The 144,179-nt window shown below is 45.7% G+C and overlaps 1 protein-coding gene across 1 annotated transcript; it reads right to left on the bottom strand.

Annotated features, from left to right (window-relative positions):
- Positions 1–48,611: 48,611 nt before the first annotated feature.
- LOC134936112 (zinc finger protein 268-like) lies at positions 48,612–139,437 on the bottom strand. The gene is made up of 2 exons (XM_063931024.1): positions 138,070–139,437; positions 48,612–49,755 (listed from the first exon to the last, which is right to left on the bottom strand). The coding sequence occupies exons 1-2, from the start codon at positions 139,293–139,295 to the stop codon at positions 48,669–48,671; spliced, it is 2,313 nt and encodes a 770-aa protein (XP_063787094.1). The 5' UTR covers positions 139,296–139,437; the 3' UTR covers positions 48,612–48,668.
- Between the last annotated feature and the right edge of the window lie 4,742 nt (positions 139,438–144,179).

The following is a 144,179-nucleotide window of genomic DNA, read 5'->3' as shown; positions in this document are numbered from 1 at the left end:
CTCCTGCCCTGTGCTGCCACGTCGTCATGGCAACCGGGAGACAAGTGCTAGCGGAGTAACCTGAGCGCAGCTGATACTCCGGTTCGGGTCTTTTGCTGTGCAGTGGTTATAGGCTCTGTGCACGGCAGGGGATCCGGTGCTGGTTTTTGTGCTCACAGTCTGTGAGGTCTGAGTGGGGCGTGGACAGCACCTGCTTTATAAGGCCTCTTCTCAGGGTAAGCAGATGCTGCTGAATCTTTGTTGGTTAGTCAGTTCCTGAAAGTTAACCAGTACTGTGTAGCTTTGTATTTGTTTGTTGCTTACTGCAAATAGGCCTGGGGATTTCGTATTACACTCTGCCAATCCAGACCTAGCAGTAAGACTGGAGTCAGTCGTTTAGCTTGCCGGGGTTCTGTTACTACTCTGTGAACTTAGCAAGTTTGCGGCTGTATTCTAAGACTTGCCTGTCTAATCCTATCTCACTGTGCTAGGTGTCAGGGGTCAGTTTAGTGGCAGTAAGCTGAACCTGTGCACTGCAAGTGAGAATTAGGATTGTGGAGACTCTCCTTGTGTCTATCATTCCATCTCTGACCAAGGAGTTTACTGCCACACCCGTTGGTAACCCTTTAGGGTTTTGCTGTTGCCCTTAGCAACAGCATTTCGGGTTCTCTACGTATTAAAACACAACATCTTGCTTTTCCCATCTGAGCATTTCTAATACAAGGGAGATACCCAGTTCCTTAGCCTCTGGGCTTCTCTGTTCACTTTGTATGTATTTTGTTACCCTATCACCTTCGGTGTACGTTATGTCATATTCCCCAGTCTGTCTGTGAGTCCATTTGTTTTGCATAACAGTTCAAACACCAGTACATTCCTGCAGGCGCTGGTGTGCATAACACTTCCTCTGATTACACAGTAGCCAAACCCATCTTCCTCTGATTACACAGTAGCCAAACCCGTCTTCCTCTGATTACACAGTAACCAAACCTATCTTCCTCTGATTACACAGTAGCCAAACCTGTCTTTTGATTAGCAGACAGCATTTGCACTTATGAAAAAGACAAAAATAGCAACTGTTTAAACTTCACAGTGATAACTTATCATAATGCAATTCAGATTTAACATAACTACAGTTATTTTGGTCAGTATATTCAGGCTTGGGCCTGGCCACACAGGTAAAAACAGAAAAATAAAAACAAACAGAAAAGTCCTATCACGTCTTGTGCTCCATCATCAGTGCTCTGTAGTGGCTTGCTGCCACACACATGCCATGCTCTCCGACACAGACAATGGGCGTCATTATGACCCATTCGCACGCTGCAGTTTGTCACAGTGGTGCAAATGGGTTGTTTCTGCGCATACACGGTGGCCGCATTGCGCAGGCGCATCGTTGCCTGGCAATAGATGTCGCTGGCCAACGACGAGGACACTTAAGAAACTGATCGCAGTGGCGATTGCAAGAAGACCGACAGGTGGAAGGCACTCCGGGCATCATCTGACCATTTTCTGGGTGTGGTGATGAGGCCCATCTATCGGACATAAAAAAAATACTTAAAATATTGCACTAATAAAACATGAAGCATGAAGGCGATATGATATTATTTTTTATATATATATATATATATATATATATATATACACACAAGGAATCCCTGCACTCTCACAATATTACAGCCAATTGCGGGGTGTCAATCAGAGTCTAGCCCTTTCAGGGGCGGGGCCCATAGTACAATACAGGATATCCCACACTCGTGGGAAAAGACAGCATTCTCCAGACTCAACATCCAATAAAGCAAAAAGGTAAATTTAATGCAAGGGTAATCTCACAGTTCAAATGTAGTCTCAAAGCGATTTCTCGCTTTTCCCTTTTGCAAGGGTGCTCTCGAGATTACCCTTGCATTAAATTTATCTTTTTGCTTTATTGGATGTTGTGTCTGGAGAGTGCTGTCTTTTCCCACGAGTGTGGGATATCCTGTATTATAAATATATATATATATATATATATATATATATAGACAAAGTCCTTTTGAAATTTGCTTAGAACATTTTTATACCATACTCGCAGTACCAATAAATGCAAGGCTTCACATGGTTTGCATACAGACATTGTGCAACGTTTCAGTTACTAAATAACCTTTGTCAAGCTTTTCATCATTATAAGCCATCAACAGTAGCAACAAAGCACAGTCATTGCAGCGGAATTAGCATACCTGTTCAACAAGTGCCTCTTAAATACCCTCGCATGTGTGCACCGCGCGGCTCCTGGCGTGCAATCCATTCGCACAGGTAAGCTTTCCACAACTCACTAACATATATTTCCGGAGGTGCGCGTCCCTACCGCTTCTGGTCATATTGCAATCCAGACGACTATGGACCGCATATGCATTCCACCGCCACTCTAATACCAGATATAGGACATAGTAAACATATGTGGAGCGCACATGCGTTCCACATACCCGAGTCACCCATATTACCAGCAAAATATAAAGCATTATATACTAAAAGAGGGGATTAAATTCCAGTTTAATTTTTCTAATGCACGCAGCTATCCACATTAGCGGCAGGGTATCAAGAAGCTACTTGTATAATAACCAAAAAGGAGAAGAAGTGACCGGATGGGCAGTGTGACTGAGGAGAACGCTGGTGGGGGACTAGGGTAAGTGAGGGTATATTCACTAATACCCCGGCACTCCTGCTGCCCCGTAGGGATGACTTGCTCCTCTGCTGGAGTGCATGTTCCTATTGATATCCAAATAAATGAGGCGGCACTCTGAGACTTTGTAACTTGCAAACAGGTGTATTACAATCGGTAACGTTTCAGTGACATGCTCCCCTTCATCAGACCAACACACAAGTGAAAAAAAGGGCAATAAGTACCTTCACTTACCCTGGTGACCTCCCTCACCAGCATTCTCCTCAGTCACGCCACCCGCAGCACTGTCCGATCACTTCTTGAATCTCACAACAAGGCGGAAGTGGCATCACGGGTCCCGGCTGTGTGACCTATGTAACGCTGTAAACAATACAAAATACAGTGTTACAATGTGTAATTATAATAAAAGCAATGTAAACTAAGTGCATACTTTAAGAATGTTGCCAAAACCAAGAGCAACATATTTGTGAATAAACAATGATCACTTGTTGGAAACATATGATAATGTGTCACATCTATCGTACATCAAAAAATCATTCAAATATTACATTAAAAAACATGAAGCATGAAGGGATATCATATTCTTATAAAAGTATCGCACAAGATCTTATGTTATCTATATATTGTTATCTATACCATGCCTAACTAATATGTATGTTGATATCACCATAAGCAGACAAAGGTACTGAGGGTTTTGAACACACACACACATATATATATATATATATATATATATATATATATAGCAGATGTGGACCGGCACTCCTCCTGATGGCCAAACGTGACCCTGGTGCCTCCTGATAGCAATTGTGCAGTATCCCAATAAAGATGACAGCGGCACTCAGGGTTTTGTAAACATGCAAAAGTTGTATTCAAACGTTTGAATACAACTTTTGCATGTTTACAAAACCCTGAGTGCCGCTGTCATCTTTATTGGGATACTATATATATATATATATATATATATATATATATATATATATATAACTCCAACCTCAGTTGGCACCTGTCATGACTGAGGTTTTGTGAACCCGGTGTTAGTGAAGTCTGTGCGGGCGACTGGAGGATTATATGAATACTACCACTGACCTGGTTTGGGAATGTTGTGGACTCAGGGTTTCTTCCGGTGACTGAGGAACCGCGGCAGAGATGGGCGAATCTAGGTTCTCCTCATGCAGGATCAGGTCGGCAGACAGGAGGCACGTGTGGGCGCTGACGGTCTCCTGAAAGACAGAACTGGAAAGGCGCTGATGAATCAGTGAAGAATACCAGGTACAACTGTGCTAAAGGGCACGGGGTGCTTGGAGACACTGAGATGCTTGGAGACACTGAGGTGCTTGGAGACACGGAGGTGCTTGGAGACACGGAGGTGCTTGGAGACACGGAGGCGCTTGCAGACACGGAGTTGCTTGGAGACACTGAGGTGATTGGAGACACTGAGGTGCGTAGAGGCACCGAGGTGCGTAGAGGCACCGGGGTGCGTAGAGACACCGGGGTGCGTAGAGACACTGGGGTACTGAGGCACAGAGGTGCTGGAAGCACGGAGATGCTGAGGCACGGAGGTGCTGAGGCACAGAGGTGCTGGAAGCACAGAGATGCTGAGGCACGGAGGTGCTGGAAGCATGGAGGTACTGAGGCACAGAGATACTGAGGCACGGAGGTACTGAGGTACGGAGGTTCTTGGAGGCACAGAAGTGCTGAGGCACGGAGGTGCAGAGGCACGGAGGTACTGAGGCACGAGATGCTGGAGGCACGAGGTGCTGAGGCACAGGGGTACTGGAGCTCTGGAGATCACAACTACAACAGTAGTAAAACTGAAACACGACAGCTGTGGTTTTCACGGAATTCAGCACTGTACCTTTAAGACGAAACACTGCAGCTGTGCCTTTACATTGAGACTCAGGGAAATGGTGAAATCAATGGCAATACAAAAGTAAACCAAACGGTAACAAGGGAACAGAGTTTCCACAGGAACTTAGGTACAAAGGTTACCTTTAGGGAGCTCAGCTTTAAGACTCACACAAGGCTGTGTGTGACACGAGGAACTGGCCCAGTTTCTAACTCAGCCTCCTGATTTATACTTCCTGGTCCTTGGTGACTGGTGAGCAGGATTATGTGATGCAGAGAGTCTCAGGCTGGCAGAGGATTGAACAACTCTGGGTCAGGTGAACAGTCACTGTCATGTGACTACTCTAGCCAAGGCTGTGATGTAGAATGAGGCCTAGCAGGCCGAGAGAACACTGAAGCCTGAACTTCTGCAAAACACAGGATGCTTGCTTTTAGACCTAAAGTTCAGATTACTGAGTTCAGCCTCACACAGGAGATCACCACAGGGGGAGCTAATTAACTATTACCTCTCAGGCAGAGAACTCAGGAAAACTCATAGTGCTGACAAGCTGTTTAACTGCGTGAGTGAAAAGACACAGGATCCAGGACAGATGGCAGGGGTAAGTCACCAAATATAAAACCTACAGTCAGGATTGTGACAGTATCCCCCTCTTCAAGGGTGGACTCCAGACACCCATCTTGAATCTTAGAGGAACTTGATGAATAACTTGTACACAAAGCTTCTAAAAAGTGGAAACCAGAGGGTCCAGAAACAAAACTTAAGCTGGATTCTTTAGAAGTCTTCCTGATCTTCATCTTCAGAACAGGTAGACCATCCATCATAGACAAGACTGGAATTTCCTTCATCAGAAAGGACTGAGAAATAAACTGTAGAAGGTTCCTCTTCTCGTTTTGTAGTGCGAGAAGATTGTGCTTTCGAAGCTAGCACTCCTGAGGCTTAAATTAAATCTTGTTCTATAACGAGGACTTTTCATACAGAGACCTGTAGAGCTTTTTGGTGATTCTGGAACCTTTTCATGCGTGGAAGCATAACAGGAAGGAACAGCACCTCCCAGGAAAGGAGTAGCATCATAAACTGGATCAAATTCAGAGTCTGAGTCCAAGTCTAACGGAAAATACGAATCTCCTTTAGATACACAGTTTGAAAATGACCTAGAAGTGCACTGTAACTTTAAATTCATTGGCGGAGAACTTAGTATTGAGCTAGGAGAGACTCCTACATGACCAACCTGAATGGTCAGATTCTTACGGAAGGAGATACTTGGATTATCTTTGGCAGGACTGCACAAACTTACTTTTGTATCAGACTGTTGTAGTTTGAATGAAGACGAACTGAGATTCTTTTTGGAGCATGATCTTTTAACTGAGGACTTTGGAGTAAATTCTTTAAAGACTGCATTACTAAAAGTCTGTAAATCATGGAACACAGGATCATTCCTCTCAAAAAGCATGTTGGCCCACTCCAAAGCTCTTCCTCTGAATGCCAGGAACAGATATCGAGTAACGTTGGAAGGAGTTACTGCACCTGAAGGATCAGACTCCATCAGAGAGAGAAACTGTTCAACCAGAGCGGCATATTGCAATAAATCTCCATCAAAGTAAATAGCTGGTAAACCATCAGACGAAAACTTAGAGTCTGGAACTGGAGAAATCTTTGGCTGGACGAGTAGTACTGGATTGGATCCGAGGATACTTGAATTGGCTGGAGCCAAAGGAGACTGACCAGGCTGGGCCTGGAGTATCGCTGGACCAGATGGAACCGGGACGGACTGCCCAGGCAGGACCTGGGGTATCGCTGGACCGGCTGGAACCGGGACGGACTGACCAGGTGGAGCCCGGACTATTGCTGGACCGGCAGGAGCCACCTCTTCACGGGGCTGAACTGAAGCAGGAGCCCTCTCTTCACGGGGCTGGGCTGAGGCAAGAGCCCCCTCTTCACGGGGCTTGGCTGAGGCAAGAGCCCCCTCTTCACGGGGCTGGGCTGAGGCAAGAGCCACCTCTTCACGGGGCTGGGCTGAAATAAGAGCCCCCTCTTCATGGGGCTGGGCTGAAACAAGAGCCCCCACTTCACGGGGCTGGGCTGAAACAAGAGCCCCCACTTCATGGGGCTGGGCTGGACTCTGTAGACTCTCTGGCTGGGCAGCACTCTGTAGACTCTCTGGCTGGGCAGCACTCTGTAGACTCTCTGGCTGGGCAGCACTCTGTAGACTCTCTGGCTGGGCAGCACTCTGTAGACTCTCTGGCTGGGCAGCGCTCTGTAGACTCTCTGGCTGGGCAGCGCTCTGTAGACTCTCTGGCTGGGCAGCGCTCTGTAGACTCTCTGGCTGGGCAGCGCTCTGTAGACTCTCTGGCTGGGCAGCGCTCTTTAGTCTCTCTGGCTGGGCAGCGCTCTGAAGTTTCTCTGGCTGGGCAGCACTCTGAAGACTCTCTGAACCCCTCACTGGGGCTGAAGACACGGACGCCCCTCCTTGGGCTGAAGACACGGACGCCCCTCCTTGGGCTGAAGACACGGACGCCCGTCCTTGGGCTGGACACTCTGAAGACGCCCCTCCTGGGGCTAGACACTCTGAAGACGCCCTTCCTGTGGCTGGACACTCTGAAGACACCCCTCCTGGGGCTGGACACTCTGAAGATGCCCCTCCTGGGGCTGGACACTCTGAAGATGCCCCTCCTGGGGCTTTAATTGGACATTACTTTCAAGGTCACTTATCGTGTGACACCAAAAAAAAAGGTTCCATACAAAAATCTTCCCTAAGATCTGGATTACTCCCCAATAAGCTCTCTACTTCACTCTTCAACTGTGGGACTTTAATAGGGTCACATAAGTTCCTGACCTGAGGTGTTAGAGCTGTCACCCCTTTTGGTTTTTTTTTAGCATGAATTCTCTTTTTGTTATCCATTTGAAGAGACACTTCAGAATATACAGTATATATGAAAATCTTAATTCACCCTGTTTCCTTTGAAAACTGTAAGTGAAAATAAAAATTCCTTTTTATTTTTGTTTAGCATAGATTAAGCTTTTAGCAAAGCACTGAAAGGTAGCATGCACATAGTGGTCACAAATAACCTTACACTGGTAGTGCAAATAAACATCTTCTCCCTTCAGGTTCTTAAACTAGAACTCAGGGATTGCTGGGACACATAGTGCCACAAAATTTCTCTATTTAAATAGAACCACATTTATAAAAGGTTTCAACTTTGCTTGATAGGTCTTAATGAGCTAATTACCAGGGACACTAGACTCCCATTACCAGATTTTGCAGGCACAGGTAAAAATAAGCTTGGAAAAGAAATTCAGTCATAAATTATTAGCTGCTTGCAACCCCTTAGAGCAAATCAGCACAGCTACTTTCAATGATTGGTGCAAAGCATATAAGACAGAACAGGCCATGCACCCTGTTTAACCTCTTTGCTGCCAATGCAAACCTTTGCACCAAAATCAAACACATTCAGTTTAAGCAAAACATATAATTACTTTTACCCCGTGGGGTTGGGTTTAACCACAACTCACAACACCCATGGTCTGGTACTGATGCCCATGAGTTCAGCTTGGTCTGGAGTTCGCTAGTATGTGTGCTGTTGGGTCCTCTGCCACATGAGACATGACTAGCAGAAGGGTCCCTGTTCAGGCGCCATTTGTAAGACTTGCTAGAATGTGCTCTGCTACAAAAATTCCACCAGCGACTGACTCCAGGCTTGTGCAAATACCTTTTATTCAGGTAGATAAAAAACAAAGACACACATAAAGAAAAGATCACTGTCTTTAGTATAAACAATCAGGGAGGTTAGGCCTTGCCTCACTCCTGCTAACTAAAAAAGGAACCCTTCAGGTCTCGGCATTCTGACACTAGTGCCCCAGTCTTCCGGATCCCACTGTCCCTAGCAGGCCTATCACCTGGACACTAAAGCCTTCAGGAGCCTTGACTCATGGGATAGACTCTGCTTTAAACTCAGCACCCAGGTGCTGTCTGATGAAGCAGCTTCTTGGGCAAAGAAGCCTATAAGACCTGGTCTGGGCAAAATGGATGGGAACCAGGTCCATCCACACTTCCCATCCACCCCTAGGACCCTGTGTGTAGCTTACAGGTGGCAAAGTACCTCTCCTACCACACAATATACTCACATATTTCATAGGTATACAGCTATACATATCATATATTATATCTTACATGCTTTTGAGCCTGTTACATAGAGTTAGATACTGTAGGTGACCTTTATACAGAGAGTAGTTCACTTATCAGATACATGTACCTTGGAAATCAGCAGACTCATTGTGTGTAATAGAATTGGAATTAGCACCAAATAAGGCTGACCAGCTTCTAGCTGGTACCCTGTCCTAATATGAGCATAAAACTGAAGAAAGATTCTACCAAGATGTATGAGATTAGTGGCAGTGTTAAGAGAATTGGGTGTAACCAGGTATTATAAAACTAGTGCATCGCCATGTTTTTCTCTGTTAATGTCTTTGACCTGGGCTGACAGGATGCACCTCTCAGCCTGTATATGGGCGTGGTCTTTTAAATAAATAATTATTATTTTTTTATAAATCTGACTTCAAGTCAATCTTTTACTTAGATGCAACAAGGAAACAAATGGTTAAAATTAGGATTTAACAGTGACAACTCACCAGCCAAACAGCTCTTGTCATTTTTCTAATCCGTAATGATTGGCTGGTGCATTATCACCTTGCACTTATCACTGGTTTATCACTTCTCCAGGATTAGTACATCTGCCCCTGTATTATTGTATCTAGTAACTGCAAGTACTACTATTTCTACACAGTGAATTCCATCCATGCTGATTATCAACTGCAAAGCCATATGTGTCCATCCTTACTCCGAGATTACCATTCTGCTGATTACCATCATGACCTCTGCTATGTAAGTGTATGCTGTGCTGGACTTTATGCTGATATTATTGCTGAATGCTATTCAATTTATATACTATGTGGATTCTGAGTTGCTGCCATTACTACATACCTCCCAACATGACTCTTTCTAGGAGGGACAAAATGCTCTGCTTCTGGACTTTTATCCTAATTTATGACTTAAGGACACCTATTGTGGACAGGTTAATGGACAAGAAAGGTGTTTCATCAAAGGTGATGGCAATCATAAATAAGAGGGAAGTCCAGGAGCAGAGCGTTCTGTCTGGAGAGGGTCATGTTGAGAAGTATGTTACTACAAGTATTGCAGTTGTGGATAATTGTAGACAGAGAGGGGTAGGGGTGCTTCTCCCCCCCCCCCCCTGGTAAAAAGCACCACCCTCCCTTTTTATAGTACCTGGTATATAATTAACTCCAGGAATGATTGAGCAGCTACCAATATCTGAGAAGGCATTGAATGGGGGTCAGCATTTGGAAGGCATGCTGGTCCATGTAGTGCTAATGGGAGATCCGAGGGGTGGCTCCCAGGTAAGCTAGCCCTCTGTCTGGATGCATTTTCTATGAGCCTTTATCATGAGGCCTTACTGTAGACAAATCACATGACCCTATGTGGGCACTGGCATTATGTAGTGTTAGGACTGCTGTTATTGGAGAAGACTTGATGCGGCCAGCAGCTAAACATGTCTTTGCAAATGTATGTGACCAATTTCTCTGAAATTCTATTACCAGATAGTTTCAGGTATTGTTACAGGTACTTTCAGTGTGCTGGGGGTTTACCGGGGGAGGGGGGAGCACCCGCTCTCTGTCGGCTATTTGTTTGTGATCCCTCCCCTTTTTTAGCACCAGTCAGGGGCGGAAGTCCCGGAGGCAACAGAGTCTGTTGCCGCCAGGCTCCAGCCCACAAGGGGGCACTTGGCTCCTTCATTGTCCCTTGTCTATGTAGTGCCGGCAAGAAACCCGCTGGTAAGGAGGGCATTTTTGACAAAGTGGCGCGATACCTATCTAAATTACCGTGCTGCGCTCACAGCCTGACAGGTGCTTCCTGTTAGAGGAGCCACCGCGTGGAGAGCTGAGCAGCAGCATCGCGGCGCTCCTTCCCAGTGACCTGGACACAGTGCTTTCGGGGTTGCAGATGTCATGTAACATCTGACTGCGACCCTGAGGAGTTGGATGTGCCGAGGAGCCAGGAGAAAATGAAGCATTCAGCCGTTCAGAGCTGAGCTGCGCGGCTGTCAGTCTGTGTGTGGACGCAAGTCAGGAAAGGTGAGAGCAGCAGCAGCTGCATCATAACTGTCTGGTGACACACATTAACTCTCTAGTAATTGCAACCCCCATGAGGAGGGGTGAGGTGAGCGGGTGTCTATGTGCTGCGCAGGGGAGGTGAGCGGTTGTATGTGCTGCACAGGGGGGTGAGCGGGTGTCTATGTGCCGCACAGCGGAGGTGAGCAGTTGTCTGTATGTGCTGCGTGGTGGGGTGAGCGGGTGTCTATCTGCTGCGCAGGGGAGGTGGGCGGTTGTATGTGCTGCGCAGGGGGGGTGAGCGGGTGTCTGTATGTGCTGCGCAGAGGGGTTAGTGGATGTCTATGTGCCATGCAGGGGGTGTGAGCGGTTGTCTGTATGTGCTGTGCAGGGGGGGTGAGTGGGTGTCTGTATGTGCTGCGCAGGGGGGGGGTGAGCAGGTGTCTATGTGCCGTGCAGGGGAGGTGAGCGGTTGTCTGTATATGCTGCATGGTGGGGTGAGTGGGTGTCTATGTGCTGCGTAGGGGAGGTGAGAGGTTGTCTGTATGTGCTGAATGGTGGGGTGAGCGGTTGTCTGTATGTGCTGCGTAGGGGAGGTGAGCGATTTTCTGTATGTGCTGTGCAGGGGGGGCGAGCGGGTGTCTGTATGTGCTGCAGGAGGGATGTGAGCAGGTGACTATATGTGCTGCAGGGGGGAGGTGAGCAGGTGACTATATGTGCTGCAGGAGGGAGGTGAGCAGGTGACTGTATGTGTTGTGGGGGGTGAGCACTGGTGACTTTGTATGTGCTGCAGGGGGGGTGAGCGGTGTCTATGTGCCGTGCAGGGGAGGTGAGCGGTTGTCTGTATATGCTGCATGGTGGGGTGAGCGGGTGTCTATGTGCTGCGTAGGGGAGGTGAGCGGTTGTCTGTATGTGCTGCAGGAGGGATGTGAGCAGGTGACTATATGTGCTGCAGGAGAGAGGTGAGCAGGTGACTATATGTGCTGCAGGAGGGAGGTGAGCAGGTGACTATATGTGCTGCAGGAGGGAGGTGAGCAGGTGACTATATGTGCTGCAGGAGGGAGGTGAGCAGGTGACTATGTGTTGTGGGGGGTGAGCACTGGTGACTGTGTATGTGCTGCAGGGGGGTGCAGTGAGTTGGTGATGGTGTATGACCGATGGGACCCAGAAAAGACAGGTAGAACCCCCATTTTTAAAAGTGAGGGGTCCCTTGGACCCACTTTTTTGGGTGCTCAGTGCGATCACTGTTACTGTGTGGCATAATTTGTAAGTGGCACTACTGTGACATTACAGAATAAGGGGCACTACTATGTTGCATAATGTGAATAAGGTTTACTACAGTGCAGTGTAATGAAAATAAGGTTACACTACTGTGTGGCGTACTTTTAATTGGGGGTACTGTTGTGTGGACACACACCCTCACATATAGACCACACCTCTTTTTGGTGCTGTGCCTATTTAGCATGTGGCGGGGTAGGGGGCACCAATATCTATCTTGCCTCCGGGCTACTGGGCTGAAGTTACACCACTGGCACCAGATATATAATAATCTCGAGGAATGATTTAGCAGCTCCAATGTTTGTAGTTGTGGATAATTGTCTTTTTTTTTAACCTTTGTGCAATCCTGATGGTCTGACCTGCTCTAAATTCTGCTCATGCTGGTTCTGTAAACTACCTCTACTCTTTTTTTGTATATTTGAATTACTCCAGCCAATACCTTGCAATCACCCTTGTATTGAATGAGCCCCTACTACCTGAGCTTAAGTCCAGGTGACAGCCTAAGTACTGGTGAGTGTATATAACACTATGGTAACAATAGGTTGTTGTTATTGGCAGAAGATCTCAGTAGAAGTAGTAGGGATTTCACTCATATTCCGGGGTCTTTCATAACAGTGTCCAGATAGATAGGAGATAACAAACTCAGGGACAAAGAAGTTCAGATTAGAATGGACATCTCCTTTTGTTTTTTGAAACTGGTAGAGTAGCAGAATTGCGGAGATTTAGAAGTCAGGCAGGGGTAAATATGTTTAAAATGGGTTTCCTGTAATAAAATAATATCAGCCTTTTGTCACAAAGAATTACAGTGCCGTAATTATCTTATTGGGAGAGTTTAACCCATTTACATTCAAAGTGAAAGCTCTAAGGGGTTTATTTATGAAGTGTTGGGCTGTAAAAACCACCACATCTGATCGTGTTTATGGCTATGCCCAAAATTTAAAAGGGCAATGATTTTATTACTCATATCTAGCTAGTAAATGCACCGTTTTTTTAAATATTGGGTATAAACCAGAGGTTCTCAAACGCAGACCTCAAGGCACCCCAACAGTCCAGGTTTAAAATATAATCTATGCTTGACCACAGGAGACTTATTTAGCACCTCATTCAATTTGATTTAACCATTTCTGCTGAGCCATGGATATACCTAAAACGTGGACCATTGGGGCGCCTTGAGGACAGTGTTTGAGAACCTCTAGTGTAAACACAAACAGTAGTGTTGGGTTTTACAACCCAGTGCTTCCTAAATAAACCACTAAGTGTAGTGGAGGATCATATGGATAGTAGGGATGATGAGTAAGTGGAGAGAGAGTAACAGCAAAAAGAAAAGGAGGTAAGGAGGGAGCAGGAACAGATGCTTTGGGAGGGGAAGTAAATTTACCAGAGTAGGGCATAGGGCCTAGAATAAATAATACAATAATCATAAAGAAGGAATTTTCTGATACCATCACCGAGAGCAAATAACATAGCATAAAAGGATTTATATATAAAAACAACAGTCGCACATAACAATATCATGTCAACAGTATAAGAAATTAATAATTGAGGCCAAAAAAAGGGTATACTATCAACAATATGTTCAGAGGTCCTGGGGCTAAGCAGGTCCATTATCTTCAACTTCAATAGCCTAGACAACAAGAAGGGGAGGAGGCAATTAGGTGAAGGAGAAAAAAACTACAGAGCCCCCCACAGACAATAGTGCCATTCTGGTGTTGAAGGGTCTTCAACTGTGTCAGGGCAGGTGGTGTTTGTGGATCCGTTGGACTATTTCCAACCGAAGGAGCAGATTCCCCTGAGTGCTGTAAACAAGGAGGATGAAGGTAATTCCTTTTCATATATTTATTGAGGACAACAGATATGAACAAGACTGCAGGGCGCTGGGCCTAATTAGTTCAGGACTGAGGAACTGCTGGGAAGCGAGTCACTGAATGATGGGAAGCCGAGGTTGTATAACCGTGAAGGATGTTCGTAGGTTGATATAAGGACGAGACTGAAGAATTGTGAAGACGAGTTAGTAGAATAATGCAATGGCAAGGTTGAAGAGCTGTGAAGGGTGGTTGCTGGAGTGTATGAAGGTGAGGATGAAGAACTGTAAAAACTGGATGCTGGATGGTTTGGAGATGTGGATGAAGAACTGTGAAAACTGGATGCTGGATGATTTGAAGACGTGGATGCAGAACTGTGAAAACTGGATGCTGGATGATTTGAAGACGTGGATGCAGAACTGTGAAAACTGGATGCTGGATGATTTGAAGACGTGGATGCAGAACTGTGAAAACTGGATGCTGGATGATTTGAAGACGTGGATGAAGAACTGAGAACTGGATGCTGGATGATTTGAAAACGTGTATGAAGAATTGAGAAAACTGGATGCTGGATGATTTGAAAACGTGGATGAAGAACTGTGAAAACCAGACACTGGCAAACCACCACGGGGATCCTGTGGAAAATGAAGGCACCGATGGGAGAGCTGGCGACCGTAACCGCACACGGAAGTGCTGGTGGGCGTTGTACAGCGAGAGTCGGCAGAGTACTCGGAGAGCCAGACGGGACCAATTAACCGGAGATACACAGAACAAGCTGCGGAAGCACAGAGCTGAGGCACAGAGTAACTACAATAAAGCACTGGCACAGAATGCAAAAATCCCAGCCTACTTATAGGCAGCAGGGGATCAGAATTGGCTGTCACTCACCCATCATGCTCATTGGTGATGCACTTTGGTCTCCAACATGGTCGGCCCCATACTGCAGACACACAAGGAAGCTTGACCACTAGGTCCTCCTTTCTGCCTCCCAGAAGCAGTCACTCCCGCCGCTGACTGTGCCAAAGCCAGCTGACCGGACCCAGATGGACCCGCCACCGTAGCGGTAAGTGCCGCGGTTTGACAGTACCCCCCCTTTGAGGGAGGTCTCCGAAAACCTTCGAGCTTTGTTGGGATTTTTGGAGTGGAAGTCTTAGATTAATCTTGGAGCATGGACATCCTCAGCAAAAACCCAAGATCTCTCTTCGGGGCCATACCCTTTCCAGTCGAGGAGATATTGAAGACGCCCAAAACGATGACGAGAGTCCAGAATTTCTTTAACCTCAAATTCTTCGTCTTGTAAACTGCAAATCTTAGGCAAAGCTGTACAAAATTTGTTGAGAATCAAGGGCTTCAGGAGTGATATGTGAAAGGCATTTGGTATTTTGTAGGAAGACGGCAGTTTGACTTTGTAGGACACAGGGTTAAGCACTTGTAATATAGGAAATGGGCCAATGTACCTGGGTGCAAACTTCATGGAAGTTACCTTGAACTTGAGATTACGAGTCGATATCCAGACTTGGTCTCCTACCTTGTAACTGGAAACTGTCTTTCGTCTCCTATCAGCATAGGATTTATAATGTTTGGAAGTTTTAACTAAAGACTTGCGTACCTGAGTCCAAACTTTGGAAAGTTGCTTGAGGACTAAGTCAGCAGCTGGTACTTCTTGAGTCGGAAAAGGGTGAAATTCCGGCAGTCGCGGATGATAACCATAGTTGACATAGAATGGTGTGGATTCAGAAGAAAAATGGAAGAGATTATTATGAGCGAACTCTGCCAACGGAATATAGTACGACCAATCATCTTGTGATGATGAAATATATAAATGAAGGAAAGTCTCCAGGTCCTGATTCACACATTCGGTCTGTCCATCCGATAGTGGATATGCTGAGGAATGATTTAGTTTGATGCCTATGGAAAAACAAAGTGCCTTCCAAAATTTGGCCATAAATTGCGTGGCCCAATCCGACACAATCTCCAGAGGAAGACCATGCAGCTTAAAGATCTAAGAGATGAATAATTTGGCAAGCACTGGGGCCTAGGGCAGTCCGGTTAAAGGAATGAAATGTGCCCATTTAGAAAATCTATCCACCACTACCCAGATGGTATTTTGCCCTTTTGATGGGGGTAACTCGGTTCTAAAATCCATTGTGATATGAGTCCAAGGCTTTTTGGGTATGGACAAAAGATGTAGCAAACCTGATGGTGGACTCTTGAGGTTTTTGTGTTGGGCGCATTTGAAACAAGCGGCTGTAAATTCCTGAACATTAGCTCTAAGGCATGGCCACCAATAAGATCACTGAATGAATTCAAGAGTCTTGCGAGCCCCAGGATGACCCATAAAAGATGAAGCATGAGCCCAGGTCAATAGTCGTTTCTGGAGATTTGGGGCAACAAATGTTTTCCCACATGGAGGCACAGGAACTGAATAAATCTGAGTTGTTAAGAAAAATGTTGGACTTACAATAGCTTGTTCACCCTTTAGATCATTGGCTTCAGAAGAATTGAAGGATCTGGAGAGGGCATCTGTTTTCTTATTCAAGGATCCAGGACGATAAGTGAGCTTGAAGTTAAACTAGGTAAAAAAGAGCCCATCTCACCTGTCGCGGATTGAGACACTGAGCTGTCTGAAGATATAGTAGATTTTTATGATCGGTGTATACAGTAATGGGGTGTTGAGCTCCTTCTAAAAGATATATCCATACCTCGAATGCCAATTTAATGGCTAGCAATTCCTGTTCTCCTATGGCATGAAACGTTCAGCAGGCAGGAATCTTCGAGAGAAATAACTGCAAGGATTGAACTTCTAGTCCTCGTAAACTTGGTAAGACAGCCCGACTGCCTCTGTGGACGCATCCACTTCCACAAGAAATGGACTACTAAGGGCAGGTTGATGAAGAATGGGAGAGGACGTGAAAGCTTGCTTCAAATCGAGGAAGGCTTTAGTGGCTTCAGGGGTCCAATACGAGGGATCAGCTCCTTTAAGCGTTAAGGCTGTGATGGGTGCAACCAAGGTGAAGTAGCCCTTAATAAACTTTCTGTAGAAGTTGGTGAAGCCAAGGAAGCGTTGAATGCCTTTAAGGGACGTGGGAGTTGACCAGTCATGAATTGCTTGAACTTTGGCAGGATCCATTCGAAGCTCCGAGCCGGAAATTATGAAACCCAAAATGAGAATGGATGTTACAGTGAAGGTACATTTCTTCAATTTGCAGAATAAATGATTCTTCCTCAGGTGAGCTAAAACTTCCTTAACTTGGAGACGATGAGACTCTAGATGTTTGGAGAATATTAGGATATCATCCAAGTACACCATCAAGCAATTATACAGAAGGTCCCGAAAAAGTTCACCCACATAACTCTGGAAAATGGCTGTGGCATTACAGAGACCAAACAGCATCACGAGGTACTCATAATGCCCATCCCGGGTATTAAAAGCCATTTTCCATTCATCCCCTGCTCGGATTCTAATCAAATTATAAGAGCCTCGAAGATCAAGTTTAGTAGAAATGGTGGCCCCCTTCACTCAATCGAACAACTCAGGAATCAACGGAAGTGGATACCGGTTTTTGATGGTGATCTCAATGAGACCCCGGTAGTCAATGCATGGTCGCAGGGCTCCATCAAAAATAATCCGGCCCCTGCAGGAGATGATGATGGTCTAATAAACCCCTTCGCCAAATTCTCTCGTATGTAATCAGCTGTAGCTTGAGTCTCAGGGATTGACAATGGGTAAATTTGACCCCTGGGAGGAGTCCTGCCTGGCATCAAATAATTCGGGCAATCTCATTCTCGATGAGGTGGTAAGGTATCTGCCCCTTGTTTACTGAAGACATCCCAGTAAGACTGGTAAACTGTGGGTATTTCAGAGACATGAAGCGAACAAAGTGGTTTAACGGAGGCCAAAAAAGTAAAGGTGCAGGGATTCTCCCCATGATTGGATCTCCATAGTTCGCCAGCAAAGTTTCAGATTTATGTTTTTATAACCAAGGTAGTCTGAGAATTACGTCATGAGAAGCTTTGGGAATCACAAGGAAAGAGATGTATTCAGAGTGTAATATGTCCATTTTCATTCTAAGATAGGTAGTTTGAGAGGTGATGATACCTTCAGGGATTTGACTCCCGTCCACTGCCGTAACAGCGATTGCCTGTTCCAAGGGCACAGTCCGAATCTTAAATTGCTGGACGAAGGTGGAAGAAATGAGTTCCCCGCCGCACCGGAGTCTAAAAGACCTGAAACTAAAAGGACAGAAGATGGAACTTCCAAATAAACGGGCAAAGTTGGCTCCTTTCCAGTACATTATTCCAAGGTAACTCCTAGCTTAACCTCTCTGGAGTAAGCTAGGAGCGGGAGTTTTCTGGCCGAAATTTGCAGGACTTTACGAAGTGATCTGAAGAACCGCAATACATACAGAGGTTCCCCTGGCGGCGACGAGAATGTTCTTCCTCCGAAAACCGAGAGCGACCGATTTGCATCGGCTCTTCAGTTGCTGAAACGGATGTAGATGACAAGGGATTCATGAAAAACTGCTCAAAACCCTTTAATTCACTTTATTTTAGTAACCACATCGCATTCCCCATACGTATGATGGGAAATGTGATGTGGCCAAATGTACTAAACAAAAAATTTGAAAAAATACCGCAGTGTGCCCTGTAATAATCTCGCCAGCTCAGGCTGGAGAGATTGTTACAGGGCACACTGCGGTGTTGTGGCATTTGCCCAGCTTTCTCTGCCCCTGTCAGAGAAGGCCGAGCGGGGACCCGGCAGAGTGATCAGCTATGTGTGTCCATCGGACACAAAAGCTGATCAGCGTGGAAATAAAAACAAATAAGTAAAAAAAAAAACCACACTCACCTGTCCAGGGAGCCGATGTCCGCTGCTCCGGTGAGTGCTGCTGGGCGCCGGATCCCCTATATGCTGCGCTGTGATCCAGGTGCAGTAAAGTGACACTGCAAAATGGCAGTGCACTTTACAGCACCAGGGGTCACAGCGCAGGAGAAGGACCCAGCGCCCAGCAGCCTCCTGAAGCAGCGCGGACTGGCTCCCTAGACAGGTGAGTATATTGACATTGGGGTATTTTTTACGAAATATACCCCAATGATGCTGCGAAGAGGCATCGAAGGGGCAGAGCTTGACAGCAAGCTCTGTTCCTGCATGCGATAATTGATACAGCCCTGCGATGTAATCTATTATCGCAGTGCGAGTTTGGGGGATTTTATCACCTGCCATCCTGGATGTGGATGGTGATAAATAGGCCCCTAACTCTCCTAGGGGCCCTAAGCGGCACCAGGTCCTCAGTCATTCATTTGAAATTTTCCTGCACAAATAAAGTGTGAGTGTATTTGTGGGCATGGTGTTTTTGTTCCAGTCACAAGGTTTTACCTTGCACTTGTGGTTCCCTTATGTGTTCCCAATGTGTGTTTCAGGGGCCTATTTACTAAGCCTTGGTTGGAGATAAAGTCACTGGAAATAAAGTACCAATTTGCTCCTAACTGTCATTTTTCAAACACAGCCAGTGGCATAGTAGTTTGGAGCCGATTGGCTGGTACTTTATCTCCAGCGACTTTATCTCCATCCTAGGCTTAGTAAATAGACCCCTCAGTACCAGTATAATTATACAGCCAGAATTTTAAAGAACAGTTTTCAAGTGGCAACTATGTCAGTGGCAAGGTAACATCTCAGAGATGCTCCAAGAGAGGGGTGGCGGTGCTTTCACTCTAGTGGTAGCATGAGACGGAGTCTACAACCCACACAAGTGTCTCAGGTAGTGCAGCTCATCCAGGATGGCACATTAATGTGAGCTGTGGCAAGAAGGTTTGCTGTGTCTGTCAGCGTAGTGTCCAGAGCATGGAGGTGCTACCAGGAGACAGGCCAGTACATCAGGAGACGTGGAGGAGGCCGTAGGAGGGCAACAACCCAGCAGCAGGACCGCTACCTCCGCCTTTGTGCAAGGAAGAACAGGAGGAGCTCTGCCAGAGCCCTGAAAAATGACCTCCAGCAAGCCACAAATGTGCATGTGTCTACTCAAACGATCAGAAACAGACTCCATGAGGGTGGTATGAGGGCCCGACGTCCACAGGTGGGGGTTGTGCTTACAGCCCAACACCGTGCAGGATGTTTGGCATTTGCCAGAGAACACCAAGATTGGCAAATTCGCCACTGGCGCCCTGTGCTCTTCACAGATGAAAGCAGGTTCTCACTGAGCACATGTAATAGACGTGACAGAGTCTGGAGACGCTGAGGAGAAAGTTCTGCTGCCTGCAACATCCTCCAGCATGACCGGTTTGGCAGTGGGTCAGTAATGGTGTGGGGTGGCATTTCTTTGGGGGACCGCATAGCCCTCCATGTGCTCGCCAGAGGTGGCCTGACTGCCATTAGGTACCGAGATGAGATCCTCAGGCACCTTGTGAGACCATATGCTGGTGCGGTTGGCCCTGGGTTCCTCCTAATGCAAGACAATGCTAGACCTCATGTGGCTGGAGTGTGTCAGCAGTTCCTGCAAGATGAAGGCATTGATGCTATGGACTGGCCCGCCCATTCCCCAGACCTGAATCCATTTGAGCACATCTGGGACATAATGTCTCACTCCATCCACCAACGTTGCACCACAGACTGTCCAGGAGTTGGCGGATGCTTTAGTCCAGATCTGGGAGGAGATCCATCCACCACCTCATCAAGAGCATGCCCAGGCGTGGTAGGGCGGTCATACAGGCACATGGAGGCCACTCACACTACTGAGCCTCATTTTGACTTGTTTTAAGGACATTACATCAAAGTTGGATCAGCCTGTAGTGTGTTTTTCCACTTTAATTTTGAGTGTGACTCCAAATCCAGACCTCCATGAGTTAATAAATTTGATTTCCATTGATAATTTTTGTGTGATTTTGTTGTCAGCACATTCAACTATGTAAAGAACAAAGTATTTAATAAGAATATTTCATTCGGACTTCCGGTGGGCGGGGCATCCAGCATGGCCGCATTTTACTGAGCTCCCTACAATGATCTGCAGAATCAGTGCCCATCCTGCTTAAATCCTGCTAGATTGGATAAACCACTCAACTACCTGCAGGGTGCACACTGTGGGGAACACTTTAAGGTCCTTTTTGTTGGGAAGCGTTTCTGTACCGCCGGAGTCCGGCCACCGTCACTGATGGCCCTCATGGCAGCCTGAGACGCCGGGAGTAGCGTGCCCCCTCCCTCACCCACTGTGCATCTATATGCCGGCTCCCTGACTCTTTTCTTGACGAGCTGTCAATACCCGGCGGCAGCAGTGTTATCCTCGCTGGACCCCCCTAACGCCTTTACCTGGCTGTGGTGACTGTTCGGCGGGAAAGGCGGAGGAGAGAGCTCACGGGACGGTGGAGTAGAGGTCCATGCAGAAGCCCAACCTGCGACGTGTGGCATCACGCTCCCCGCCGCTGTCTTGCTGTGCGGTGCTGTGGGAGGCTGCCGCGACAGACGTGGCACCCTGACACCCTCTGCGCCTGGGAGCCTCATCGTGCCTGTGGTGCGGCTGGAAGCCATGTACTTATACCTAGTTACCCTCCTGCAGGGGCATACATCAGGACCTTACCCCGCCGGCCCCCGTTTGATCGGCCGTGAACCCGGCATTGGGGTCTGGGTGCTGGCAGTGGGTTGCTGTGGGAGGCCCAGAACTGCTGTATCCTGCCCTGCTTTCCCAGGACGGGCTGGAGTGGACATGCTGGGTGCGCCCGGCAGTGGATCTGCCAAGACCACTCCAGTATTATTATCTAGCTGGAGGAACAGTGCTTGGTATGCGAGCTGCGCTGGTGAAGACTCCCACATTGCTGGACTCCCGCTCCTGACTGCACGGTTCCTGAGGAGACGCTGGGCTTTACAAATCTTCCCCAGGTACTAACACTGTCTGTCTACCCCATCTGCATCTTTACTAACATCCCCCTCTCTGTATTTCACACCCCACATACCCAGATTCTTTGAACCTCCCTACCTCTTGTGTTGCACTTTCCCCCCTTCCTTCTTCCTACCACCCTGTATCACCCATTTCCCTTCTCTGCCTTCCCTATTCTTGGCCTTTATTGCTGAGTGTGGTGGACTTAGAGACTGTGCAGGAGCCACTTACCACACTCTGCACATAACCTCGGCAGCTGAACTCCTACTCACATTATCAAGGAGGACTGTTACCCTTTATTTTGTCCAACATTATACTTTACTCTGGAACGTATGTCAGGTGCACGTTCTCTGCTGAAGCTCACAGCTTGCGCACCACCACCACCTAGTGGCCTTGAATTTTTGTAATTGGACTGCTAGCTCAATTGTGACGTTTATTTTTTTCCATTTCTTACAGGCTAATTGTGACGTTTGTTATTTTTCTTCTTCCTCTGTAAGCTATATGTGACATTTATTATTTATTTCTACTCTATATTGCTTGACTCCTCAGATTGTTTTACGGAGCCTGTTTCCACATACACCTGTGATGGCTGTGTCCTAATGCCGGTGCGGTCTCACGGTATTGCTTATGGTATTTCAGTTATTACACGCTGTTCTACGGCTGCTGTCCATCGCCGAATGGCATCTTTCATATTTGTAGATGTAGTTTCGCTGCTTATGTAATTGTAAATTTTTGTAGGGACGCTGCCCAACTGGACTATGTCCTAGAAATTTGATTTAGTCCCACACCACCGCCCGAGCCTGCATTATCTTTTGCATTTTGTTATTGCTATCGGTGACTGTTACATTATTGATTTCAGGAGGCACCAATTTCGATCTGTCATATCCCTTAGGGTATGGACAAATACCTTGACAAAAACATGCCTCCAAAACAATCGAACACCTCCTATAAAGCGGGGAAAGGGAAGGAAGTACCTCCTAAATCGGGTCCACCCTCTCCTGCTGGTCCTGGGGCATATGCATCTAGCTTAACTAGTGATAAAGCTCCTCCCTTAACTGCTAGAAAAATCTCGGATTTCCTTATGCCCCTCCAAGACAAACGATTTGATGACCTCCAAGCCCACTTAGATGCGGGGCTGGCTCACATACGACACGTCCAACTCTTGCCAGGAGGAGATATCTACCCAGGGTAAATTCATACAACAATTACAGGACAAATTGGAGGACCTGGAAAATAGGTCTCGTAGGAATAACCTTAGATTTATAGGTATACCAGAATCCTTGGCAGGTCCAGCCCTTACCTCCTATCTCAGCGTTGACCTCCCCACTTCGCTGGGGATCATAGATGACATTGAGGTGCCATATATTTAGAGAGCTCATAGGTTAGGAGCACCACGAGATGGGACACAGAATCGCTCTTGTCCAGTTATTGCCCGATATCTAGACTATAGGGCCAAGGAACAAATTCTGGCAGCATACCGTAAAAACAGGGAATTGCTTGTCAAGGGCCATAAAATCTTGATATTTCAAGATTTTTCAGTTGCTGTGACTCAGTAGAGAAAAGAATTCTCTGAGGTCTGCGTACATAATAAAAATATTCGCTTTGCCTTATTGTACCCCGCTAAACTACGGGTGTTAGAAAATGTGAACCAAGTTTTCTATACAGACCCAGAGGTTGCGAAGACGCATTTCTTGACACACAGGTCGCCTCCAAGGTTGCCAAACAGCTAGTCTATCGGTCATGGATCCGTCAGGGTCACGGAAGCTTGTGTACTCTCACCTCGGGCGGAGGTGTGTTGGTTTCCTATTTGTTATATATTTTCTTGCTATTCTCTGCAAGTATAGCATCCCTTCTTATTAGTTTTATAGATACTTGTAACAGTGTTCAGTGTGCGCACCGCTAGGCCTAGTTGGTGCCCACAATGGTTATGGTTGATAGGAAAAGTTTAGAAGTTATGAGTTATTGTGGATTATTGTTAATGTTTCACACAGTGTTGTTATGTTATGTATTTTATGTCACCGTGTTGTTCATGTTTAAAAAAAATTCCTTGATGTGGAAGCCTTGGGTTGAAGGGGGAGCCACCTTCAGTTACCTAGAGATGTTGATTTTCTTTCAGGTATTTCTTTGCCCCTTTGGGGTTGAGTAGGTATGCCGTCCACTGATACTTCTTCATCTGAGGTACTGCATCCAAAACCCATACAATTTATTTCCTGGAATGTTGATGGTCTAAATTCCCCAGTCAAACGACGTTGTGTGGCAACGCACCTCAAACGTTTTCACCCTAATGTGATTTTTTTACAGGAAACTCACTTGCAGACGGGCGAAGAAAATATATTAAAGGCTTCTTGACTTGGCCCCTGTTTATCAGCTCCTTTTCGTACTAAAGCCAGAGAAGTAGCCATACTTTTCCGAAAAAACCTTCCTATAACTGTTTTGGAATCCTGAAGGCAGATGCATAATATTGGATATATCGAGCTCTTCCACAATAAATTTACTCTAGTCAATCTGTATGCCCCGAATATTAATACACATATATTTATTCAGGACCTTGGTCATACTCTCCAAAGTAGGATGAATTTCCCCTTGGTAGTGGGAGGAGATTACAATATGGTGGATGATCCCACAGTCGATAGATCACTGACCCTACCAAGGACCACTGACCCTTATAGCAAACACTTAATGGCTTTTCAAGACTCTTTAGACCTTTCTGATCAATGAAGGCTGCTACACCTAGGCGACAAAACACACAGCCATCTATCGTTGGCACATGGAACTCTGTCTCGTATAGACAAGTTCCTAATTGCCGATGAATTCATCTCCAATGTCAGTAGGGTGGACCTACTTGACATATTGATTTCTGACCATGTCCTTGTAACTCTGGCCCTAGCTCACCCTCACATGTACCCAACGGATCATATATGGCACTTCCCGCAATATTTGTCTAACTCTGAGAATTTTAAATGATATCTTACATACCACTGGACCAATTATGTTGATGACAACATAGAACACTGGGATAGACCCGACATTTTTTGGAATGCCTCTAAGGCAGTAATGAGGGGTCATATAATTAGTTATGTTTTCCAGAAGAAAAAAGAAGCCAAGACGGAATACTCTGTATTAAAGGCAGTGATGTCTAATGCTTTCCAAACCTACACTTCCACTCCCACTGATGCCGCTCTTACTGAATACAAACAGGCAAGACGCCTGCTTGAAACTTATTTAGCGACTCAGGCGAAACACTCCTTAGATTACACCAAAAACAAATTCTATAGATGGGGTAATAAGGCGGGTAGGTTAATAGCGGTTATCTCTCGACCTGCTAAAAAGAGACATACTACAACCGCTCATCATCCCACAACGGGTCACACTATCACCAAATCCCAGGAAATTGTAGCGCAGTTTCAAACTTATTTTCAATCCCTGTTTAGCTCTACACCGGTGGACGCCGAGGTACAAGCATAATTGTTTAAAGACAATGTGCAACCCCTGTTGACTACGGATCAAATGGAGGTCCTAGTGGGCAAAGTGACAGAGGAGGAAATCAATTCTGCCATCTCAAGCCTGCCCCATGGTATATCTCCTGGTCCTGATGGTCTATCAGGAGAATATTATCGCATATTACAATCTCACATTGTACCAGCTTTATAAGAGCTGTTCCAGACTATACAAGAAAGAAGCTGTCCCTCTCTTTTATTTAATGAAGCATTCATCACCATCATACCTAAACCTGGTAGGGATACGAACCTCCTTTCCTCTTATAGGCCGATTAGTTTACTGAATGTCGACTATAAATTATTAGCTAAAATAATGGCGACACGGCTTCAGCTTATTCTCCCAGATATTCTTACCATGACACAAATGGGGTTTGTGACTGGCAGACATGAAGTCAAGGCAATCCGCACGGCACTGGCTGCAGTGGCAGCATCCCACTCTCCATGTACAGATTCAAACATGCTTCTTAGCCTCTACGCCAATAAGGCTTTTGACATGGTCCTGTGGCCACACTTGTTTACAGTGCTGGAAAAAAGATGTTTTGATCCCGGATTTATTGACTATATTCATTTTATTTACAACAAACCATCTGCCTCTCTTTTGATAAATGGGTTCAGGGGTCAACGATTCTTTTTGGAAAGGGGCACTCGTCAGGGATGCCCTCTATCACCATTATTGTTTAACCTAGCTCTTGATCCACTACTTCGGACATTGCAGGATTGGTCGGCCTTTCGGGGAATAAGAGTGGGCAGGCAGGAAATTAAGTTATCTCCCTTTGCCGACGATATTCTTCTTTATATATCTGACCCTGAGCACTCTCTTCATTTTATTTTAGAAAAAATTCAATTATTTGGCCAAATTTTGGGTTTTAGCATTAACATGGACAAATCTAAAGCACTACTGCTATATGGCAATACTACATGTCCACACTGGACTACACATTTCCCGCTGCACTGGGTATCAACATATATCTCATACCTAGGCATTATAGTGCCAAGGCACATTTCGGAATTATATAAACTCAAGGTGGGCAAAGCCATACGTACTTTGACTGACGATATTAAAGGATGGGAAGGTTTGCCGTTGTCGTACTTGGGTAGGGCCAACTTACTTAAAATGGTGGCTATCCTGCACCTATTATACCCCCTACAAACACTCCCTGTCTTACTGACGAAAACGGCCGCACAAATGATCAATAAACTCATCAGAATTTTTATATGGAAGGGGGGCTATGCCCGCATAGCATTACGTAAACTAGCCCAACCTAAGTCCAATGGAGGGATCAATTTCCCCGATGTGGTAGTTTACAACCAGGTTGCTCTTCTGAGACATTTCAGGGATTGGCTACAAAACAGCTCTGTTTACACGAATACGTCTCTGGTACAGAATTTTTTGACAAATGTTGACTTGACGTATTTTCTCCATCAACATGATCATGAAATCTCGGACCATATCAAATCGAACCCGCTTTTATGGTCTACCAGGACAATGTGGCACATCTTGCGTCATAACGCGGGGTTGTATCAATACATTCTTTACATCTATCTTTAACCCAGAACCCCGAATTCTTGGACGGCATGGCTGCTCGCCGCTTTACTATGTGGGGGGAGGCTGGAATAACATTGATTCGATCGTTAGTTTCCACGGATGAACGCCGCATGCTGACTTTTTCTGAGGTATCCGCAAAGCATACTGTGATTGCACAGTCTCCTTTGCCAATTCTGCAAACACGATTTTATGTCAGACATGTTCTCACACACTTTTCGGAAGGGGACTGGAAAATCTCGTTGGACAGTCTTTTATTATATCCCGTACCCAGTCATATAGCCATATCTATACACTATACATTTTTAAGAACTATATAGGATCATGCTACTATAACAGACGGCATGTCCAAGTGGTTGACTTATTTCCCTAATTTGACTATACCCATGACGGAAAGAGCCCTACTGTATTCCCAAAGGGTCCTGCCTGCAAGTATGTACACCGAATTATTTCTAAATGTATACCATAACACTTATTTATCCCCATTGCAATGTTTTCCTATGGGAACTTCAGAGACACACTCATGCCCAAAATGTCATCAGAGTGAGGCGGATACTTATCATTGTTTATGGGCATGTCCCATTGTACAGTACTTCTGGCATCTCATTAGAAGATATGCAGAAGTTAAATTGATCAATTTTGTGCCATTTACTCCTGAATGGGCGATACTGGGTATTATTGATCCTGATCTCCGGATGCCATCAGAATGTAAAAAACTATTGTTGGCCCTTAGTGCAGCGGGGAAAAAGATGATACTTCAGGGTTGGATAGATAGCACGCCTCCACAGATACCATTGTTTCTGACAAAATTGCACCACCTAATCTGGATGGACTGGGTGGAAGCCATTGTAGATAAGGGTAATCAAGTAGGTTGTTTTGTCACTCTATGGGATTCCTATATTTCCAGTCTGCCCCTCACAATGTGACTGCAAATATATAATAGTTTCAAAAACACCATGTGGTACCAAACCAGATTGGCAGCACAGGACCAACCTATATCTTTAGTTTGAGGACTGGCAGTTCTGGTGGGTTTCCCCCAAGGCTTTTTGTAATGTTGACAACCACACGTGTGACTCCAATGTATGAATACATACAGTGTGTTATCTCATCTTTTTTTTAATATATACTTCAAGGTGATAATATGAGAATTTATTGTACAACTTCTATGTATATATTTTTCAATTGTACATGTCATTATACTTAAATTGTACTTCTCTAAACAATCTTTGATGACTCAATAAAAATTGTTGAATAAAAAAAAAAAAAAGATGTGTTATTTTAGTGTTCCCTTTATTTTCTTTGAGCAGTGTATATACACATCTTACTATTTTTGTATATATAACAAGGGACCCAGCAATGGGGGTAATTCCAAGTTGATCGCAGCAGGAATTTTGTTAGCAGTTGGGCAAAACCATGTGCACTGCAGGGGAGGCAGATATAACATGTGCAGAGAGAGTTAGATTTGGGTGTGGTGTGTTCAATCTGCAATCTAATTTGCGGTGTAAAAACAAAGCAGCCAGTATTTACCCTGCACATAAACAGTATAACCCACACAAATCTAACTCTCTCTGCACATGTTATATCTGCCTCCCCTGCAGTGCACATGGTTTTGCCCAACTGCTAACAAAATTCCTGCTGCGATCAACTTGGAATTACCCCATTGTCTGCTTTCTCTGGCTTTCATGGAGATTTAAAAATCTCTCCTGAAGAGGACCACACCAGTTACATATACACATCCCAGTGCAGGAAGTCCAATGGATAATGGACTGGGAGAGGAGGATTTTGAAAATGTAAAATCAAACATGGAAATCCATCGATGGTGAGCCTGATCCTTTGTTGTATGCTATGCAACTGCTGCAGTGAAAATGCGCACTTGATTTGTGATTACGCTCACAGTGAGTATTCATTCAGTGAATGACAGGAAGTGGGCGTTTTCGTGGGAGGTAAAGGGGAGTGGTGGCAAAAACACCCCCATCTCCTGCATGTTAGTGGGTGTGGATTAAAAGATCTACAGTAATTAATTTGACAGCCAATGGGTATAAGGTCAACATGATCAAAAGGTCAACAGGTTAAAGGTAGACCGTATATAAGGTCGACAGGTACAAAAGGTGGACACAGAAATGGTTGACACTTTTTATTTTCTTTGTTTAACCATATGTGACCACCATTAGTAGAAACGCTTCACTCGCCATGCTTCCGGCTAACTACAGGTAATCCTTTGTGACATGGATTGTAAATTAAGCAAAAGTTGAAAAAAAAACTGAAAATCCACCAAAAATTTTAACTATTGTCATGTTGACCCTTTGAACCCAGCAACCAGAGGCCTGTTGACCTATTGAGTGTTGACCTATCATACCGGTACCATCTCAGCCTCGGCCATTCTGAGTGACCACAGACCCATTGCTTTCTGAGTAGGGGGAGAATTGGGCAGATGACAGCTCTGGGAAGAGAATGGTGTGATAAGAAACATAGATAATATGGGACTGTCAGTCTCTACTGATTCCCTGATTTAACAACCGATCAAATAACCCCCAATATATCACCATTATCTTGTCAGGAAATTGCTCCCAGCTACCTATACCTGTTACAGACCGCACTCTGCTCACCTGTGACTGGGAAGTTTACTGTAAGGGAAACCTCAGGATTCCACCACTCAATCTTGCACTCACCTACCTCAGGCTCCCGCTTCAGTCAAATCTCCTGCTACCATGTTTTGTAAATCAAATCTCCCGGATTGTTCAGATTATACCAGGGGGTGAGTTTATTTGCAAAAACAGTGATTTGCTGTAGCTGCTGAGGAGTCACTGATGATGACTCTTATTTTCTCTAACGTCCTAGGGGATACTGGGAAACGTATTTACCATGGCGTATAGATCAGGTCCATTGGAGACTGGCACTTTAAGAAATCATTAGTGTGTGCTGGCTCCTCCCCTCTATGCCCCTTCTGCAGACCCAGTTTGAAAAATGTGCCCAAGGAGCCGGGTGCATTCCTCTGGAGCTCCAGAGAGTTTTCTTCAGAAATGTATTTTAGTTTGTTTTTTTCAGGCAGCACTGGCTGGCACCAGTCTCCCTGCATCGTGGGACTTAGGGGGGACCTAACAAACCTCCTATAGGGTTAATGTTTCGTATCCCTGCTGACAGGAAATTAAGCTCCTGAGGCGCTGTTTCAGGGTATGCGCACACTCCGGCTGCATGCCACCACCCAACAGATGCCGAAGATGCAGTGCGGTGAGTACAGACACCAGGGTCCTGGATAGCGTGTCCCCGGTGAAAATGGCGGCATAGAGGGTGGTGGGCACCTGGCTGCAGTGCCCGCTGAGGCTCCCACACTGGCGCTGAGGTATAGGGGGTATAAACTTCTAATTTACACATGTAATGAACACAAAGCCAGTATAAAACTTGTAAGAGACCATGCATTATTCTAGGGGTGGGGCTTCCCGGAGAGCGAGACCAGCAGCTCACTGGCACCATTTCCAGCTGCTGCTGAACTACAGGCTGCATGCAAGCGCTGCTCCTCCACAGAACCTGCTGAATTACCAATTCTACTGGTACCAGGGGGTTTTATAGATAGGGGAGAGGATATAGGCGAAATGTAATACACAATTGCCTTACTTAGGCTCTGATTATACCCAGCAGAGCTCTGCTTTGTCTGTGGTATTGTGTGCTGGTCTCTTTCCTCTCTATGTCACTCCATTGTGACTGTCTGGGGTTTTCTGTGTTTATTCACTAATACTGTGTGGATTTCTGTATTCAGTATGGCTGGGAAAAGGCTGCGTGTCCTTCATGCAACACAAAGGGAGGTCCTCAACATACCAGTGCAGACGCAGAAGACAGCAGCGGCAGGTATCACAAGAACTGGTAATATCAGAAACTCTTAAAGGGACAGGAGATGCAAGAACTACAGTCACTAATACCAGTCCAGTTCTTGACCTCGGAGTATATGTCCAGTGACTTTGCTGAAGTACAATGTACTGAAGCTTATCCAAGTGAGAATACAGTATACACCAGCAGAAGTTGAACTTTCCAGCAACTTATCAAAGGAGATACAGAACCGTTTAGAAGCAAGTTCAGACAGAAGTTCAGTATTGGCTCATTCCCGCAGTACCAGTTGGGGCAGAAAGTAAGCAATACTGCTAGACCAGAGTACCCCAGGGAGGGCCTACATCACCAAGTGATTTATCCTAGAAGAGGACAAGAGCACAGACACAGTGCTAAATCAGCAGTCCTAGAAGAAGTACAAGAGCACAGGCATAGTGCTAAACCATCAGTCCTAGAATTAGTACAAGAGCACAGACACAGTGCTAAACCAGCAGTCCTAGAAGAAGTACAAGAGCACAGACACAGTGCTAAACCAGCAATCCTAGAAGAAGTACAAGAGCACAGACACAGTGCTAAACCAGCAGTCCTAGAAGAAGTACAAGAGCACAGACACAGTGCTAAACCAGCAGTCCTAGAAGAAGTACAAGAGCACAGACACAGTGCTAAACCAGCAGTCCTAGAAGAAGTACAAGAGCACAGACACAGTGCTAAACCAGCAGTCCTAGAAGAAGTACAAGAGCACAGACACAGTGCTAAACCAGCAGTCCTAGAAGAAGTACAAGAGCACAGACACAGTGCTAAACCAGCAGTCCTAGAAGAAGTACAAGAGCACAGACACAGTGCTAAACCATCAGTCCTAGAAGAAGTACAAGAGCACAGACACAGTGCTAAACCAGCAGTCCTAGAAGAAGAACAAGAGCACAGGCACAGTGGTAAATCAGCAGTCCTAGAAGAAGTACAAGAGCACAGACACAGTGGTAAACCAGCAGTCCTAGAAGAAGTACAAGAGCACAGACACAGTGGTAAATCAGCAGTCCTAGAAGAAGTACAAGAGCACAGACAGTGCTAAATCAGCAGTCCTAGAAGAAGTACAAGAGCACAGACACAGTGCTAAATCAGCAGTCCTAGAAGAAGTACAAGAGCACAGACACAGTGCTAAATCAGCAGTCCTAGAAGAAGTACAAGAGCACAGACACAGTGCTAAATCAGCAGTCCTAGAAGAAGTACAAGAGCACAGGTATAGTGCTGAATCATGAGTTTAAGAAAAGCTTCAACAAGCAAAAACCAAACACCTGTCAGCAGCAAGGCTGACCAAGTATGAAGTAGCACTGCTGAGTGCAACAAATGTAACCATCAGAAGATGCACTACCCTCAGCCCAACAACCCTTTTTCCAGCATTAATAAATGAAGGTGTTGAATCTCCAGCTTCAAAAGGAGGGAGAAACAGATTATTTTAATTTTTTACTGATGGATCAGCAAGAAAAGAAGATGATCATAAGGACCAGGAAGGTGGTCCAGAAGATCAAGATAGAAACAGATCATCATGGATGCAGGACCAGAGGGATGGTCCAGAAGAGTAAGAGAAAAATTCTAATAATCAAAAATGTTCATGAGGATGGAAATCCTTATACAAGCAGTGACCACTGAACATGAAATTGTGGATTCAGGATCCTTACCATCCCAGTACAAGAGTGTAGGCCAGATATGGAAAAGCAGAGGCTTCAAGAAGGCAAGTGGCGAAGACATACAACATGCTTCACTGATCAGACACCAGTTCAGAGCTCTGCAAGGGTCACAGAAAAGGTTTCAGTAATGAAGATTGCACACGCAAGAAATGACACTCCTGAAATAAGAGGGAACAACCTGGCAAGATGCTGAAGCCAAGAGGGCATCAAGATGCCACTAGCAGGAAAGGCAAGCCTATACAGTAACCATTCCAGTGCCAGACCAGATGCCTGATTATGCTACGCTGATTGAACTTCAGAACCAAGCAGGAGAGAGTGAGAAAGAAGCCTGTGAAAAAAAAGATATCAACCAAACAACCAGTGAAGGTAGCAGTCTACATCACACAGACAGAAGAAACAGAAAGAAGCAAAGCCTCAAATGCCTGACCTACATGATTTGAAGAAATTTCAGGAACAAGCAGGTCCTGAAGAAAAAGCAGCATGGCAAAGAAGAGGAGCCAGACAAGAAGAAGAAACTGGCCTATGGAAATTAGAAGAGAAGTTATGCTTACCCAGAAGCTTATATTCACTTATGTGTTAAGTCAGCCATGGATTTACACACCTGGGAAAGGATCAAATGGCAAATTTAGTTAATGGAAGATGGATAGCTCCGGAATTTTATCCAAATGCAACCAAGTTTGTACAAGCCTAGTGAATATGTGGAAATGTCCAATCCAGGACAAAAGGTCAAGTCAACCCTTGGAGCAATCCCCAAAAAAGTTATTTTCCATTTCAAAGACTGCAAATTGACTATATCTAACTGCCAAAGATGTAATGGTAGCTATAGACATTTTCAGATTATTGGCCAATGGCAAAAGCCACAGCAAAATCAATAGCTAGAAAATTAGTTTCAGAAGATATGTGTAGATATGGAGTACCAAAAATTATAGTAGCAGATAGCGGTATTTATTTCATTAAAGAAACAAAGTAGTACATAAGGTATGATTTAGAAATACACCAGGCATTCCATGTATCCCCCCACAGGTTAGTGGGTGTGTCACAGAACCCACAAAGGGATGCTAAAGTGTTTATTTTTAGTACCGGTTAATAGTAGACCCATATTCAGTAAAACCATAGGTTATTCACCTTATGAAATATTGTTTGGTAGCATACCTAAGATAGAATGTTATTATCGACAAGAGTTACAGCATAAATATGGTAATTTGACCGCATATGTTAAAAAGTCTTACTGAAGAAACTGACACCTCTGTTTTTTCTAGTTTTGCCTCTCTCCCAGATTCAGGAGCAGATCTCTCTCTCCCAGATTCAGGAGCTTTAACCAGGAGATCGAGTGTATCTGGAAAGACACGTGAAAAAGTCACTTGAGCCCAGATTTGATGGTCCATATCGAGTGTTGTTGACCACGCCCACTTCTATGATAATTAAGGAGAGAGAGACTTGGGTTCCACTGCAAATTTGCTCAAGTTAGGTTTGAACAATGAAATACACAAACATGCAGAGGCTAATTGGGCCTAAACTGAACAGGCCACTTTGGGTCATTATATTGGGAACTTCAGTACTTATTGTAATCATAATATACTCTATATCCTTCATAGGAGAGGGCAGAGGGACTGGCATGTCCACCAATCCAAAGTTACATACAAGTGTTTAGTATTTAAGGAGTGTGGTAGTAAAGTCACTAGATCTTGTGTTAAGCATATTAAAGTAAAAAGCATGAAATCTCTAGGATTTCAAAGATACCAGTTAGTTAAGAAATGCTGGGCTCACATCTGGAAAAGGAGGGGAATGGACATCTGTCCCCACTACATATAAGCGTATAAGGGTTTTACATTTTTGGGAGCAAATACATACTACAAAATAGAGTGTGACATTCTTTAAAATATGTATGAAGAGAACTCCAAGAATGTGTTGTATATTTATTACTAATGAAACAAATAGTGCGCAAGAAATGGTTTAGAGAAATGTCCTGCTTAATTCCAGCTAATTGGTTTAGCGGGATCAAAGAGCAGATTGTTGGAATAGTGATGTTTTTATTAAAAATTATTGGCTTAGCAATTTGCATATATCTGTGTTTTAAGATGCTATTTCAGCTTGAAAGAAATCTGTAAACTCAAAGATGTGAAACCTCCAAGTTTAAGAAACTACAGAAGAGCTTGGCAAGAAGGAGCCGTGAACAGTCTAACTTAATGGATATGATGTGAACGGTTCTTTACCTTTCGTGGGATAGAGTGACAAGCACGATCCTACGGGAATATAACCTTTAGCACCATTATAGCTAGACTATTTGCCTAGACCAGAGGTTCTCAAACTTGGTCCTCGTGGGCCCACACAGTGCATGTTTTGCAGGTCTCCTCACAGAATCACAAGTGAAATAATTAGCTCTACCTGTGGACCTTTTAAAATGTGTCAGTGAGTAATTAATACACCTGTGCACCTGCTGGGTTACCTGCAAAACATGCACTGTGTGGGCCCACGAGGACCAAGTTTGAGAACCTCTGGCCTAGACTCTTGTAGGTAGAGATTGTGTAATGCCTTATAGCTGAACTGTAATGTCATATTATTATGAAAAAGAGGGACTGAGCGAGATTGAGTTTAAGCAGCTATCAGCCATTTTATTTAAGTAGCAGCCATGTTGTAGTGAATAAGAAAGATGCTTTGTTGAGAAATAATAAATGCTGACATTTTATAGTTAGTACGTTCTTTGGGAAGCAAGGTAGCTATAGTCTTGAAAATATGTTATTAGACAGCTTCTCTGTGTTTAGACTTCTTGAGAAGGACACGAAGGAGGGTGACAGCTAGTGAGTTCTGAGAAAAGATGCATTATGGTTTTAAAATGCGACGTGTAGCAAGTGTGCATGCAAGTACCTTTTTGCTATATAACGCCCTGCTGATTAAACGAGTAGCAGTCTCATCTTGCCGACATAATCCTGTGTGTTGTCTGCTTTCTGGGATTCCCAATCGATTGGTAAACAAATGATAACGAACAGACAATTGAATGAACTTGATAGGAGGAGGCTTATCTCCAACACCAGATAAAGAGACAGAACCTGAGGAAGAGTTGTTATTCAATGTAAAACCAAGGTCTACAGCCACCTTACCCGTCTCTAAGAAATTGAACTCACTCTTCAAGAAGGCATGGGTCAATCCTGACAAAAAATTTCAAATCCCTAAATGGTTGCTAAATTCTTTCCCATTTACACCTGAGGATAGGAAGGTATAGGAGAACCCACTGATTGTGCCCAGGCTGTCACGTAAGATTGTGCTGACTGGACCTGGGGCTCTCTTAAAGACCCTGCGGACCACAAAATTGAGACTACACTTAAATCTATTTACACTGCATTGGGGGTCTCATAGAGACCACCATTGTGTGCGGTTGGATAACAAGGGCCATGGACAAATGGTCTGGTATTATAATTGAGGGGTTGGACTCTCTACCTCAGGAAGAGATGACATATACAGCATGCTGCTAATTTCATGAGTGAGGCAATCAAGGAGATAGGCCTAATTAATGCCCATTCCACCGCTATGGCGGTCTCGGCGCACAGGACTCTGTGGTTGCAGCAATGGTTGGTGGATGCCGATTCCAAGAAAGGTGTAGAAAATCTTCCTTTTACAGGGGATGCCTTGTTTAGGGAGGAACTGAACAAATGAATTTCTCAGGCTACGGCGGGTAAGTCTACCTATCTGCCATCTGCTGCACCTCCGGCAAAAAGTCCCTATCCTGGACCCTCTCTACAGTCCTTTCGTGTGGCCAGATTTAGAGGCAAAGCCAGAGGTGCCTCTAATGCAGCAAGATGTAATAGAGGCAAATCCAATAAATCAGCGGCTGCTGGATTTCTGGATCAGGCCTCCGGATCCTCAACCACTAAGCCTTCCACGTGATGGTTGGCCCCAGATGCAAGGGGACTTTCAGGTAGGTGCTCATCTACGATATTTCACCCATGTGTGGACGGAATCCTGCTGGGACCTTTGGGTGAGGGACCTCATATTCCAGGGTTACCAATTGGAATTAAAAGCACCTTCTCCTCACAGATTCTTCAGGTCAAACTTCCCATCTTCACCTGTAGCAAAGGTTTCCTTGCAAGACGCCATTCAAAAATTGCTTCAAACAAAAGTTGCTGTTCCAGTCCCTCTTCTGTTGCACAACAAGGGGTATTATTCAAGCCTGTTCTAAGTACCGAAACTGGACGGTTTGGTGCGACCGATCTTGAACCTCAAGTCTTTGAACCCGTACCTACGGGTATTCAAGTTCAAGATGGAATCCTTAAGAGCGGTGGTCTCTGGTGTGGACGAGGGGGAGTTCCTGGTGTTTCTCGATATCAAGGATGCATATCTACACATTCCGATCTGGCCCACTCATCAGGCTTATCTCAGGTTCGCTATATTGGATCACCACTTTCAGTTTAAGGCCTTACCCTTCGGTCTCTCCATGGCTCCGAGATATTCACAAAAGTGATGGCGGAGATGATGATGCAACTCCGCTTGATGGGAGTGAACATAGTGCCTTACTTGGATGATCTCCTAATAAAGGCAGTGTACTGGGAGTGTCTGCTGAACAGCATTGACTTGATTACTAGTCTTCTGACGAGCCATGGGTGGATCCTAAATTTTCAGAAATCTCATCTGGAACAGTCACAAAAAATTCAGTCCTGGGAATGATACTATACACGGTGTCTCAGAAGGTATTCCTCCCCATAGACAAGGCCCTGACAATTCAAACTATGGTCTGCTCTGTGCTCAGACCCTGCAGGGTCTCAGTTCACCTTTGCATACACCTCCTAGGGAATATTGTGGCCTGCTATGAGGCAATCCAGTATGGCAGATTCCATGCATGTCCGTTCCAGATGGATCTGCTAGACAAGTTGTCGGGGTCTCACCTACACATGCACCAGAGTGTTTCTCTGTTGGCAAAAGCATGGATCTCCCTGTTGTGGTGGCTGCAGGTCTCTCACCTAGTGTAAGGTTGGAGTTTCGGAACCCAGTCCTGTATTCTGTTGACAATGGATGAAGTGATCCAGGGTGCCCAGTTCCAGGGAAGATGGTCGAGTCAGGAGTCCTCGCTTCCGATAAATGTTCTGGAACTCAGGGCAATTTACATTGCTCTTCTGCAGGCCTCTTGTCTCCCCCATCATCAGGCCATACAGGTGCAGTCGGACAACGACAGGGCGGTGGCGTACATAAAAAAATCAGGGAGGAACAAGAAGCAGGGCCGCAATGTGAGAAGTGTCAAGGATACTCCTCTGGGCAGAAGCCAACCCAAGGGCCATTTCGGCGGTGTTCATTTTGGGAGTGGACAACTGGGAAGCAGACTTCCTCAGCAGGCACGACCTCCATCTGGGGGAATGGGGCCTTCACCCTCGAGTGCTTCAACAGCTGGTTCACCAATGGGGCTGTCCACAGATAGACATGATGGCTTCCCGTCTCAACAAGAAGTTGCATCGCTACTGTTCCATGATGAGGGATCTGCAGGCTGCAGTGGTAGATGCTCTGACGGCGCCGTGGACTTGCCAGTTCATGTATCTGTTTCCTCCAATTCTTCTCATTCCATGAGTTCTAAAAAGACTCAAAAGGGAAAACGTTCTGGCAATTCTAATTGCCCCAGATTGGCCTCGCCGAAACTGGTATGCGGACCTCCTGACCATGTCTCTCGAAGAGCCCTGGCCTCTACCTCTTCTCAAGGTTCTTCTTCAGCATGGGCCATTCATCTTTCCATACTTACCATGGCTACATTTGCCGGCTTGGAAGTTGAGATGGAGATTTTAGCCAGAAAGGGCCTTCCTTCCAAGGTTATTACAACTATGATCCATGCTCGTAAGGTGGTCATGTCTCTGCATTACCATCGTATCTGGAATAAATATGTTTCTTGGTGTGAAGGTAGAGGATATTCTGCTGTGGAATTTCAACTGGGCCGGTTTCTGCTCTTCCTGCAAGCAGGTGTGGATTTGGCCTATGGCTAGGCTCCATCAAGCTTCAGATATCGACTCTCTCCATCTTCTTCCAAAAACAGCTGGCTGTACTTCCTGAAGTACAAACATCCTTGAAGGGGGTTCTTCACATTCAACTGCCTTTTGTTCCTCCCACGGCCCCATGGGATCACAATGTGGTACTAACCTTTCTCCAATCGGACTGGTTTGAACCTCTTCACAGGGTGGCTTTGAAATATCTTACTTAGAAGACTGTCATCTTGCTGGCATTGGCCTCTGCGAGGCGTGTGTTTGAATTAGGGGCCTTATCCTATAAGAGCCCTTATTTGATATTTCATGAGGATAGGGCAGAGCTCAGGACACGCCCACAGTTTTTGCTTAAGGTGGTTTCGGCTTTTCACATTAATCAACCAATAGTGGTTCTGGTGATGTTGGACACATCAGTTGCTCCAAAGTCCTTGGACGTGGTTCGGACTTTGCGGATTTATGTCAAAAGGACAACTCGTCACAGGAAGTCAGACTCCTTCTTTGTCCTTTATGATGCTACCAAGATTGGATGTCCTGCTTACAAGCAGTACATTGCTCGTTGGCTCAGGTTAACTATTCAATAGGTCTATTCTTCGGTGAAATTGCCGCTGCTGAGTTCTATACAGGCCCACTCCACTAGGTCAGTGGGTTCTTCCTGGGCGGCTACCTGAAGCGTCTCGGCCTTGCAGTTGTGCCGTGCTGCTACTTGATCGGGTTCGAACACTTTTGTCATGTTCTACAAGTTCGATACCTTGGCTACTGAGGACCTACAGTTTGGTTGCTTGGTTTTACAGGGGTCTCAGCACTCTCCCACCCGTTCTGGGAGCTTTGTGACTTCCCCATGGTAACTATGTTTCCCAGTATCCCCTAGGATGATAGAGAAAATAGGAATTTAATACCTACCAGTAATTCCTTTTCTCGTAGTTCATAGGCGATACTAGGTGCCCAGCTCAGTGCTTCGTAGTTCCTGCTTACTGGTTGGGAGTTCTTGGTTGGGTCTGTTGTTGCTGTCCCGGTTCCTTTTTCTAGTTAGCGTTGCTATCCTTCATTTTGGGTAGCACGGCTACCTTTTGTTGCTGTGTGTTGGTTCGTTACCTCAACGCTGTTTATGTATATATTCTTCTCTCAAAGTATGTCAGTCTCCTCGGGCAGTTTTCCTAGACTGGATCTGTAGGAGGGGCATAGAGGGAAGGAGCCAGCACACACTAATGATTTCTTAAAGTGCCAGGCTCCAATGGACCCGATCTATACCCCATGGTAACTATGTTTCCTAGTATCCCCTACAGTCTACGAGAAAAGGGATTACCGGCAGGTATTAAATTACTATTATCCTTTCTTGTGGGAGACCCTGACAGGAGACAGAGACAGCAGCACATGATCACACACAGCATGGTCCTCTTATCTGTACTGGTGTGCACTCATCCATAGTGTGCTGCTGCTGCGGTTAGGGTAAGAATTGTTAGTAATCTTTCTGTAGTTAAACACATTTCGTTCATTAGAGTATCTGGTGTCAGTAATGATTCTGTTAATGCTGTAATGGTATGGAAAACAGCACATCCAATAAATATAGGTAGTGCCTACAAGATGCAGACAATCCAAGGTTCACAATAAAATAACATTTAATACACCAAAATCATAATTTAGGGATGAATTCACACAAGGTTAAATTGCATTTGGAATTTATTGCATATTGTATTTATCATGAGTATTGTGCTGAGTGATAAGAAAAGAATATCACAGTGAATATATATTTCAAGCAAGAAACCCCCTACTATAGGCAGCAATGTTAGTTTCAATACTTGCAAAACTTCCCAAAAGATATTGCTACTAATGTTATACAGGTTGAGTATCCCTTATCCAAAATGCTTGGGACCGGAGGTATTTTGGATATCGGATTTTTCCGTATTTTGGAATAATTGCATACCATAATGAGATATCATGGTGATGGGACCTAAATCTAAGCACAGAATGCATTTATGTTACATATACACCTTATACACACAGCCTGAAGGTAATTTTAGCTAATATTTTTTATAACTTTGTGCATTAAACAAAGTGTGTGTACGTTCACACAATTCATTTATGTTTCATATACACCTTATACACACAGCCTGAAGGTCATTTAATACAATATTTTTAATAACTTTGTGTATTAAACAAGGTTTGTGTACATTGAGCCATCAAAAAACAAAAGTTTCACTATCTCACTCTCACTCCAAAAAGTCCGTATTTCGGAATATTCTGTATTTCGGATATTTGGATATGGGATACTCAACCTGTATAGAAATATCTCACAACAACAAGCATTTAAGCAAAGACACGCCCTTTTATGCAGTGTATGACACGCCCCCTCGGTGGCACGGTGCAATTTGAGCCGCACATCCTACTGTAATATTCCTGATTCTAGTTTTCAAAAGTAGGCGAGTATGGATATACAGTACATACAGCAAAACACATATAAAAGGAGAAAGTCCAAATAAGCCTACAGCTGTATAATCTGCCCCAAGGGACATTTGCATGGGAGAATGGACAGTTTATCAATTACACAGATTTCCAAAAAAGTCAGAAAATTTGCTATTTAATACAGAGTAAACATTTTTCTCGGATTGGAAGAGCAGTGTATGCTAATATGGGGGAGCAAATCAGTGCAATCAGTGTGCGTCTTTTACCCTTTCTGGGTGGCTCCTCACATGCCAATTTTAGCAGTAGTAATTTCGAGAAAATTGTAATTTCAGCCTCTGCCTGGTTTGTTCACTTAATGCAATGCGATTGCAGGATCTGTTCTGCACATGCCCAGAAGGGTACTGCACATGTGCCGGTTCCCCATCAGGAAACTGCACAGAGGATCGTGATTACACTCCTTACTGAATAACCACCTACACTGGCTAAGCTGTGCGGCAGGGGGATTGTTTTACTCCAAGTTATTCCTCGAGAGGACAGGAGACAAGGAAAGACAGCAGCAAAGCAGGGAATACTAAGTATCATTCCTTCTACAGAGCAATCATTGATTGGCAGGAAGACCCTGTGTTTATATTTCATCCACAGCTATAAAATTACGTAAATACTCTATTTGCTGAGTAGTAATAATAGGATTTTAATTACCTACTGTAAATCTTTTTCTTATAGTCCGTAGAGGATGCTGGGGTCCACATTAGTATCATAGGGTATAGACGGGTCCCTTGGGAGCCATGGGCACTTTAAGAGTTTAATAGTGTGAGCTGGCTCCTCCCTCTATGCCCCTCCTACCAGACTCAGTCTAGAAACTGTGCCCGAGGAGACGGACATATTTTGAGAGAAGGAAATACACAGATAGAGGTGAGATTCACACCAGCGCACACATAACAAGGCAAAACAAGCTAACCAGCTTGAACAATTCAGCAACAGCTGAACAACAGTACTTAACTAAGTAACAAGGCAGTACTGAACCAAGAAACTACTGCAGGAGAACGAAGAGCCGGGCGGGCACCCAGCATCCTCTACGGACTACAAGAATTGGATTTACCGGTAGGTAATTAAAATCCTAATTTTTTCTTACGTCCTAGAGGATGCTGGGGTCCACATTAGTACCATGGGGATGTACCAAAGCTCCCAGTACGGGAGGGAGAGCGTGGAGGCTCCTGCAGTACTGATTGACCAAACTTAAGGTCCTCAGATGCCAAAGTATCGAACTTGTAGAACTTAGCAAACGTGTTCAACCCTGACCAAGTAGCTGCTCGGCAAAGCTGTAAAGCCGAGACAACCCGGGCAACCGCACAGGAAGAACCCACTTTACGAGTAGAGTGGGCCTTAACAGATTTTAGACATGGCAAGCCTGCCGTAGAATAAGCATGCTGGATAGTAAACCTGATCCAGCGAGAAATCGTCTGCTTAGAAGCAGGACATCCAACCTTGTTGGGATCATAAAGGACAAACAGAGCGTCCGACTTCCTGTGACGAGAAGTTCTCTCACATAAATCTTCAAAGCCCTCACAACATCCAAAGACTTTGAGGTAAATGAGGAGTCAGTAGCCATTGGCACCACAATAGGTTGGTTGATATGAAAAGCCGACACAACCTTTGGAAGAAACTGCTGACGCGTCCTGAACTCAACTCTATCTTCATGGAAAATTAAGTAGGGGCTTTTGCAGGACAAAGCCCCCAATTCAGACACGTATAGCAGATGCTAATGCCAGCAGTGTGACCGCCTTCCAAGTCAGAAACTTGACCTCAACCTCCTGTAAAGGCTCAAACCAATCTGATTGCAGGAACTGCAAACCCACATTAAGATCCCAAGGTGCCGTAGGAGGCACAAAGGGAGCCTGGATGTGCAGGACCCCTTTCAAAAAAGTCTCAATCTCAAGGAGAGAAGCCAATTGTTTCTTGAAGAAAATGGACAAGGCCGAAATCTGGACTTTTATTGAGCCCAAACATAGGCCCACATCCACACCGGCTCGCAGGAAGAGGAGAAACCTCCCAAGTTGAAACTACACCATAGGAAACTTCTTGGATTCACACCAAGACACATACTTTTTCCAAATACGATGGTAATGTTTAGACGTTACTCCTTTCCTAGCCTGTATCAGGGTAGGAAAAAACTTGTTCGGAATGCCTTTCCGAGCTAAGATCTGGCGTTCAAACTCAATGCCATCAAACGTGCCATGGCAAGTCTTGATAAGTGAACGGCCCATGTTGCAGAGGGTCCTCTCTAAGAGGAAGAGGCCTCGGATCTTCCAGCAGTAACTCCAGAAGATCCGCGTACTAAGCTCTTCTTGGCCAATCCGGAGCAAGGAGGATCGCTTGAACTCTTGTTCTTTTTATAAGTTTGAGAATCCTTGGGATGCGCGGAAGTTGAGGGGACACATACACCGACTGGAATATCCACGGAGTCACCAGTGCGTCCACCACCGCCTGTGGGTCTCTTGACCTGGAACAGTACCTGCAAAGCTTCTTGTTGAGGCAGGAGGCCATCATGTCGATTTGAGGTACGCCCCAAAGACTTGTCACCTCTGCGAACACCTCGGGGTGGAGGCCACACGCTCCTGGATGGAGATTGTGTCTGCTGAGGAAGTCCGGTTCCCAGTTGTCCACACACAGAATGAAGATCGCTGATAGCTCCATCACATGCCTTTCTGCCCAGAGGAGGATCTTTGTTACCTCTGACATTGCAGCTCTGCGTTCTGCCTTGTTGGTTTATGTAGGCCACCATCATTACATTATCCGACTGCACCTGAATGGCCTGATCTTGTAAATGTGCCGCTAGTAGAAGGCCGTTGTAGACGGCTTAGTTCCAGAATGTTTATCAGAAGTATGGATTCCAGACTTGACCACCTTCCTTGGAAGTTTTTCCCTTGGGTGACCGCGCCCCAACCTCTGAGACTTGCATCCGTGGTTAGAAGGATCCAGTTCTAAATCCCAAACCTGCGGCCCTCGAGAACGCAAGACATTTGTAGCCACCATAGGAGTGAAATCCTGGCTTTCGGCGAAAGATGTATCCTCTGGTACATGTGCAGGTGAGATCCTGTCCAGGAGATCCAGCTGGAAGATTCTTGCAATGAATCTACCTTACTGTAAAGCCTCGTAGGAGGCAACCATCTAACCCAGAAGGCAAATTCACTGATGAACCGATACCCGGGCAGGCTTCAAGAAGTCCCGGACCATTGATTGTATCACCAACGCTATCTCCACTGTTAGAAACACCCTCTGCACTTCCATGTCGAGGATCATCCCTAGGAAAAACAATCTCCTTGTTGGCTTCAAATATGACTTTGGAAGATTCAGGATCCATCCATGATCCCGGAGTAGTCGAGTTGTGAGAGCAATGTTCTGCAACAACTTCTCCCTGGAAGATGCCTTTATCAGTAGATCGTCCAGATATGGAATTATGTTCACTCCCTGCTTGCGGAGGAGTAACATCATTTCTGCCATTACCTTGGTGAACACCCTCGGTGCAGTGGAGAGGCCAAATGGCAGTGCCTGGAACGGATAGTGACAGTCCAACAGTGCAAATCTGAGATAAGCCTGGTGTGGCGGCCAAATTGGAATATGGAGGTATGCATCCTTGATATCTAGGGATACCAGGAATTACCTCTCCTCCAGACCTGAGATCACCGCTCTCAGAGATTACATTTTGAACTTGAATTCCCTCAAATAAGGGTTTAAAGATTTCAGGTTCAATATTGGTCTGACCGAACCGTCCGGTTTCGGCACTACAAATAGGATTGAATAGTAACCCCTGTTTTCCAGATGAGGTGGTACTGGGACAATGACATTTGTCCTTTGTCATTTTTGAACGGCTTCCTGTAGGATAGCGCTTTCTGTCAGCAAAGCTGGTAAGCCTGATTTGAAGAATCTGTGAGGTGGGAGTTCTTGAAATTCCAGTCTGTACCCCTGGGATACAATATCTTGCACCCAGGGGTCCAGGCCTGAGGACACCTAGACCTGACTGAAATTTCTTAGATGTGCACGATTTCCAGGCTGGGAGGTCCACCATCATGCTGAGGATTTAGAGGAAGCAGAACCAGGCTTCTGTTTCTGGGAACCTGCTGGTGTAGGTTTTCTGGATTTACCCCGAAGGGTAGGATGTCCACACTTTTGTTGGATTCCGCATCCGCAGACCATTGGCGCAGCCAGAGTCCCCTGCATGCCGAGACAGCCATGGAAGACGTCCTTGCATTCAGATGACCCAGGTCCTTCATGGCCTCCACCAGGAAACCTGCAGAAACCTGTATGTGATGTAAAAACATTTTAATGTCACTTCTATCCATAGAATCTAAATCCTCTAATAATGTGCCTGACCACTTTACTATGGATTTAGAAATCCATCCACAGGCAATAGTGGGCCTTAACGCCATGCCTGAAGCTGTGTATATTGATTTGAGCATAGTCTCAATCTTGCGGTCTGCCGTCTCTTTCAAAGTGGTAGACCCAGGGATAGGTAAAACCACCTTTTTAGACTATCTAGATACAGAAGCTTCTACTATAGGAGGGTTTTTCCAACTTTTTCCTGTCCTCTTCAGAGAAAGGAGGAGCAACGAGAACCCTCTTTGGGATCTGGAATTTTGTGTCTGGGTTTTCCCAGGATTTTTCAAACAATGCGTTTAATTCCTTAGACGCAGGGAAGGTAATGGAGGCTTTCTTATTGTCTGTAAAGTAAGCCTCCTCAACCTGCTCATGTACCTTGTCAGTAATGTGTAAAACGTCCCTAATGGCCTCAATTATGAGTTGCACCCCCTTAGCAAGGGATGCCTCCCCCCCAGTATATTTCCATCACCAACTCCCGTATTAGAGTCGGTGTCCGTGTCGACCTGCAATATCTGGGCAAGAGCACGCTTTTTGGGGGCATATACCAGGGGATTTGGATGAGGTAGTGGGAGCAGAATACAACAAAACCTCTACAGATTTTTTCAAAACCTGTGTTTCAGTCTCATTATGAGCTATCCTAGATGAAATATGGGATATCATTCCCTTAATAGAAGCCACCCACTGGGGTTCGGATTCAGAAGGCTGAGACAGTATATTGCATTCCTGAGTACATGGAATAGACTCCTCTGGAGAACATACACACTCTGCAGCACAAGACACAGAGTCCCTAGACATGGTATTGTGAGATATATAAATACACACACACACACACACACACACACACACACACACACACACACAGGAAAATCTCAGACACAGTTTCCCCCAAGTACCTTCAGAGAGACAGAGTTAAGGAGCCAGCACACACAGTGCCCCAGTAGGCAGTTATATAATAAAAGCCTGGTGCTGACTGAGTAACCTTAATAGACTATACAGTACTAAAATGTGAATAAACTCTCTCCCCACTCTATAACCCTCTGGTACCGCACAGGATAGCTGGAGTTATGATGAGGGGCAGCGCTCCCTGTCAGCGTCTCTGAGCTGTGATCTGCAGGGAGAAAATGGTGCTGGTGAGTGCTGGATCTGCTCTGAAGAGAAGCTCCGCCCCCTGTAATGGCACGTCTTCCCGCACTTCTGGAGATTATACTGGCCTGAGGTAATGGTGGCTAGCAGCAGTACAGAGTCCCTGATAGCAATAGGGACCAGCGTAAAGGGTATTGCGCTGGCCCAGGGCTCCCCTCACAGCACCGCACACATGTACCTCTGAGCCCTCTGGAGCGCAGACTTACACGGCTGTACTCCCACCCTTGTGCCACCATTCTCGCCGGTGACCCGCTTATCGGGGCACCGGCGTCATACTCACCACCTCAACCTTCTGGCTCTGTTAGGGGGTGGCGGCAGTGCTGCCTCGGGGGCTAGCGATCATCACTGTCAGGAGCTCAGTGTCCTGTCAGCAGAAATAGGGGACATTAACCTCTAGGGTTGGTTCCTATTCCCTCCTTAAGTCCCACGAAGCAGGGAGGCTGTCGCCTGTACCTAATTCTAAAAAAAAAAAAGAAATCCTAGGAGCTCCCCTAGCTGTGACCGGCTCCAGCGGGCACATTTTCTAAACTGAGTGTGGTAGGTGGGGCATAGAGGGAGGAGCCAGCCCACACTCTTAAAGTGCCCATGGCTCCCAAGGGACCAGTCTATTCCCCATGATACTAATGTGGACCCCAGCATCCTCTAGGACGTAAGAGAAAATGATAAAATTATTCTTTGAGGTGCCAGATAGTCATTGTTACATGATCACCTAAGTATCTCTCCTGGGTCTATCTTCTAAAATGTAGAAGAGGAATGTACAAAAGTATTAAATACTGATGAAATAATTTTAGTCAATAAGTGTTATGGGGACAACTGCTAGTAAAATGTATGTTATTACAGATATGCGGCCGGTGGATGTAATGGCTTGGAGACAGCCAGAGCTCTGATCCGGCCGAACTCAAACTTTTTTTTAAAGCAGCAAACGTTTACAATGCAAAACCAGTCGGAGCTCCGGTCGTCTCGCTGTCCATTACATCCGGCCCTTTATTTGTACATGGTCCTTCAGTCTACATACAGGACAGATCTGTCTGAGTTACATCACTGAGTACTATGGACCAGATTCAGAGATATATGCAGCCAGATCTGCGTCCATCTCCTCACATGCTGGGGGCCACCCAGCACAGGACAAGGCTGCCCAGTATGTGTGACGGTCTGCCTCCCGATGCATCTGCAATTAGATTGTGGACGCATCAAACTAATGTTGACCCCTGGCAGCGCAGCCTGTCTGCGCTGTCAGACGCCATTTTTTATAAATGGAGCTGCTGCATGTGACATCACGCACCGAAAACAGTCACGGCATGCCCTCGTTGGGTCCACTGCACCCCACCCCCAATCATCTTGCAGCCACATCCTTCATAGATGCAGCCGCAAGAAGAGTCACACATGTGCACTGCGGCCAGTGCATGTGCGCAGACCACCCAAATGCAGCCGATGCGTACAGATGCACGGCTGCGTTCAGGTCTGAATGACCCCCTATGTCAAAGTTAGTATCGTGTATATTTTTACTATCATACTAGTTTCATTTATTGTGAAGGAACTTTACTATTACCCTGGTACACAGGAGCCCTAAATCAGATCTGATCGCAGCAGCAACATTGTTAGCTAATGGACACAACCATGTGCACCGCAGGGGAGGGGGGGGGGGGCAGATATAACATGTACGGGGGGGGGGTAGATTTGGGTGGGGTGTATTCAAACTGAAATTAATATTGCAGTGTAAAAATAAAGCAGCCAGTATTTACCCTGCACAGAAACAAATAACCCACCCAAATCTAATTCTCTCTGCACATGTTATATCTGCCACCACCCCCCCCACAGTGCACATAGTTTTGCCCATTATCTAACAATTTTGCTGCTCTGATCAGATCTGAATTAGGCCCAGTGCGCACAAATTAGGACTTATTTACTTACATGATGTGGAAAGCAAGCATGTGCTGTAACCCATAGCAACCAGATATCAGCTATTAGCTGTCTAGTGCCAGAAAACAAACAAGTGTTATAATTTGGTTGCTATGGGATACAGACAACCAGTGTTTTACTTGCACCATTTTACTGAATAGTAATAGTAGTAATATAAAAGGTATTAGAGAAAGAACACTGAGGTATAAGAGACCAGAGGAAAGACCTGTAGCGGGTATACTGTATTTACTACACATAGTTATTTTGAAAGCCACAGATTTTCACTCCATTTGTGTGCTGGATTTAAAGGGCAATAGAAATACAAGCAAAACAAGCCTGAATTTACATGTATTATTACTGCCCTATAACATCCAGCGATCATAGACAGTAAGAATCAGTGGCTTTGAAAAACTGATATTTAGTAAATATAACCCATATGGTGAAACAGAGCAGCATACATTGTTCCTGTAGAAATACCCAGCACTCATAGCCCTGCTGGTCAGAGAAGGAATCCCAGTTCTGAGAGGAGCTGCTGGAACTCTCTACTAGTCCCAGCACCTGCATGAGCAGAACAGCTGTATATTACAGAGTTCAGTAATGGCAGTCCCACGGTCATTGGCTATTGCTATACTGCAGCTCTAGTTCCTAACACAGAGACCTTCCCAAGGGGAAAAGTACCTCCAGGTCCACTTGTCTGACCTCTGCTGTCTTTATCAAGAGTCATTTATATAAAACACTCATCACATTCAGAAAATAATTATTGGTTCCATTTTATTCATAATGTTGTGATAAGTTACATTACTTATGATACACAAGCTGCTTTCAGGCCCTCAGAGTGACTCTGCATGTGATTACTGAGTGTTTTCTTTCTAGTAAAACACTTGCTACATTCAGAACATGTAAATGGTTTCTCTCCTGTGTGACTCCTCTGATGTATAACAAGCTGTGACTTCTGGGAAAAACACTTGCTGCATTCAGAACATGTAAATGGTTTCTCTCCTGTGTGACTCCTCTGATGTATAACAAGCTCTGACTTCCGGGGAAAACACTTCCTACATTCAGAACATTCAAATGGTTTCTCTCCTGTGTGACTCCTCTGATGTAGAACAAGAGATGACTTCTGGGAAAAACACTTGCTACATTCAGAACATGTAAATGGTTTCTCTCCTGTGTGACTCCTCTGATGTATAACAAGAAATGAATTCTGGGAAAAACACTTTCTACATTCAGAACATTCAAATGGTTTCTCTCCTGTGTGACTCCTCTGATGTATAACCAGCTCTGACTTCCGGGGAAAACACTTCTTACATTCAGAACATGTAAATGGTTTCTCTCCTGTGTGACTCCTCTGATGTATAACAAGATACGACTTCTTGGAAAAACACTTCCTACATTCAGAACATTCAAATAGTTTCTCTCCTGTGTGACTCCTCTGATGTATTACAAGATCCGACTTCTGGGGAAAACACTTCCTACATTCAGAACATGTAAATGGTTTTTCTCCTGTGTGACTCCTCTGATGAATAACAAGAGATGACTTATGGGAAAAACACTTGCTACATTCAGAACATTCAAATGGTTTCTTATCTGTGTGAACTCTCTGATGCATAACAAGATGTGACTTCTGGGAAAAACACTTCCTACATTCAGAACATGTAAATGGTTTTTCTCCTGTGTGACTCCTCTGATGTATAACAAGAAATGACTTCTGGGAAAAACACTTGCTGCATTCAGAACATGTAAATGGTTTTTCTCCTGTGTGATTCCTCTGATGTATAACAAGATGTGACTTCTGGGAAAAACACTTGCTGCATTCAGAACATGTAAATGGTTTCTCTCCTGTGTGACTCCTCTGATGTATGATAAGATATGATTTATGTGTAAAGCTTCTGTCACACTCTGAGCACAGATGTGGTCTCTCTCCTGTGAGACTCATCATGTATAAGTTAAAAACTTCTATCCAGAAAATGAAAATAGTTTCTTTGAACCATTCAGAATCTTAACAAGAAATTATATCTTTAGTTGGCTAGAGCAGGAAACAAGATTCTTTTCCACATTGTCTCTTTCTGCAGCCTTGTATTCTATTATTAGTTGGATTCCAGCTCCTTGACTTACCTGTAATAAACAAAAACACATTTTTTTATTTAATAGCCTGAAGATCACCATTGTAATCAGCTGTAGTGTTATATTGTATAAGGAACAGGATGTATCTTTATGTATGTTGCCTAATTGCTGGGCTCCCATTTCCAGTCAGATGTGCAGTACAGAGAATGACAGTCAGGAAGTATCCAATTAGCCGCAGTATATTGATAACTTATCACAAATGCAATCATTTGGTATCCTGTTAGAGGCGATAAGTTATTATCGATAAGTCTCCATAGGGTTTATTGTGGTTTCTCTTCACCATCTTTGAGCTGGTGGTAAGTAGTGCATAATCCCTATTTAAAGCTAAAAATGTTGGGATTTGGTTCTGAACCCCTGGTACATCCCCCTGAATGACTAATGAGGCACTTAGAAGTTTTTAATTATTTTTAATTAGCCAATAATGACGTCATTTTTGGGGTCAAAAAATGCAAAGTGATGGAAATTGGGGTACAAGGTATGAGACAGGTATATTGGGGTGTTTAATAAGTAGGACAAGTGTATTTAGGCTTGCAGGTAGTAGTAAGCAGTCCGTTTCCACTTTTTTTAGTCCCCTAAAATTACCAAAATATATACTTATACCCATTTTTATGTACCCCAAATTTAATGAGAGCACTAATTTTGCTGAAAAAATTGATTTATATAACGTCCACTCGCGAAGTTAACGATACAAGGGAAAAATGGAGGACATTTGAAGAAGCCCACCTGAGCTCCCTCACGGAGGATAAATCTATTAATTTTCTGAACAAACTCAATAATCAAATTGAGTCTTACAGAATTGAGCTGGTTAAATATTAGAAAGACAAGTTACGCAAAGTCCAAGCCGATTACGAACACCACCGTGTCTACACTTGGTTGGCTGACAGCACGGGACCTCCTTCACAAACAAAATTCACAGGCCCACGCAGACGTAGGACACAAAGAATGCAGTATAGCACGTCAGCCAGTGAGACCGATGAGGTGTCAATATCCGACAATACAGCTTCTTCTCAGGGAGCCCCTTCAGGGGTAAAGACCCGGGCGATCACGTCCGGCAGACGAAAAAATCCACCAGACGGGGCGGCCAGTCGAGGCGGCAAGCGGGGAGGAAGACCCCCCAGGTCAACGCGGACCTAATCTTCAATTTGTCCTCAGCAAGTTTATACCCTGCTGAGATTGCCGTCCTGTCCAAAGGCCTGGCATATGTACCTACTAAAGCCCCTGACAAATTCAAATGGAAAGTGGAGACTTTTAAATTAAACAGGACATTGAAACTAAAGGAACATTTGAGAGGAAACAGGATCATGCTACAGTGAAGGATCTTCCACCACAGATACGTAAACTAGGAACAACTTCCAAGTTTGACCCAGTGTCACAAAATGCATCAATCAGGACATTCACCCACATGATGGAGAATTTACGGAACGAACCCCCCCCCCCCCCCGCAGGTCTTCAACAACCTTACCAGAGATGAACAGACTGCCCTTAATTCCCTGACAGAATGACAGGATATAATCATCAGGGGAGCGGACAAAGGGGGTAGCATCGTGGTTCTTGATACACAGGACTATATCTCGGAATGTGACCGCCTTCTGGCTGATAGAGACACGTACAGTCTATTAGCAAGTGACCCCACTTGCGTATACAAAACCGCACTAGATAGCATCCTGACAGATGCCTTGTCTGAAGGCTCGATTTCACAGGAGATCCACAATAAATTGTCTTGTGTGCATCCTGTTATCCCAATATTTTATGCCATTCCAAAAATACACAAGGATGCACGCCGTCCCCCTGGCAGACCTATCATTTACGCCAGGGGGTCGCTGTGCGAACCTATAGCTATCTATTTAGATGCTTACCTGCAGCCTTGCGCACAAGCCACGTTCACGCATCTGAAGGATTCAAATGTGCTTCTGAGGAAATTGTTGTCATTTGGAGAGGTACGGGATGGCACTATACTCACCACACTAGACGTAACAAGCCTCTATACCTGCATCCCGCACCAGGCAGGTATAGCAGCAGTCAAACGGTTGATCACTCATAACCAATTGTACACAGGGCCCGATGTCAATTTATTTGTAACATTGCTTGAATTCACTTTGACCCATAACTACTTTCTTTTCAATGGCAGTTTTTTAAACAGAACACCGGGTGTGCGATGGGGTCAGCAGTGGCCCCGCCGCTGGCTAACGCCTACATACGGGAGGTGGAACGTTCATTGTTCTTTGAGAACCCCACTATTGCAGAGCACATTTCACTTTACTACCGCTATATAGATGATCTCCTTCTGTTTTGGACCCATGACGAATTGTCATTGGCCAAGCTGATTGAAGATAACAACAGGTACCCCAGTCCAGTCAAGTTATCATTGACTACACATCTGACAGAGATTTGCTTCTTGGACATTAAAATCAAAATCCACAATAGACATTCAGACCTCATTGTACAGCAAACCCACTGACCGCAACACTTTGTCGCGATATGACAGCTTTCACCCCAGAGCTTTGGTCAGAGGTCTTCCGTACTCACAGTTCCTTCGGGTCCGCAGGATCACCAGGGAACCCGAGGAACTTGAGATTCAGTTAAACGCCATGTCCGAGAAATTCTCACAGAGAGGTTACCCCCCAAATATCTTGAAACAAGCACGGGCCAAAGTGATGTCTATAAACAGAATTGAGCTACTACAGAGAGAAGGCACTTAAACGCACTGATGACAAAGTGACGAGGGCCAATGAATTCAACACTGCCAGTGTGAGAACAAGTAAACAAATTAAGCAAATGTGGCCGATTGTAGCCTCTGACCCTAATTTAGCCTCCCTTAAATGCAGTAAGATCATGCCATGCTATACCAGGAGTGCGAACATTAAAAATTTAGTCTTTAAAAATGATGTAACTGGCTTTAAAAACCCCTCTGCTGCCCCACATTTCCTCAGTCGTAAAGCGGGTTGTTTTAAATGCCTGGGCTGCACAACGTGCAGCTACATGCTCACGGGTGATTTCATCACACACCCTCACACAGGCAAAGAAAATCTCCATTGGCCTCTCACTTGTAGCTCCATGTTCGTCATATATGTTTTAATCTGTCCGTGTAGTTTGTACTACGTCAGCAAAACACAGTGCCATTTTAAAGAAAGGATGGCCCAGCACAGGTCAGCCATCAGGGCAGCATTGCAATCCAGGAAAAGTGACCAGCCAGTGGCACGCCACTTCGCACAGATGCGACATTCGTTAACATATGTGTGTTACAAAATAGTAGATCACATCCCTGCCACGTCACGTAGTGGTGATCGTGCAAATAAATTATTAAGACTCGAGGCCCGCTGAATCCATAAATTAGATACCATTCAACCACAGGGTTTGAATGAATACCTGAGCTTGAATTGTTTTTTTATAAACTATAGTATAACACTTGTTGGGATGAAATTGGCACACAATATAATACCTGTGGAAATGAAATTAGTTTATAGGCGAGACAGGCTGCGAGAACCAGACTCTGGCGGCCCATGGTAGACATACATTTGTCTCATTTCATTTAATCGACACGAGTACATTTATACATTTACATAAAGATAGATACATACAATGTTAGCTGTGTGTGACGGTTTCAGTTGTCAGCGTCCGGAGAGTGCTCTTTTTTGTTGAGGTGCAGTGACTGCATGAATTTTAATTTATTTCATTCATTGTTTCACTTGCTATGTACTATTTGCACTTTTATACAGGATATATTGAGTATTCACGTTGCACTTTAGAACCATCACACACAGAGATATCTGATGTGTGTCTTATATGCCGATTTTACACTATATTGTCACAAAGATTAATGGTTGTGTAGCTTTTTACAAAAGTTTTAAATATGTTTTTTTATATGTGATGTTTTTGTCCAAGGGGCAGTGTGCGCGCCAAGTGTGTGGTGTGTACACTGCTACCATGGTAAGCAGTCCCCCTGTGTCTACAGCCGCAGCGAAGGCGGGTCCCGGCCGCGGGATGACGTCACTTCCTACTTCCGGATGAGGGCCGCAACCGGAGATGCGGGCTCAGTGCGCTGGGACGGCGCTGACACTGAGGGGGCAACTGGGGTCCTGGTGGGTAAGCTATTTAAGTTTTTTCACTTTGTTGTACACTTATGTGTTGTGTCCTGAAGGGGGTGCGTCCCCCGAAACGTAGACTTCAATAAACTCACCTGGCTGTTTTTCACCACAATTGCGCAAGCCTCTGAGTGCCGCCTGCACCTTCTGTTTTTATATAATGTTCTGCATTTTTTGACCCAATTTAATGACAGTAAAAACTTTTATCATGGCCACTAATAGACTTCTACAAGGTTTTCCTATATTAGTTTGACTTTTTTGGGGGTACAAGCAGAATTCCCCACTTTCTCCAATCTCCGCTATTGCCAGCTAGAATTATATTCCTATTATTGGCGTTTTAGAATAGTATAGATGTGATAAAATAAGAATTTACTCACCGGTAATTCTATTTCTCGTAGTCCGTAGTGGATGCTGGGTACTCCGTAAGGACCATGGGGAATAGACGGGCTCCGCAGGAGACTGGGCACTCTTAAAAGAAAGATTAGGTACTATATCTGGTGTGCACTGGCTCCTCCCTCTATGCCCCTCCTCCAGACCTCAGTTAAGGAAACTGTGCCCGGAAGAGCTGACATTACCAGGAAAGGATTTGGAATCCAGGGTAAGACTCATACCAGCCACACCAATCACACCGTACAACTTGTGATAACTATACCCAGTTAACAGTATGAATAACAACTGAGCCTCATGTAATAGATGGCTCATAACAATAACCCTTTAGTTAAGCAAGAACTATATACACGTATTGCAGAAAGTCCGCACTTGGGACAGGCTCCCAGCATCCACTACGGACTACGAGAAATAGAATTACCGGTGAGTAAATTCTTATTTTCTCTGACGTCCTAGTGGATGCTGGGTACTCCGTAAGGACCATGGGTATTATACCAAAGCTCCCAAACGGGCGGGAGAGTGTGGATGACTCTGCAGCACCGAATGAGCAAACTCAAGGTCCTCCTCAGCCAGGGTAACAAACTTGTAGAATTTTGCAAAAGTGTTTGAACCGGACCAAGTAGCAGCTCGGCAAAGTTGTAAAGCCGAGACCCCTCGGGCAGCCGCCCAAGAAGAGCCCACCTTCCTTGTGGAATGGGCTTTTACTGATTTAGGATGCGGCAGTCCAGCCGCAGAATGCGCAAGCTGAATCGTGTTACAGATCCAGCGAGCAATAGTCTGCTTTGAAGCAGGAGCACCCAGCTTGTTGGGTGCATGCAGGATAAATAGCGAGTCAGTTTTTCTGACTCTAGTCGTCCTGGAAACATAGATTTTCAGGGCCCGGACTACGTCCAGCAACTTGGAATCCTCCAAGTCCCTAGTAGCCGCAGGCACCACAATAGGTTGGTTCAAATGAAACGCTGATACCACCTTTGGGAGAAATTGGGGGCGAGTCCTCAATTCTGCCCTGTCCATATGGAAAATCAGATATGGGCTTTTACATGATAAAGCCGCCAATTCTGACACACGCCTAGCCGAAGCCAAGGCCAACAGCATGACCCCTTCCAGGTGAGATACTTCAACTCCACGTTCTGAAGTGGCTCAAACCAATGTGATTTAAGGAAATCCAACACAACGTTGAGATCCCAAGGTGCCACTGGAGGCACAAAAGGGGGCTGAATATGCAGCACTCCCTTAACAAATGTCTGAACTTCAGGCAGTGAAGCCAGTTCTTTTTGAAAGAAAATAGACAGGGCCGAAATCAGGACTTTTATGGATCCCAAGATGAGGCCCATAGTCACTCCTGACTGGAGGAAGTGCAGAAATCGACCCAGCTGAAATTCCTCTGTAAGAGCCTTCCTGGCCTCACACCAAGCCACATATTTACACCATATGCGGTGATAATGTTTAGCTGTCACATCCTTCCTAGCTTTTATCAGCGTAGGAATTACTTCATCCGGAATGCCCTTTTCTGTTAGGATCCGGCGTTCAACTGCCATGCCGTCAAACGCAGCCGCGGTAAGTCTTGGAACAGACAGGGCCCCTGTTGTAACAGGTCCTGTCTGAGAGGCAGAGGCCATGGGTCCTCTGAGATCATTTCTTGTAGTTCTGGGTACCAAGTTCTTCTTGGCCAATCCGGAACGATGAGTATTGTTCTTACTCCTCTCCTTCTTACTATCCTCAGTACCTTGGGTATGAGATGAAGAGGAGGGAACACCTAAACCGACTGGTACACCCACGGTGTCACTAGTGCGTCCACAGCTATCGCTTGAGGGTCCCTTGACCTTGCGCAATATCTTTTTAGCTTTTTGTTGAGGCGGGACGCCATAATGTCCACCTGAGGCCGTTCCCAACGATTTACAATCAGTGTCAAGACTTCTGGATGAAGTCCCCACTCTCCCTGGTGGAGGTCGTGCCTGCTGAGGAAGTCTGCTTCCCAGTTGTCCACTCTTGGAATGAACACTGCTGACAGTGCTAGGACGTGATTCTCCGCCCATCGAAGAATCCTTGTGGCTTCTGCCATTGCCATCCTGCTTCTTGTGCCGCCCTGGCGGTTTACATGGGCGACCGCCGTGATGTTGTCTGACTGAATCAGCACCGGTTGGTTTTGAAGCAGGGGTTCCGCTTGACTCAGGGCGTTGTAAATGGCCCTTAGTTCCAGAATATTTATGCGTAGGGAAGTCTCCTGACTTGACCACTGTCCTTGGAAGTTTCTTCCCCGAGTGACTGCCCCCCCAACCTCGGAGGCTTGCATCCGTGGTCACCAGGACCCAGTCCTGTATGCCGAATCTGCGGCCCTCGAGAAGATGGGCACTCTGCAGCCACCACAGTAGAGACACCCTGGCCCTCGGGACAGGGTGAGCAACCGATGCATCTGAAGATGCGATCCGGACCATTTGTCCAACAGATCCCACTGAAAGATCCTTGCATGGAACCTGCCAAAGGGAATCACTTCGTAAGAAGCCTCCATCTTTCCCAGGACTCGCGTGCAGTGATGCACCGATACCTGTTTTGGTTTCAGGAGATCCCTGACCAGAGATGACAATTCCTGGGCCTTCTCCGCAGGGAGAAACCCCTTCTTTTGTTCTGTATCCAGGATCATGCCCAAGAACAACAGACGCGTCGCAGGAATCAGCTGTGACTTTGGAATGTTCAGAATCCAGCCGTGTTGTTGCAGCACTTCCTGAGATAGTGCTACGCTGGCTAACAACTGTTCCTTGGACCTCGCCTTTATAAGGAGATCGTCCAAGTACGGGATAATTATAACTCCCTTCTTCTGAAGGAGTATCATCATTTCGGCCATTACCTTGGTAAATACCCTCGGTGCCGTTGACAGACCAAACGGCAACGTCTGGAATTGGTAATGACAATCCTGTACCACAAACCTGAGGTACTCCTGGTGAGGTGGGTAAATGGGTACATGCAGGTAGGCATCCTTGATGTCCAGTGATAACATAAAATCCCCCTCTTCCAGGCTTGCGATAACCACCCTGAGCGATTCCATTTTGAACTTGAACTTCCTCAGATAAGTGTTCAAGGATTTTAAATTTAGAATGGGTCTTACCGAACCGTCCGGTTTCGGTACCACAAACATTGTGGAATAGTAACCCCGTCCCTGTTGAAGGAGGGGAACCTTGATTATCACGTGCTGAAGGTACAGCTTGTGAATAGCCGCCAGCACTACCTCCCTTTCCCTGGGAGCAGTTGGCAAAGCGGATTTGAGGTAACGGCGAGGGGGAGTCGCCTCGAAGTCCAACATGTATCCCTGAGATACCACTTGTAGGGCCCAGGGATCCACCTGTGAGCGAACCCACTGGTTGCTGAAGTTCTGGAGACGGGCCCCCACCGCACCGGTCTCCGCCTGTGGAGCCCCAGCGTCATGCGGTGGACTTAGTGGAAGCAGGGGAGGACTTTTGTTCCTGGGAACTGGCTGTCTGATGCAGCTTTTTTCCTCTACCCCTGCCTCTGGGCAGAAAGGAAGCGCCTCTGACACGCTTGCCTTTCTGAGGCCGAAAGGACTGTACTTGATAATATGGTGCTTTCTTTGGCTGTGAGGGAACGTGAGGTAGAAAAGTCGATTTTCCAGCTGTTGCTGTGGAAACCAGGTCCGAGAGACCGCCCCCAAACAATTCCTCACCCTTATAAGGCAAAACCTCCATGTGCCTTTTAGAATCAGCATCACCCGTCCACTGCCGAGTCCATAATACTCTCCTGGCAGAAATGGACATTGCATTAATTCCCGATGCCAGTCGGCAAATATCCCTCTGTGCATCTCTCATATATAAGACTACGTCCTTTATATGGTCTATGGTTAGCAAAATAGTATCCCTGTCGAGTGTATCAATGTTATCTGACAGGGTGTCGGACCAAGCTGCTGCAGCACTACACATCCATGCTGACGCAATTGCAGGTCTCAGTATAGTACCTGAGTGTGTATATACAGACTTCAGGATAGCCTCCTGCTTTCTATCTGCAGGCTCCTTTAAGGTGGCCGTATCCTGAGACGGCAGTGCCACCTTTTTTGATAAGCGTGTGAGCGCTTTGTCCACCCTAGGGGATGTTTCCCACCGTACCCTATCCGTTGGCGGGAAAGGGTACGCCATCAGTAACTTCTTAGGAATTACCAGTTTCTGATCAGGGGAACACCACGCTTCTTCACACAATTCATTTAACTCATCAGATGGGGGAAAAGTCACTGGCTGCTTTTTCTCCCCAAACATAATACCTTTTTTAATGGTAACGGGGTTAATGTCAGAAATGTTCAATACATTTTTCATTGCCGTAATCATGCATCGGATGGCCCTTGTGGACTGTACATTTGTCTCATCCTCGTCGACACTGGAGTCAGACTCCGTGTCGACATCTGTGTCTGCCATCTGAGGTAGCGGGCGTTTTTGAGCCCCTGATAGCCTCTGAGACGCCTGGGCAGGCGCGGGCTGAGATGCCGGCTGTCCCAAGGCTGTCACGTCATCCAACCTTTTATGTATGGAGTTGACACTGTCGGTTAAAACTTTCCACATATCCATCCACTCCGGTGTCGGCCCCGTAGGGGGCGACATCACACTTATCGGCTCCTGCTCCGCCTCCACATAACCCTCCTCATCAAACATATTGACACAGCCGTACCGACACACCGCACACACACAGGGAATGCTCTGACTGAGGACAGGCCAGCACACACCACAGCGCTATATAATACAGGGATGTACACTATACTGAGTGATTTTTCCCCTATAGCAGCTTATTTACAGTTTTGCGCCTAAATTTATGTGCCCCCCCTCTCTTTTTTACCCTTGAAGTCTGGAACTGCAGGGGAGAAACTGGGGAGCGTCCTTCCAGCAGAGCTGTGAAGAGAAAATGGCGCTGGTGTGCTGAGGAAGATAGCCCCGCCCCCTCAGCGGCGGGCTTCTCCCGCGTTTTTAAATGTATAATGGCGGGGTTTAATGCACATATACAGTTTATCAGACTGTATTATGTGCTTTTCGCCAAGTAAGGTAATCTAATTGCTGCCTAGGGCACCCCCCCCCCAGCGCCCTGCACCCATCAGTGACCGGAGTGTGTGGTGTGCTAAGGGATCAATGGCGCACAGCTGCAGTGCTGTGCGCTACCTTAATGAAGACCGGAGTCTTCAGCCGCCGATTTTCAACTTCTCTTCGGTTCTTCTGGCTCTGCAAGGGGGACGGCGGCGCGGCTCCGGGACCGGACGACCGAGGACTGGGCCTGTGTTCGATCCCTCTGGAGCTAATGGTGTCCAGTAGCCTTAGAAGCCCAAGCTAGCTGCAAGCAGGTAGGTTCGTTTCTCTCCCCTCAGTCCCACGTAGCAGTGAGTCTGTTGCCAGCAGATCTCACTGAAAATAAAAAACCTAACAAATACTTTCTTTTCTAGGAAGCTCAGGAGAGCCCCTAGGGTGCATCCAGCTCTGGCCGGGCACATATTCTAACTGAAGTCTCGAGGAGGGGCATAGAGGAAGGAGCCAGTGCACACCAGATATAGTACCTAATCTTTCTTTTAAGAGTGCCCAGTCTCCTGTGGAGCCCGTCTATTCCCCATGGTCCTTACGGAGTACCCAGCATCCACTAGGACGTCAGAGAAATAGGAGCGCGCAGGCCGCGATAACCTGATTTTATTGGGACATAGGTGTGATAACACAATCTGAAATCACAGCTAATGTTATCAAGGCTAATTGGATACCCCCCTTGGTATGAACTCTGATCCCTCCCCCCAGTGTCAGAGATGCAGAGGAGTGAGCGGACAGTGGTGAAGGGAGGAGAGGTGTGGAGAAAGGGTTTCATCAAAAAATCTATATAATGATATTCTGACCTCCTGTAAAAAGCAGATAGGTGATATATGCTACAAATCTGGCCATACATCCCGTCAGCTGATGCACCAGGATGCTGCCATTTTCTCTGCACAAGTCATGGAAATGGGGATAATGTGAAACACTACAATCATTCTGAGCAGTGTGTTTAGAGGAATCAGCAGAATTCCAGGATCTGTAACCTGAGCAACCAGTATATATAAGAGCACATAGATGTCTATGTAAGAGACACGGGTAGGTTTGGTGCTTGTGTTCACGACATAAAGAAAATCAGAATTTTCTTATGTACTTTCCAGAAAATCTGTTTCTCTTTGTCCATCCGGGGGACATGGCTTACACTGGGCATAGAGTTGGGCACTTGGAGAAATCATTTACTAAAACCTAATTGATGCTCTCTCCCCTATATACCACTCCTACATCAAGTAGGACACCAGGATACTCCTATCTGGGTTTCTTTTATATCCAACGTCCTCAAGATATTTGTAACTTTCAATGTAGACGTGATATTATTCAAACTTCAAGGATACACGCTGATAAAAAAAAACATACATAAAAATACACTTTTTCATAAAAACCATATATAAGACCATATATAACACTGTGACACTTTATCTTCTTTTTTATCTCCAGGAAATTTACACTAAGGTATAAGTTCAACAACTGTATTGCCGGTGATTTCCTCCGTTGTGGTGGTATTTATTCCTGTTTTTTTACCTTGGATGTATTTTATTTTTGTTATATATGGTTTTTATGAAAAAGACTGTTTTTATGTATGTTTTTTTTTATCAGCGTGTATTTTTGTGAAATATCCCAACTATGGGAGTTTTTGTACAATAAAAAAGGACTGGCTGATACATTTACAATCCTGGAAGTTTGAATAATATCACGTCTACATTGAAAGTTACAAATATCTTGAGGACGTTGGATATAAAAGAAACCCAGATAGGAGTATCTTTCCGATTACTTTTGTGAGTGTGGTATGCATGACATTGTGTTATGGAAAAGATACCCTTATGTGTTTCACGTATCTAGCTTCAAAAGTGAGTTAGGTGCGCACTGTTTTAATATCTTTTGGTGGAAAGTCCACAAAATAGGAGGTGAAGAAGTTTAAAGAAACCCCTATAGGCACCTACTGTTCGTTTCATTGTGAGTTGGGGTACGCTCCTCACCCATTAATCTACCTCTTTCCCCTTTCGTTTGGGCCATATAAAGGGGACCGTTTGAATATAAGGGAATAATAGGTCAAACAATATTACACATTGTTCTCTTTATTTATTCCCCTTCTACATAACCGCTGAGACTGATACATCTATACTTCTAATGATATTACATCTATATTGGAAGTTATAAGAGCTTGAGGACGTTGGACATAAAAGAAACCCAGATAGGAGTGTCTCTGTGATTATTCTCGTGAGTGTGGTAAGCATAAGATATTTCTGTGGAAAAGACACCTTTATGTGTTTTACGTATCTATCTTTAAAAGTGAGTTAGGTACGCTCATTTCCAAAAAGTCTTTGGTGGAAGGCTCACAAAACGAGGTTAAGATAATTAAAGAAACCCCTTATGGGCACCAGCTTCTGGCTTTACTGTGAGTTGGGGTACGCTCCTCACCCATAGATCTACCTTTTTCCTTGTGTATCGGGTTTTATAAAAGGGGATCACTTGAATCTAAAGAAATATTAGATGAAACAATATTACAAATTGCTTTCTTCATCTGTTCTCCTTCCACATAATCGTCTGAGACTGTATCATCTAGACCAGTGGTTCTCAAACTCGGTCCTCAGGACCCCACACGGTTTACATTTTCCATGTCACCCAGCAGCTGCACTGTGTATCACCAACTGTCACTTTAAAAAAATCTACAGGTGACCTGCAAAACATGAACTGTGTGGGGTCCTGAGGACCGAGTTTGAGAACCACTGATCTAGACTGAAGTTGGGGAGTAAGAGAAGAATCCGAAAGAAGAGCACATTCTCACAAAGGAACGTAACATGATTATATTTGTATATATAATATCTTGGCGCTAATACCAGTAGAGATTACCTTCTTTTTTTACATATACATACTTACACACATACATACACACAGTCAGGTCCATAAATATTGGGACATCGTCATATTTCTCATGTTTTGGGCTCTATACACCACCACAATGGATTTGAAACGAAACAAACAAGATGTGCTTTAACTGCAGACTTTCTGCTTTAATTTGAGGGTATTTACATCCAAATCAGGTGAACGGTGAAGGAATTACAATGATTTTCTCCCTCTTTTTAAGGGACTAAAAGTAATATGACAGACGACTCAAAAGCTATATCATGGACAGGAGTGAGCTATTCCCTCATTATATTGTGATAAATTAAGCAGGTAAAAGGTCTGGAGTAGATTCCAGGTGTGACATTTGCATTTGGAATCTGTTGCGGTCGACTCTAAATATGAGATCCAAAGAGCTGCCACGATCAGTGAAGCAAGCCATCATTAGGCTGAAAAATCAACACAATATAGATGTGGGTGTATATATATATATATATATATATATATATATACACATACACACACACACACACACACACACACACACACACACACACATAAAAGTTATAACCCGGAGGGTGCTGAAACATCAAATGTCCATTGTCAATATAAAAGTCCTTATAGTTTTATGGTTTCCAATGTCTAAATGCTTTCAGACGTATTTTAACCTCCAGGTTATATCTTATGTCTACATTGTTTCTGTTCCCGCTAACAGGGGTTCCACCGTGAAATGCTGCTCTTTGAAGCGCGCTATAAGGGTTATTCTCTGTGTGTGTATATATATATATATATATATATATATATATATATACACACACACACACATATATACTGTTGACCTAAGTGTGGTCGACCTTATGAACCACATTATATATATATATATATATATATATAAATAATAGTAGGGGGTGGTAATATGATTAATCTACTTCTAGTGCAACTACAGTGTATTGGTACGGACCATGTGTATATAGACTACTAAGGAGGCACAGCATGAGTTATCTTTATCTACAATTGATTAAAGCCTACTATTATCAATCTGACATCTATGTTTTATCTGAAACTATTTACGATTGAGGCATGTTCAATCTATTGTATAGTATTGCATAGGCCTTAATAGATGTATAGGTGCAATACATTGTGCTGTGTCTTATTTGTTACTGTATATTATGTATATATTGTGTTATTTTTTATTCATATTTTTTTATATTCTTGTCTTCATACAGATACTCCTAGGTCCCATTATTGACTAAAAAAACTTTTTTGTCTACAGATGTAGCCACCTTTGTCTTGACCGATTCTCCGCCTAGACGTCCGTTTAGTCACGCTAAGGCGATAGCTGAGTTTAATCACAGGCAGGCGCGTTGAGGCGATCTAGATACTCAGCATGCATTACACATCTCCACCACTGGGTGGCTAATGCTCCACTAATCCAGTACTTTAGATCGTACAGTATAGCGGCGGATTGATCTACCTGTACCTGTACCTGTACAGCTCTGGCAATTGGTCAGTGACGACTGTAATGTTAATACTGTAGGCGTAACGGGAGGCGGTGGAAAAAGATGGTGACCTACTGTAGAGTACTGTATGTGTATGGAGACGCAACTAATTGTGTAAAAGGAAGAATGTACAGTACAATGTATAAACACAGTGCTTTTAAAATACATGAGCATCTGAGTTCCCTAAGGCATAATGGGAATGGAGGGCTAGCAGGAGGCGGTGGAAAATACCGTGCTTTACAAATGCGAGTGTCCGAGTCCTCTAAGGCATAAACCAACACCAATGGGGTGGGGGCCGGGCGCTGTTTGCAGTACTTTTACACATGAAATTGGGAATCTCTCATGAGGCACCGTGGGCTAGGGGTGAAGGCTCCCACCTCCCACGCTGAGGGTCCAGGGTTCGAGACCTGATGTGCCTTCTTTTTTTTTTATTGTAATAATACACTGTATTATTTTATTTTCATTGTAAGACAGTCAATGGAAGGATGCACACAAGTTTCATATAAATCAGAGTAGATCTGCAGGAGCAATTCTTTACGCTAAATGCATCTACACAGTGGTAATGAGTAGAAATGAGTGTATTCTGAGTGAGCAAAACAGTACAGTAGATCTTCGGCATTTGTGTATTGCACAGGACCTGAATTCCCTCCCTGTCAATTGCATGATCTGTGCAGGCTCCCAGGGGGGTAGGGCGATGGGCTAGCAGGAGGCGGTGGAAAATACTGTGCTTTACAAATGCGAGCGTCTGAGTCCCCTAAGGCATAAACCAACACCAATGGAAAGGAAGGGCCAACCTTTTTTTTTAATGTGTTCCCGTGAACAAGCACAAACAGCTAATTAGTACCCTAAAAGAACATACTGTACAGAGATACTAAGTACGGTGATTTGGCATCCGGTAAAACAGCTGTTCATGCTAATTAGTACACTAATAGAACATACTGTACAGAGATACTAAGGATGGTGATTTGGCATCTAGGAACTTTCAGAGGAGCATTTATCTCTCTCCATTATACATACAAAGATTAAACTTGCAACTGTACGTTACAAGCTGTTCGTGCTAATTAATACACTAGTAGAACATACTGTACAGAGATACTAAGGATGGTGATTTGGCATCTAGGAACTTACTGAGGAGCTTTTATCTCTCTCCATTATACATAGAAAGATTAAACTTGCCACTCTACGTTAAAAGCTGTTTGTGCTAATTAGTACACTAGTAGAACATAGAGTACAGAGATACGAAGGACAGTAATTTGGCATCCAGGAATTTAGGGAGGAGCTTTTATCTCTCTCCATTATACTTAGATAGATTACAATGGAGAGATTAAAGCTCCTCCCTAAATTCGTGGATGCCAAATCACTGTACTTAGTATCTCTGTACAGTATGTTCTACTAGTGTACTAATTAGCACGAACAGCTTGTAACGTACAGTGGCAATTTTAATCTTTCTATGTATAATATAGAGAGATAAAAGCTCCTCCCTAAGTTCCTGGTTGCCAAATCACCATCCTTAGTATCTTTGCATAGTATTTTCTATTAGGGTACTAATTAGCACAAACAGCTAATTAGTACACTAGTAGAACATAGAGTACAGAGATACTAAGGACAGTAATTTGGCATCCAGGAATTTAGGGAGGAGCTTTTATCTCTCTCCATTATGCTTAGATAGATTACAATGGAGAGATTAAAGCTCCTCCCTAAATTCGTGGATGCCAAATTACTGTACTTAGTATCTCTGTACAGTATGTTCTACTAGTGTACTAATTAGCACGAACAGCTTGTAACGTACAGTGGCAATTTTAATCTTTCTATGTATAATATAGAGAGATAAAAGCTCCTCCCTAAGTTCCTGATTGCCAAATCACCATCCTTAGTATCTTTGCATAGTATTTTCTATTAGGGTACTAATTAGCACAAACAGCTAATTAGTACACTAGTAGAACATAGAGTACAGAGATACTAAGGACAGTAATTTGGCATCCAGGAATTTAGGGAGGAGCTTTTATCTCTCTCCATTATACTTAGATAGATTACAATGGAGAGATTAAAGCTCCTCCCTAAATTCGTGGATGCCAAATCACTGTACTTAGTATCTCTGTACAGTATGTTCTACTAGTGTACTAATTAGCACGAACAGCTTGTAACGTACAGTGGCAATTTTAATCTTTCTATGTATAATATAGAGAGATAAAAGCTCCTCCCTAAGTTCCTGATTGCCAAATCACCATCCTTAGTATCTTTGCATAGTATTTTCTATTAGGGTACTAATTAGCACAAACAGCTAATTAGTACACTAGTAGAACATAGAGTACAGAGATACTAAGGACAGTAATTTGGCATCCAGGAATTTAGGGAGGAGCTTTTATCTCTCTCCATTATGCTTAGATAGATTACAATGGAGAGATTAAAGCTCCTCCCTAAATTCGTGGATGCCAAATTACTGTACTTAGTATCTCTGTACAGTATGTTCTACTAGTGTACTAATTAGCACGAACAGCTTGTAACGTACAGTGGCAATTTTAATCTTTCTATGTATAATATAGAGAGATAAAAGCTCCTCCCTAAGTTCCTGGTTGCCAAATCACCATCCTTAGTATCTCTGCATAGTATTTTCTATTAGGGTACTAATTAGCACAAACAGCTAATTGGTACCCTAATAGAACATACTGTACAGAGATACTAAGTATGGTGATTTTGTATCCAGGAACTTATTGAGGAGCTTTTATCTCTCTCCATTATACATAGAAAGATTAAACTTGCCGCTGTACGTTTCAAGCTGTTCGTGCTAATTAGTACCCTAATAGAACATACTGTACAGAGATACGAAGTATGGTTATTTGGCATCCAGTTAAAAGCTGTTCGTGCTAATTAGTATACTAGTAGAACATACTGTACAGAGATACTAAGAATGGTGATTTGGCATCTGGGAACTTCCAGAGGAGCTTTTATCTCTCTCCATTTTACATAGAAAGATTAAACTTGCCGCTGTACTTTACAAGCTGTCCGTGCTAATTTAGTACCCTAATAGAAAATACTATACAGAGATACTAAAGACGGTAATTTGGCACCCAGGAATTTAGGGAGGATCTTTTATCTCTCTCCATTATACTTAGAAAGATTACAATGGAGAGAGATAAAAGCTCCTCCCTATGTTCGTGGATGCCAAATCACTGTCCTTAATATCTCTGTACAGTATGTTCTACTAGTGTACTAATTAGCACAAACAGCTTGTAACGTACAGTGGCAAGTGTAATTTTTCTAAGTATAATGGAGAGAGATAAAAACTCCTCCCTATGTTCCTGGATGTCAAATTACCATGCTTAGCATTTCTGTACAGTATTTCCTATCTAGCCAGAAACCATGTATCCTGTGCAAGCTAGGCGGACAACTGGAGGGGACCCGAAACACGGTTGCTTCCCGTTTCCCTTCCCAGTGTCACATAAACTAGTGGTTGGTCAGCCCCAAAAGCCAAGAGTCTCCTCTTTTGTATGGTACAAGTCCTGATTCTCTGGTACACCCAGAACTAGAGATATCAGTACGCAAAGTGGACCCATTTTCCCATAGACTATAATGGGACCGTTAATTCAGACCCACCATAGGTTCCGACGCTTGCCATGAGCCTTGTGGGGGTCACAGAAACTTGGGGTTGGTAACCTCCGGTAGCTAATTGTCTCCCCTTCCATACCAACCTAGTGATGAAGGCTCCCACGTCCCATGCTGAGAGTCACAAAGTGCCAACCTTTTTTTTCTATGTTCCCGTGACATTCACTTTATTATTATTTTTTCTTTGTTATACATTCAATGAAAGGGTGCACACAGGTTTCACATAAATCAGAGTAGGTGGAGGATTTTCCTACACACAGTAGTATACTGTTGCACATGTCTTGTAACCTGATCGGAACTCCCTCCCTGTCTACTGCATGTACTTTGCAGGCTCCCAGGGGGAAAGGGGAAAGTGGGATGGGGGTAGGGCGAGGCAGTGGAAAATACTGTGTTCAAAGAAAAGGCATAATCAAAACCATGGGGTACTTTGCGGTGTATCGTTATGTGCATTGACCTCGCTTATCCCTATCACCCCTGTGTATTTTAGCTAGGGGATTCTGACGCTCCTTCAGCATTGTTTCAAATCTGTGCTGTTACTTGCTCCATAGCCGAGTGCCTCCATGGAGCTAGGAGTCACAGGCGGTAGCCATTTCAATTGAGTCTGCCCTGCTATAGAATTTTTATGTGTACCGTAAAGTGCATAGAACCTTGACAGTAGAAACTCTCCTGCAGCTTTGCCCTGCTTTATGTAAAACTTGTGTTTTGTCAGTTTGCTATACGATCGAGCCCGGTGCAACGTAATGTGCATAGACCTCGCTTATCTCTATCGCCCCTGTGTATTTTGGCTAGGGGATTGTGACGCTCCTTCAGCATTGCCCTATAGCCATCGCTGCCTGCCACGAGGTGGGGGTTCAGGGGCGGCGGCCATTTTTCCAGTGTGCTATGCGATCGAGTCCGGTGTACCATAATGTGCATAGACCTCGCTTATTCCTATCGCCCCTGTGTATTTTAGCTAGAGGATTGTGACGCTCCTTCAGCACTTTGCCCCATAGCCTGTAAAATCTGGACTGTTACTTGCTCCGTAGCCTAGGGCCTCTGTGGGGCAAGGAGTCATAGGTGGTAGCCATTTCTATTGAGTCTGCCCAGCTACAGAATTGTATGTGTACTGTACGGTGCATAGAACCTTAACAGTAGAACCGCTCATGCAGCTTTGCCCTGGTTTATGTGAATAAAAAAAATAATAAAGTGTCTGGAAAAAACTAACATGCATTTGTACTTTAGGAATCGAACTCAGGACTCTGAGTATAGGAAGCGGAACACTTCACCACTTCGCTGCAGACAGATGAATAAATCCATTGGTTTTGATTATGCTGTAATGACTACGGGATTAGGACGCTAACATACTGTACAAAATTCCTAATCTCAAGAGGCAATAGTGAACTTCTAACACGTCCATTTGCGACAGTGTACACTACTGGTTTTCTGTTGTTTTGTCTACGGGACTTGGACGCTCATATATTCATAAAGTACTGTAGATGGATCATATACTGTATGCTGTACTATCTGTGTCTGTATCGTATATACTGTATTAAATAATGCAGCGTAATGAGTATTTACTGTATGCAGCGTAATGAGACGCCTTAGTAAAGTAGTCCTTATTATATATTTCAGTATTGTATTTTACGGGAGACCACACGCATGCTCAGTGGTGATTGTAAAAAGCGACATCTGGTGGCTGATCGCAGGTATTACACGTAAAGGTAACGCCAAACGCTCTGTCTGCCTCCGTGCGATTAGGTACGCCTCTCTGTGACTAGGCGCGCCTCCCTATGCTGCGTATGCTCGATCGGGACAAACGCCTCAGCCAGTCAAGATAAAGGTGGCTACATCTGTATCTCAGATCTAAGTCACCGATAGTCCGATATGCACTCCATGGTCCTAATGTTAACAGTCAGTATCTATTTGGTAAGGTTTTTTAATAATTAGCCTGGGAGCAGTGGTTTATCCATATTCTGTATGTATAACTATTCTGTTATATCACCTCTTTTTATCCTCATCCACCAGGTACCTGAGCGTTGGTCCCTACATTATAGCGTTTGGAACGCATTGCGTTTCCGGCTTCCGGGTTTTGGAAAGCATTATTTTTATTGTTGTGTCCCCACTCATAGTTGGCTTTTGTTATTATTATTATTATATTTTTTATGACTTATCTACAGCGGTGTTGCGGTTTAGCTATCCCTGCTTTGTTGACACTGCCAGCGCACCTCTTCATATCTTCTTTATGTTACTTGTGCCGCACTTTTCCGTGCGACCTCCGTAGCGCCCTGGACTTCCGGTTTCCGGGAGGTGGAACGCAGTGCGCTCCACGAACACCGCGCCCTGCTGTATAAGGGACGTACAACGTCCCTGGGGTTTATCCTTTTGTTTAGGTGAGTTTACAGGCTTAGTTACTTTTGGTACTTTTGAATGTGGTGTGTGTATATGGAGTAGGTTTCTTTTTCCATATACACAGCCCACTTCCGGTCCGGGGGTATTTAAGGTCACCACACATGCTTGTTTGCTGTGTGGTTGTAGAGGTACCATGTGTTAGACGAGACACCTGGTGGTGAGTACTGAGCTGCTCTTTGGTGATACATTTCATTAACATTTGTTTCAGTTTGACCGTTACATTTATTTATGTTACTTTATCAACAGAGATGACTTCATTTGTCTGATTTATTCAATGGCTGAGAGTTCATTTACTACAGTGTGAGTAACACTCTCTGTACACTCCTGAGGGTTGAGTGGTGTATGTCTTTTTGCTCACCAGCCACATTTCTTGATTACTATAGAATTGTCATATGAATTTTGGATGTTATGCCGCACAGCCATGATACTGTCTGAATAAGACATATTGATTCGGTAGAGTAAGTGGATGACTGTGTTAACATATTGTCACCATGGTGTTTGCGTTTAGTGGTTACACTGTAATGTGTTTTAGGATGGTTGTAGCTTATCATTATACAGAAGCCCATTGTGTTTCATCAATATGGTATTTTCCTAACTCACGGTGAACCTGGTTTGAGATGTGTTACTGTTAAAACCGTATACTCTATATTTACTGGGGGTTAATTCACCCTAGTTGAATAGTTATTGGGACCTGGGAGTCTGTTTGTGTGTTTATGTTTTTGTCTGTGTATTTGGTCTTTATTTTGTATATTTTCTTTTTTTTTGTAGCAATCAATATGTGATGCTTGCAAATAATTTTCTGTACACGGAAGCTTGTCTTGATAAAGATCCTAATTACAGGATCGAAACTTCGACAACAATAAGCCTGATATCGACTGAAGCGGGAAAAGGTAATTGAACTGTATAAAACAGGAAAGGGATATAAAAAGATATCAAGCAATCGAGAATGCTAAGCAGCAGTGTTCAAACTCTAATTAAGAAGTGGAAAATGAGGGATTCTGTGGAAACCAAATCATGGTCAGGTATACCCACAAAATTTCAGCCACAACTGCCAGGAAAATTGTTTGGGATGCAAAGAAAAATCCACAAATAACTTCAGCTGAAATACAGGACTCTCTGAAAAAAAAGTGATGTGGTTGTTTCAAGATGCACAATAAGGAGGCATTTGAAGAAAAATGGGCTGCATGGTCAAGTCGCATGAAGAAAGCCATTACTTCACAAATGCCACAAAGCAACCCACTTACAATACTCCAAACAGCACAGAGACAAGCCTCAAAACTTCTGGAATAAAGTCATTTGGAGTGATGAGACCAAAATTGAACTGAGTCAACAAGGCTTGTGATGAAAGGAACACCATTCCTACTATGAAACACGGAGGTGGATCGCTGATGTTTTGGGGATGTGTGGGGATTTGTGAGTTATCATTCATATTCTCTGACAAATGGCCAGAAAATCCCAAATTCTGCTAGGGTATGTAAACTTGTGCGCACAACACTATATAGAGAGAGAGAGAGAGAGAGAGAGAGAGAGAGAGAGAGAGAGAGAGAGAGAGAGAGAGAGAAAGAAAGAGAGAGAGAGAGAGAGAGAGAGAGAGAGAGAAAGAGAAAGCCTCATTTGTTTCCACCAAACTTGTGATGTATGCATATTTATTATATATTTGTGTATATGGTGGGTCGGTGACCAAATGCCTGTCCGGTCTCCAGACATAATCCTGCGCTTTTGCACTGTTCTCAATAACCAGCATTACAGAACCACCACAGCCTTGGGAAACAATGAGGACTGGTTGCTGCTGGTATAGATAAATAAGAAGTATTTGGAGTGAATGCAGACACACAGGGGATTGGGTGGTGGACACATTGCTGCTGGTGATGGAGCGGTGTAGTTACCGGAAGCCCCCGCACATCTGAAGGAGAGGAGGCATGTGCACAAGTCTCACCGGGAACACGTATCCCCAGGGTGCTGCATCTCAGAACAATGGATGATGAGCCCAGCAGGGTGGAGAGCAGATTACTGACACACAGAAGGAGCTTGGATAAGTGGCCATGTGAGAGGTGCAGGTGGCTCATGGTGGGTGCAGAGACGGAGACAAGACTGTCTCTGAAAAACAGAGCTAAATGAGCAGAGACAGCTAGATGCTGTACTCCGGTCCTTATTTAGTAGTAGTGGCTGTGGTCCGGGGGCAGTGTGTGGCGGCTCTCTATGTGTGAGGGCCCCGGAAAGACCGCCCCTGTCGCCCCACCCTTAATCCAGCCCTGTGGTCATGGGTGCCCAAGGCTCACCGATGTGCAAGGAGAGCCAAGACTAGCCCATCTGGTCCTGTGGAATAAAATGATAAATAAGGTAATACTGGCTATGATAGAAAAGTGTAAGTACACACAGTGCATCACAGCTTGCTGCATATGGGGCTGTGGGGCTGCATAGCCACACACCGGTCAGAGTGCCCATGCTGAACCCTGGCCACCACCGACCAGCAATGGAAGGTGGCCTGGTCTGATGAATCACATTTTCTTGTAAATCATGTGGATGGCTGTGTGCATGAGCTTCATTACCCTGGGAAAGAGATGGCACCAGAATGCACTATGGGAAGAAGAAAAGCTGGCAGAGGAAGTGTGATGCTCTGGGCAATGTTCTGCGGACAAACCTTGGGTCCTGCCATTCATGCAGATGTTACTTTGACAGGTACCAACTATCTAAACATTGTTGCAGACCAAGTACACCCATTCATGGTAATGGTATTCTCTGATGGCAGTGGCATCTTCACGGAGGATAATACACCCTGCCGCACTGCAAAAATGTTCAGGAATGGTTTGAGGAACATGACAGAGGAGTTCAAGGTGTTACCTTGGCCTCAGATTTCCCCAGCTCTCAATTCGATTAAGCGTCTGTGGAATGGGCATTAAAAAAATAAATTCTGACCCATGGAGGTCTGACCTCTATATACTGTATATACAGTGTTATAACACAGCAGGGACGCTGCCCTATGTTATACACATGATACGCAGAGCCGGCCACATGCACACACGGGGTACGTGGCCGAGTAAGATACCACACTGAGGAGAGCACCAGGTAGCGGGCACCCTTTCCTGATGCTAGAGACGGGACCCTTTCAGCGGCGGCGGAGACCGGAAGGTCAATGGTGAGCCTCGGTAAGCAGCACTGCTGGGGCCAAATGTGTATCTGGCGCTGGGGACATGTGTGTATCTGGCGCTGGGGACATGTGTATATCTGGCGCTGGGGACATGTGTTTATCTGGCGCTGGGGACATGTGTATATCTGGCGCTGGGGACATGTGTATATCTAGCGCTGGGGACATGTGTATATCTGGCGCTAGGTACATGTGTGTATCTGGCACTGCTGGGGGCATGCGTGTATCTGGCACTGCTGGGGACATGTGTGTATCTGGCACTGCTGGGGAAATGTGTGTATCTGGCACTGCTGGGGGCATAGGTGTATCTGGCACTGCTGGGGGCATATGTGTATCTGGCACTGCTGGGGGCATAGGTGTATCTGGCACTGCTGGGGCATATGTGTATCTGGCACTGCAGATTGTCTGGCCACACTCATGTATATCTTGCACTGCAGACGGCGGTATGCAGCGCTTGCTTTTGGAATTTCATTCTATCATGTGGTAACCATCCCACCAAGTGGGTCTATAGGGTACGAGTCTCATTCACACTGTTGATTTGGTTTGAGATAAATGTCTTAAGAAATAAATACAATCTGCACTATGAGCGCATTCTCCTCTCATCCTTGTATTTAGAAATTAATCTGCCCCAGGATTCCGGGGCTAATTATTGGGAGAATTGCTGCGGTATACCAAAGAAATATCAGTGCTACAGCTAAGAGTGGACTGGAAATGTAATAATTAATGTGAAAACACAAGACCAAGTAATACCAATATATACACTCGGCGCTGTCACTTACAAAGTGAGAGCCGCTGATCTTGGGGAACTGATCCTAATTTCCCCAAATATTGAGGAAAACCAGACAAACAGTAAGACAGCGCTACTCACTTTGTATAGAATTACATCTTTACTTTTACACATACACAATTAATACAGTAAGATACCGGCCAGTACCAATATACTAATAATAATAATAATTGGGACTGTGGTAAAATATAGTGTATATGGATGCTAATTTGATGGTACTAATGTGCTTTATTTAGATTCCTTATCTGGAATTATTTTAATAATTTGGAACTGTCTTTTTATTATTATTATTATTATTATTTGTATATAGGTACTGGCCGGTATCTTACTGTATTAATTGTGTATGTTTAAAATTAAAAATTAATTTTATACAAAGTGAGTAGCGCTGTCTTACTGTTTGTCTATTAATGTGAAAATCTCCTAAACCAGTGCACCATTGTTGCATAAATATATATGTATCTATCTACATACACAGTAATATTAAATATACACTGCTCAAAAAAATAAAGGGAACACTAAAATAACACATCCTAGATCTGAATGAATGAAATATTCTTATTAAATACTTTATTCTTTACATAGTTGAATGTGCTGACAACAGAATCACACAAAAATTATAAATGGAAATCAAATTTATTAACCCATGGAGGTCTGGATTTGGAGTCACACTCAAAATTAAAGTGGAAAAACACACTACAGGCTGATCCAACTTTGATGTAATGTGCTTAAAACAAGTCAAAATAAGGCTCAGTAGTGTGTGTGGCCTCCACGTGCCTGTATGACCTCCCTACAACGCCTGGGCATGTTCCTGATGAGGTGGTGAATGGTCTGAGGGATCTCCTCCCAGACCTGGACTAAAGCATCCGCCAACTCCTGGACAGTCTGTGGTGCAACGTGGCGTTGGTGGATGGAGTGAGACACGATGTCCCAGATGTGCTCAATTGGATTCAGGTCTTGGGAACGGGCAGGCCAGTCCATAGCATCCAAATAAAAAGAAATAAAGAAGGATGTAACTTGCGCCTATGGAGCCGCTTTGTACTAAAACTCTCGGATACACCAAATCCAATTTCACATTCACAACTATAGATTCTGAGTAGTCCACAAGCGCTACCAACATCAAACTAAGCACATTACAGACAAATTAATGTATATATGTGTATGAGGATCTTTTCTTTTGGAGGTTAAGAGTCCTCCAGGTGTTAGATAAATTCCTTCTTGCTATTCGCACCTCAGGACTGACCTCCTCTCAATAGGGGATGTTCCTCAAAAGGTTTCTTTTCAGTACCCCTCAGAGCATCTGGTCCCTGGGATTTCACCCCTCCTAAATACAGAACGCTCACCTCATATATCTGCCCTATATGCCTTGAATGGTTTCTTTGCTGTATTTCGTTTTTCATATGACCCTCTGTACATAGATCATCGAAGCAGATCCTGTCCCATATACACAATGCTCACCTTATGCTGAGGCCCTATGTTCCTTGAAAGGTTTCTTTCTTCGTATGTCCTTAGGGTTCCCTTCAACACCCCGGGAAATTTTCATACAGTGTATCCAAAAGGTATAAAAACCCAAAGTCCAGAATATCATAAAAGACGTTCAAAAATTTATTTCCAACCGGACATAAAATTCCATAAAAATGGTAAAAAATATATGTTAAAATAAGCCCCTAAACAATGGTGGCCACAAGATCATCCCACATGATACCCCTCGGAACCCGTCAGGGAATGATGTATTACCCTGTGTCAAAAACGGATCTTAGGGATTCCTCCTAAAGTCCTGGTTCCGGGCCTGGGGAAAAAATGAGAAAACCTTACCACTTGGGGTCATAAAAAGTAGTTCCAACGCGTTTCGGATTACAAATCCTTCCTCAGGGCATAATGTGGGACCAACTTAGTAGGCCTTATATACCCTACTACAGTCTCCCCTGACTTCCCAATCCAATCAGAATTCACAGTAGTCTAATCATCATCTAAACGGCATTCAATTCCCAAACTTCTATTGTGACTTTTACTTATATCAATCATGTACTCTATAGTGCATCAAAAATGTTGTATAAACATCTATAATTCATATAATAAATGCATTAACACATTAATTGGTGCAATCCAATATCCGGTCCAGATTAACGGATCTCAAAGTCCATATGGTTCTCTAGCGTAGGCCCGGTGCCGGATCCGGATTCATACATCCATATTTTCACCCTTCGTTCCACTAATGTTATAACCCACAGCTTCCGGTTACAGCATCACTTCCTTTGTGTGTGTCCGTGGCTTTTTTTAGTCCCCTCGTGCCTTCACAGGGTTCCCGTCACATTTCCGAGGTGGACGGGAACCCTGTGAAGGCACGAGGGGACTAAAAAAAGCCACGGACACACACAAAGGAAGTGATGCTGTAACCGGAAGCTGTGGGTTATAACATTAGTGGAACGAAGGGTGAAAATATGGATGTATGAATCCGGATCCGGCACCGGGCCTACGCTAGAGAACCATATGGACTTTGAGATCCGTTAATCTGGACCGGATATTGGATTGCACCAATTAATGTGTTAATGCATTTATTATATGAATTATAGATGTTTATTCAACATTTTTGATGCACTATAGAGTACTTGATTGATATAAGTAAAAGTCACAATAGAAGTTTGGGAATTGAATGCCGTTTAGATGATGATTAGACTGCTGTGAATTCTGATTGGATTGGGAAGTCAGGGGAGACTGTAGTAGGGTATATAAGGCCTACTAAGTTGGTCCCACATTATGCCCTGAGGAAGGATTTGTTATCCGAAACGCGTTGGAACTACTTTTTATGACCCCAAGTGGTAAGGTTTTCTCATTTTTTCCCCAGGCCCGGAACCAGGACTTTAGGAGGAATCCCTAAGATCCGTTTTTGACACAGGGTAATACATCATTCCCTGACGGGTTCCGAGGGGTATCATGTGGGATGATCTTGTGGCCACCATTGTTTAGGGGCTTATTTTAACATATATTTTTTACAATTTTTATGGAATTTTATGTCCGGTTGGAAATAAATTTTTGAACGTCTTTTATGATATTCTGGACTTTGGGTTTTTATACCTTTGGATACACTGTATGAAAATTTCCCGGGGTGTTGAAGGGAACCCTAAGGACATACGAAGAAAGAAACCTTTCAAGGAACATAGGGCCTCAGCATAAGGTGAGCATTGTGTATATGGGACAGGATCTGCTTCGATGATATATGTACAGAGGGTCATATGAAAAACGAAATAAAGCAAAGAAACCATTCAAGGCATATAGGGCAGATATATGAGGTGAGCGTTCTGTATTTAGGAGGGGTGAAATCCCAGGGACCAGATGCTCTGAGGGGTACTGAAAAGAAACCTTTTGAGGAACATCCCCCATTGAGAGGAGGTCAGTCCAGAGGTGCGAATAGCAAGAAGGAATTTATCTAACACCTGGAGGACTCTTAACCTCCAAAAGAAAAGATCCTCATACACATATATACATTAATTTGTCTGTAATGTGTTTAGTTTGATGTTGGTAGCGCTTGTGGACTACTCAGTCCATAGCATCAATGCTTTCGTCTTGCAGGTACTGCTGACACACTCCAGCCACATGAGGTCTAGCATTGTCTTGCACTAGGAGGAACCTAGGGCCAACCGCACCAGCATATGGTCTCACAAGGGGTCTGAGGATCTCATCTCGGTACTTAATGGCAGTCAGGCTACCTCTGGCGAGCACATGGAGGGCTGTGCGGCCCCCCCAAAAAATGCCACCCCACACCATTACTGACCCACTGCCAAACTGGTCATGCTGGAGGATGTTGCAGGCAGCAGAAAGTTCTCCTTGGCGTCTCCAGACTCTGTCACGTGCTCAGTGAGAACCTGCTTTCACCTGTGAAGAGCACAGGACGCAAGTGGCGAATTTGCCAATCTTGGTGTTCTCTGGCAAATGCCAAACGTCCTGCACGGTGTTGGGCTGTAAGCACAACCCCCACCTGTGGACGTCGGGCCCTCATACCACCCTCATGGAGTCTGTTTCTGATCATTTGAGTAGACACATGCACATTTGTGGCTTGCTGGAGGTCATTATGCAGGGCTCTGGCAGTGCTCCTCCTGTTCCTCCTTGCACAAAGGCGGAGGTAGCGGTCCTGCTGCTGGGTTGTTGCCCTCCTACGGCCTCCTCCACGTCTCTTGATGTACTGGCCTGTCTGCTGGTAGCGCCTCCATGCTCAGGGCACTACGCTGACAGACACAGCCAACCTTCTTGCCACAGCTCGCTTTGATGTGCCATCCTGGATGAGCTGCACTACCTGAGCCACTTGTGTGGGTTGTAGGAAGGTCATACAGGCACTTGGAGGCCACACACACTACTGAGCTCATTTTTACTTGTTTTAAGGGCATTACATCAAAGTTGGATCAGCCTGTAGTGTGTTTTTCCACTTTAATTTTGAGGGTGACTCCAAATCCAGACCTCCATGGGTTAATAAATTTGATTTCCATTGATAATTTTTGTGTGATTTTGTTGTCAGCACATTCAACTATGTAAAAGAACAAAGTATTTAATAAGAATATTTCATTCATTCAGATCTAGGATGTGTTATTTTAGTGTTCCCTTTATTTTTTTTGAGTATATATATATATATATATATATATATATATACACACATACATACATATACAGACACACACACACACACACACACACACGTCTGGCACTCCGAAAATGCCTTAAAATATCTGTGGCCAGTGCCCTTACAAAAAAACAGTGCGGAAGATCGAAGGTGCGGCACTCGGCTCAAGAAGACAGTCACACAGTCTATGCAGTTATACAATGTTTTAATGTATCTGCACTGTCGTCAGGTTTTAATAAGGTAAAAAACACGACATACCTTTATAACAAGACATCACCACAGTAAAGGACGTCAGCTCCGGAAGCGGGACCAAACACCCGTTCGGTGGCTGTTGCTGATGACATCATCATAGTCCGTGCTCAATACACGCCCACCACAGTGTCATTTTGCCATGGCAACTGAGGAAGCCGGAAAAACTTACCATGATAACTTAATGAACAGCTAATCACATACAGAAGCATCAAATATAAAATACATGCTAGAAGTCAGCTGAGAATAAAGGCACACTGGAGGGGGGGGGGGCAAATTAGGTTAAATAAAGCCAGTTTGTGCAAGGGCCTCCAAATTGCCTCTTTTCCTGCCAGTATACCTATGGACTGTCTGACATGCCTACTTGGATGCTGTCACCCATATAAACCTCCACCATTCTTTCAATGGTGACAGCATCATATGCAGTGACAGTAGACATGTCAGTAATCATTGGCAGTCCGGACCAGATGTCAACACTTGCTCCTGACTGCCCTGCATCACCGCCAGCGGGTGGGCTCTGAAATGTTATCCTTTTCCTCGCAGCCCCATTTGCGGGAGAAAATTAAGGAGGAGCAGTCGAAGGGTCACGTTCCGCTTGAGTTGACAATTTTCTCACCAGCAGGTCTTTGAACCTCTGCAGACTTGTGTCTGCTCTAAAGAGAGATACAATGTAGGCTTTAAACCTAGGATCGAGCACGGTAGCCAAAATGTAGTGCTCTGATTTCAACAGATTAACCACCCTTAAATCCTGGCAAAGCGAATGAAGGGCTCCATCCACAAGTCCCACGTACTTAGCGGAATCGCTCTGTCTTCGCTCCTTTTTCAATTTCTCAAGCTGCTTCTGCAAAAACCTGATGAGGGGAATGACCTGACTCAAGCTGGCAGTCTGAACTGACTTCACGTGTGGCAAGTTTGAAGGTTTGGAGAACCTTGCATAACATGGAAATCATTCTCCACTGCGCTTGAGTCAGGTGCATTCCCCCTCCTTGGCCTATATCGTAGGTGGATGTATAGGTTTGAATGGCCCTTTGCTGCTCTTCCATCCGCTGAAGCATTTAGAATGTTGATTTTCACCTCGTCACCACTGCTTGCTTCAGGTGATGGCAAGACAGGTTCAGGAGTGTTTGCTGGCGCTCCAGTCATCAGCACGCAGTGGCTGAATGTCGAAAGTGGCCCGCAATTTTTCGGGCCACCAACAGCATCTCCTGTACGCTCCTGTTATTTTTCAAAAAATTCTGCACCACCAAATTAATTGTATGCAAAACATGGGACTTGCTGGAATTTGCCCAGATGTAATGCACGCACAATATTGGTGGCGTTGTCCGATATCACAAATCCCCAGGAGAGTCTAAGTGGGGAAAGCCATTGTCCGATGATGTCCTTCAGTTTCCGTAAGAGGTTGTCAGCGGTGTGCCTCTTACAGAAACCGGTGATACACAGCATAACCTGCCTAGGAACAAGTTGGCGTTTGTGAGATGCTGCTACTAGTGCCGCCGCTGTTGTTGCTGCAGGAGGCCATACATCTACCCAGTGGGCTATCCTTAGTTTGCCCTGCTCCACATGTCCGTGGTTAAGTGGACACTGGGTACAACTGCATTTTTCAGGACACTTTTCTTAATGTTCCTGTACAGTCCAGGAATTGCTTGCCTAGTGAAGTGGAATCTAGACGGGATTTGGTACCGGGAACACAGTACGTCCATCAACTGTCTAAATCCCACTGCACTAATGGCGGATACCGGATGCACGTCTAACACCAGCATAGTTGTTATGGCCTCAGTAATCCGCTTTGCAAAAGGATGACTGCTGTCATATTTTATCTTCCTCACAAAAGACTGTTGGACAGTCAATTGCTTAGTTGAAGTATTACAAGTGGTCTTCCGACTTCCTCTCTGGGATGACAATCGACTCCCAGCGGCAGCAGCAGTAGGCGTACCACCCAAGGATCCTAATCCCGGTTAGGAGAGGACTTGTCAGTCATGCCAGTGACATGGCCTGTAGGACTACTTACGTTCCTGACTGAGGAGGAAATTAACGTTGAGGGAGATGGTGGTGTGGCTTGCAGGAGCTTGGGTACAAAAGGAAGAAGGGATTTAGGTGTCAGTGGACTGCTTACGCTCTTACCCAAAGTTTCTGAACTTGACAATGACTTCTGATGAATGCGCTGCAGGTGACGTATAAGGGAGGAAGTTCCTAGGTGGTTAATGTCCTTACCCCGCCCTATTACGGATTGACAAAGGCAACACATGGCTTGACACCTGTTGTCCGGATTTGTGGAGAAATAATTTCATACCGAAGAGGTGGCTTTTTTGGTATTTTGCCCAGGCAATGGTGTTTTTCATCCCAAGGTTCTTGACAAAGGTCCAGTAAGGACCGAAACGTCGGTGTGATGCTTTACCTGATGCTACATTAAACTTTGCTGATTTCATGACCCGTCTGGTGAGTGCACTCCATACAAGAATTTATGTGTTCATGGAGGAAAGACTTTGGCTTATATCCTATGAAATTTGAGTGTCACCCCAGCAAGTGTATATTGAATTGAGAGTGCAGACAACTATTAGTGATTATATATAATAATAATAATAATACTACACACATACTTACATAACTACAAATATACATAAACACACAATTGTACAGTATGCATACTGTATTCCCCACCAGGGGCTGGGAGCAGAGGGGCAGCAGTGTGAGGACGGAGGGAGCTGCTGTGGCTGAGCATACGCAGCCAGCAGCTTTCCCCCGGACATCCTGTAAGAAGAGAGCAACTGTACATACAGTATCTCTCTGTTGCTGCAGCAGTTTCATGGTCGCATTCGCGATCGCAGCATTTAGCTGAGACAGAGATAGCTGTGTCTCCGTCTCAAAAATAGAAAATTCGGCTCATCAGGGGGATTCCGGGTACTAGGAAACCACCCTGCATGTGCCACTGGTAGTGTACTGTATATGTATAATGTGCAGTGTTATTATACAGCAGGGACGCTGTCCTAGGTTATACACATGATACACTAGGGACTATATACCAATAACATCTATCTCTATATATACTGTATATGTATAAGGTGCAGTGTTATTATACAGCAGGGACTGTCCTAGGCTATACACATGATACACTAGGGACTATATACCAATAACATCTATCTCTATATATACTGTATATGTATAATGTGCAGTGTTATTATACAGCAGGGACTCTGTCCTAGGTTATACGCGATACGCTAGGGACTATATACCAATAATATCTCTCTCTATATATACTGTATATGTATAATGTGCAGTGTTATTATACAGCAGGGACGCTGTCCTAGGCTATACACATGATACGCTGGGGCAGGGCCGAAACTAGGATTTTTGTCACCCAGGGCAAGGTAGTCATTTGGCACCCCCCCGTATCCCACCCCCCAAAAAAAAAAAAAAAGATTACTTTTTTTTACAATAAATAAATCAATAAAAAATAAATAAAAAAAATGTTAAATAAATAAAAATATTTTATATATATATATATATATATATATATATATATCTTTCAGAACTTTTTTACTTAATCAAGGGGCAGCATGCTCCGAAGGCCACACCATAGTACCCCAATTCAAATTGTACCCCTGCAGCACCCTCGCCTCTCCCTCACCACTTGTACCCCTGCAGCAGCCACTACCCCCCTTCCCCATGTGCTTATGCAGCAGCCTCACCACTCTCTTTACCCACTTTTGCCTCTGCAGCAGCCCTCCACCCCGTCCCTCTGCAGCAGCCCTCCATTCTCCTCCACCCCGTCCCTCTGCAGCAGCCCTCCAATCTCCTCCACCCCGTGCCTCTGCAGCAGCGCTCCACACACACCCATCCTCGTCTCTGCAGCAGCCCTACTTTCCCTTCCCAATGTCCTGTACCTCTGAAGCAGCCGATCCCTCTCATGTACCGGCGGCAGGCAGGCAGCAGCTGGCTCCGCAGTGTACACTATTCTCCAGTGCGCCAACGTCATGACGTCAAGCGCACGGCAAAAAAAAAAAAACTTTATTATGCCGGGTCAGTGGCAAAAGCAGGATTTGCATGGGGGGGGGGGTTTCCATATAAGTGGTATACTTGTATATGTTTATTGTTTAAGTTCCCGCTAACATGGGTCTGTCACGATCCGGGTATCTGGACGCCATTTCTTACCCATCAGATGCCTCCTAAGGTTGGCTCAGCGCTCCAGGACCGGATCCCATCTGTTATCCTGATGTTTACATTCCTGTATCCTCTCCTGTCACTCTGAGACGCTGTCACAGTAAACGCCATATTACACCTGGCATGGCGTCTCCCGCGGCCTCCGCCGCCGTCCCTGAGCTTCTGCATGCAGAGTGTCTGAGTGGCGATTACGTCAGCCGCGGCCTCCGCTGTGTCCGCGTGGTTGGATGTGCACCTGTCAGCTTGGCGCCTCCTGTCTCCGGTGGCCGGCGCCGCCATTACTGTTTTCATTACCACATGGATTACAAACCAAACTTCCCTCCAAGTGTCTGCATGGGCGCAGCCATCTTGGATTCTGTCAGCTGATCATTTCCACCAATCTGTTCTCAGTATTGATAATCTGCATAATTGCCTAGCCAATCCCTTCCTTGCTGCAGGTATAAATATGTTGTGCCTGAGCAAGGAAGGCGTCAGTGCTTTGGTTGTCAAACCTAGTTCCAGTTTGTCTCTCTCCTGTGATTGTCTTCCAGGTTCCAGCTCCTGTCTCAAGACTTCCACCATAGAGACCCGCACCAGCATTCCACCTGCGGTGTAGCCTGACTCTCCGATCCATTTTGGATTCATCTGTTTCCAGCCACAACATTACCTGCTTCCAGCCCAGCTTCCAGCAGAGTACAGCTTCTCTTAAAGGGCCGGTGTCCTTTCTACAGTTTACCACTCTCCACCGGTATTATTATTTCTCCGCTCTCAAGCTCTACATTTCATTCATATTGCATCGCTCTCAAGCTTCATTTATTATTTAACTGGTTCCAGCCAGTATCCACTCCGTGCCAACATCTGTCTGGTTCCAACCAGAACCCACAGCAGCTATTTTATTTACAGCAGTCCAGCTTTCCCTGGAACACCAGCTGGTACGATCCTGGGCTTTCTTCATTGCTACAGTCGGGCCTGGTAAGGACTTTCCAACTCGCAGATAATAAGAACTGTCTCATACTACCAGAGCTCTGTGGCCCCTGCCACCCTGTAGTACCCAGGAACTGTATTATTTCTCTGCTGATTTTATGTTTCTTTTACTGCTACTGTGATGCATGGAGTTTGTCATAAATAAACATCATTGACTTTTATTCAAGTTGTCGTGGTCATGCCTTCGGGCGGTTATTCTTCATGTTACTTACATGTCCAGGGGTCTGATACAACCTCCCAGGTTCCGGTACATCTCAGCCCCTACAACTGAGGCTGCCTCCCGTCAGCTCAGGCCCTCAGTTGTGACAGTAAGCACTGACCTAATGAATCCAGCCGGAGACCAGGATCAAGCGGCCAGGCCGATGCAAGAACTGGCAGCCCGACTAGAACATCAGGAGGCTGCACAGGGCCACATCATCCGCTGTCTCCAGGATCTCTCTACTCGGCTGGATGGGATTCAGACAACTCTCCGTGGATCAGGCGCGTCTGGTGCGTCAACCACAGTGACTCCAGCTATAACCCCACCCACCTTACCCATTTCTGCTCCACGTCTTCATCTTCCAACGCCAGCAAAATTTGACGGATCTCCAAGATTCTGCAGGGGATTTCTCAACCAGTGTGAGATTCAGTTTGAGCTACAACCTGGCAATTTTCCCAGTGACCGTACAAAAATTGCCTACATTATTTCTCTTCTCAGTGGCTCAGCCCTTGATTGGGCATCACCGTTATGGGAGAGGTCCGACACCCTGCTATCTTCTTACACTGCATTCGTGTCAACATTCAGGCGCATCTTCGACGAGCCAGGCCGGGTAACCTCAGCTTCATCCGAGATTCTCCGTTTACGCCAGGGGTCACGTACTGTAGGACAATATCTGATACAGTTCCAGATCCTGGCATCCGAACTGGTCTGGAACGACGAGGCCCTGTATGCTGCATTCTGGCATGGCTTATCTGAGCGTATTAAAGATGAGTTAGCTACCAGAGACTTACCCTCTAAGTTAGATGAGCTAATCTCACTCTGCACGAAAGTTGATTTACGTTTCAGAGAGAGAGCAACTGAGCGTGGAAGATCATCTGCTCCAAAAACTTCTGCTCCTCCTCCTCGCCAACTGTCACCAACTAAAGATGAGCCCATGCAAATTGGCCATTCCCGTTTAACTCCTGCTGAGCGCCGAAGACGTCTCTCCGAGTCTCTCTGTCTTTATTGTGCGGCTCCGTCTCACACCATTAATGCCTGTCCCAAACGTCCGGGAAACTCCAAATCCTAGCTCGCCAAGGAGAGGGCCGGCTAGGAGTAATGATCTCCTCTCCATCTCCTCAAGATTGTAATCTCCCAGTCTCGCTTCAAGTTGCTCAACGTTATCGGAACGTCATTGCCCTCCTTGATTCCGGAGCAGCTGGGAACTTTATTACCGAAGACTATGTTAAACGGTGGTCCCTACCCACCGAGAGACTTCCTTCGTCCATTTCTTTAACTGCTGTGGATGGCAGCAACATTTTTGATGCAGTTATTTCTTTAAGGACTCTACCAGTTCGTCTGAGAGTGGGAGTTCTTCATTCCGAACTTATTTCTTTTTTAGTGATTCCAAGAGCCACACATCCTGTGGTCCTGGGCCTTCCATGGCTCCGTCTTCACAATCCTACAATTGATTGGACGACTACGCAAATCCTGGCATGGGGTTCCTCCTGTGCTGAGACATGTTTGTTTAAAGTATTGCCTGTCTGTTCTTCCTCCCCCAGGTCGTCTGATGTTCCACCTCCTCCATATCAAGATTTCACGGATGTGTTCAGTAAAGCTTCTGCCGATATCCTTCCTCCTCAGAGAATGGGACTGCCCGATTGATCTCGTTCCAGGGAAGGTTCCACCTCGAGGCCGAACTTATCCGTTGTCTCTGCCTGAGACGCATTCTATGGAGGAATACATTAAAGAGAACCTAGCAAAGGGGTTCATTCGACCTTCTTCTTCTCCAGCCGGCGCAGGCTTCTTTTTTGTAAAGAAGAAAGATGGTGGTCTGCGGCCGTGCATCGACTACAGAGGTTTGAACGACATTACCATCAAGAACCGTTATCCTTTACCCCTGATTACTGAGCTCTTTGACAGAGTTAGCGGAGCTACCAACTTTACAAAGCTGGACTTGAGAGGTGCATACAATCTCATCCGGATCCGTGAGGGTGACGAGTGGAAGACCGCCTTTAACACCCGTGACGGACATTATGAGTACCTCGTCATGCCCTTCGGATTGAGCAATGCTCCAGCTGTCTTCCAGCATTTTGTCAATGAGATCTTCAGAGACATTCTATACCGTCATGTCGTGGTCTATCTAGACGATATCCTCATTTTTTCCAACGATTTAGAGGAACATCGTTTTTGGGTTAAAGAGGTTCTGTCCCATCTCCGTGTCAATCATCTCTATTGCAAATTAGAGAAATGCGTCTTTGAAGTCAAGTCCATTCCGTTTCTAGGGTACATTGTGTCCGGTTCCGGACTAGAGATGGATCCTGAGAAACTACAAGCAATCCAAAATTGGCCGGTACCCTTAACCCTCAAAGGGGTCCAGAGGTTCTTAGTGTTCGCCAACTATTACCGAAAGTTTATACGAGACTTTTCCACCATTGTGGCGCCTATTACTGCTTTCACTAAGAAGGGTGCTAACCCGTCCAGGTGGTCTGAAGAAGCCATGCAAGCATTTCATCTGTTAAAACAAAGGTTCATCTCTGCGCCTGTTCTGAAACAGCCTGACATCGACTCTCCTTTCATCTTAGAGGTGGATGCCTCCTCCGTTGGAGTAGGAGCGGTGTTATCTCAGAGGGCTAAAGATGGCCAGTTACACCCTTGCAGTTTCTTCTCCCGGAAGTTCTCCCCAGCCGAGCGCAACTATGCCATTGGCGACCAGGAGTTGCTAGCCATCAAGCTCGCTCTAGAAGAGTGGAGGTATCTGTTGGAGGGAGCTTCTCATTCAATCACCATACTTACAGACCACAAGAACCTTTTATATCTGAAAGGCGCACAATGTCTCAACCCTCGTCAGGCCAGATGGGCACTTTTCTTTTCCAGGTTCGACTTTAAACTCCAGTTCTGTCCGGGCTCTCAGAATCGCAAGGCCGATGCCCTTTCCCGCTCATGGGAGCAAGAAAATGAGTCAGAGTCTTCAGACAAGCATCCTATTATAAATCCGTTGGCATTCTCCACGGTAGGGATGGACTCTACGCCCCCATCAGGGAAAAGTTTTGTGAAACCGATGCTAAGGAAGAAGCTCATGCATTGGGCCCATGCTTCCCGTTTTGCCGGACATACAGGTATCCAAAAAACCCTGGAGTTTATCTCTAGGTCCTATTGGTGGCCAACTCTGAAAAAGGACGTCTTGGAGTTTATTGCATCTTGCCCAAAGTGTGCTCAACATAAGGTATCCCGCCAGTCGCCTGCGGGGCAACTGGTTCCACTATCTGTTCCCCGTCGACCTTGGACCCATTTGTCGATGGATTTTATTACAGATTTACCCATGTGCAACAAGTTCAATACCATCTGGGTGGTAGTTGACCGGTTCACCAAGATGGCACACTTCATTCCTCTCACCGGTCTTCCGTCAGCTTCCAAGTTGGCTCAAGTATTCATACAAGAGATCTTCCGACTCCACGGTCTTCCTGAGGAAATTATCTCAGATCGAGGAGTTCAATTCACAGCCAAATTCTGGCGAAGTTTATGTCAAGTCCTCCAAGTCAAGCTAAAGTTTTCCACGGCTTACCATCCTCAGACCAATGGTCAAACCGAGAGGGTGAATCAGGACTTGGATGCCTTCCTCCGCATCTATGTGTCCTCCTCTCAAGATGACTGGGTTCAATTACTTCCCTGGGCCGAGTTCTGCCATAACAACCAGTATCATTCTTCATCTGCTTCAACACCATTCTTCACTAACTTTGGATTCCACCCTAAAGTCCCTGAGTTCCAACCGCTTCCAGCAACTTCTGTTCCCGCAGTGGATATCACCTTGCATCAGTTTGCCAATATCTGGAAGAGCGTACGATCAGCTCTGCTCAAGGCATCGTTCAGGTACAAGAAGTTTGCGGATAAGAAGCGTCGAGCAGTTCCTGCTCTCAAGGTGGGTGATCGGGTATGGTTATCCACGAAGAATTTGAGGTTAAGAGTTCCCAGTATGAAGTTTGCACCTCGCTATATCGGTCCTTTCAAGATTGAACAAGTCATCAATCCTGTTGCTTACAGACTCCAGTTGCCTCCCTTCTTAAAAATACCCAGGACATTCCATGTTTCCCTGTTGAAACCGCTGATCTTGAATCGGTTTCATTCCTCACTTCCTCCAACTCCGAAAGTCCAAACTCAACGAGGCGTTGAGTATGAAGTAGCCAAGATCCTGGACTCACGTCACCGTTACGGTCAACTACAATATCTTATTGACTGGAAGGGTTATGGCCCTGAGGAACGTTCATGGACCAATGCTTCTGATGTCCATGCTCCTGCCTTGGTCCGGAGATTCCATTCCAAGTTTCCTCAAAAGCCAAAGAAGTGTACTGGGGCCACTCCTAAAGGGGGGGGTGCTGTCACGATCCGGGTATCTGGACGCCATTTCTTACCCATCAGATGCCTCCTAAGGTTGGCTCAGCGCTCCAGGACCGGATCCCATCTGTTATCCTGATGTTTACATTCCTGTATCCTCTCCTGTCACTCTGAGACGCTGTCACAGTAAACGCCATATTACACCTGGCATGGCGTCTCCCGCGGCCTCCGCCGCCGTCCCTGAGCTTCTGCATGCAGAGTGTCTGAGTGGCGATTACGTCAGCCACGGCCTCCGCTGTGTCCGCGTGGTTGGATGTGCACCTGTCAGCTTGGCGCCTCCTGTCTCCGGTGGCCGGCGCCGCCATTACTGTTTTCATTACCACATGGATTACAAACCAAACTTCCCTCCAAGTGTCTGCATGGGCGCAGCCATCTTGGATTCTGTCAGCTGATCATTTCCACCAATCTGTTCTCAGTATTGATAATCTGCATAATTGCCTAGCCAATCCCTTCCTTGCTGCAGGTATAAATACACTGTGCCTGAGCAAGGAAGGCGTCAGTGCTTTGGTTGTCAACCCTAGTTCCTGTTTGTCTCTCTCCTGTGATTGTCTTCCAGGTTCCAGCTCCTGTCTCAAGACTTCCACCATAGAGACCCGCACCAGCATTCCACCTGCGGTGTAGCCTGACTCTCCGATCCATTTTGGATTCATCTGTTTCCAGCCACAACATTACCTGCTTCCAGCCCAGCTTCCAGCAGAGTACAGCTTCTCTTAAAGGGCCGGTGTCCTTTCTACAGTTTACCACTCTCCACCGGTATTATTATTTCTCCGCTCTCAAGCTCTACATTTCATTCATATTGCATCGCTCTCAAGCTTCATTTATTATTTAACTGGTTCCAGCCAGTATCCACTCCGTGCCAACATCTGTCTGGTTCCAACCAGAACCCACAGCAGCTATTTTATTTACAGCAGTCCAGCTTTCCCTGGAACACCAGCTGGTACGATCCTGGGCTTTCTTCATTGCTACAGTCGGGCCTGGTAAGGACTTTCCAACTCGCAGATAATAAGAACTGTCTCATACTACCAGAGCTCTGTGGCCCCTGCCACCCTGTAGTACCCAGGAACTGTATTATTTCTCTGCTGATTTTATGTTTCTTTTACTGCTACTGTGATGCATGGCGTTTGTCATAAATAAACATCATTGACTTTTATTCAAGTTGTCGTGGTCACGCCTTCGGGCGGTTATTCTTCATGTTACTTACATGTCCAGGGGTCTGATACAACCTCCCAGGTTCCGGTACATCTCAGCCCCTACAACTGAGGCTGCCTCCCGTCAGCTCAGGCCCTCAGTTGTGACAGGGTCCTTTCAGTGGTGCAGCTGTTCTTTAGTGCGTTACGGGTATATTTTTATATATATACACAAATACATACACGTGTATATATATAACAGTCAATAGGACTGGCACTATCATAATTGTAAAATTACAGTGCCCAAGTCCCTTCACTTAAATAAAGGAGCGGCAACACACTCTGAAACTTTGGCATTGTTGTGACAGGAGATAAAGAAATTAATTGCCTGTCAAGGATAGATAGATAGATAGATAGATAGATAGATAGATAGATAGATAGATAACCTTCATATCCCTCTCAGCTCTCACCATCTCATGGAGCTGCTGTAGTACACAAGTAGTGGTGAGGACTTGGAGCTGCTGCAACTTTCTGTCAGCCCTCAGTGCTGATTGCCGGGAAGGAAACAGCTGTATCCATCCAGACACCGCCAGACAGTGATTGGTCACTAAACATGATCCAGTAGATTGCTGATGTAAATGCTGGGTGAATGCACACTCTCTCTAATCAGCTGCTGGGCTGCGTGCGACAACTTCAAGCGTGGGGGGCGTGGTGGCGCAGTGGCAGTCACTGGTAGATGGGGATAAAGCAATCTCCATCTATAAAAGAAAATTTTGGTCCATCCGCGTGCTTCACTGATCCCCTCCTTTCGTATGCAGCATCAGCACTATGATCATCACTCCCCCCCCCCCCCCCAAACAGCACCCCAACCCCTTCACAGACAACACAGGAACCAAGATCACCCCCCAGCGGCACCCCCACCTCTCCAGACAGCACTATGATCATCAACCACCCAGCAGCACCGCTCCTCCAGACAGCGCAATCACCTCAGTCATCCCCCCAGCAGTCTCCCCCCCACACACACACCTCCAGACAGCATAGTCTCTAAGATCAACCCCCACACGCCCACCCCAACAGCATCTTCCCTCCTCTAGACAGCCCAGGAACCAAGATCATCCTTTCCCCCCAGCAGTACCCCCCCCCCCCACACAACGCGTAGGTGCACTAAGATCATCATCCCCTCCCCATAAATGGACAGCAGCACTGCCACACCAGGGATCATTCCTTCCTGCCCCCCTCGGTCATTGCACTGATGCTAAAGCAGGAGTCCATCATTTGCGAAATACTGGCGCCCACCCCGGCGTATTCAAAGACACATCACCCCCTCACTGCTGCTGCTGCTGTCTTCAATCGCTCCCAGCCAGGACACTGCTGACTAATTAACTCAGCAGCAGCAGCGAGGAGGTGATGTGTCTCTATGCCGCCAGCACAGCGCTGCTGAAATGCAACACTCCCCTCTCCGCCCCACCACATGGGTTCAGCCTGAAAGGAGCTGCAGCTCACAGCCCGTACTTGCCAACACCCAGCCTGCAATGGAGCCGCGCAAGAAAACCGCGTGAGGTTGAGCTACAGAAAAGAAGAAAAAAAATCGGGCAGCTAATGTGCGATGAATCGGCAGCCAGGGGGGGTTTCTAGGTACTCGGAAACCCCCCTGCGTGCGCGTATGCGGGTGATCCCGGGATCCGGCCTCAGTCTACAGTCCTCCGTGCGTTCTGCTTCAGAGGAGAGAGATAAAGACTTCCTGCTTCCCCGAGCCGCGCACAGCACACAGGAAATTGAAAGTAAACTACAGCTCCCGAGGGCTGCTGGAAGCTGTAGTTTATTTTCAGTCTAATCACAGAACTCCGACGGCTCTAAGCTGCTACCATTGGCGCATAGGGAGAGGGTGTTAGGGGGTCTCGGCGCCCCCTCCAATCCGGCGCCTGCCCCCCCTAGCCCCCCCCTAGTTACGGCCCTGGCTGGGGACTATATACCAATAATATCTCTCAGAGACTCTGTCCTAGGTTATACACATGATAAGCTAGGGACTATATACCAATAACGTCTATCTCTATATATACTGTATATGTATAATGTGCAGTGTTATTATACAGCAGGGACGCTGTCCTAGGCTATACACCAATAACATCTCTCTCTATACAGGTTGAGTATCCCTTATCCAAAACGCTTGGGACCAGAGGTATTTTGGATATCGGATTTTTCCGTATTTTGGAATAATTGCATACCATAATGAGATATGATGGCGATGGGACCTAAGTCTAAGCACAGAATGCATTTAAATTACATATACACCTTATACACACAGCCTGAATGTCATTTTAGACAATATTTTTAATAACTTTGTGCATTAAACAAAGTGTGTGTACATTCACACAATTCATTTATGTTTCATATACACCTTATACACACAGCCTGAGAGTCATTTAATACAATATTTTTAATAATTTTGTGTATTAAACAAAGTTTGAGTACATTGAGCCACAGAAAACAAAGATTTCACTATCTCAGTCTCACTCAAAAAAGTCCGTATTTCGGAATATTTGGATATGGGATACTCAACCTGTATATACTGTATATGTATAATGTGCAGTGTTATTATACAGCAGGGACTCTGTCCTAGATTATATACATGATACGCTAGGGACTATATACCAATAACATCTATCTCTATATATACTGTATATGTATAATGTGCAGTGTTATTATACAGCAGGGACTCTGTCCTAGGTTATACACATGATACGCTAGGGACTATATACCAATAACATCTATCTCTATATATACTGTATATGTATAATGTGCAGTGTTATTATACAGCAGGGACGCTGTCCTAGGCTATACACATGATACGCTAGGGACTATATACCAATAATATCTCTCTCTATATATACTGTATATGTATAATGTGCAGTGTTATTATACAGCAGGGACGCTGCCCTAGATTATACACATGATACGCTGGGGACTATATACCAATAACATCTCTCTCTATATATACTGTATATGTATAATGTGCAGTGTTATTATACAGCAGGGACTCTGTCCTAGGTTATACACATGATAAGCTGGGGACTATATACCAATAATATCTCTATATATACTGTATATGTATAATGTGCAGTATTATTATACAGCAGGGACGCTGTTCTAGGCTATACACATGATACGCTAGGGACTATATACCAATAACATCTCTCTCTATATATACTGTATATGTATAATGTGCAGTGTTATTATACAGCAGGGACTCTGTCCTAGGTTATATACATGATACACTAGGGACTATATACCAATAACATCTCTCTCTATATATACTGTATATGTATAATGTGCAGTGTTATTATACAGCAGGGACTCTGTCCTAGGTTATATACATGATACACTAGGGACTATATACCAATAACATCTCTCTCTATATATACTGTATATGTATAATGTGCAGTGTTATTATACAGCAGGGACTCTGTCCTAGGTTATACACATGATAAGCTGGGGACTATATACCAATAATATCTCTATATATACTGTATATGTATAATGTGCAGTATTATTATACAGCAGGGACGCTGTTCTAGGCTATACACATGATACGCTAGGGACTATATACCAATAACATCTCTCTCTATATATACTGTATATGTATAATGTGCAGTGTTATTATACAGCAGGGACTCTGTCCTAGGTTATATACATGATACACTAGGGACTATATACCAATAACATCTCTCTCTATATATACTGTATATGTATAATGTGCAGTGTTATTATACAGCAGGGATACTGTCCTGCGTTATACACATGATATGCTAGGGACTATATACCAATAACATCTATCTCTATATATACTGTATATGTATAATGTGCAGTGTTATTATACAGCAGGGACTCTGCCCTAGGTTATACACATGATACACTAGGGACTATATACCAATAACATCTATCTCTATATATACTGTATATGTATAATGTGCAGTGTTATTATACAGCAGGGACTCTGCCCTAGGTTATACACATGATACACTAGGGACTATATACCAATAACATCTATCTCTATATATACTGTATATGTATAATGTGCAGTGTTATTATACAGCAGGAACGCTGCCCTAGATTATACACATGATACGCTGGGGACTATATACCAATAACATCTCTCTATATATATCAGTGACGTGCGGTGAGGTCAATGGCTGGGGAGGCACTGGCTTCTCTAGTACATCCCCAGTCGCACAAGAACACAAACCTCAGCTCACTTTTTAGGGAAAACAAATACATTAGAATGCACAGGGGGGGGGGGGGGGGGGGTTCTGGTACTGCAGGAAATGTGTATGTACAGTACTGTGATTACAGGACAGATTGCAAAGAACCCAGAGAGCAGCCAGGCCTGGGTCCAAAACTACTGGCATTCTGAGCGAGATCTGTTGAAGCACCCCCTCTCCCCCCAATGTGTGCAATGAAGGCGCGCACACTCCTAGGAAAGTGGGACTGGCCTCGTAATTATATATTATCTAATTTTAAATATATATACCGTATAATCATCACCTCCTGCAGTCTTACACATAGTACTTTAGCAGACCACTGGGGAGGTTAGGGTTAGGCATCAACGGGAAGGATTAGGCTGCAGAGAGGGAGAGTTAGGTTTAGGTACCGCCGCAGGGATGTTAGCGTTAGGATGCGGAGAGGGAGGGTTAGGTACCGTCACAGGGAGGTTAGTGTGCAGGGAGGTTAGGGTTAGGCTGCTGGTTGGGAGGGTTCTGTTTAGGTAACGTCACAGGGAGGTTAGGAACTATAGGGGGAGGTTAGGGTTAGGCTGGGGCAAGGGAAGGTTAGGGGAGAACACCCTCAACTCACCCCTCTCTGCATTGTAAACTTCAGGATCCCAGCGTCTGTCTTCTGATCGCTGGGATCCCAAGCGCTGGCATCTCATACTGAATCCCTCACTACAAGTGGACCAAAGAAAAAAAGCTAAATGCTATACTGTACAATCTCTTCTAATCTCCCACCACCAATTTGGGGCCCCCAGCCCTCCCTACCTGCTGCTTCTCCGTGGTCCCTGCAGAGCCCAGAGCTCACGGGCTCTTGGATGCCAGTGCTGTGCTCAGGGCATAGGTGTAGTAGCTGCGTTCCATCAGTGCTGTAACTAGGCATTTTAGCTCTGTGTGCAAGAAACGGCATTGGCGCCCCCCTTCCCATGCAAGATAGGGGCAGTGCGCGCCGTAGGCGCGTGAAAAATGTATAGGAGCAAGGCTTCATAGGGAAGGGGTGTGGCCACAAAATAATACCAATTCATACTACGGTGCACAGTAGTCTCCATTATTCAAATTACGCTGCAAAGTTGCGCCACTACACCAGGTAGAGCCCCTTTTACACATTACGGCAGACAGTCCCCCTTTTATACATTACAGCAGACAGCGTGCACTTTTTACACATTACGGCAGACAGCGTGCCCTTGTTACACATTACGGCAGACAGCATGCCCTTGTTACACATTACGGCAGATAGCGTCCCCCTTGTTACACATTACGGCAGACAGCGTGCCCTTGTTACACATTACGGCAGACAGCGTGCCCTTGTTACACATTACGGCAGACAGCGTGCCCTTGTTACACATTACGGCAGATAGCGTCCCCCTTGTTACACATTACGGCAGATAGCGTCCCCCTTGTTACACATTACGGCAGACAGCGTGCCCTTGTTACACATTACGGCAGACAGCGTGCCCTTGTTACACATTACGGCAGATAGCGTGCCCTTGTTACACATTACGGCAGATAGCGTCCCCCTTGTTACACATTACGGCAGATAGCGTCCCCCTTGTTACACATTACGGCAGACAGCGTGCCCTTGTTACACATTACGGCAGACAGCGTGCCCTTGTTACACATTACGGCAGATAGCGTCCCCCTTGTTACACATTACGGCAGACAGCGTGCCCTTGTTACACATTACGGCAGACAGCGTGCCCTTGTTACACATTACTGCAGATAGCGTCCCCCTTGTTACACATTACGGCAGATAGCGTGCCCTTGTTACACATTACGGCAGATAGCGTCCCCCTTGTTACACATTACGGCAGACAGCGTGCCCTTGTTACACATTACGGCAGACAGCGTGCCCTTGTTACACATTACTGCAGATAGCGTCCCCCTTGTTACACATTACGGCAGACAGCGTGCCCTTGTTACACATTACGGCAGATAGCGTCCCCCTTGTTACACATTACGGCAGATAGCGTCCCCCTTGTTACACATTACGGCAGATAGCGTCCCCCTTGTTACACATTACGGCAGATAGCGTCCCCCTTGTTACACATTACGGCAGATAGCGTCCCCCTTGTTACACATTACGGCAGATAGCGTCCCCCTTGTTACACATTATGGCAGATAGCGTCCCCCTTGTTACACATTACGGCAGCAATATATGACATGATGAGGGGTACCACAGGCAGACCCAGGCTGTCACTTTGTAGCAACCCCCCCCCCCCCCCCATCCCCTCTCCGGCATCACTGACACCCAGATAAGGCTGCAAATATGATCTGGGTATCAACAAGTGGAAGTACCTGATTTGTGGCGGTGGGCCCTCTCCGGAGATAACATGTTAGAGCAGTCTGGGCTGGAGCAGGCAGCGCTGGGACCCGTGCAGAAACCACCGCCAGGAGATTGCAGCAGGCATTGGGGTTTCTGCCTGTGAGAGAGCGGAGGAGGAGAGCGCCGGCCGCCGCACAATTTCCTCCCTGGATCTGGGTTTACCGCCGCCGCTGTGCAGATTAGCTGCTGCTGCACGGCGACACTCAGCTCTGCCCCCTCCCCGGTTCTTCGACCTCTAAATCACCAGGTGCGGGGAGGTGATGGCGGGTGCTGGCGGGAGAGGAAGAGAGGGGAGCTCTGAGTCCCTTCCTTGTCCTGCCACTGCGTATTGATGATTGGGCCAGCGGATCCAGCACTGGATCCGCTGTCCAATCAAATGTGCCTCGCTAGCAGGGGCGTGCTTTCCCTGCCAGCGAGGCACTTACATAAGTGCCGCTTTCATTGTATTTTGTAATGGGCTATTTCAGCCCAGCGCTTGGCCCCGCCCCCGGCATTATCCCCCGTTCCCACTGTCTACACGCTGTCTCGGGAGGCACTTGATATCAGTGCCTCCCAATCTACTTTAATACAGTAAAATTATTAGAATAATATAAATAGGATACATATGACACAGAATATGTGTCATATGTATCTTTATGTATTATTTTAATCATTAATGAATGACAGGGGAGGCACTGCCTCCCCTGCCTCCCCTGACTGCACGTCCCTGATATATATACTGTATATGTATAATGTGCGGTGTTATTATACAGCAGGGATACTGTCCTAGGTTATACACATGATACACTAGGGACTATATTCCAATAACATCTATCTATATATATACTGTATATGTATAATGTGCGGTGTTATTATACAGCAGGGATACTGTCCTAGGTTATACACATGATACACTAGGGACTATATACCAATAACATCTATCTCTATATATACTGTATATGTATAATGTGCAGTGTTATTATACAGCAGGGACTCTGTCCTAGGTTATACACATGATACGCTAGGGACTATATACCAATAACATCTATCTCTATATATACTGTATATGTATAATGTGCAGTGTTATTATACAGCAGGGATACTGTCCTAGGTTATACACATGATAGGATACAGATATAGCTTTCTCTCCCTATATACACCTATACTACAGATGTAGCCACGCTCATCTATACCGTGATGCATTCACACATGCCCACGCATTGCTGCATAGTGTGACCGCGCCGCTGTGATACTGATTGCAGCGGGTGTTAGCTCCATAGGGTAACATGGCGTGTGCATGCGTACGCAGTGTGCACACTTGTCACAACATCACTGCCGCGATACGCAACGATGAGCATGGCTACATCTGTATATATAATATACACAATATATATGCCAGTATATGATGCTACCTGTATAAATATAATGAGCGCTGTGTATTACACAGCAGGGTCATCCCCATCCCCCATCCGCACTCGCCCACCTTCCATCCAAGGACCTTATTCAGTAAGGATGGCAAAATTTGCGATTTCCAATCCGGCTTATTATGGAGCGGCTGCACATGAGCAGTGTTTGCATTGCGCACACGCGAGTAATAATAGCGACAGTAAATGCGTACACATCGTGTTCATAATGCAGACGCTGTTTGACTGTCAGGAAGCCGAAGTTACTGGGCGGAAACCTGCCATTTTCTGTGTGTGTGTGAGAAAACGCAGGCGTCCCAGGAGTTTTTTAAGGAGGGCCTCTGACGTCAGCGATGACCACTTCCAGCCTCTTGTGTCACAAGAATTGTAGCCGACCTTACCTGGCGCAGATAGGAAAAATCTTCCATGTTCCGGTAATTGCGCATGGTTCTGCGATCAGCTGCATATTGCGATGCAGTCACAGTTTCTGCAATGGGCGTTTTTTCTCAATTTCTGGGCGGCAACTATTTGATCGCAGAATCTGCTTTTTATCAGTAATTGCAATCCTTACTGCATAAGGGGCCTAATTCAGACCTGACTGCAAAATCAATATATTTCTCTAATGGGCACAACCATATTGCACTGCAGGTGGGGCAGATGTAACATGTGCAGAGAGAGTAAGATTTGGGTGGGGTGTGTTCAAACTGAAATCTAAATTGCAGTGTAAAAATAAATCAGCCAGTATTTACCCTGCACAGAAACAGTATAACCCACCCAAATCTAACTCTCTCTGCACGTGTTACATCTGCCCCACCTGCAGTGCACACGGTTTTTCCATTAGAGAAAGATTTTGCTTTTGTGATCAGGTCTGAATTAGGCCCTAGGTCCCATGTGTGGGGAGTTGGTCACACATACCATATATGGTGCCCACAGATGTCTCTCACACACCAGGCACATCACTCACCTCCTCTCCCCGCAGCTCCACTGAAATGTGTTGTGTCCAATGTTGCTAACTCTAAATAAAAACAAGCAGCTGATGAGTGAAAAACAAGCCCAGCACCAGCGTCCTCACTCCTGCTCCTCTCTCCACAGAGTCCACACACACAGGAAACTTCTCCTCCCCCCTCCTTCCCCTAATCCATGTCCTCCACTCTGAGCTCACACAGAGCCTCTCTCTCACTTCCTGATTGTATTAACTCCTTCAGCTCCTGAAGTGGTGACAGCCCCATAGTAAAGCAGGATAATGCAATGTATTACAAGACTTGGCATTTCCTCTAAGACATAACATATACACACATTATATACATATTGTAACATCGGTACTTGAAATAAGGACTCTCAGGCAGGTTTTCCACTTACAACACATCCTCTTTACTAGTAGCAGACACAGGGCCTAATTCCATACTTGCCTGCTATTGAAAAAGCATTTCAGGGAGACTGTGAAAGTGACATCTCTCAGCGCGGACGTGTACCGCTACATCTGAGAGGCGTGTCATGAAAATGACTGACATCCAAATGTAAATCAGCCCCAACGTTAGTAAGATCTACTTGTTGAAGAAAAGACACTGATATTTTGCAGAATTTGTCCCTGTATTGTGTTTTACAAGCGTTTCCATATACTATAAGTGGCCACAAGAAACATTATGTAAAATGCATGTAGCTATAGTGATCATTGTGCCTTATAACCAATGCAGGGAAATGGCACTGATGAGCCCATTTGTATGTATATATCTCTGATTTCTTTTTTTTCTATGTGTAACACCCCTTTACCTGGGCTCTCTGGGTAATGGTGTGTATTTAACTCTTCCCGCTTTGCAATACTTCTCACCTTGTACTTCTCTTGGTATTAGTGCCTCCACCCGAATCTTGACATGACGTGCTCTTCTGGGAAGTGTTCAATTTTGGAAACACCAGAGGGAGACTCGGGAAACCCTCTGCCCACCACGTGCTTAGACCGACCCCACTACAGGAATATATCACACGGATATGTTGCAAAAGCCACCCTGGCACATTTATTAAAGGGTCTGGAATAGCAATTGCTTTTATGCATTTATATACAAGGGACTATAGTAGATCAATAAAAGAGGACATATACTAAAGGCATAGGAACATGTTGGTCAGTAATGCACACACATATCTAAAGGGTGTATAATGCAGTAATAAGAAAAATGAACATAACACATGAATCTGCTTTCTCCTGTCTGTCTGTCCCTTCCTACACTTTCCTTTTGTATGCAGCTAACACCCTGGCCTTTGCAATCACTGAATGGGTAATGACAACTTAAACAGCAGTATCACAAGTTATTTCACACATATCACACACAGCATTAGACAATACATCCCCCATTATAGTGCACTGTTATTTCAGAGTTCCTTATCTTCTGCATGCTATAACTTGACGGAAAAGGTACTTTAACAGGTTCCAATTGGCACTTTCAGCAACGCTGGTACTTGTAGTTCCACAAACTGATTCTTGGTGAAATCACACACTTTGTTAGCTACTATTTATCAGTCTTTACCGAGAAACATAACACTGTAAACCGTTACTTATCTCACATTCCTCCAAAGTGTGTCCCTCTGCAAACTGTCCTCTCCAGGGGTCAAAAAGGAAGGTTTGAAATGCATTATCCTCTGTAGGCCACTTAACTTCATCAGACTGGGGTTCTCCCTCTCCGTAGGGCTCTTTCTGTACAGTCACGTGGACTTCTTCCCCAGTATTCTCCAGTCATTGTCAGCTGCATCTTAGCTATATCCCAGACATGGATCCTTCTCTCTCCTCGCCCATCTCCTCCTTCACTCCTCTGGACAAAAGCATTCCATTCTGCACTCCCCCCTCCCCATGCCTTGTTTCCCCACCCCACCCCGACAGCCTCTGCGTGTCTCTCTGTATATCCTCTGAAACCCAAGGCTGTCTGGGAGATGTAGTCTCTATACACGAAATGGCCGGTGTCCAATTTCACATTTGCTGCCTGTCATAAGCGCTGGGCGCTACATACTCCCCCTGTGGGACTGGCGATCCGCTGACAAAGTGATGAGCCTGTTCCACACCCTGAAAAGGAATATGTGTTAAACCATTCTGTCTGTTTACACATCCACACATACCCTGACAAGCTCCTACGATGACAGGGGTGGGCCCCAAATAAGGCCAAGGGTAGACCCAGTGAGGGTGAACCACCCTGGGCACTTCAGTGGCCCTTCCTAACTCATCATAAGTAAATATCATAGGGGCCCTAGTGGTGCGTCTGGGTCGGCTAATAGCTGGAAGGGCTCCCTCATCTCCCTCTGACACCCTTTCTGGTTGCTCAGCCTCTCCCCCAACATCTCTCTCTTCTGGTTGGTCCTGAGCCTGTCCCTCAGGTTCTCTAACTTCCACCGTTACTTCAGGTACGACCTCTTCCAACCTGCACACATGTTCTCCCCTTGGCTTTCCTGTAGCTCTCTCAGTAGACCTGTGGGGTCTAGTGACTTCATGACTTTGAATGACAGTCTCATTTTCCGTAGTGTGAGGATCATACCCCCATTCATCCTCACTGCATTCTGTCTCTTTATAATCTCTAGTTTCCTCTCTCCTTGTAGACCTCAGTCTTCCTGGCTTCCTCCAGGGCACCCTCTCGGTGGTCTCAACAGCTTGCTTGGTCTTGAACCTCACATCTCTGCCAATCGGTAATAGGTGTTGACGGTGATAAGTCTTTATGGGCCCTGTTTGTCCTTCAGGCCTTACACGGTAAACAGGTGCCCCAGACATTTTGTCCACCACTTCATAGGGTTCTTCTCTCCATCGATTTGCCAATTTATGCTTTCCAGGTATTCCCAGGTAACGGAGCAGTACTCTGTCTCCTATCCCCAGTACATTCTCTTTCACTCGACTGTCATATCGAGTCTTGTTTCTCAAACCCGACTTAGTAGAAGCTTCTTGAGCCAACTTGTGAGCATGTCTCAGTTCTTCTCGCAGTCTCTGCACATACTGTAAATGTGTCTCCCCAGAGTGGGAAACCTCAATTATTCCAAAACAAATGTCTACAGGCAGTCGGGCTTCTCTTCCAAACATAAGGATGTATGGTGAGTATCCAGTTGACTCATTTTTTGTGCAGTTATATGCATGTACTAACTGACTGATGTGCCTACTCCAGTGTGCCTTCCTGGCAGTGCCCAAAGTGCCCATCATGTTGAGAAGGGTTCGATTGAATCTCTCTGGCTGTGGGTCCCCTTGTGGATGGAATGGTGTCGTCCTCGACTTCTGTATCCCGCACAATTCACAGATCTCTTTTATCAGCCGACTCTCAAAATCTCTTCCTTGATCAGAATGGATCCGGGCAGGAAGTCCTTAGTGCACAAAGAATTTCTCCCATAGAATCTTGGCAACAGTTGTGGCTCTTTGATCTTTGGCTGGGTAGGCCTGGGCATACCGAGTGAAATGATCTGTCACGACCAGAATATGTGCTGTGTTGCTTTCATCTGGCTCTACAGAAAGGAAATCAATACACACCAGCTCTAGTGGCCCATCACTCGAAATGTTTTTCAATGGTGCAGCTCTTTCGGGCAGTGTTTTACGCAGAATGCAAGTCCCACAATTTCTGCAATATTTTTCAATATCAGCCTCCATCCTTGGCCAATAGAACCGATCAGCAATCAACCCGCTTGTTTTCTCAACACCTAAGTGCCCATGTTGGTCATGTAGGGCATTCAGTACAGAATCACGATGTTTCCTTGGCAGAACCAACTGTCTTCTTACTCTACCATCTCTGCGGGTAGATTCCCTATAAAGGAGGCCTCCTCTGACCATCAGAAATTCTCTTTGCCTGTGCAGTAAGATGGCTTCTTCTGTTTTAAGGGCCTTTGGCCCCAACCTCTCATTGTTCTTTATCATCCAATAGACCGCTCCTAGGGACAGATCTTCTAGCTGATCACTTTTCAGCTGTTTCCTACTGATCCTCTGCAGATCACCCAGTTCAAACTGACTCAGCCAGCAATAATGTTTGGGCAGTGCCGCTTCTGAAACTCCCAATGCAGTGACACATTCTCTCACAGGCGGCACCACCACTCTTCCTTCATGGCACATACCTCTTACTTCTGGAGCAGGCACTTCAACCCACTCTTCTTCAGGTGATTCAGCATGTCTTCCAGCCAACCTGGACAAAGCATCAGCATCAATGTTTCCTTTGCCAGGTCGGTACTTAAGCGTGAAGTCATACACAGCCAAAGCTGCCAGCCATCGATGTCCTGTGGCATCCAACTTTGCTGTAGTCTGGATGTATGTCAACGGATTGTTGTCAGTATGGACTTCAAATATAGCACCATACAAATAATCATGCAGACGGTCGACAATGGCCCATTTTAATGCCAAGAATTCCAGCTTGTGCACAGGGTAATTCTTTTCGCTGGGTGATAGGCCTCGGCTAACATAGTACACAGGCCTCATCTGGCCTTCTTGTTCTTGGTAAAGTACTCCTCCGAGTCCATCAAAAGATGCATCTACATGAAGAATGTATGGAAGGTCAGGGTTTGCATAGGCGAGCACTGGAGACTGGGTAAGGCCCTCCTTCAACTTCTTGAATGCAGTTTCACACTCTTCTGTCCATCTTTCCCCAAATAGGTCATTAACACGGAGAAAGTGTTTATTTTCTTGCTGGGTCATACGCCCCTTCACTGGTGGGTACCCTTTGGTTAATTCTGTCAAAGGCTTGGCTAATTTAGAATATCCTGGAACAAATCTTCTGTAGTACCCACAGAACCCCAGAAAAGACCTCAGTTCCTTTAGTTTTGTGGGCCGTGGCCACTCTGCCACAGCTTCTACTTTGGCTGGGTCGGTGAAGATCCCTTCCCTGCTGACAATGTGCCCAACATACTTGACTTGCTTCTGGCATAGTTGACACTTTTCTAAAGATAGCTTTAGCCCTTTACTCTTCAGTCGGTCAAGTACTTTGAGCAATCTCTCGTTATGTTCTTGTAGACTCCTCCCAAAAACGATCAAGTCATCCAGATACACGATTACTTCACGAAAATTCATGTCTCCCACTGTCTCATCCATGCACCTCTGAAAGGTGGCTGGGGCACCTTTTACCCCCTGTGGCATTCTCTTGAACTGAAAGAACCCTTCAGGGCAGATGAAGGCTGTCTTCTCAGCATCTTCCGGACTCATCAGAATCTGGTAGTACCCACTCCTGAGGTCTAACACAGAGAACCATTTGCTTCCTTGCAGACAGTCAAGTGCCTCATCAACTTTAGGCACTGTGTACTGGTCTGGCACTGTTCGCTTATTAAGAGTTCGGTAGTCCACACACATCCGGATATCACCATTCTTCTTACGAGCCACCACTATTGGAGAAGCATAGGGACTTTCTGATTTTTCAATGACATCATTCTCCAGTAGACCTTTCAGATGACTTCTTACATCATACAAATCCGCAGGGGCCAATCTTCGTGACCTTTCTCGAAAGGGTTTTTCATCAGTAAGACGAATCTTATGTTGGACCCCTTTAGCCAGACCTAGGTCCCAATCTCCTAGGGAGAAAACATCTCTCCTCTCTAACATTTCTTTGATTAGTCTGTCTAGATCGGCTTTCATGGCATCTGTACCTTCAAAGCATGGTTGGAAACTGTCTGCAACCAACACACTCTTTTTCTGAGCTTCTTCGGCCTCCTTTTTTCGATAGGCAGCCAGGCATACAGGATGAATGGTGAGCGTCTGGTAGTATTCCTTTCCACCCTCCTCTCTGCACCATTGGGCTAGTGTATTGAACAAATGGGCATTGGTTCCTATGATAACTTGCACATCTCTATCCTCTTCTTCTGGATCGGGACACACAAGGGCGACTACTTGCACTTCTTTTTCAATCCCAGCCACTTCTCTTGGGAACTTGAGGTCCACTGTGATGTATCCGAGTTATGGATAGCTCTGTTCACTGAGGCCCCAGATGGTCAGCCCAGACAATGGATGTACCTTGACATCCGACAGATTCTCACGAAACCACTTCTCAAACACAATGGACACCTGGGAACCACTATCCAGTAGAGCCGTACACTTCTGTCCATTCAATAAGGCAGTCACATGAGGCGCTGGACCGACTAGGCCAGGTGGCAATATATTCCAGGTAGCAGGTGAGTTCCCCACAGCATTGGTACTAACTTTCTTTAGGGGGCCAGGGTGGGGTCTTCTGGTCCCCCTTTCTCGTTTCCCAAAGGCTTTTCAGGTTGTGGGGATTGCTTATATGATGACCTCTGATTCCATCTGGCTGGACACTGTCTAGCTATATGTCCAGGCCGACCGCACTCAAAACATCTTCTGGGGTCACCTCGACTCTCTATTTGCATTGGAGATGATGGATGCGAAGGCCTTGGGGCCTCTCTAGCTGTCTGAAGGGCTAACAGACGGTCTATCTGTTCCTTCTGCATTTGAAGGATCTTCAGCAACTCCACCTCTTTTGTACTGGTTTCCTGCTTCAGGCTAACAGTCTTTATCTTCTTGGCCACACCATCTCTAGCTTCGATTATAGCTTCCTCTTGTTTGACTTCATCGATTAGCTGGTTGAAAGAAGGAGCTGGGTTTCTAGTACAGTCTCCCCGAAGCTTCAATGCAACTGGGTCTAAAGACAGTGCTCCTCTTAGTAACTGTCGCATGCGACTCTCATCCACTTCACTGAGGGTCATTCCCCCTTTTTCCACAATGCGGTAAATTAGCTTGTCCAGGCGGTATAGATATTTGGACAATCTCTCCCCCGGCTCTTGGCAGGTGTTTCTTAACTTGTAAAGGAGGTCAGTGGCATCTTCTGATGTTCCAAACTCTCTTTCCAGAGCCTCTAGATAGTTCCGTGCAGTAGCATTAGGGTCACACCGACGAGTGGCCTGCACAATCTCCATTGCTGGACCACGTAAACTCTCCACTATCCGTTGTTTCTTTGCAGTCTCAGGACAGTGCCACTCTTCAATATACTGGATTGCAGTGTCTTTCCACACCTCATAGGCATCTTCTCCAGTTGGAACAGGTTGGACACCTGAGAAAGGTCTCAATCTCCTATATCCACCATCATACTGGTTTCTTCCCAGTTGCTCCACGAGTTTATTCATAGCGACCAAAAATAATTGACTCTGCGTGTCAGAGGCTCCATCTAGGCCCAGAGGTGAATCATCTTGTCTTTGAATGTCAGGGGACTGTACAATGGGGCTCCTTGTCCTCTCTTCAGTAGGACTTGATTCTTGGGCAACTCTCATCCCCTCACTCGGATTAAGAGGCAACACTACGCTCCAACGTTTGCTTCCCTCATAGGAAAAGACAGCAGGGATCAATCCTCTCTCCAACACAGCATTGCTCTCTAGCAGCACAGCATCATCCCGCCTGCCCAGTACATTTAGCCTCTGCATCCCTGTCCGCCCTGCAATTATCTTGGTAATCTGCTCATCTGGAACTTCATGCAGTTCACCGCACAAAACAAAACAGCATTCTGAATCTTTGGATAGTTGTTCACACCAACCATATACTTCTTCTGGCTTCAAACTAGCCATGGCGCCCACCTGGTAAGCAAATTCTGAGTTAGCTGTACGAATCTCAGCAGTGCACTCCACTGTAACACCCCTTTACCTGGGCTCTCTGGGTAATGGTGTGTATTTAACTCTTCCCGCTTTGCAATACTTCTCACCTTGTACTTCTCTTGGTATTAGTGCCTCCACCCGAATCTTGACATGACGTGCTCTTCTGGGAAGTGTTCAATTTTGGAAACACCAGAGGGAGACTCGGGAAACCCCCTGCCCACCACGTGCTTAGACCGACCCCACTACAGGAATATATCACACGGATATGTTGCAAAAGCCACCCTGGCACATTTATTAAAGGGTCTGGAATAGCAATTGCTTTTATGCATTTATATACAAGGGACTATATACAAAACTGAGGCCCTTTGGGTGACCATAGAAACAGGGGAAAAGTTGATTATTTGTATTGGCGTGATATACAGGCCACCAGGTCAGGAAGAGGAACTTGACAAGAACCTATTGCAGGACATAATTAAAATGGCATTAAAAGGAGAGGTAATAATCATGGGAGACTTTAATCTTCCTGATGTAAACTGGGAGGTGTCTGTTGCTAGTTCCACTAGAAGTAGGAACATTTTAAATTCCCTTCAGGGAGCATCCCTCCACCAATTGGTGAGGGAGCCCACTCGGAAAGACGCAATATTAGACTTAATACTTACAAATGGAGACAGATTATCGGACGTAAAAGTGGGTGAAAAGCTGGGATCCAGTGATCATCAAGCAGTATGGTTCAGCATTAAGACAGAGACTGACTCGTCCCATACAAAAACAAAGGTGTTGGATTTTAGGAAGGTTGATTTTGTAGGGATGGGAAAATGTGTAAGTGATTCTTTGGCAGAGTGGAGGAACTTGGAAACAGTGCAGGAGAGGTGGGAAACATTCAAATGTGCAATATTGAAGGCAACAGACCTTTGTATCAAAACTGTTAGGAAAAACACAAGGAAAAGGAAGCCAGTGTGGTTTGCAAAAGAAGTAGCAAATATTGTGAGAGCAAAAAAGATGGCTTTTAGGAAATATAAGCAGACACAAAATAATGAAGACAAAAAGATATATCTTGTTAGACAGAAGGAGACAAAGAAGGTAATCAGATGTGCAAAGGCACAAGCTGAGGAGAAAATGGCCCAGTCAGTGGGTAAAGGAGGCAAAACTTTTTTTAGGTATATAAGCGAAAAGAGAAAAACAAAAGGCGGAATTATAAAACTAAAGACGGACACTGGGAGTCTTGTTGAAGGAGACAATTTAATAGCAGATCATCTTAATGATTATTTTTGCTCAGTATTTACTACTGAAAGAGAGGGAAAGGGGCCACAGTTAAGTTGCAGGGATATTCAGGAAAATGAAACAAGTACATTTACAGAGGAGAAGGTCCTAACAGAACTCTCAAAGCTGAAAGTGGACAAATCTATGGGGCCAGATGGGATACATCCAAGGATACTAAAAGAACTTAAAGAGGTGCTGGTAGCACCATTGACAGAATTATTCAACCAGTCATTAGCTACAGGAGAAATTCCAGGGGACTGGAAAAGAGCAAACGTAGTCCCACTGCACAAAAGTGGAAGCAAGGAAGAGGCAAACAACTACAGACCAGTGAGTCTTACATCAGTAGTAGGGAAATTGATGGAAACACTCTTAAAAGAAAGAGTTGTAGATTATCTCAAATCCGGCAATTTACAGGATCCCAAACAGCATGGATTCACTGGGGGGAGATCATGTCAATCAAATCTTATTGACTTTTTTGATTGTGTGACTAAAGTGATGGATAAAGGTGGAGCCATGGATATAGCTTATCTAGACTTTAGTAAGGCTTTTGACACAGTTCCACATCGCAGACTGCTAAATAAACTTGAAAGTTTGGGATTGGATATTAGGATTATTGAATGGATAAGATCTTGGTTGAAGGATAGAAAACAGAGAGTTGTGGTAAATGGAGTGCATTCACAGGAGGGAAATGTTACCAGTGGAGTACCACAGGGATCTGTACTTGGACCAGTGCTTTTTAATATCTTTATTGGTGACATTGCAAATGGCATTAAAGGGAAAGTATGCCTTTTTGCAGATGACACAAAGGTATGCAACAGGGTAGACACACCAGGTGGGGTAAAACAAATGATTGAGGATCTAGGTAGACTAGAGGAATGGTCAAGAGTCTGGCAATTACAGTTTAATGCCAAAAAATGCAAAATCATGCACTTGGGTCTCAAAAATCCTAAAGCTAAATACAGTATTAATGGCACTATACTGGAAACTACTGAGGAGGAAAGGGATCCAGGAGTCACTATTTCAGATGACTTAAAAGCAGGTAAGCAATGTAACAAGGCAATGAGGAAGGCTAGTCAGATGCTTGGCTGCATTGGGAGAGGAATCAGCAGCAGAAAGAAAGAAGTAATAATGCCACTGTATAGGTCATTGGTACGGCCTCATCTAGAATACTGTATTCAGTTCTGGAGGCCATATCTTCTAAAGGATATTAATACATTAGAAACTGTACAAAGTAGGGCAACTAAAATGGTGCATGGCCTACATCACAAAACATACCCAGAAAGACTAAGAAATCTCAATATGTATAGTTTGGAGCAGAGAAGGGAAAGGGGAGACATGATAGAAACTTTCAAATATATGAAGGGTTTTAACAAAGTCCAGGAGGGAAACATTCTCCAAATGAAGAGAAGCAATAGGACACGAGGACATGCACTGAGACTGGAGGGGGGGAGGTTCAGGGGAAATTTGCGGAAAAATTATTTCACAGAAAGGGTAGTGGACAAGTGGAATAGCCTCCCCTCAGAGGTGGTAGAGGCTAAGACAGTAGAGCAATTTAAACATGCATGGGATAGACATAAGGATATCCTTACAAAGAAATAAGGATCAAATAAGGTTAGTGATAAAAAATAATATATAAAAAAAAAAAAAATAAGGGGCAGACTAGATGGGCCAAGTGGTTCTTATCTGCCGACAAATTATATGTTTCTATGTTTCTATGACTATAGTAGATCAATAAAAGAGGACATATACTAAAGGCATAGGAACATGTTGGTCAGTAATGCACACACATATCTAAAGGGTGTATAATGCAGTAATAAGAAAAATGAACATAACACATGAATCTGCTTTCTCCTGTCTGTCTGTCCCTTCCTACACTTTCCTTTTGTATGCAGCTAACACCCTGGCCTTTGCAATCACTGACTGGGTAATGACAACTTAAACAGCAGTATCACAAGGAATTTCACACATATCACACACAGCATTAGACAATACATCCCCCATTATAGTGCACTGTTATTTCAGAGTTCCTTATCTTCTGCATGCTATAACTTGACGGAAAAGGTACTTTAACAGGTTCCAATTGGCACTTTCAGCAACGCTGGTACTTGTAGTTCCACAAACTGATTCTTGGTGAAATCACACACTTTGTTAGCTACTATTTATCAGTCTTTACCGAGAAAAATAACACTGTAAACCGTTACTTATCTCACATTCCTCCAAAGTGTGTCCCTCTGCAAACTGTCCTCTCCAGGGGTCAAAAAGGAAGGTTTGAAATGCATTATCCTCTGTAGGCCACTTAACTTCATCAGACTGGGGTTCTCCCTCTCCATAGGGCTCTTTCTGTACAGTCACGTGGACTTCTTCCCCAGTATTCTCCAGTCATTGTCAGCTGCATCTTAGCTATATCCCAGACATGGATCCTTCTCTCTCCTCGCCCATCTCCTCCTTCACTCCTCTGGACAAAAGCATTCCATTCTGCACTCCCCCCTCCCCATGCCTTGTTTCCCCACCCCCCGACAGCCTCTGCGTGTCTCTCTGTATATCCTCTGAAACCCAAGGCTGTCTGGGAGATGTAGTCTCTATACACGAAATGGCCGGTGTCCAATTTCACATTTGCTGCCTGTCATAAGCGCTGGGCGCTACATATGAGAATGTAACCAGAGGCGGATTGGCCATAGGGCTTACAGGGAAGATCTCCGGTGGGCCGACGCACCCGTGGGGCCTGTTTTGTTTGAGGACATGTGGTCCTTTTTATAGATATAATGAATAACATGCAAAATAGTTTGCCTATATGAAAATGACTTTGCCACTTAGCCTGTGATTGCAGATGATCTAGTGTATGCTCTGTCTGCCTGCTTGGCTGACATATAAGATTGAGTGAATAGTGATTGGGATACGGTTGGTGTAATAAGCAAGATAATATATATTTCTAAAGAATGATATAGTTTCCTAAATTCTGAAGGCGTATCATATAATGTGCTCATAATATTTAATTGTATTTCTTTTTAATTTCCCCCTTGATGCTGGACATGCCCACTATCTGGAAAGTCTTGGGGGGAGGGTGCTGCTGCCATGGCCCATAGCTAGACCTTACACCTCTGGTGCTGCCCATGTGGGGCCACTAGTACAAATTTTTCCAGGGCCGCTTTTTGTTCCCAATCCGCCCCTGAATGTAACAGCTACAGTATGGGGGTAAGGTGCAAACAGGGAGATTGCTGGTCTATTCAGGGAGTCAGGGAGATTGCTGCTATTTCAGGGAGTCTCCTGCAGAATGAGGGAGGGTAGGCAACTATGCCTAATTCAGATCTGATCACCTCTGCAGGGGGGGGGGGGCCCTCTGGTTACATTCTTATGGAAAAAAAAGAAATCAGAGATATATACATTCAGATCTGTTTGCAGATGTAACATGTGCAGAGAAAGTTAGATTTGGGTGGATTGTATTCACAGCAATTCTGCTGAGTTTTTAGTTAAATAACTAAGCGCATGCGCCCTGCGTGCCTTGTGCATGGGCAGTTTGCAACAAATCGCAGCATAGTGAAAATCGTCAACGAGCGAACAACTCGGAATGACCCCCGTGGTGGTGCCCATTAGCTATCAAATTTGCTGCTGTGATCAGGTCTGAATTACCCCCACTGTGCGGAGTATATTCAGGCTTGGGCCTGGTCACACAAGTACAAACAGAAAAATAAAACAAACATAAAAAGTTCTAGCACTTTTTATGCTCCATCATCAGTCCTCTGTAGTGGTTTGCAGCCATACATACGGTCAATGTCAATAGTCCCTGGTGCTGCAAACTGATCCCTGCTCACTGGACCCTAATAGGCATCAGCACAATGTATTGTGGGTGTAAAAGGAATAAATTGTCCTAATTTCTTGCGGACACTGGGATGCATGCTTTTTTCCCACTCCTAGGACAAGGTATCCCTCAAAGGGACAGTGTGACAACTGAGTGGTCCAGCAAAAAGTACAGTATTTGGACTTTCCTTTCCCATATCTCACCGGACCGCTTAGTGCCGTTCCTCCAGAATGCAATATGGTGACAGATGGTGACAGAGGACACTGGGGTGCATCCTTTAATGGCTGCCCAATCCCGGGTTTCTTTTCTGACATCTTTGTCATATTTCCTGAGGTCTCATACTGCTCCTATACTGTAGTTTAGTCCACTAAATTCTGAGGATCAGCGTGTATGACCCAGCACTGCATATTCCACCTTAGTGTTCTAATACACAGGTCAATTACCACCATATCCACAATCTGAGCGGCAGTGCAGTCTTCTGGCTGGAGCCAACTCTGCCCCAGTCTGACAAGTTCTAACACCTGCTTCCGAATTGGGACCCCTGGTAATATTGCCCATTCGTGGAAGCACTGCACTTTACCAGATGGAGTAGACCTGACTGGGCTAGAATAGTACTTTTAACCAAGTCATATTTTTCAGCAGAGGATAGCGCAGCATATGCTTTCTGAGCCTCATCGGTAAGATAGGGGGCAAGTTTATCAGCCCAAGTTCTAACTGGCCACTTTAAGTGCTGTGCCACCCTTTCATATAATAACAAATATGCCTCTGGGTCATCTGTAGCAACAGCAGGGCCTGTGCAAAGTTTCTTGGCACCCTAGGCAACTGATTCTGCCTACTGCCCCTTCCCTCTACCCAACCTTCAGGTGAAAGGCATGCTGCTGTTCTCCCCCACCCTGAGTCTGTTGCATGGATGCTCTCTTCTCCCCATCTACCCAGTCTGTGTGTGCCTGCTGCTCTCACCAACACCCCCCCTTTAAATGTCTGCTGTTCTATCCCCTCACTATCTGTGTGCATGCTGCTGCTCATCCCCCCCAGAATGCGTGGATGCCTGCTGCTCATCTCCATCCCCAATACCCCCCATCCCCAGACTGCTGCTTTTCCCTCTTTCCTTATCAAATGCAGAGAGTGCACTGTGCAGCCATCTTACCTGCAGGCAGCGATGCAGAGCTGGGACTGAGTAGTCAGTGAAAGAGCCTGGAATGAAGAGCAGGGCCACATGTCACACCCAGCCAGGACTCCATGAACTGTCAAAGTTACTGCCTATGCCAGATGGAGGCGGAGCTGGAGGCTGCAATACGGGAGCTTGGCAGTCATGGCTACTGTAAGATATGAGTGCCGGGAGGATTAAGGCAGCTGTGAGATGTAGGACCACGCTACCTTATTCATGAAGCTGTAGCTGGTCGCCCCCTCAGGTCCTGGTGCCCCTTATTACGCCACCAACTATTACCTTTAGTAATCAGGTGGTTAGCGAAGCTCCGCTTTGCTCGCTACCGAGCCCGAAGCATGGCTAGCAAAGTGAGCCCGCGAGGTTACTTTTCGGGTACCCTGTTAAGCCATAGCTCCTCCCCTGGTGATGTGTATCCTCCCCTAGTGACGTCAGAAGGTCCCTTCTCCCACTCCGATTTAGAACCAACTGGGGGAGGAGTGCATCCGGAAGAAAGGGAACAAAAGAGTGAGGAAGCAGCAGCATCTCCATCATGGAGGAGCTCAGGCAGAGGCAGCTCCCCCTAGTGGCCGGAGGGTGAAAGAACGGTCTCTGGCAGCCAGACGCAGGAGTGTAAACGAGGCTGCATACAGACAGAATGGAGAGCAGCATTGGGAGAGGAACCAATCACCGGCTGCATGCAACGGCATTCTGGCAGCCACAGAATTGGATGGAGCGTAGTCCGGCGCAGAGGAGCAGAGTGCATATGACACGGCATGAGCAAGTGGACCTGGTGAGCCAAAAAGCCAATCCCAGCAGTGGAATATCGGCGCTGCAGCAGCCATGCAGGGCCCATTTGCTGGTTCACCGGCATTATGGGTACATCAGGCATCTACGCAGCTGTTTATGGAGCTGGCCGCGCAACTCCTGGCTGCCGCATCAAGGAGGCCAAGGGAACGGAAGTCAGCGCATCGCGGCAAGGGAGCTACAGTATTCAACACAGCATGCGGTGAGGGATCACGGTCACCGTCATCACCCACCTGGTACCTTTCATCCACGAGAAGCAGCTGCCATTGCTCAATGTCACATGGAAGAGCATCGCCGGCGGCGGTCAGCTGCTGCCAGGTCTCACCAGCAAGGAGCTACCACACGCAGCACCGGGATTGCCAGAGCTGCAGCTGCGTGGGGCGATCGGAAAGGCGGGAGCAACCTTACCACGCCAGGGAGCAAGTTCAATAGGCGGAATATAGTGGCACAGGCAGACGTCATCGCAGCCCACAGAGGCCTTGCTTCGGGAACATGAGGGAGCGGGATCAGGGACTAATGGCTTTCCTTAGCACAAACACAACACAGCAAAGGAGCTGTCACAACTGAGGGCCTGAGCTGACGGGAGGAAGCCTCAGTTGTAGGGGCTGAGGTGAAGCTAAACTTGGGAGGTTTAATCAGACCCTTGGACATATGAGTACGGTGTAGGAAGGTTGCCCGAAGGCGTGACCATGACAACCAGGATTTAAAAGTCAATAAAAGTTTATTAACAGAACTCCATGTATTCACAGAAGTGGTAAATGAATGAAGAGATACAGTAGTAATAATAAAACAGTTCCTGGATCACTATAGGTTTGGCAAAGGCCACAGGGTACTGGTAGCAATAGGTACAGTTCTTAATGTCCCAGTGATGGAATGTCCTTACCAGACCCATCCGTAGTAGTAAGAGTAGCCAAGGAACACACCAGCAGATGTATCACTGGAAGCTGGTAGCACTGTAGTAGAGGTAGCTGCTGTGGATGCTGGATGGAACCAGCCAGGTGTTGAAACATGGAGTGGACGCTGGATGGAACCAGCCAGGTAGTAGAATGAAGCTGGGGAGCGATGATATAGGAAATCATGATATGCGGGTACCAATGGTTTGCGGGTACCGATGGTATGTAGGTATCCGCTGGAGAAGTACCGGCACTTAAAGGAAGCTGATCACTGCTGGAAGCTGACCGCTGGAAGCAGATGGATCTGTAGCGGGAAGCTGGAGTAATCATAGAAGACTGCAGAGTCAGGCTGCACCGCAAGGTGGTAAGCTGGTGCGGGTCTATTAGTGGTAACTGGAGACAGGAGCTGGAAACCTGTAACAAAACAACCACAGGAGAGAGAGACTGGAAACAAGGTTTGACAACCAAAGCACTGACGATTTCCTGGTGCAGGCTCAGTCCCTTTATACCCTTAGGTATGCAGGGATTGGATGACCAATTAGGCAGACTTCAGCGGAGCTATGGATTGGAGGTCAGGATCATGTGACTGGAACTAAGATGGCTGCGCCCGTACCGGCCAGTGGAGGGAAACCTTGTTTGTAACACCACATGGAGATTCCTCTGTAATGGCGGCGGTGAACACAGAGAGCGCCGACTTGCGTCTCAAACCTCCAACATGGATGGCCGCAGCCGCAGTAGGTGAAGAGTGCCACATACCCTGTAGTGCCTTGAGAACAGGAGACGATGCCCGAGGCCCCGCCGGCAGGTGACGCCATGCCTGTCGCCCGGGCATTGGAAGGACAATATCCACGGATCAGCAAAGGTGAGACATGACATATGAATGCTAGCAACATAGCTGGGAACCGGGCCTAGGACGCTGAGCCAGCTTTAGGAGACACCTGAAAGGTAAATAGTGGCGTCCAGATACCCGGATCGTGACAGGAGCTACCCTAATCATGATCAGCAGTACAGCACGCCGCGGGAAGATCATTGCAAGAGGCGGCCGAGCAGCAGGGATCAGAGGCAAGGATGTGAGAACACGGGCTACGCTTTGTTCGGCGATGCGCCACTACTTCTATCGGTTCACGCTGGACACACCGAGGCGCTGGGGTCATCTTCTTGCACCAGGGTCGGCGCTGAACACGCCCTATCTAGAGGGATAGTCATTGAGGGAGGCGCACGGGATCAGGAACCGCAAAGGAGCAGCAACCGGCATTACAGCACGCCGCAGAGGGATCACCAAGAGAGTCATCTGATATGCGGGGAGCAAAGGTGAGGAAGCGAAGGCACGGGCTACGCTATGGTCAGCGATGCCTCAGCATTTCCAGCGCAGGGTCTGGTGCAGGAAAGGCAGTACATGAGAGGATCGTCACCAAGGTCGCAGCGAGCAGGGAGGAGACGGCGCGCGGGATTGGTAAGACCAATGTCATTTTACCGGGATGTCTAGCCAGGAACTGAGCTGGGCAGAATGTACATGATATTAGCAATGCTGTGGGTCATTTTTACAGGGATGCCTAATAGTAGTTTGCATACCTTCCTGAGAGAGCAATGAGTTCCCTTGTTAGCTGGGCAGAGGGCTGGTTAGTGGCTTCTTTCATTGCAAAAAGGTTTTACGGCAGGAAGGCACTCTGGTGCCCTGGAGGGGGCGCTGTTCTCCCCACCCCCCATGGTGATAACAACTTCACACCTGGGCAGACAGTATTACAAAGGCAGGGTGTAGAGACTTAAAGAAAACAACAGTCACAATGTATGTACTGTTGGTGCACTCATTAAGAATAAAGCCCACAAGGGCATCATCACAGTTTAACTAGGAGATGCGATCGGGAGTCGGGGAAGAGTCGCTGCAACGACACCTCTCCTTCCTAAGAATAGCGCAGGAAGATGGCGATCATCTTCTCCCTGTGTCACGGCGACGGCCGCATCGCTCTGCCGGGAGGGTAGCATCTAGTTTCCCTTCATGGAGAGGACTTTTCCCATAACTCCGTGGGTCCATGTCACAAACTATTTGGAATAGCAACCTGTGGCGAGCGAAGCGAGAGACCGATCCCGAAGCGTGGCGAGCGTCCAATGGTGCATAGGAAAAAACAAAAACCCTCAAACGAACGGAGAAATCAGTAAGGTGCTGTAAGGGCGGAAGTCTACTCTTGCCCTCTCGTGCTGTCGCTTCCAGGTCCTGATCACGAAGGGAACATAGACACAACCCTGCCGGGAGATCTCAGTGGCAAAGCAGTGCATAGGTGGTGCACCAGGAAGTGATCAGGATGTGCAGAACATTAGTGATTCTGCAGGACAGATTAGCAGGGGTGCCTAGCAGTAGCAGCGAGGTGCAGCCGGGGTGTGAGCTAGGTGAAGGACCATTGGAGTCTGATCAGGACGAGGCATGCAGAGTATTAAGGGAGCAGTGGAGGGTGGCATGCATTTTTCCAAAGCAGTAGCAGGCCATTCGCCTGCACTGACTAAAGCAGAGAATGAGAAAGGGATGTTCATAGATATATGTTCATTGACAGAAGCCAAACCAAAGGGTAGAATGCCCGCTCATAGCTGCAAAACAATTGAGCATTTGCTGAGTGGTATGGTCGCTTGTTATGCTGAGGCATGCCCTGAGGTAGCCACCAGTATTTTTAAATAAACAAATTTCATTTATTCCGCTTATAGGAAGCATGGGTATGGTGGAAATATGACAAAGATTTAGGGTGAAGGTTGCGGGCGGAAAGCCCACCGACTTCGGTACTAGGAATATTGATGCATGCTTCCCAACAGTCCCGTTTTTCACGGTCTGTCCCGCTGTCCGATCCACTGGCCACGGCCCCTACCATCAAGTCCACGCCCCATCCGATAAGCCACATTTCCTAATGTCCCTCCTTAGGATCTTCAAAAGTTGGGAGGTATGTTGACGTGTGGCTCAAGCTGCAGGCCGCAGGGTTAGCGGAAAAGGTTGCGGCACCGCAGAAATTAGAGGCAGGGAGCCATGGCGCGCAGAAGCCGGATCCTAAATGCTGGGCCATTTAATGAACAGCTTTGCACCTGCACTCAGTGCAATGTCAAGCATGCATGTTCAGTCTGCAGTGCTAGCCACACCGCCAAGAAGGAGCCAAGCAGCAGACAAATAAGGGCAGAAAAGGTTACATTGGGGCAGCTCCAATCACTATTGGGAAGCCTCAATTCTACATGCAGGGTGATCCCTACAGGCAGGATATTTAAACGGCAACTCGAGCAAGCCATCACGGGCATCACAAAGAAACATCACTTTGTACACATCAACAAGGAGTTGAGGGAGGACCTGCAAGTGTGGGAGAAATTCCTCCTGCGTTTTAGTGGAGCGCGTATGTGGCCCAAGGAAGTACGGTCCAATCACGCAATGAACGCCGCGGGGGCGACAGGCTTCAGGGCGAGTGGTGCGCACTGGTTTGGCCCCTCATTGTGGAAAGTGGCAGGGCTCACCAGGAACCTGGCGGCCTTGGAGTTATTCCCAATAGTCATAGCAGTGACGATCTGGGGGGAGAGGCTCGGCAACAGGCGGATACAAATCTGGTGTGACTGTCACGATCCTGACTAGAATCATATTATTTGGTGACTTACCTCTGCCATCTGTCCTGTAACCTGCATGTTTTCTGCTGGCTGGGATAAACAGCTCACCGGTATGATGAGTTCTCTGTGTGCTGAGCTCACTTCCTGCTAACGAGTGCAGCTGTAGTGATTAATCTTCTGTGTGAATTCAGAACTCAGTAAGTCGCTGCATGGTGTGCCTGCATAGCAATCATTGAGGATTCTCATGCAGTTCTATACTTCTGTGCCAGTATCTACAAGTCCAGTGGTTACCAGATATACCTTCCTGTGCTCTCAGGACCCGTGCCCATTATTGCCTGTCTATGCACACACCACACCGGAGTTCCCTCCAAACAAGCTATGGACGTCGCCATGACAGTTCCTGGTCAGCTGACCTTCCAGGGTCCAATCCGGATTCACTTCTGCATCATGTGAGCTGCTCATCCACTCAACTGTAAGCACTGGGTATAAGTTCCAGGTCTCAAGCACTAGCAATCTGTCAGTGCTTTGGTGTCTCTCAGCCTGGAGTGAGCTCCAGAATCTCCTGCTGGTAATAGACTCTGTACAAGTTGCCATCCCCTGCACTGTCTGACTCCCTGGATGATTTAAACGGCCATCGCTGCCACTATATCCCGGCGGCTCCAGATTCACTGGAAGTCCTCCAGTGATCCAGAGGGACTATCCTATATCCCTAGCGGCTTTAGAGACTTTGCTGGTTCTTGCCAGCTTCCAGTTCTCCGCTGCGCAAGGTGGCACACCATAGTTTCCGGAAAACCTGCCACTGCAGTCTACAACATTGCAGTATCCATTGTGCAGAACCACCGCATCACAGCTACTGGGAAACCAGCAGTGCCGACACTGCACTGCACAGCATACGGAATCCCCATTGCGCTACCACAGCTTCTGCTACAAACATTGCTGACGTCCTCGGCTCCGTCCACAAGTATTGCTGACGTCCTCAGCTTCTGCTACAAACATTGCCGACGTCCTCGGCTCTGTCCACAAGTATTGCTGACGTCCTCAGCTTCTGCTACAAACATTGCCGACATCCTCTGCTCCATCCACAAGTATTGCTGACATCCTCAGCTTCATCTTCAAGTACTGCTGTTGTCCTCAGCCTCACACTGGTTCCAGCCAGTGATCTGTGACTTTCCTGCATTGCTGATCCTCCCAGCATTCCGTCAACTCACCAGTTCTCAAGTAACTGTCCATTAGGTGACAACCCAGGTACCCATTGCACTGGTGGCTTCCACCACCAATGTTCCAGTACCCATAGCTGGTCACTTTCCCTCATAGGGTACACTGCCTTACTGCCGCGTCTGGACGAGCGGATCGTTCACTAAGCCAGCCGATTCTGCTCACTGCGCTCAAGACCAAGACTAGTACTGGACCAGTGTCCAGTACTAGTCCGGGATCACAATAACCTCAGCCCTGACAGCGACAATATGGGGGTAGTGCAAGCAGTAAATAGGCAGCGGGCATCATCGCCGCCAGTTGTCAGGTTGATTAGGAGATCGGCGCTGGCATGTTTGCAGCATAATATTCTATTCTGGGCTAAGCAGGTACCGGGGAAAAGAATGTGATAGCAGATGCATTGTCACGGCAGAGTTGGGGAGCATTCAGGGCAGCAGCGCCACTTGCAAGCCCGACAGGCCAAACATGCCCCTCATGCCTCTGGCATGCATACAATAATGAGGGAGAGGCCAGGAAGGAGGTGAAGAGGCCAGACGCAAGGCAACCTATTGCAATACAGAGAATGAGGACGCTGCGGGGCCGCATCCCATCAATATGCAGGGATCAGGGCGAGGATGCCCTGTCCTTGGCCGCATTCACAACGGCTTTTTGCGGAGCATTCAGGATCAGCGAGCTGGTACTGAGATCTAAGCTCGAACATGGTGACAGTCTGCAGTATAAGAACGTGGCAGTAACCGAGCAATCTGTGCTAGGCAAAGGCAGAGATCAAAGACAGATCAGGAGGGAAAGGAAAAATGGGTACAGCTGCACAGGCATGCAGATGTCGCATCATGCCCGGTGGCGGCGGTCAATGCCTACTTGGGCATCAGGCCAACAGTCGGGGATAATTTCCTCGTCCACACGGATGGGTCGCTGCTAACTAAATATCAGTTTGCAGCAATACTGAAAAGTTGCGTAACGGTCAGCGGGTGGCCAACGGCGAGATTTAGCACTTATTCATTCAGAATTGGCGCTGCCACATAGGCAGCTAGCGAGGGCTGCGCAGGTGATGAGATAAGAACCCTGGGCAGGTGGAAGTCAGTCGCTATAAGTTTATGTCAGGTGGTTACCAGTGATCTAACATCTAATTAAATCCCCCCCGCAGGGCGGAAAAGAGGGTCACTCCCAGGCCCTACGGTAGGTAGCTGGGGCTGGCAAGGAGCATTGGATAAGTGTTTTGGTTTGGGTGGAGAGGGATGAGGTGGCACGGTCTTAGGGAGGTGTGGCTGTGGGGCGAGCGAATGGCGGGCAGTCCAACATAATAGTCATTAATTTGGGAGGTAATGACTTGGAGGACACAAAGTCCCCTGATATGGTAAGAAGGATTGGGATTGGCACTGACCTAGCATGGGCCAAGGGGCATTGGCAAGCAGCTAACATCGTGTCATCTAGCATCAACCCCAGGCTGACTTGGTACGGTGCGCAAAAGCGGGCTGCCATAGGGAGAACCAGGAAGACGGTCAATGTGGCAGTAAGTGCATGAGGGCACTGGTAGGAAAGGTCATCAGTCAGAAGGGTAAGGGCATGTTCAGGGCAGATGAGAGGCATCTGTCAGACATTGGCATTGACTTGTTCAACAACGCATTGCAAGAGGCATGGGAAGTCTAGTGAAGGGTGGATTGCAGGATGAGGGGTTTTCAGTAAACGGCCAGCGGCGGGAAGAAGTGGTGCACAAGACAGGTGGAGGAGGGGAGCCAGCTGAGGTTGCAGATTCACCATCGGCGAGGTGCCGCACGCCAGGCTCCAGCTGTCATCAAGCCAGAGTGATCTGTGGGGGCTGACTCCATAGTGGGGGTGTTGCTGAGGGCCTACAACGTAGGTATATGGCACACCCCTTCATAAATCAAGGACGAGCATGTCTCCATAGCAGGGGCATTGCTGAGGGACTACGGCGTAGGTATGTGGCACGCCCCATCATAAATCAATGATGGGCATTGATAGGGTTTTTGTGTCTTGCCCACTGTTCTCTGTCCCTGCCCTGCAACATGTAAATATGGTAATGTTTAATAAAACAGTGGCCAATGATTCAATCTCAGATCTTGTCTCAGAGTATGATTTTAGTAGAGGAGATATTGGGGCTGGTTTAGCAGGGATGCAGCAAGCCACCCTCTCTCCCTTATGGGTCCCTGTACGGACCACCAAATGTAACACAGGTACTTGAAATAAGGACTCTCGGGCATGTTTTCCAGGTACAACACTTTACTGGTAGCAAACACTGTGTGGCGTGTATTCAGGCTTGGGCCTGGTCACACAAGTACAAAGAGAAAAACAAAAACACAAACATAAAAAGTCCTATCACTTCTTGTGCTCCAAAAATAAAGGGAACACTTAAACAACACATCCTAGATCTGAATGAATGAAATATTATTATTAAATACTTTGTTCTTTACATAGTTGAATGTGCTGACAACAAAATCACACAAAAATCAATGGAAAACAAATTTATTACCCCATGGAGGTCTGGATTTGGAGTCACACTCAAAATTAAAGTGTAAAAACACACTACAGGCTGATCCAACTTTGATGTAATGTCCTTAAAACAAGTCAAAATGAGGCTCAGTAGTGTGTGTGGCCTCCATGTGCCTGTATGACCTCCCTACAATGCCTGATGAGGTGGCGGATGGTCTCCTGAGGGACCTCCTCCCAGACCTGGACTAAAGCATCCGCCAACACCTGGACAGTCTGTGGTGCAACGTGGAGTCGGTGGATGGAGCGAGACATGATGTCCCAGATGTGCTCAATTGGATTCAGGTCTGGGGAACGGGCGGGCCAGTCCATAGCATCAATGCCTTCATCTTGCAGGAACTGCTGACACACTCCAGCCACATGAGGTCTAGCATTTTCTTGCATTAGGAGGAACCAGGGACAACCGCACCAGCATATGGTCTCACAAGGGGTCAGAGGATCTCATCTCGGTACCTAATGGCAGTCAGGCTACCTCTGGCGAGAACATGGAGGGCTGTGCGGCCCCCCCAAAAAATGTCACCGCACACAATTACGGACCCACTGTCAAAACGGTCATGCTGAAGGATGTTGCAGGCAGCAGAACGTTCTCCTTGGCGTCTCAAGACTCTGTCACGTCTGTCACATGGCATTTGTGTATCTGGCACCTGTTATATCCTGATGTACATCTCTTTATTTCAATGAATCATGCAATATGAAGATTATGTATTTTATTTCTTATTGGTAAGTAATACTTGCATGGTTATAGAAAGACATCAAATCCACATGCTGCTCTCCTTCTCCTTGCTGATCACATGTTCATCTGTGCAGCCAGATTCTTAAAGGTACACTACCTCATCTAGCTAATGCACATAAACTATCTTCATAGATAATACATCTCCCCCTTCCTTTCATATATGTAAATTAATATATTTCTTTGAAACACATAAAATTGATTTTACGTTCAATCAATTAAGCATATAATAATATGCTGACTGAATTTGAGCATGAACATTAACCCACAATATACAATACACATGAAACTGGAAAAGATTTTTGAGCAACAAATTATGAACTATAAGATGAAAGTCATATCTGCTCAATAAGCCTTGTATGAGGTTTAATGACTCTGCCTGATTTTGTCTGAGTATATGATCCTTCACTCAAAGGAACAGACACAATAGAATCACTCGGTGCTGAGGATGTTATAGGTGGTATGTTGACATCATCTTGACTTGGTGTATTAGAAGATAAGGATGGGAATATCTTCTTAAAATGGGACACATTCCTTGTGACAGTGTGATGGTCATTTCCTGCAACAACCATTGTTCCTTTCCTTTCCACTAGTCAGTGGACTTGGGTGAAAAGCAGTCATGTCCTTACGTACTACTTTTTGTTTCACCAGAACACGATTTCCTTCATGTAAGTCCAAAACAATAGCTCTCCTTTTCCAGTCTGTATATTGTTTAGCCTTTTGTTTATTGGCAGAGTCCTTCTGTCAAACCTGATGATCTCTAGATGAAGGAGTCAAATGGATTTCTGGAAGAGTGGATCTGATTACTTTTCTTTGAAACATAATGTCTGAGGAGGGACATTTGTTGTGGAATAAGGCACAGAGCGATATTGTCTAAGAAATTGATTTAGAGACTGTAGAATTGGAATTCAGGATACTTTACAAATCTTTATTTGCTTTACCAGATTACGCATGAAACGTTCAACAAGACCATTAGCCTGTGGCCACAGGTGTGTGATTTTTTGATGTCGAATTCCAAAATGTTTCATGAATTTGCTGAAATCATCACCTTGAAAAAGCGGACCATTATCAGTCTTTATTGTTCCTGAAATTCCATAAGTAGTAAATATTCTATCCAACAATGGTAAGACAGATGTGGCAAGCTTGGCAAGAAGGAGCCGTGAACGGTCTACCTTAATGGATATGATGTGAACGGTTCTTTACCTTCCGTGGGATAGAGTGACAAGCACGATCCTATGGGAATATAACCTTTAGCACCATTATAGCTAGACTATTTGCCTAGACTCTTGTAGACAGAGATTGTGTAATGCCTTATTGCTCAACTGTAATGTTATATTATTATGAAAAAGACAGACAGAGAGATGAATTGAGCTTAAGCAGCTATCAGCCATTTTATTTAAGTAGCAGTCATGATGTAGTGAATAAGAAAGATGCTTTGTTGAGAAATCATAATAATGCTGATATTTCATAGTTAGTGCGTTCTTTAGGAAGCAAGGTCATAGCTATAGTCTTGAAAATATGTTATTAGACAGCTTCCTTGTGTTTAGACTTCTTGTGAAGGACACAAAGAAGGGTGTCAGCTAGTGAGGAGTTCTGAGAAGAGATGCATTAGTTTTAAAATGTGACGTGTATCAAGTGTGCATGCAAGTACCTTTTTGCAATATAATGCCGTGCTGATTAAACGAGTGGCAGTCTCATCTTGCCAACATAACCCTGTGTGTTGACTGCTTTCTGGGATACCAAATCAATTGGTAAACAAATGGTAATAAACAGACAATTGAAGGGACTTGATAGGAGGAGGCTTATCTCCGACACCAGAAAAAGAGACAGAACTTGAGGAAGAGTTTTTCAATGTAAAACCAATGTCCACAGCCACTGTCCCTATCTCTAAGAAATTGAACTCAGTCTTCAAGAAGGCATGGGTCAATCCTGACACGAAATTTCAAACCCCTAAATCAGTGGTTCCCAAACTGTGTGCCGTGGCTCCCTGGGGTGCCTCGGGACACTTGCAGGGGTGCCTTGGATTGGTGGTCCAGGACCAATTCAAATTATTTTATGGTCAATATAAAAGGCAAAACTAGTGCTAGTGGCTGTCCGTCATAAAATATGGGGACTAACAGAAGCACATCTTGTCCCTCACCACAAAATTGAGCCTAAGAATGACATATAAACACAACCTATTTAATTTAATATTTATTTCTAAATTTCTCAATAAGAAATTATTGCACTAGGGGTGCCTGTGAAAAAAATTCTGATACTCTAGGGCACCATGATTCAAAAATCTTTGGGAACCACTGCCCTAAATGGTTGCTAAATTCTTTCTCATTCACACCTGAGGATAGGAAGGTATGGCAGAACCCACCGATTGTGGAAACCTTAGTGTCCAGGCTGTCACGTAAAATTGTGCTGCCTGTACCTGGGGCTATTTCTCTTAAAGACCCTGCTGACCGCAAAATTGAGACTACACTCAAATCCATTTACACTGCAGTGAGGGTCACACAGAGACCTCCATTGTGTGCGGTTGGATCACAAGAGCCATGATCAAATGGTCTGGTATTATAAGTGAGGGTTTGGACTCTCTACCTCAGGTTGAGATGACATATACAGGATGCTGCTAATTTCATGAGTGAGGCAATCAAGGAGATAGGCCTAATTAATGACCATTCCACCGCTATGGCAGACTCAGCGCACAGGGCCCTGTGGTTGCAGCAATGGTCGGTGGATGCTGATTCCAAGAAAGGTGTAGAAAATCTTCCTTTTTCAAGGGATGCCTTGTTTGGGGAGGACCAGAACAAGTGGATTTCTCAGGCTATGGCAGGTAAGTCTACCTATCTGCCATCTGCTGCAACTCCGGCAAGAAGTCCCTATCCTGGGCCCTCTCTGCAGTCCTTTTGTGTGGCCAGATTTAGAAGCCAAGCCAGAGGTGCCTCTAATGCAGCTAGAGGTAATAGTGGTAAATCCTGTAAACGAGAGGCTGCTGGATTTCTGGATCAGGCCTCCGGGTCCTCAACCACTAAGCCTTCCACGTGATGGTTGGCCCCAAATGCAAGGGGACTTTCAGCTGGGTGTTCATCTATGATATTTCACTCATGTGTGGACGGAATCCTGCCGGGACCTTTGGGTGAGGGACCTCATATCCCAGGGTTACCGATTGCAATTACAAGCACCTCCTCCTCACAGATTCTTCAGGTCAAACTTCCCATCTTCACCTGTAGCAAAGGTTTTCTTGCAAGACGCCATTCAAAAATTACTTCAAACAAAGGTTTTTGTTCCAGTCCCTCCTCTGTTGCACAACAATGGTATTATTGATGACTGTTCCTAAAACCGAAACTGGATGGTTCTGTGTGACCGATCTTGAACCTAAAGTCCCTGAACCCGTACCTACGGGTATTCAAGTTCAAGATGGATTCCTTAAGAGCGGTGGTCTCTGGTCTGGAGGATGGGGAGTTCCTGGTGTCTCTCAATATCAAGGATGTATATCTACACATTCCGATCTGGCCCACTCATCAGGCATATCTCAGGTTCACTATATTGGATCACTACTTCCAGTTTCAGGCCTTACCCTTCAGTCTCTCCACAGCCCCGAGATAATCACAAAAGTGATAGCAGAGATGATTATGCAACTCCGCTTGATGGGAGTGAACATAGGGGGTAATTCCAAGTTGATCGCAGCAGGACATTTTTTAGCAATTGGGCAAAACCATGTGCACTGCAGAGGGGGCAGATATAACATTTGCAGAGAGAGAGTTATATTTGGGTGGGTTATTTTGTTTCTGTGCAGGGTAAATACTGGCTGCTTTATTTTTACACTGCAATTTAGATTGCAGATTGAACACACCACACCCAAATCTAACTCTCTCTGCACATGTTAAATCTGCAACCCCTGCACTGCACATGGTTTTGGCCAATTGCTAAAAATTTTCCTGCTGCGATCAACTTGGAATTACCCCCATAGTGCCTTACTTGGATGATCACCTAATAAAGGCGGTGTCCTGGGAGTGTCTGCTGAACAGCATCGACTTGACTACTCGCCTTCATGGGTGGATCCTAAATTTTCACAAATCTAATTTGGAACAGTCAGAAGAAAAAAAATCAGTTCCTGGGAATTATAGTGAACACGGTGTCCCAGAAGTTATTCCTCCCCATGAACAAGGCCCTGAAAATTCAAACTATGGTCTGCTCTGTGCTCAGACCCTGCAGGGTCTCAGTTCACCTTTGCATACACCTCCTAGGAAAGATGGTAGCCTCCTACAAGGCAATCCAGTTTGGCAGATTCCATGCATATCCGTTCCAGCTGGATCTGCTAGACAAGTTGTCGGGGTCTCACCTACACATGCACCAGAGTGTTTCTCTGTTGGCAAAGCACGGATCTCCATGTTGTGGTGGTTGCAGGTCTCTCATCTAGTGGAAAGTCAGCGTTTTGGAACCCAGTCCTAGATTCTGCTGACAACGGATGCCAGCCTCTTTGGTTGGGGGGGAAGAGACCCAGGTGGCCCAGTTCCAGGGAAGATGGTCAAGTCAGGAGTCCTCACTTCCAATAAATGTTCTGCAACTCAGGGCAATTTACAATGCTCTTATGCAGGCCTCTTGTCTCCTCCGTCATCAGGCCATACAGGTGCAGTCAGACAATGACAGGGTGGTGGCGTACATAAACCATCAGGGAGGAACAAGAAGCAGGGCCGCAATGTGAAAAGTGTAAAGGATACTCCTCTGGGAGGAAGCCAACACAGGCACGACATCCATCTGGGGGAAATGGGGCCTTCACCCCCAGGTGCTTCAAAAGCTGGTTCACCAATGGGGCTGTCCACAGATAGACATGATGGCTTCCCGTCTCAACAAGAAGTTGCATCGCTACTGTTCCAGGACAAGGGATCTGCAGGCTGCAGTGGTAGATGCTCTGACGGTGCCGTGGACTTGCCAGTTCATGTATCTGATCCCTCCAACTCCTCTCATTCCCAGAATTCTAAAAAGACTCAAAAGGGAAAACATTCTGGCAATTCTAATTGAACCAGATTGGCCTCACCAAGACTATAATGCAGACCTCCTGACCAGGTCTCTCGAAGAGCCCTGGCCTCTACCTCTTCTCAAGGTTCTTCTTCAGCAAGGGCAGTTCATCTTTCCAGACTTGCCATGGCTACGTTTGATGGCTTGGAAGTTGAGAGGGAGATTCTAACCAGAAAGAGCCTTCCTTCCAAGGTTATTTTAACTATGATCCAGGCCCGTAAGGTGGTCATGTCTCGGCATTACCATCATATCTGGAAGAAATATGTTTCTTGGTTTGAAGGCAGAGGATATTCTGCTGTGGAATTTCGACTGTGCCGGTTTCTGCTCTTCCTCCAAGCAGGTATGGATTTGGCCTACGGCTAGGCTCCATCAATGTTCCAATATCGGCTCTCTCCATCTTCTTCCAAAAACAGCTGGCTGTACTTCCTGAGGTACAGACATTCTTGAAGGGTGTTCTTTGCATTCAACTGCCTTCTGTTCCTCCCACGGCCCTGTGGGATCTCAATGTGGTAGTGACCTTTCTCCAATCGGACTGGTTTGAACCTCTTCACAGGGTGGCTTTGAAATATCTTACTTAGAAGACTGTCATCTTGCTGGCACTGGCCCCTGCGAGGCATGTGTCTGAATTAGGGGCCTTATCCTGTAAGAGCCCTTATTTAATATTTCATGAGGATAGGGCAGATCTCAGGACTCGCCCACAGTTTTTGCTGAAGGTGGTTTCGGCTTTTCACATTAATCAACCAATATTGGTTCCGGTGATGTCGAATACATCAGTTGCTCCAAAGTCCTTGGACATGGTTCGGATTTATGTCTAAAGAATAGCTCGTCAGAGGAAGTCCAACTCTCTCTTTGTCCTTTACAACGCTACCAAGGTTTTATGTCCTGCTTACAAGCAGTCCATTGCTCGTTGGCTCAGGTTGACTATTCAACAGACCTATTCTTTGACGGAATTGCCGCTGCCGAGATCTATTCAGGCCCACTAAACTAGGTCAGTGGGTTCTTCCTGGGCGGCTACCTGAAGCGTCTTGGCCTTGCAGTTGTGCCGTGCTGCATCTTGATCGGGTTCGAACACCTTTGTCATGTTCTACAAGTTCGATACCTTGGCTACTGAGGACCTTCAGTTTGGTTGCTTGGTTTTACAGGGGTCTCAGCACTCTCTCACCCGTTCTGGGAGCTTTGTGACTTCCCCATGGTAACTAGGTTTCCCAGTATCCCCTAGGATGATAGAGAAAATAGGAATTTAATACCTACCAGTAATTCCTTTTCTCGTAGTCCATAGGCGATACTAGGTGCCCACCTCAGTGCTTCGTAGTTCCTGCTTACTGGTTGGGAATTCTTGGTTGGGTCTGTTGTTGCTGTCCCTGTTCCTTTTTCTGGTTAGCGTTGCTATCCTTCATTTTGGGTATCACGGCTATCTTTTGTTGTGTGCTGGTTCGTTACCTCAACGCTGTTTATGTATATATTCTACTCTCAAAGTATGTCAGTTTCCTTGGGCACAGTTTTCCTAGACTGGATCTGTAGGAGGGGCATAGAGGGGAGGAGCCAGCACACACTAATGATTTCTTAAAGTGCCAGGCTCCAATGGACCCGATCTATACCCCATGGTAAATGTTTCCCAATATCCCCTACAGACTAAGAGAAAAGGAATTACCGGCAGGTATTAAATTCCTATTATCCTCTCTCGTGGGAAACCCTGACAGGAGACAGCGACAGCAGCACATGATCACACACAGCATGGTCCTCTTATCTGTACTGGTGTGCACTCATCCATAGTGTGCTGCTGCTGCTGCTGTTAGGGTAAGAATTGTTAGTAATCTTTCTGTAGTGAAACACATTTCGTTCATTAGAGTATCTGGTGTCAGTAATGATTCTGTTAATGCTGTAATGGTATGGAAAACAGCACATCCAATAAATATAGGTAGTGCTTACAAGGTGCCAATCCAGTGTTCACAATAAATATTTAATACACAAAAATCATAATTTAGGGATTAATTCACACAAGCTAAAATTGCATTTGGAATTCATTGCATATTGTATTTATCATGAGTATTGTGCTGAGTGATAAGAAAAGAATATCACAGTGAATATATATTTCAAACAAGAAACCCCGTACTATAGGCAGCAATGTTAGTTTCAATACTTGCAAAACTTCCCTAAAGATATTGCTACTAATGTTATATAGAAATATCTCACATCAACAAGCATTTCATCAAGGACACGCCCTTTGGGCAGAGTATGACACGCCCCCTCTGTGGCGCGGTGCGATTTGAGCTGCACATCCTACTGTAATATTCCTGATTCTAGTTTTCAAAAGTAGGCGAGTATGGATATACAGTACATACAGCAAAACACATATAAAAGGAGAAAGTCCAAATAAACCTACAGCTGTATAATCTGCCCCAAGGGACATTTGCATGGGAGAATGGACAGTTTATCAATTACACAGATTTCCAAAAAAGTCAGAAAATTTGCTATTTAATACAGAGTAAACATTTTCCTCGGATTGGGAGAGCAGTGTATGCTAATATGTGGGAGCAAATCAGTGCAATCAGTGTGCGTCTTTTACCCTTTCTGGGTGGCTCCTCACATGCCAGTTTCAGCAGTAGTAATTTCAGCCTCTGCCTGGTTTGTTCACTTAATGCAATGCGATTGCAGGACCTGTTCTGCACATGCCCAGAAGGGTACTGCACATGTGCCGGTTCCCCATCAGGAAACTGCACAGAGGATCGTGATTACACTCCTTACTGAATAACCACCTACACTGGCTAAGCTGTGCGGCAGGGGGATTGTTTTACTCCAAGTTATTCCTCATGAGGACAGGAGACAAGGAAAGACAGCAGCTAAGCAGGGAATACGAAGTATCATTCCTTCTACAGAGCAATCACTGATTGGCTGGAAGACCCTGTGTTTATATTTCACCCACAGCTATAAAATTACATAAATAATCTATTTGCTGAGTAGTAATAATAGGATTTTAATTACCTACTGTAAATCTTTTTCTAATAGTCCGTAGAGGATGCTGGGGTCCACATTAGTACCATGGGGTATAGACAGGTCCCTTGGGAGCCATGGGCACTTTAAGAGTTTAAAAGTGTGAGCTGGCTCCTCCCTCTATGCCCCTCGTACCAGACTCAGTCTAGAAACTGTGCCCGAGGAGACGGACATATTTTAAGAGAAGGAAATACACAGATATTGGTGAGATTCACACCAGCGCACACATAACAAGGCAAAACAAGCTAGCCAGCTTGAATAATTCAGCCACAGCTGAACAACAGTACTTAACCAAGTAACAAGGCAGTGCTGAACCAAGTAACTACTGCAGGAGAATGAAGAGCCGGGCGGGCGCCCAGCATCCTCTACGGACTACAAGAAAAGGATTTACCGGTAGGTAATTAAAATCCTAATCTTCTCTTACGTCCTAGAGGATGCTGGGGTCCACATTAGTACCATGGGGATGTACCAAAGCTCCCAGTATGGGAGGGGGAGCGTGGAGGCTCCTGCAGAACTGAGTGACCAAACTTAAGGTCCTCAGAGGCCAAAGTATCGAACTTGTAGAAATTAGCAAACGTGTTCGGCCCTGACCAAGTAGCTGCTCGGCGAAGCTGTAACGCCGAGACACCCCGGGCAGCTGCACAGGAAAAACCCAATTTACGAGTAGAGTGGGCCTTAACAGATTTTGGACATGGCAAGCCTGCCGTAGAATAAGCATGCTGGATAGTAAACCTGATCCATCTTCAAATCCCTCACAACATCCAAAGACTTTGAGGTAATTGAGGAGTCAGTAGCCACTGGCACCACAATAGGTTGGTTGATATGAAAAGCCGACACAACCTTTGGAAAAAACTGTTCACGCGTCCTGAACTCAACTTCATGGAAAATTAAGTAGGGGCTTTTGCAGGACAAAGCCCCCAATTCAGACACACGTCTAGCAGATGCTAATGCCAGCAGTGTGACTGCCTTCCAAGTGAGAAACTTGACCTCAACCTCCTGTAAAGGCTCGAACCAATCCAATTGCAGGAACTGCAACACCACATTAAAATACCAAGGTACCGTAGGAGGCACAAAGGGAGCCTGGATGTGCAGGACCCCTTTCAAAAAAGTCTCAACCTCAAGGAGGGAAGCCAATTGTTTCTTGAAGAAAATGGACAAGGCCAAAATCTGGACTTTTATGGAGCCCAAACATAAACCCACATACACACCTGCTTGCAGGAAGAGGAGAAACCGCCCAAGTTGAAACTCCACCATAGGAAACTTCTTGGATTCACACCAAAACACATACTTTTTCCAAATACGATGGTAATGTTTAGACGTTGCTCCTTTCCTAGCCTGTATCAGGGTAGGAATAAACTTATTCGAAATGCCATTCCGAGCTAAGATCTGGTGTTCAACCTCCATGCCATCAAACGTGCCGTGGCAAGTCTTGATAAGTGAACGGCCCATGTTGCAGAAGGTCCTCTCAAAAAGGAAGAGGCCTCTGATCTTAAAGCAGTAACTCCAAAAGATCCGCGTACCAAGCTCTTCTTGGCCAATCTGGAGCAAGAAGGATCACTTGAATTCTTGTTCTTTTTATAAGTTTGAGAATCCTTGGGATGAGCGGAAGTGGAGGGGACACGTACACTGACTGGAATATCCACGGAGTCACCAGTGCGTCCACCTCCACTGCCTGTGGGTCTCTAAACCTGGAACAGTACCTGCAAAGCTTCTTGTTGAGGCAGGAGGCAATCATGTCGATTTGAGGTACGCCCCAAAGACTTGTCACCTCTGCAAACACCTCAGGGTGGAGGCCACACTCTCCTGGATGGAGATTGTGTCTGCTGAGGAAGTACGGTTCCCAGTTGTCCACACCCAGAATGAAGATCGCTGACAGCTCCATCGCATGCATTTCTGCCCAGAGGAGGATCTTTGTTACCTCTGACATTGCAGCTCTGCACTTTGTTCCACCATGTTGGTTTATGTAGGCCACCGTCATTATATCCGACTGCACCTGAATGGCCTGATCTTGTAGAAGATGTGCCGCTAGTAGAAGGTCGTTGTACATGGCTCTTACTTCCAGAATGTTTATCAGAAGTATGGATTCCAGACTTGACCACCTTCCTTGGAAGTTTTTCCCTTGGGTGACTGCGCCCCAACCTCTGAGATTTGCATCCGTGGTTAATCCCAAACCTGAAGCCCTTGAGAGGGTGAGGCATTTGTAGCCACCATAGGAGTGAAATTCTGGCTTTCGGCGAAAGATTTATCCTCTGGTGCATGTGCAGGTGAGATCCTGTCCAGGAGATCCAGCTGGAAGATTCTTGGAATTAAGCTACCATACTGTAAGCCTCGCAGTAGGCAACCATCTAACCCGGAAGGCAAATGCACTGATGAACCGATACCCGGGCAGGCTTAAAGACGTCCTGGACCATTGATTGTATTACCAACGCTTTCTACATTGGTAGAAACACCCTCTGCGCTTCCGTGTCGAGGATCATCCCTAAAAAAGACAATCTCCTTGTTGGCTCCAAATGTGACTTTGGAAGATTCAGGATCCATCCACCCGGAGTAGTTGAGTTGTGAGAGCAATGTTCTGCAACAACTTCTCCCTCGAAGATACCTTTATCAGAAGATCGAGCAGATATACTCCCTGCTTGCGGAGGAGTAACATCATTTCTACCATTACCTTGGTGAACACCATCGGTGCAGTGGAGAGGCCAAATGGCAGTGCCTGGAACTGATAGTGACAGTCCAACAGTGCAAATATGAGATAAGCCTGGTGTGGTGGCCAAATTGGAATATGGAGGTATGCATCCTTGATATCTAGGGATATCAGGAATTCCCTCTCCTCCAGACCTGAGATCACCGATCTCCGAGATTCCATTTTGAACTTGAAATCCCTCAAATAAGGGTTTAAAGATTTCAGGTTCAATATTGGTCTGACCGAACCGTCTGGTTTCGGCACTACAAATAGGATTGAACCCCTGTTTTCCAGATAAGGTGGAACTGGGACAATGACATTTGTCCTTTGTAAATTTTGAACGGCTTCCTGTAGGATAGCGCTTTCTGTCAGCAAAGCTGGTAAGCCTGATTTGAAGAATCTGTGAGGTGGGAGTTCTTGAAATTCCAGTCTGTACCCCTGGGATACAATATCTTGAACCCATGGGTCCAGGCCTGAGGACACCCAGACCCGACTGAAATTTCTTAGATGTGCTCCCACCTGCACGATTTCCAGGCTGGGAGGTCCACTGTCATGCTGAGGATTTAGAGGAAGTAGAACCAGGCTTCTGTTCCTGGGAACCTGCTGGTGTAGGTTTTCTGGATTTACCCCAAAGGGTAGGATCTCCAAACTTTTGTTGGATTCCGCATCTGCAGACCATTGGTGCAGTCAGAGTCCCCTGCATGCCGAGACAGCCATGGAAGTCGTCCTTGCATTCAGATGACCCAGGTCCTTCATGGCCTCCACCAGGAAACCTTCAGAAACCTGTATGTGACACAAAAACATTTTAATTTCACTTCTATCCATAGAATCTAAATCCTCTAATAATGTGCCTGACCACTTTACTATTGATTTAGAAATCCATGCACAGGCAATAGTGGGCCTTAACACCATACCTGAAGCTGTGTATATTGATTTGAGCATAGGCCCTCATTCCGAGTTGATCGGTCGCAAGGCGATTTTAGCAGAGTTACACACGCTAAGCCGCCGCCTACTGGGAGTGAATCTTAGCTTCTTAAAATTGCGAACAATGTATTCGCAATATTGCGATTACAAACTACTTAGCAGTTTCAGAGTAGCTCCACACTTACTCGGCTTCTGCGATCAGTTCAGTGCTTGTCGTTCCTGGTTTGACGTCACAAACACACCCAGCGTTCGCCCAGACACTCCCCCGTTTCTCCAGCCACTCCTGCGTTTTTCCCGGAAACGGTAGCGTTTTCATCCACACGCCCCTAAAACGCTGTGTTTCCGCCCAGTAACACCCATTTCCTGTCAATCACACTACGATTGCCGGTGCGAAGAAAAAGCCGTGAGTAAAAATACTATCTTCATTGTAAAATTACTTGGCGCAGTCGCAGTGCGAATATTGCGCATGCGTACTAAGCAGATTTTCACTGCGATGCGATGAAAAATACAGAGCGAACGACTCGGAATGAGGGCCATAGTCTCAATCTTGCGGTCTGCCAGCTCTTTCAAAGTGGTAGACCCAGGGACAGGTAAAACCACCTTTTTAGACAATCTAGATACAGAAGCTTCTAATATAGGAGGGTTTTTCCTGTCCTCTTCAGGGAAAGGAGGAGCAACGAGAACCCTCTTTGGTATCTGGAATTTTGTCTCTGAGTTTTCCCAGGATTTTCCAAACAATGCGTTTAATTCCTTAGACGCAGGGAAGGTAAGGGAGGCTTTCTTATTGTCTGTAAAGTAAGCCTCCTCAACCTGCTCAGGTACCTTGTCAGTAATGTGTAAAATTTCCCTAATGGCCTCAATTATGAGTTGCACCCCCTTAGCAAGGGATGCCTCCCCTCCAGTATATCGCCATCACCAACTCCCGTATTAGAGTTGGTTTCCGTGCCGACTTGCAATATCTGGGCAAGAGCATGCTTTTTGGGGGCATATACCAGGGGATTTGGATGAGGTAGTGGGAGCAGAATATGACAAAACCTCTACAGATTTTTTGTTTCAGTCTCATTATGAGCTATCCTAGATGAAATCTGGGATATCATTCCCTTAATAGAAGCCACCCACTGGGGTTCAGATTCAGAAGGCTGAGACAGTACATTGCATTCCTGAGTACATGGAATAGACTCCTCTGGAGACCATACACACTCTGCAGCACAAGACACAGAGTCCCTAGACATGGTAATGTGAGATATATAAACATATACACACACACAGAGGAAAATGTAAGACACAGTTTCCCCCAAGTACCGTCAGCGAGACACAGAGTTAAGGAGCCAGCACACACAGTGCCCCAGTAGGCAGTTATATAATAAAAGCCTGGTGCTGACTGAGTAAACTTAATAGACTACACAGTACTAAAATGTGAATAAACACTCTCCCCCCTCTGTAACCCTCTGGTACCGCACAGGATAGCTGGAGTTATGTTGAGGGGCAGCGCTCCCTGTCAGCGTCTCTGAGCTGTGATCTGCAGGGAGATAATGGTGCTGGCGAGTGCTGGATCCACTTTGAAGAGAAGCTCCGCCCCCTGTAATGGCACGTCTTTCTGCACTTCTGGAGATTATACTGGCCTGAGGTAATGGTGGCTAGCAGCAGTACAGAGTCCCTGATAGCAATAGGGACCAGCATAAAGGGTATTGCACTGGCCCAGGGCTCCCCTCACAGCGCCGTACGCATGTACCTCTGAGCCCTCCGGAGCGCAGACTTACACCGCTGTACTCCCACCCTTGTGCCACCATTCTCGCCGGTGACCCGCTTATCGGGGCACCGGCGTCATACTCACCATCTCGACCTTATGGCTCTGTTAGGGGGTAGCGGCAGTGCTGCCTCGGGGGCTAGCGATCATCACCGTCAGGAGCTCAGTGTCCTGTCAGCGGAGATAGGAGCCATTAACCTCTAGGGTTGGTTCCTATTCCCTCCCTAAGTCCCACGAAGCAGGGTGGCTGTCGCCTGTACCTAATTCTAAAAAAAAAGAACTCCTAGGAGCTCCCCTAGCTGTGACTGGCTCCAACGGAAACATTTTCTAAACCACAGGTTCTCAAACTCGGTCCTCAGGACCCCACACTGTTTTGCAGGTCTCCTCACAGAATCGCAAGTGAAATAATTAGCTCCCCCTGTGGACCTCTTAAAATGTGTCAGTGAGTAATTAATACACCTGTGCACCTGCTGGGTTACCTGCAAAACATGCACTGTGTGGGGTCCTGAGACCGAGTTTGAGAACCTATGTTCTAAACTGAGTGTGGTAGGTGGGGCATAGAGGGAGGAGCCAGCCCACACTCTTAAACTATTAAAGTGCCCATGGCTCCCAAGGGACCCGTCTATTCCCCATTGTACTAATGTGGACCCCAGCATCCTCTAGGACGTAAGAGAAAATGATAAAATTATTCTTTGAGGTGCCAGATAGTCATTGTTACATGATCACCTAAGTATCTCTCCTGGGTCTCTCTTCTAAAATGTAGAAGAGGAATGTACAAAAGTATTAAATACTGATGAAATAATTTTATTCAATGAGTGTTATGGGGACAACTGCTAGTAACATGTATGGTTATTACAGATATGAGGCCGGATGTAATGGATTGGAGACGGCCAGAGCTCAGATCCGGCCGAACTTGAAATGTTTTTTTTTAAAGCAGCAAATGTTTACAAGGCAAAACCAGTCTCGGAGCTCCGGCCGTCTCGCAGCCCATTACATCCGGCCCATTATTTGTACATGGTCCTTCAGTCTACATACAGGACAGATCTGTCTGCGTTACATCACTGAGTACTATGGACCTGATTCAGAGATATATGCAGCCAGATCTGCGTCTATCTCCTCACATGCTGGGAGCCGCCCAGCACAGGACAAGGCTGCCCGGTATGTGTGATGGTCTGCCTCCTGATGCATCTGCAATTAGATTGTGGACGCATCAAACTAATGTTGACCCCTAGCAGCGGAGCCTGTCTGCGCAGTCAGACGGTCAGCCGCCATTTTTTATAAATGGAGCTGCTGCATGGGACATCACGCACCGAAAACAGTCACGGCATGCCCTTGTTGGGTCCACCGCACCCCACCCCCAATCATCTTGTGGCCACATCCTTCATAGATGCAGCCACGATAAGGGTCACACATGCACTGCGGCCAGTGCATGTGCGCAGACCACCCAAATGCAGCCGCTGCGTACAGATGCACAGCTGCGTTCAGGTGTGAATGACCCCCTATGTCAAAGTTAGTATTGTGTATATTATTACTGTCATACTAGTTTCATTTATTGTGAAGGAACTTTACTATTATCCTGGTACACAGGAGCCCTAAATCAGATCTGATCGCAGCAGCAAAATTGTTATCTAATGGACACAACCATGTGCATGGGGGGGGGGGGGGGGGGGGGGCAGATATAACATGTGCAGGGGGAGTTAGATTTGGGTGGGGTGTGTTCAAACTGAAATTAATATTGCAGAGTAAAAATAAAGCAGCCAGTATTTACCCTGCACAGAAACAATTAACCCACCCAAATCTAACTCTCTCTACACATGTTATATCTGCCCCCCCTGCAGTGCACATAGTTTTGCCCATTATCTAACAATTTTGCTGCTGCGATCAGATCTGAATTAGGCCCAATACGCACAACTTGGGACTTATTTAATTATGTGATATGGAAAGCAAGCATGTGTTGTAACCCATAGCAACCAGATATCAGCTATTAGTGCCAGCAAACAAACAAGTGTTATCATTTGGTTGCTATGGGATACAGATGACCGGTGTTTTACTTGCACCATTTTACTAAACAGTAATAGTAGTAATATAAAAGGTATTAGAGAAATAATACGGAGGTATAAGAGACCAGAGGAAAGACCTGTAGCGGGTATACTGTAGTTACTAACTTACTACACAGTTATTTTGAAAGCCACGGATTTTCACTCCATTTGTGTGCTGGATTTAAAGGGCAATAGAAATACAAGCAAAACAAGCCTGAATTTACATGTATTATTACTGCCCTTTATCATCCAGCGATCATAGACAGCGAGAATCAGTGGCTTAGAAAAACTGATATTTAGTAAATATAACCCATATGGTGAAACAGAACAGCATACATTGTTCCTGTAGAAATACCCAGTACTCATAGCCCTGCTGGTCAGAGAAGGAATCCCAGTACTGAGAGGAGCTGCTGGAACTCTCTACTAGTCCCAGCACCTGCATGAGCAGAACAGCTGTATATTACAGAGCTCAGTAATGGCAGTCCCACGGTCATTGGCTAATGTTATAATGCAGCTCTAGTTCCTAACACAGAGACCTTCCCAGGTCCACTTGTCTGACCTCTCCTGTCTTTATCAAGAGTCATTTATATAAAACACTCACCACATTCAGAAAATAAATATTGGCTCCATTGAATTCATATTGTTGTGATTAGTTACATTACTTATGATACACAAGCTGCATTCAGGCCCTCAGAGTGACTCCGCATGTGATTACTGAGTGCTCTCTTACTAGTAAAACATTTGCTGCACTCAGAACATGTAAATGGTTTCTCTCCTGTGTGACTCCTCTGATGTATAATAAGATTTGACTTCTGGGAAAAACACTTGCTGCATTCAGAACATGAAAATGGTTTCTCTCCTGTGTGAATCCTCTGATGTATAACAAGCACTGACTTCTGGGGAAAACACTTCCTACATTCAGAACATGAAAATGGTTTCTCTCCTGTGTGACTCCTCTGATGACTAACAAGCTCTGACTTCTGGGAAAAACACTTCCTACATTCAGAACATGTAAATGGTTTCTCTCCTGTGTGACTCCTCTGATGTATAACAAGATGTGACTTATGGGAAAAACATTTGCTGCACTCAGAACATGTAAATGGTTTCTCTCCTGTGTGACTCCTCTGATGTATAACAAGCTCTGACTTCTGGAAAAAACACGTCCCACATTCAGAACATGTAAATGGTTTCTCTCCTGTGTGACTCCTCTGATGTCTAACAAGCTCTGACTTCTGGGAAAAACACTTCCTACATTCAGAACATGTAAATGGTTTCTCCCCTGTGTGAATCCTCTGATGTATAATAAGAAGTGACTTCCGGGAAAAACACTTGCTGCACTCAGAACATGTAAATGGTTTCTCTCCTGTGTGACTCCTCTGATGAATAACAAGAGATGACTTATAGGAAAAACACTTGCTACATTCAGAACATCCAAATGGTTTCTTTTCTGTGTGAATCCTCTGATGTATAATATGAAGTGACTTCCGGGAAAAACACTTGCTGCATTCAGAACATGTAAATGGTTTTTCTCCTGTGTGATTCCTCTGATGTATAACAAGAAATGACTTCTGGGAAAAACACTTGCTACATTCAGAACATATAAATGGTTTCTCTCCTGTGTGACTCCTCTGATGTATAACAAGAAATGACTTCTGGGAAAAGCACTTTCTACATTCAGAACATTCAAATGGTTTCTCTCCTGTGTGAATCCTCAGATGTATAACAAGCTCTGACTTCTGGGAAAAACACTTCCTACATTCAGAACATGTAAATGGTTTTTCTCCTGTGTGACTTCTCTGATGTCTAACAAGAGATGACTTCCGGGAAAAACACTTCCTACATTCAGAACATGTAAATAGTTTTTCTCCTGTGTGACTCCTCTGATGAATAACAAGAGATGACTTATGGGAAAAACACTTGCTGCATTCAGAACATATAAATGGTTTCTCTCCTGTGTGACTCCTCTGATGTATGATAAGATATGATTTATGTGTAAAGCTTCTGTCACACTCAGAGCACAGATGTGGTCTCTCTCCTGTGAGACTCATCATGTATAAGTTAAAAACTTCTATCCAAAAAATTAAAATAGTTTCTTTGAACCCTTCAGTAGCTTAAGAAGAAATTATATCTTTAGTTGGATAGAGCAGGAAACAAGATTAATTTCCACATCGTCTCTTTCTGCTGCCTTGTCTTCTATTAATAGTTGGACTCCAGCTCCTTAAGTTACCTATAAAAAAACAAAACAAAAAAAATGTTATTTAATAGCCTGAAGATCACCATTGTAATCAGTTGCAGTGTTATATTGTATAAGGAACATGATGTATCTTTATGTATGTTGCCTAATTGCTGGGCTCCCATTTCCAATCGGATGTGCAGTACAGAGAATGATAGTTAGGAAGTATCCAATTAGCCGCAGTATATTGATAACTTATCACAAATGCAATCATTTGGTATCCTGTTAGCGGCGATAAGTTATTATCGATAAGTCTCCATAGGGTTTATCGTGGTTTCTCTTCACCATCTTTGAGCTGGTGGTCAGTAGTGCAAAATCCCTAATTAAAGCTAAAAATGTTGGCGTTTTGTTCTGAACCCCTGGTACATCCCCCTGAATGACTAATGAGGCACTTGGAAGTTTTTAATTATTTTTAATTAGCCAATAATGACGTAATTTTTGGGGTCAAAAAATGCAAAGTGATAGAAAATTGGGGTACAAGGTATGAGACAGGTATATTGGGGTGTTTAATAAGTAGGACAAGTGTTTTTAAGCTTGCAGGTGGGAGTAAGCGGTCCATTTCCACTTTTTTTAGTCCCCTAAAATTACCCAAATATATACTTATACTAGAGATGTGCACTGGAAATTTTTCGGGTTTTGTGTTTTGGCTTTGGCTTCGGTTCCGCGACCGTGTTTTGGATTCGGATGCATTTTGGCAAAACCTCCCTGAAAACTTTTTGTCAGATTCAGGTGTTTTTTTTTTAAAAAACCTCAAAAACAGCTTAAATCATAGAATTTGGGGGTCATTTTGTTCCCATAGTATTATTAACCTAAATAACCATAATTTACACTCACTTCCAGTCTATTCTGAACACCTCACATTATTATTTTTAGTCCTAAAATTTGCACCGAGGTCGCTGGATGACTAAGCTAAGCGACCCAAGTGGGCGGCACAAACACCTGGCCCATCTAGGAGTGGCACTGCAGTGTCAGACAGGATGGCACTTAAAAAATGTAGCCCCAAACATCACATGATGCAGAGATTTAAAAAAAAGAGGTGCAAGATGGAATTGTCTTTGGGCTCACCCACCCACCCTTATGTTGTACAAACAGGACATGCACATTTTAACAAACCTATCATTTCAGCCACAGGGTCTGCCACACAACTGTGGCTGAAATGACTGGTTGGTTTGGGCCCCCACCAAAAAAAGAAGTAATCAATCTCCCCTTGCACAAACTGGCTTTACAGAGGTAAGATGTCCACCTCCTCCTCATCGTCCGATTCCTCACCCCTTTCACTGTGTACATCCCCCTCACAGAGTATTAATTCGTCCCCACTGGAATCCGCCATCTCAGGTCCCTGTGTACTTTCTGGAGGCAATTGCTGGTGAATGTCTCCACGGAGGAATTGATTATTATTCATTTTGATGAACATCATCTTCCCCACATTTTCTGGAAGTAACCTCGTACGCCGATTGCTGACATTGCTGTACTAAACACTCTTTCGGAGTACACACTGCAGGGGGGGCAACTTAGGTAAAATAAAGCAAGTTTGTGCGAGGGCCTCCAAATGGCCTCTTTTTCCTGCCAGTATACGTACGGACTGTCTGACATGCCTACTTGGATGCTGTCACTCATATAATCCTCCATTCTTTCAATGGTGACAGAATCATATGCAGTGACAGAAGACAACATGTTAATAATCATTAGCAGGTCCTTCAGTCCAGACCAGATGTCAGCACTCGCTCCAGACTGCCCTGCATCACCGCCAGTGGGTGGGCTCAGAATTCTTAGCCTTTTCCTCGCAGCCCCAGTTTTGGGAGAATGTGAAGGAGTAGCTGTTGACGGGTCACGTTCCGCTTGACTTGACAAGTGTCTCACCAGCAGGTATTTGAACATGTGAAGACTTGTGGCTACAATAAAGAGAGATACAACATAGGCTTTGAACCTAGGATCGAGCACGGTGGCCAAAATGTAGTGCTCTGATTTCAACAGATTGACCACCCATGAATCCTGGTTAAGCGAATTAAGGGCTCCATCCACAAGTCCCACATGCCTAGCGGAATCGCTCCGTTTTAGCTCCTCCTTCAATCTCTCCAGCTGCTTCTGCAAAAGCCTGATGAGGGGAATGACCTGACTCAGGCTGGCAGTGTCTGAACTGACTTCATGTGTGGCAAGTTCAAAGGGTTGCAGAACCTTGCACAATGTTGAAATCATTCTCCACTGCGCTTGAGTCAGGTGCATTCCCCCTCCTTTGCCTATATCGTAGGCAGATATATAGGCTTGAATGGCCTTTTGCTGCTGCTCCTCCATCCTCTGAAGCATATAGAGGGTTGAATTACCACTTCTTGCTACAGATGATTGTGGGGCAGGTTCAGGAGTGTTTGCTGGTGTTCCAGTCTTTGGCACCCGGTGGCTGAATGCCGAAAGTGGCCCGCAATTCTTCGGGCCACCGACAGCATCTCTTGCACACCCCTGTCATTTTAAAAAAATATTCTTTCTGCACCACCAAATTCAATGTATGTGCAAAACATGGGACATGCTGGAATTTGCCCACATGTAATGCACGCACAATATTGGTGGCGTTGTCCAATGTCACAAATCCCTAGGAGAGTCCAATTGGGGTAAGTCATTTTTAGATGATGTTCCTCAGTTTCCATAAGAGGTTGTCAGCTGTGTGCCTCTTCTGGAAAGCGGTGATACAAAGCGTAGCCTGCCAAGGAACGAGTTGGCGTTTGCGAAATGCTGCTACTGGTACCGCCGCTGCTGTTCTTGCTGCGGGAGGCAATACATCTACCCAGTGGGCTGTCACAGTCATATAGTCCTGAGTCTTCCCTGCTCCACTTGTCCACATGTCCGTGGTTAAGTGGACATTGGGTACAACTGCATTTTTTAAAACCAGCACCGGGCTCCACTAGCCAGGAACATAATGCCACATTTATGTAGGTTCGTGCGGCCGTGGCATTAGCCCCCAACTAGTCACCCCTGGCCGGGGTTCCCTGGGGGAGTGGGGATCCCTTAAATCAAGGGGTTCCTTCCCCCCCTCCAGGCACCCAAAGGCCAGGGGTGAAGCCCAAGGCTGTCCCCAGCACCCCTGAGCGGTGGGTGCCGGGCTGATAGCCATAAGTGTGTAAAAAATATAGAGTTTTTTGTTGTGGAACTACAAGGCCCAGCAAGCCTTCCCCGCTTGCTGGTACTTGAAGAACCTCAAGTACCAGCATGTGGGGAAATAACGAGCCAGCTGGTACCTGTAGTTCTACAACAACAAGAGAGAGAGGGAGAAATTAATGAATATTATGCACTCGCTGATGCGGGAAGACGATAGCACAGACAGGGGGGAGTGCTGCTGCTGCTGCTGCTGCTGGCTGGGAGGATGGAGCAGGTGCCCCCAGTAGTTGTGACCCCTCTAGCTGTGACCCCAGTAGCAGTGCCTGAGTAGATGTGCCCCTGTCGCTGTGCCCCAAGTAGTTGTGACCCCTGTAGCTGTGCCCCTTGTGGCTGTGCCCCCAGTAGTTGTCACCCCTGTAATTGTGCCCCCAGTCGCTGTGCCCCCTGTAGCTGTGCCCCTTGTAGCAGTGCCCCCAGTCGCTGTGCCCCGAGTAGCTGTGCCCCCAGTCGCTGTGCCCCCAGTCGCTGTGCCCCCTGTAGCTGTGCCCCTTGTAGCAGTGCCCCCAGTCGCTGTGCCCCGAGTAGCTGTGCCCCCAGTCGCTGTGCCCCCAGTCGCTGTGCCCCCTGTAGCTGTGCCCCTTGTAGCAGTGCCCCCAGTCACTGTGCCCCCAGTCGCTGTGCCCCGAGTAGCTGTGCCCCCAGTCGCTGTGCCCCCAGTCGCTGTGCCCCCAGTCACTGTGCCCCTTGTATGTGTGCCCCCAGTCGCTGTGCCCCCTGTAGTTGTGCCCCCAGTCACTGTGCCCCTTGTAGCTGTGCCTCTTGTAGCTCTGTCCCCAATAGCTATGCCCCCAGTCGCTGTGCCCCCTGTAGTTGTGCCCCCAGTCACTGTGCCCCTTGTAGCAGTACCCCTTGTGGCGGTGCCCCCTGTGGCGATGCCCCAAAGCCCAAACACATGGGGAAAAACACACACACACACATACTTACCGCTCCTGCAGCGTTGCCTCCATCTCCGTCCGCCGGCTCCTCTCTACTATGGGAGAGACGTCATGACTCATGACGTCTCTCTCATAGTAGCGCCGTTCAGACACCAGGGGTCAATTATGACCTCTAGTGTCAGTCAGTGGCGCTGGCTGCAGCCCGGAAGAGGGATCACTAGTGATTGGACAGCGGATCCAGACTAGATGCGCTGGGCCAATCACATCTGGGGGACTGACAGGGGGCGTGCATTCATCGGGGCTGAATGCACGCCCCTGTCATTGCGACACCAGTAAAGGTGCCACTTCCCCATTCTTTTTCAATGGGCTTTCACAGCCCATTCCTGCGCCCCTCCCCCTGCCCGCGCCCCGCTGCCCGGACTATAATGGTAGCAGCGGGAGGCACCTCTCCCGCTGCCTCAACCCAAGGATGGGAATGGTTAAAATAATAGAAGTAGATATTTATAACAGACGCTGTGTCATAAATATCTTCTTTTTATTATTTTAATCATTATGACAGGGGAGGCAGTGCCTCCCCTGACTGCACATCCCTGGGTATGAGAGAGATATAGCTATGACTATGACAACCATAGATATTTCTACGTCTGAGGCTGGGTCACAGATTTATGTAAACTTACTGC

The sequence above is a fragment of the Pseudophryne corroboree genome, chromosome 6 (genome assembly GCF_028390025.1).
Source record: "Pseudophryne corroboree isolate aPseCor3 chromosome 6, aPseCor3.hap2, whole genome shotgun sequence".
Lineage (NCBI taxonomy): Eukaryota > Metazoa > Chordata > Amphibia > Anura > Myobatrachidae > Pseudophryne > Pseudophryne corroboree.
The sequence above is the reverse complement of the archived record's forward strand: the minus strand, read 5'-3'. Positions and strand labels throughout refer to the sequence as shown.

Bases quoted from the DNA above. Each gene is read 5' to 3' on its own strand.
- LOC134936112 (XM_063931024.1), bottom strand. From the start codon at position 139,295: ATGATGAGTCTCACAGGAGAGAGACCACATCTGTGCTCTGAGTGTGAC. The intron at 49,756-138,069 runs GTGTTTTTCCCA...AGAGTGTGACAG, and splicing joins TCATGTTCTGAATGCAGCAA to AAGCTTTACACATAAATCAT.